At 53.1% G+C, this 139,653-nt stretch overlaps 5 protein-coding genes and 1 non-coding gene across 16 annotated transcripts in view; 3 read left to right on the top strand and 3 right to left on the bottom strand.

Moving 5' to 3' along the window:
* RAPGEF1 (Rap guanine nucleotide exchange factor 1) overlaps window positions 1-5,251 on the top strand; it is a 79,356-nt gene extending 74,105 nt beyond the window's left edge. Inside the window, exons 20-28 of the mRNA XM_049774106.1 lie at window positions 86-178; window positions 440-625; window positions 842-926; window positions 1,031-1,125; window positions 1,933-2,011; window positions 2,412-2,513; window positions 2,994-3,091; window positions 3,405-3,533; window positions 3,742-5,251. Of these exons, the coding sequence (XP_049630063.1) occupies window positions 86-178; window positions 440-625; window positions 842-926; window positions 1,031-1,125; window positions 1,933-2,011; window positions 2,412-2,513; window positions 2,994-3,091; window positions 3,405-3,533; window positions 3,742-3,892 (1,018 nt within the window). The 3' untranslated portion in view covers window positions 3,893-5,251. The remainder of the gene's footprint in view (window positions 1-85; window positions 179-439; window positions 626-841; window positions 927-1,030; window positions 1,126-1,932; window positions 2,012-2,411; window positions 2,514-2,993; window positions 3,092-3,404; window positions 3,534-3,741) is intronic.
* Window positions 5,252-21,888: 16,637 nt separating this feature from the next.
* On the top strand, window positions 21,889-26,675 carry UCK1 (uridine-cytidine kinase 1). Its single transcript, XM_049774084.1, has 7 exons — window positions 21,889-22,050; window positions 22,412-22,571; window positions 23,981-24,077; window positions 24,195-24,337; window positions 24,423-24,517; window positions 25,928-25,976; window positions 26,302-26,675. The coding sequence occupies exons 1-7, from the start codon at window positions 21,946-21,948 to the stop codon at window positions 26,481-26,483; spliced, it is 831 nt and encodes a 276-aa protein (XP_049630041.1). The 5' UTR covers window positions 21,889-21,945; the 3' UTR covers window positions 26,484-26,675.
* A 470-nt stretch (window positions 26,676-27,145) lies between these two features.
* POMT1 (protein O-mannosyltransferase 1) lies at window positions 27,146-39,376 on the bottom strand. The gene is made up of 20 exons (XM_049774017.1): window positions 39,160-39,376; window positions 38,004-38,152; window positions 36,599-36,705; window positions 36,440-36,490; window positions 35,323-35,469; window positions 34,657-34,768; window positions 34,240-34,305; window positions 34,068-34,161; window positions 33,826-33,981; window positions 33,148-33,278; window positions 32,799-32,894; window positions 32,407-32,499; window positions 31,125-31,221; window positions 30,369-30,461; window positions 30,127-30,247; window positions 29,943-30,040; window positions 29,117-29,230; window positions 28,560-28,686; window positions 27,946-28,123; window positions 27,146-27,715 (listed from the first exon to the last, which is right to left on the bottom strand). Exons 2-20 carry the CDS (start codon window positions 38,135-38,137, stop codon window positions 27,541-27,543), a joined length of 2,190 nt encoding a protein of 729 aa, XP_049629974.1. The 5' UTR covers window positions 38,138-38,152; window positions 39,160-39,376; the 3' UTR covers window positions 27,146-27,540.
* A 2,450-nt stretch (window positions 39,377-41,826) lies between these two features.
* On the bottom strand, window positions 41,827-117,019 carry PRRC2B (proline rich coiled-coil 2B). Of its 11 annotated transcripts, none has more exons than XM_049773974.1 (32): window positions 116,921-117,019; window positions 84,607-84,776; window positions 83,878-84,055; window positions 82,606-82,708; window positions 80,970-81,042; window positions 76,701-76,844; window positions 74,512-74,750; window positions 73,986-74,107; window positions 72,857-72,999; window positions 68,889-68,979; window positions 67,389-67,581; window positions 65,621-65,936; window positions 63,300-63,496; window positions 62,489-62,663; window positions 58,652-58,868; window positions 56,081-58,084; window positions 55,214-55,413; window positions 54,163-54,308; window positions 53,761-53,902; window positions 52,095-52,177; window positions 51,586-51,771; window positions 51,284-51,481; window positions 50,734-50,820; window positions 50,204-50,308; window positions 49,915-50,107; window positions 49,322-49,419; window positions 47,371-47,492; window positions 46,916-47,156; window positions 45,768-45,947; window positions 45,389-45,480; window positions 44,087-44,168; window positions 41,827-43,398 (listed from the first exon to the last, which is right to left on the bottom strand). In XM_049773974.1, exons 2-32 carry the CDS (start codon window positions 84,719-84,721, stop codon window positions 43,264-43,266), a joined length of 6,600 nt encoding a protein of 2,199 aa, XP_049629931.1. In that variant the 5' UTR covers window positions 84,722-84,776; window positions 116,921-117,019; the 3' UTR covers window positions 41,827-43,263. The 11 variants fall into 11 exon arrangements, with proteins under 11 accessions (XP_049629931.1, XP_049629935.1, XP_049629933.1 ...); XM_049773978.1 differs by having other exon boundaries at window positions 45,768-45,944; XM_049773976.1 differs by having other exon boundaries at window positions 51,586-51,768.
* Window positions 49,531-49,616, bottom strand: LOC126009945 (small nucleolar RNA SNORD62). The gene has a single exon (XR_007496101.1). It is a non-coding gene; the product is annotated as a small nucleolar RNA SNORD62 (small nucleolar RNA).
* Window positions 117,020-121,019: 4,000 nt separating the features above from the next.
* LOC126009586 (protein UXT-like) lies at window positions 121,020-121,552 on the top strand. The gene has a single exon (XM_049774101.1). It carries the CDS (start codon window positions 121,029-121,031, stop codon window positions 121,500-121,502), a length of 474 nt encoding a protein of 157 aa, XP_049630058.1. The 5' UTR covers window positions 121,020-121,028; the 3' UTR covers window positions 121,503-121,552.
* The last annotated feature ends 18,101 nt before the right edge of the window (window positions 121,553-139,653 follow it).

The raw sequence follows: 139,653 nt of genomic DNA, 5'->3' as shown, positions 1-139,653 counted from the left end.
GCCCTGGGTGCCCACAGCTCTGGTAGGCTCCAGCATTGGCTCACCTGCCGCCCTCTCTTGAGGATTCCTTAACTGCCTCCCCCACCTATGAGAAGTTCTCTGCCTTTGCCGACACCTTCAAGAAGCGTGTGAGCAAAAACACGTTCTTCGTGCTGGTGCGTGTGGTGGACGAGCTCTGGTAAGTTCTTCCTCCAGCCTGCGCCCTCACATCTGACACCCCCTCAGTCCCCAACATAGGCCCGTAACTGACCGATCTCCTACCCTGGGACCTGGGGGCTCCCGTCTTCAAAGAGGGCCAGTACCCCAGCCTTCCAGAATATTCTTCCCCCTGTGTATGGCTGGCCATCTCCCTTCCACAAAGGATCCTTACTGGGGAATGGGGGTGTGTGCCCCGTGCCCCACCCTTACCCTAACTCTAACCTCACCCCGTGCCCCCTAGTCTTGTGGAGTTGACCGAGGAGATCTTGAAGTTGTTGATGGAGCTGGTCTTCCGGCTGGTGTGCAGCGGGGAGCTCAGCCTGGCCCGTGTGCTCCGGAAGAACATCCTGGACAAGGTGGAGCAGAAGAAGCTGCTCAGATGCGCCAACTCTGACCAGCCCCTGGCAGCCAGGGGTGTGGCAGCCCGGTGAGCCTCTGCCATCCCACCCGCGCTTGTCTAGGGCCCTACTCAGCCCATGTCAGTTGTCCCTCTCCTGGGTCTCTACCCACCTCTCCACTATTCTCTGGGCTGGGCAGCAGCTTATGGCACTTCTGGGGAGGCAGGCCCTTGGACTGTTCCCTTGATAGGTGGACATAGGAGCCCCGATCTCATTTCCCTCTGTGGCCCATGAATGTATTCCAGGCCAGGGACCTTGCATGACTTCCACAGCCATGAGATTGCAGAACAGCTCACGCTCCTGGACTCTGAGCTCTTCTATAAGATTGAGGTAGGGCTGGGCTGAGGTAGGGCCGGACTGGGTTGGGCCGGGCATGGGGGTTCTGTGAGCGGCCCCAAGGGACTCCAGTCCCATCCACTCTGCTTCTTTCTCAGATCCCTGAGGTTTTGCTGTGGGCCAAGGAACAAAACGAGGAGAAGAGCCCCAACCTGACCCAGTTCACGGAGCACTTCAACAACATGTCCTACTGGTGAGGCTCTGCTGCCACCAGTGCCCCACGGCCTGGGTGTGTCCGACCATACAGGTGGGACAGAGAGATGGTGCAGCGGGAAGTCCCTGATCTTGCTTGTGGCCAGCCCCTGTTTGGTACCTGGCACTGTTTATGGTCCCCAAAGTTAGCCACATGGTTGTCACAGTAATACCTGAACTACCACAGCTACTGGCTGTGGCCCCAAAATCAAAAACAAAGTAGACTGGGCTGGTGAGGGATAGGGCTCAGATGGTGAAGCACATGTAAGGCCCTGAGCAGAATTAGAATTTCGGGGCCACACTGCAGGCCAGAGAGTCGCTGCAATGTGTGTGATTCGAAAGAACCTGTAACCTCAGACCCCAGACCAGGGCTGAGTTCTCAGCCCTCACCTCCCTCCCCATACCTGTAGCCAACACCTGCCCCCCCCCCCCCAATTTCCATCCCTCCCTTGGGTACAGCCTGGGGGCCCGTCCTATTGTGCCCATCAATAGGACAGTAGTAGACCAGTGCAGGGAGGTCCGCACCTCCTTGGGAGATAAGAGGGCACAGACCTGGTGGGAACCAGGAGTCCGGACCTGGGCACGGCCCATTTTTAGAATCACCTCCCACTACCCTCACACCTGGCTTGAGCTCTCCGTGTTCTACTCCTGAGTCTCTAGCCTGGAGCTTGGGCTCACAGGCACAGCAAAGCCCTGCTGTTCCCGGCTCAAGGCCTCAGATGCCCCCAGTGCTGGCAGCCTCTACCTGGCCCAGGTGGTCTGAGGGTCCCTGGCCAGGATTCAGCCCACCTGCCCTTCCTGCCCACAGGGTCCGCTCCATCATCATGCTGCAAGAGAAAGCCCAGGACCGGGAGAGGCTGCTTTTGAAATTCATCAAGATCATGAAGGTGAGCGTTTGTACACACACACACCTATACCCCGAAGTCACCCATCTTGCCACCTCGCCTATCCCCGACACACACACATACACACACACATACACACACACACACACACCTATACCCCAAGTCACCCATCTTGCCACCTCACCTATCCCCCACCACACACACACACACACACACACACGCAGTCACCCCTCTTGCCACACACACACACACACACACACACTCATATCTTGCCACACACACACCTATACCCCGAAGTCACTCATCTTGCCACCTCGCCTATCCCCACCACACACACACACTCCCATATCTTGAAGCTGAACACACGCACATGCGTGCGCGCACACACACATACACCTATGCCCCGAAGTCACCCCTCTTGCCACCTCGCCTGTCCCCGCAGCACTTACGGAAGCTGAACAACTTCAACTCCTACCTAGCCATCCTCTCTGCACTGGACTCTGCACCCATCCGCAGGCTAGAGTGGCAGAAGCAGACGTCAGAGGTGAGCGATAGAGGGAAGAGGGCAGTGCCTTCTGGGCCTTTCCCAGCTGCATCCCTGCTCCCCATCAGGAATCCCAATGCTCAGGCTTTCCCCCACCTCACCCCCAGCTTTTGCAGGCTCTGCACAGGGGCTGAGGAGGGGTGGGGATGCCCTGGAAAGACGAGTCCTAGAGGGCCAGACACTGGGCATCATCCCACAGGCTAAGGGTGTCCCTTAGAAGTGTAGGAGTGCCCAGGGACACATCAGCAACTTAGAGAAGGTGGCTGGAGTGGAAAAGCCTCTCAGACAGGCCAGGAGAAAGGTCGAATGGGGCAGGATCAGGCTCATGGACAGTGGCATGGGCAGGGCCTGGGCCATGTGGGTGGGGCCTGGACCATGTTGACAGTGTGAGCAGGTTCCCAGCTTTGTAGATACCATGGACGGACTGAGTGGGTGGCTGAGGTCAAACAATGGGCCCCGCTCACCTGTCCAATGCCACAGGGCCTGGCCGAGTACTGCACCCTGATTGATAGCTCCTCGTCCTTCCGCGCCTACCGAGCGGCCCTGTCGGAGGTGGACCCACCCTGCATCCCTTACTTGTGAGTCCAGCCTCGCCCACCCATGCTCGGTGCCCCTCAGTGACCCCCTCCCCCAGCCTTCCCAACATAACCTGCCAGTTCAGCAGAAAAAGGGCACAGCAAGCAGCACCCCAGCCAGGGTCAGCTCATCGAGGGGCAGAACTGACAGATAGGTGCTCCGGCTGCACCTTCTCCCCGGGTCTCCCTCTGCCCTTTCCCAGCCTTCTGTACCCTGTGGGCCCCCACTTCCGGGTCCCTTCTGCTTCCTGGTCACTGAGTCAGCAGGCCCTCCTGTCCTGTCCTGGTGCTCACGACCGAGCTGGCCTCTCCGTAGGGGCCTCATCCTTCAGGATCTGACCTTCGTGCACCTGGGCAACCCTGACCACATTGATGGCAAGGTCAACTTCTCCAAGCGCTGGCAGCAGTTCAACATTCTGGACAGCATGCGCTGCTTCCAGCAGGCGTGAGTGTTTTGGGTGTGTGTGTGTTAGAGATGGTTGTATGTGTGCCAAAGGTAGGTATGTGTGTATATGGGAATGGGTAGGAGTGTTGGGCATGTGTGTTGTGAGTGGGTGTGTGTCAGGGGTAGGTGAGAGAGTGTGTTTGTGTATGTTTGTGTGTCAGGGGCAGGTCTATGTGTGTGTCATTGACTGCTGTGCCCCCCCCCCCAGGCACTACGACATCCGAAGGAACGACGACATCATCAACTTCTTCAACGACTTCAGCGACCACCTGGCGGAGGAGGCACTCTGGGAGCTGTCCCTCAAGATCCGGCCCCGCAACATCACCCGCCGGAAGACAGATCGTGAGGAGAAGACCTAGGGTGGCGGCGCCTGCACAGCGCCAAAGCTCCAGCCACGGCGGGCACGGCACAGCAGGCGGGCTGGTGGGCAGCCCTCGCGTGGGCACAGCGTGTCCGGGAGCCCGGCCCAGGCCAGTTTGTGACGGTGGTTTTGTTTTGGTTCTTTCCGCTTCCACGTCTTCCTCTCCCCGCCCCAGCTGCTGGGCCCGACCTGCTGAAACAGGCCACAGGCCTGCACCCCCGAGTCCCCCCAACAAAGGGGCTGGGGCTCTCAGGAAGGCGCACATGCGGCCTTGGCTGGTGTCACTTGCCCCCCCACCCAGAAGTGGTGGGGTGTGACCTGTCCCTTCTCCCAGGGGGCAGGAGGAGAACCCGACCACCCACACGGCCCCCCAGTGAGGGGACTGGGGGGGTGCGTTCCTGCCTCGGGGCCAGGCCCCCCTCCGCTTGCTGTGTGCCTTAAATGCGAGCTCCTGCCCCGTCGCTCACTCCACGGGCTCGGGCCACCGCCCCACTTGGACCTGCCCTCACTGCTGAAGTCCCTCGCTGTTGAGGTCGACAATCGGAGATGGGATGTGCAGGGGGCGCTGATTCACCTGATTGGGCTCCACGGGCCAAGACGTGGCCGGGGCGAACCGGGATCGGATACAAGAGGCTCTGCGGCCTTCAGGGCCAATCGTGTGGGGTTCGGGAGGAAGATGCCACCTGGCACTTTGGAACCCTTCGCTGGATCTGAACAGCTCATTCCCCTGCCCCTCATCGGCCCAAGCAGAGAGAGGTGGCTGCTGGACTGGGGACCCCCCCCCCCCCCGCGTCACTTTATTATTTAATGAGCGTGTGTAGAGTCTGGGGTGTGGCAGTGTTGTGTGTGGGTTGGGGTTAATGAGTTCTGCTTTTCCAAGTCCTCCCATTTCAAGCTTCCCCCACTCCTTTTCCTTCAGGGCTCTGCCAGACCCGGCTGTTCTGACAGCTGGGCCAGAGGGGTCCCTGGAGAAACACGGTTTCTGCCTTCCCTGCCCCTCCCTTGGTGAGGCGTCGCTGCCCAAAGATGCCATGGCGTGGGCCGTACGTCTTTTAACTTATTGCTGACCACGTCCCATTCCCCTCCTGGCTGCAAGCTGCCATCCCGCATTGGCACTGCAGCTGCTGTGGGCCGAGCCAGGCCAGGTGGGGCCCAGCTAATGGCGTCTGAGCAGGTGAGCCAGGAGCAGAACCCAAACTGAAACCGGAAATGGTTCCGTGAAGGCTCAGGGCCTGTCAGGCCTTCCCAGTGTTACATTGTAATATGCCCCCACTAACCCGGCAGAGAGCAACCCTTTCTGCAGAAATTTGAGATGTGTAACTTTTATACAGAAGGGGAATAAACAGCAAAAGCCAAAGCTGGGCCTCCTCCACATGTCTCTGGGGGAGCTGGGAGCAGAAAGTGCTAGTTTCGGGGAGCACTCAGCCTGGTCCCAACAAAACAGGCAGAGACACTAGCTGCCATCCAGAACTTTTCTTCCCACTCAGTGCTGCCCACCCACCTGGTAAAACATGTTTTCAGGTCCCTAAAAACACCCCCCCAATATACTGAAAATGCCACTTTCGGGGGAGTCAATGGTAGGACAGCAAGGAGGGCGTTTGCCTTGCTTGTGGTCAGCCCATCTTCCTTCCATCCATCTCTTGGGTCCAAGAGAGAATGCAGAGGTTCAGGCCCCAGCCTTGCATTTGGCCAACCCCAAATCTGATCCCACGACCACGGGGTTTTCTGAGCACAACTGAGAATGGGACCACGTCTACCCATCTCACTCAACCACTGACCCAGTTTGTGGGGAATCATCAGTGCCCTAGGTCTCCTGAAATAAATCTCCACAAAATTAACTTGATGGACCAGTGATGTGTCCAGTGGTTAGAGCGCTACCTGGCATATATGAGACCCTGGCTTAGGTCCCCAGAACTGCAAATATCTACTTTTTCTTAACGTGTTGGCATGTACAGCCAACAACTAACAGTTGTTATTGGGGGGGGGGGGTTCACACCCAGTGGTGTTTGGAGCTCTGTCCTTGTGTTGCTCAGCAGAACAAACAGCACCAGAAGTCAAACCCAAGCCTGCATTCACAGCTGCCCTCAGCCTGCTGAGCCATCTCTCTGGGGCTCCTAACAACAGTTCTTTTCTGATTTTGGTTTGGGGGCCTGGCCCAGCACTGCTCAACAGTTACTCCTGGCCCTTCACTCAGGAATCACTCCTGTCAGTGCTCAAAGGATCATCTGAGATACCAGGTCAGCCACATGCAATGCAAGTACCCTCTCTGCTATACTATCGCTTCAGCCCACAACATAAGTTGTTTAGGGGTCCCATTAATTCTAGCATCCCATGTCCTAAGGTACCAGGAATGCACTCAACAGAATGTGTGCGATACTAGAAAAATATGCCAACCCTACAAAAAACTGGGCTAATTCAACACCATAAGGAGCCAGACTAAAAGAACAAATAGGGGGCAGGAGAGATAGTACAGCAGTAGGGCGTTTGCCTTGCACACAGCTCGATTCCTGGCATCCCATATAGTCCCCCGAACCTGCCAGGAGCAGTTTTTGAGCACAGAGCCAGGGTAACCCCTAAACTTCACCGGGTGTGACCCAAAGAAAAAAACCCCACCAACCAACAGGTCCAGGAGGAAACAGTGCTGAGTTCTACATATGCTAAGCCTATCACTGCTGCTCGCCACGAATGTGCCAGATGGTATTTAGTATTTACATGGTGCATCAGATCACACGGACTCGCATGGAAGTTACACTACGGAAAAAGATCTGGAGAGTCCTGAGACTAAGGCATTTGCCTTGCACACAGCTGATCCGATTCAATCCCTGGTATCCCATATGGTCCCCCAACACCACACCTGAACATGACAATCAATCCTCAAAAAGGAAAATAAAGCTTTCCACACACTGGTAAGAGCTTGTCCCGAACACTGAGCAGGCCACAGGGGCTTACAGAGGATGGGGCTGTGGAATTATTCCTGGTGAGCTCAGGGGACCATATAGGATGCTGGGGATCAAACCCAAGCCTGGCCCTATGACTTTCTTACAGAGATTTACTAAAATTCTAACAAGTTGGGGCTGGAACTGTGGCACAAGTGGTAAGGTGTTTTGCCTTGCCCTTGCTAGCCTAGGATAGACCGTGGTTTGATCTCCCCGGCGTCCCATATGCTCTTTCAAGCCAGGAGCGATTTCTGAGCGCATAGCCAGGAGTAACCCGAGCGTCACCTGGTGTGGCCCCCAAACAACAACAAAATTCTAACAAGCAAACTTAGCTTTTAAAGTGAAAGCAAAATATTTTTTAAATTATGGTCTGCCCCAAACTAAAAAAGAAAAACATAGATGATAGATAGATAGATAGATAGATAGATAGAAAGAAGGAAGAAAGAGAAAGAAAGAAAGGAAGGAAGGAAGGAAAGAAAGAAAGAAAGAAAGAAAGAAAGAAAGAAAGAAAGAAAGAAAGAAAGAAAGAAAGAAAGAAAGAAAGAAAGAAAGAAAGAAAGAAAGAAAGAAAGAAAGGAAAGCAAGGAAAGCAAGGAAAGAAAGAAAGAAGAAAGAAAGAAAGAAAGGAAAGAAAGAAAGAAGAAAGAAAGAAAGAAAGGGGCCGGGAAGGTGGCGCTAGAGGTAAGGTGTCTGCCTTGCAAGCGCTAGCGTAGGACGAACCTCGGTTCGATCCCCTGGCGTCCCATATGGTCCCTCCAAGCCAGGAGTAATCCCTGAGCATCAAATGGGTGTGACCCAAAAAAAAAAAACCAAAAAAAAAAAAAAAAAAAAAAAGAGAAAGAAAAGAAAAAAGAAAAGAAAGATAGACAACACATTTTCCTCCAGATTTTTTTTTCTTTTTTGGTTTTTTGGGCCACACCCGGCGGTGCTCAGAGGTCACTCCTGGCTGTCTGCTCAGAAATAGCTCCTGGCAGGCATGGGGGACCATATGGGACACCGGGATTCGAACCAACCACCTTTGGTCCTGAATTGGCTGCTTGCGAGACAAACGCCGCTGTGCTATCTCTCTGGGCCCTCCTCCAGATATTTTGTTCAGTGTTTTGGTGTTGTCTTTTCCATTATTTTTGAATGTGTGGGGCTTTTTTTCTTTTTTGGGTCACACACAGCACAGCTCAGGTTACTCCTGGCAGGCTCGGGAGACCGTATGGGATGCCAGGAAGCGAACCACTGACCTTATGCATGCAAGGCAAACACTTTACCTCCACGCTACCTCTGGCCCATGTGTGGGGCTTTTGGCTTACTTAGATTCATTTGAATATGAATATTTGTGAAGGCTAATCATGAGTTTTCTTTTTCTTTTTTTTTGGTTTTTGGGCCACACCTGGTGACACTCAGGGGTTACTCCTGGCTATGCGCTCAAAAATTGCCCCTGGCTTGGGGGACCATAAGGGACACTGGGGGATCGAACCACAGTCCGTCCTAGGCTAGCACGGCCAAGGCAGACGCCTTACCGCTTGCACCACCGCTCCGGCGTCTACTGTGAGTTTTTATTTCTTACGCTTCTATTTCTAGCTACTGTTGTATTTATTTAGGATCCAACCACTTGACCTGGCCGAGTCTACATGAACTCACGCAAGTTCCGACAATCATTTTTTCTCTCCTGTTCTCACACAGAAAATCTTTTGGGTCACACCCAATGGTGCTCAGCGCTTACACCTAACTTAGTGCTCAGGAGTCACTCCTGGAAAGGTTCGGAGGACCATATGTAGTGCTGATGATCAAACCAAAGTCAACTGTGCAAGGAAAGTTCCTTTTTCTTCTTTTTTTTTTTTTTTTTCTTTTTTTATTTCTTGGTCCAAATTCAGCAGTGTTCAATGCTTACTCCTAGTTCTGCACTCAGGAATCACTCCTGGTGGGGTGCTTAGATGGAGCTATATGGGATGCCAACGATCAAACTGGAGTCAGCATCTGCAAACAGAGCCCCTTCTGTTGTACTTTATCTCTGGCCCTCGTTTAATTTTTCAGCATTGACAAGGCCCCTTATTGTTGTTGGTTTATCCTGTATCTGTGACCCCGTGGGGTCCAAGAAAACAGTCCCTTGTCCAGGTGTCCCAGCCGCATCTGCATATGACTGAAAAGTGACCACAAGATTGGGGTCCAGGGCCAACCAGTAGGGGTGGGAGGGTCAGGAACACCCTGGGACAGGTTGTGGGACTCTGGGAGTAACAATCGGGAGAAGGCGGGCTCTGGTCCCTCAGAGGGCCTCAGGCACCTCATTAAGGCGCAGGGACAGGTGAGCCGGTGAAAGGCGGCAAAAGCCAGTGGCAGGGATCCCAGTCTTGAGTCCAGAGAGGTGGGCAGGGCAGGCTCTGGGGATTCAGGGAACATAGAGCGCCACCAGCACGTAGACCACCCAGCTAGCTGACACGAAGACCCCGAAGAGCAAGCTGAAGAGCACCAACCCACGGGCCTTCCGAGACGCCTCCTCAGCCTGGGCCATGTCCCCCCTGCTCAGGGCTGCACGAGTCTGCAAAGAGAAGTGAGGGGGCATGTAGGGACACAACCTACCCCCACAGCCCCCCCTACTGCCAGAGAGGGGATGCAAGAATCCTGAGTCTCACAGGACTGGGTCAGAATTCAGGCAGGCTACAAGGGATCCTGCCAATCCCCCCAATCCTCGCCCACAGCAGGGCTGTGCCCATGGCAGCCCTGAGGACATGTGCCCACAGCCTTTTTCTCTGTTAGTGGGGCACCTGTAGCCTCACCAGGGCCCCCAAAACTATCTTGGGTCTAGAAAGGCAGGACGAGGGACAGAGGGACGATGGTGACTGAGATGATGGCGAATCAGCAGTGATTGGTGTGGGCCTGGAAGGTTGGGAGGACGAGCGAGGGAGGGAAGATAAGTAGATGGGTGAACAGAAGAAGGAGGAATGGGTGAATGAGGCTGTGGGCAGGAGCAGGTGGGAGGGTCCCTGCCACAAGTTCGGGTCTCCCTCTATACTTTTTGAGACCCTGAAATGGGGGCAGGCGCCCAGTAGATGAAGGAAGGCCCCAGCGCCCTGTCACCTACCTCATGGGAGTAGACAACAGCGATGAGTCCGGTAAGAAGGCAGCAGAACAGGGTCACCAGAACTGACTCCATCATGTAGTCCTTGGGCAAGGGCCGGTGCTCGACAGGGCCTGGGGCGCCCACACCCAACATAGGGCTGCCGTACTGGGGACAGAACCATGGGGTTGAGGCCAATGGAAAGGGACAGGAAGGCCCCTGTTCCTGTTCTGGCCCCTGTCCTGGCACCCATGTCCCATTCAGTGACGGGGTCCCAAAAGCCAGAAGTTCTCTATGGGCACCCAGAGTCTTTGATTTTGGGTTTTGTTTGCTTGTTTTTATTTCTGGTTTTTAAACCATACCTGATGATGTTCAGGGCTTATTTCAGACTCTGCCCTCAGGATTCACTCCTAGCAGTGTGGGGGACCCCATGAGATATCAGGGATCGAACCCAAGTCTACCCCATGCAAAACAAGTGCTCTCTCTGCTGTCTTACCACTCTGGTCCCTGGGCCTTTTTTGTTTTGTTTTGTTTTGTTTTTTCCTGAAAAAAATCTCATGAAGTCACTGCCCACCTAAAGGCCCTGTATCCCCACATGGAACCCCCCACCTTCCCCCTCCCCATTTGGGTGCACTGAGGCAGCTCGTTCCTGCCTAATGTCCCTCCTCCTAGTATACTGACACACTCCTCTTCATCCCTTAGAACCCAAGTCTAATATCTCCACTTTTCGGCCAAGGAAGGTGCCACCTCAGGCACTGTACAGAAGAGCCCCCTGGGACCTCTCTCGGGATGAAGGGGTGTCTGGGAAGGGAGGACAGGTAGGTGGAGAGGGGAAAGGGGCAACATGTCAGGGAACAAACAGGATTTGAGGCGGCTTCACTCACCACAGGGAAAGGCGTGAAGAGCGGCTGTGGTGTGGGCACGGGGTAGAGCTGTGCAGGAGGCGGCGGGTATAGGGCCTGAGGCGATGGTGCAGGTGGGAAGAGCACTGGTGCCGATGGGAAAGGCGGGTACAGCAGCTGCACGGCCTTGGGGTCAGGGGGCGCGTAGGGTGGGGGCTCACCCACAAAGCCGATGGGGACTCCACCGGTCGCCCCCTTGAGCCCTGGCCTGGTCTCATCAGCGGCCAGCTCAGAAGTGCCTGCTGTGGCCTGGGTCAGGAGTGCCTCAGGAGCGGGGGCGCTGTCCCCCTCGGCTGCCTCCTCTGGAGGTGTCTCACTCTCATCCAAGAGCTGGGGGCGTCTGGGCAGTTGTGGGAGCTCAGGGCCTGCTGTGCTTGCTGTGTTCTGGGGGTCCTCGGTGCTGCTCTGGGGGTCCCCTTTCATGTCAGTGGTGCCTGGGAAGGGATAGAAGGAGCCATTAAGCCCAAAGCTGGAGCTCAGCTGCCTGCAAGGGAATTCAGATTCTCTAGGGTGCCTGGAATCAGCCTTCCCTGAAGCAATGTGGGGACAAAGGAGCCCCAGCAAGCCTCATCTCTGCACAAGGATGTAGGAGCACCAACTGTTATCCTGGGATGGAGTCCCAGTCCATAGGCTCAAGCTCACAGCAGATTGGACCAGGAAAGGTGCGCTGGCCCAGGACAGCCCCGATAGACTATCAGGAAAGTTAGTCACTGGGGATTAGCCAATCACATCTCAGGTCAGGAATCAGTTGGTAAGATGCTCTGGAGTAGGGGGCCGGGCAGTGGCGCTAAAGGTAAGGTGCCTGCCTTGCCTGTGCTAGCCTTGGACGGACCGCGGTTCGATCCCCCAGTGTCCCATATGGTCCCCCAAGCCAGGAGCAACTTCTGAGCACATAGCCAGGAATAACCCCTGAGCGTTACCGGGTGTGGCCCAAAAACAAACAAAAAAGATGCTCTGGAGTGGCCAGAGTTGCTGCATGGCCCGAAATGTCATTTGGTCCCTAAGACCAGGTGCACAAATCAGAACAGAGAGGAAAGAGGCTTTGAAGGGGTGTCAGCTCCAGCCCTGAATTCCTCCACAGGCAGAACACAAACTTCCAACTAGTCCTGGAGCTCCCTGTACCCCTGACAGTGTCCTGACCCCAGATGATAGGTCCTGGAGTAAGAGCCCACAGGATCCCTGGGGCCAGGGCCAGAAAGCCTGAGCCATGACTGGCTATGAGAGAAACCCAGTCTTGGTTTGATTCAGTTTAGGGGCCATATCCAGTGGTGTTTGGAGGCTGACTCCTGACTCTGCTCAGGGGTCCCCTGCCCCAGTTCTGTGTTCCATAGTTTAAGTCCCCACATCCTGAATGCAAAACTCAACTTTTTGTGCATCTCCCAACCCTGGGACCCTGGAGGCTAGTTAACTCCCTACGTGTCCCTGAGGGTGACAGAGAAGAAATGAGAGAAACAGATGCCATAGCCATAAGTCAGACTGGGAGGGGCTCTCACCCCGCCCCCAGAGTCGGACGAGCGAGCAGAGACACCCATATATGCCAGAGATTCCCACCACCCTGAAACACAAACAGTACCCAGCCACTCCTTGCAGGGCTGGCCCTGGCCTCTTAAGCAGCACTAAGAACATGGAAGCTGGGGGTCTTGAACTCCCAGGGCTTAGGGCTCTTCTTCTGGGGAGTTACTATGGGGGGAGATAAACAAGTTTTAGAGACAGATGTGTTTTTTGGAGGGGTTACCACACCTAGAGGCGCTCAGGGCCTCCTGGCACTGTGCTCAGAAATCACACCTGGCAGGCTTGGGGGATCATATGGGATGCCGGGGATGAAACCTGTGTCCGTCCTGGGCCAGCTGCATGCAAGGCAAATGCCCTACCACTGTGCTACCACTCTGGCCCCTGAGCCCGATGTTCTGAGTGAAGGTCACAATAAAGGAAAGGCAAAGAAGGCTGCAAAGGCACCTGGGGAGTGCGGTGAAGTAACTGCACCTGTAGCTGTTTGTAGACACCTATAGCTCTTTGCTGAAGCACCTGAAATCTCGAGAGAGAAAAAATGAAATGGAGCCAGCTGGGCTCAGAGAAGTGACTATCTGAGGAACAGCAGAAAAGATTGTTCCCACTCCATAGGAACCCAGAATTCTAGCTATGGAACAGGAGAGGAGCTATAGAATGAAGAGAGGTGAGAAAATGGGGTCCTTAGTTCTGGGGGGGGGGCAGGAGAGACACTATAGAATGGGGAAAGGTGGAGAGAATGGGGTCCCCAAGTTCTAGGAGGAACAGGATATTCTCTCAGATCCCTTCTTATAAATACCCACAGACATGGAGCTCTGCACTAGATCTACCACCAGGGCAGGGACAGCCACAACCAGTAGCACCCAGACACCAAGGATGACCAGAAATCCCTTCCAGGGGCTGGAGAAATAGATCATTTGCCTTGCATGCAGAAGGATGGTGGTTTGAATGGTCCCCCAAGCCTGCCAGGAGCAATTTCTCAGCGTAGAGCCAGGAATAACCCCTGAACGCTGCCAGGTGTGACTCAAAAACCAAAAAAAAAAAAAAAAAAAAGAGGGAGAGGGAGAGAAAAAAAGAGAGAGAGAAAGAAAGAAAGAAAGAAAGAAGAAAGAAAGAAAGAAAGAAAGAAAGAAAGAAAGAAAGAAAAAAGAAAGAAAGAAAGAAAAGAAGAAAGAAAAAGAAAGAAAGAAAGAGAAGAGAAAGAAAGAAAGAAAGAAAGAAAGAAAGAAAGAAAGAGAAAGAAAAGAAAAGAAAGAAAGAAAAGAAGAAAAGAAGAAAAAAGAAAGAGAAAAAGAGAAAGAAAGAAAGAAAGAAAAAAAAAGAAGAGAAAGAAAGAAGAAAGAAAGAAGAGAAGAGAAAGAAAGAAAGAAAGAGAGAGAGAAGAGAAAGAAAAGAAAGAAAGAAAGAAGAAAGAAAGAAAGAAAGAAGAGAAGAAGAAAGAAAGAAGAAAAAGAAAGAAAGAAAGAAAGAAAGAAAGAAAGAAAGAAAGAAAGAAAGAAGAAAGAAAAGAGAAAGAAAGAAAAAAAAAGAAGAGAGAGAAAGAAAGAGAAAGAAGAAAGAAAGAAAGAAAGAAAGAGAAAAAGAAAAGAGAAAGAAAGAAAGAAAGAAAGAGAAAAGAGAGAGAAGAAAGAAAGAAGAAAGAGAGAAAGAAAGAAAGAAAGAAAGAGAAAAGAAGAAGAAAGAAAGAAAGAAGAAAGGAAAAAGAAGAAAAAAGAAAGAAAGAAAGAAAGAAAGAAAAAGAAAGAAGAAAAGAAAGAGAGAGAGAGAAAGAGAGAAAGAAGGAAAGAAAGAAAGAAAGAAAGAAAGAAGAAAGAAGAAAGAAAGAAAGAAAGAAAGAAAGAAAGAAAGAAAGAAAGAAAGAAAGAAAGAAAGAAAGAAAGAAAGAAAGAGAAAGAAGAAAGAGAAATCCCTCCCACACATGATGACCGGGAACGACCGATGACAGCTGGGAAATGCCACCATTGTCCAGAGATGTCTATCAGACTTGGGAGCCCCACATCAGGACGAAGTGCACAGACAAAGCAAAAGAAACTAGCAACTAGAAGAAAAAGCAATACCTGAAGAAGACAGGCTCTCTCAGCAGGGAATGTGGGCAGCTTTTGTTGGTTATTTGGTTTGTTTGAGATTTTCTGGGGAGAATGGGGGTCAGGCCACCTTCAGCATAGCTCAGAAGTCACTCCTGGCAGTGCTTGAGGGCCCAAATGCGGTGGCAGGGATCGAACTTAGTTGTGTGAGACAAGTGCCCTAACCACTCACTATATTATATCTCCAGCCCCTAACAAAGGCTTTTATTATTTTCTTTGTTGATGTTTTTGGTGTTTATTTTTTCTGAGTGTAGAAATTGTAGCCCTGAGCACTCCAGTGTGACCCCAACTGAAGTGAACCGCTTACTGGATGTAGGGTTAAGGTTTGGTTATTCCACAGTTCCCTAAAGGGAAAGGGAATCTCCATGTCCCCTATTCAGGAAGAATAGGGGAAACTGTTCCAGTTATATGAGTTGGCAGTAAATAATCCACACGGATATGAGGGAAATAGGAGGCAAGAAACTAGTACTCAAGCAGTTCGCCAACAAGCCAACTGCTCCAATCCAGGAGCCCACAAGCCTGCAGGAAAAGTCAATTCCCTCAGCTACCAGCCTCCAATTTATTCAGCTCCAAACCACATCCCTCCCTCCCAGGGGGAGGGAGAAAAACAGGCACTGAAAACAGGTACAAAAGAGAACTGTAACTGGGGGCTGGAGCGATGGCGCAAGCTGTAGGGCATTTAGTGCTAACCTACCTGGAAGGACCACGGTTCCAATAATAGCCAGGAGTAACTCCTGAGCTTCACCTGGTGTAGCCTTATACCTAACACTTCCCCTACTTTAGTTTAAAAATAATGTTACTCTTCCCCCAAAGCTATTTGCTATCACCTGGATGGTCAGATCCACCCACAGCTGGGAGGGGTCTTCGGTTGGTAATTAAGGGGTTGCCTGGGTGAGGGGAAAGACCAGACACAGGAAGAGTGCTTGGAGGGCAGCAAATGAAGGCTGCTTAAAAAAGCTTAGCAATTTCTGAGCCTGGAGCCAGGAATAACCCCTGAGCACTGCCGAGTGTGACCCAAAAACCACACACACACACACACACACACACACACGAATAACCCCTGAGCACTGCCGAGTGTGACCCAAAAACCACACACACACACACACACACACACACACACACACACACACACACACACACACACACACGGCTTAGCTTAGGACCAAGAGATGGCACAACAGTAGGGTATTTGCCTTGCATGCTGCCAACCCTGAGGGACCAGGTTCAATTCCTGGCATCCCATACGGTCCCCCAGCTTGCCAGTGGCGATTTCTGAGTGCAGAGCCAGGAGTGATCGCTGAGTGTGCCCAAAAAACCGATCAATCAATAAATAAAGTTATAAAAAAAAATAGCTTAGCTTAGGGCCGGAGGGCACAGCGGTAGGGCTGCCTTGTATGCAGCCAATCCAGGACCAGGCTGGTTAGTGGTTTGAATCCCGGCATCCCATATGGTTCACCTTGCCTGCCAGGAGCAATTTCTGAGTGCAGAGCCAGGAGTAACCAACCCCTGAGCACTGCCGGGTGTAACCCCCCCCCTCCAAAAAAAAAAGTTTAGCCTATAAGCCATGTGGATAAATGAACATGGCGGTTAGAGCTTTGAAATAAAACTGGACATCGACTAAAACTTCAACAGATCGCCTATGGATCATTTCTCCACCCGTTACCTTGCAACCTACAGACCCACCAGATTAAGGGGCTACAGGTGCCCAGACTGAGCAGAGAAAGGCCTCATCGCCAACTCTAGGCCTTTATATTGCAGTAGGTGGTACAAGGTGGTACAAGGTCAGTCAGTCATGTTGGGGTTACTCCCAACCTTGTGTTCAGAGCATGCCCCTAGCAGTCCTGGAGGCAGGCAAGTAGGGGCCAGTTCGAATCCCGGCATCCCATATGGTCCCTGAGCCAGGAGTAACCCCTGAGTACTGCCTGGTGTGACCCAAAACCCAACCCCCCCAAAATAAAAACAATATTCTCCATGGAGCCGGAGAGATAGCATGAAGGTAGGGCATTTGCCTTGCATGCAGAAGGTCAGTAGTTCGAATCCGGGCATCCCATATGTCCCCCGAGCCTGCCAGAAGTGATTTCTGAGCATAGAGCCAGGAGTAACCCCTGAATGCTGCTGGGTGTGACCCAAAAAAAGAATATTCTGCCTCCAAGAATGTTCCAACTCAGGCATATGACAGCTGGAGCTTGGAACTCACTGACTGGTCTCAGGAGCAGAACAGAAACAGAAAAAACAAGCCAATGAGACAGACATCAGAGAAATGAATAGGAAAGAAACAGGTCAACCAGCCCACAGGGGCCCTGGGCAGTGACCTTGGGGCAGGCGCAGAGGCCCAGGCCAGGAAAGTCCCAGGAGAGCAGGCACCAAAGGGCTGCAAAAGCCACTCCCAGCTAGGAGAAAACCCCAGATTCACCTGACTTGGAAAAATACAAAGGAGTCCTCCATGGGCACTCTTGAACGGCAGGCCAGGGGTGGCTCAACAGCGCCAGGGCTCAACACCAGGCCAGGGGTGGCTCAACACCGGGCAGGGCTGCGAGCTGTCCCTGGCAATACAGCATCATCTGAGAACAGATGCTTATGGCAACACATATGGCACCAAACAAAGCCAGAAACTCTGATGGGGCCAGGGCTTCAGCTCAGTAGGAAAAACACTTGGTTTCAACGGCAGGAGACCGAAATGGGGGCAGGAAACCGGAAGTGGGGGCAGAAGGGGCCACACTGCAAATCAGAAAGGGCTAAAGTGACAGTACAGTGGTCAGGGCACCTGCCTTAAAGGATGCCAACCCAGGGTTAATCTTCAGCATCCCATATGGTCCTCTGTGCCTGCCAGGAGTGATTTCTGAGTACAGAGCCAGGAATAACCCCCAGAGCATTGCTGAGGAGGCTCTGAAACCAACTAATAATAATAATGATAATAATAATAATAGAGGGGAGGACAGTTTAAAAGTCTTTCATTTTGGGCCCGGAGAGATAGCACAGCGGCGTTTGCCTTGTAAGCAGCCAATCCAAGACCAAAGGTGGTTGGTTCGAATCCCAGTGTCCCATATAGTCCCCCGTGCCTGCCAGGAGCTATTTCTGAGCAGACAGCCAGGAGTAACCCCTGAGCAACGCCGGGTGTGGCCCCAAAAAACCCAAAAATAAATAAATAAATAAATAAATAAATAAATAAATAAATAAATAAATAAATAAAAATAAAAGTCTGGGGCTGGAGAGATAGCATGGAGGTAAGGCGTTTGCCTTTCATGCAAGAGGTCATCGGTTCGAATCCCAGCGTCCCATATGGTCCCCCGTGCCTGCCAGGAGCAATTTCTGAGCATGGAGCCAGGAGTAACCCCTGAGCACTGCCGGGTGTGACCCAAAAACCACAAAAAAAAAATAAATAAATAAAAATAAAAGTCTTTCATTTAAAGGGACCTCCAGGGGATGCCTTGGGGTTTTGGAGGATATATAATCTATTGGAGGTGCCCGCCCATCTCCAATCCCTTATCAGCGGCATCTGGGCCCTCATTTATCTGAAGAACCCCATGACTGGTCTGAGCCCGAGGCCTCTCTTGAACCCACAGCCAGTGCCCACTGTGCCTCAGTGCACTTGGGCAGCTGAACAGGGACATGGCTTTCCTCGGCTCCTGGTTAAGCTCAGCACAGGGTACAGGCTGGCTGGGGCCAGATGGCACTGATCCCCCATGCCCCGCAGTAGGGTCAAGCATGGTACAAGGGAAGGCAGAGCCCTGCAGAAACAACCCGGGGCTGAACCCCTGATGGGGCTTCCCCACTCTGGGAGGAAAGGTGGAACCATCACATCCGAATCCTGAGACACACCTGAAACAAGCCCACCTCTACCCTGACTTCTCCCCACATACTTGGGACCCGTCCCTCCAGGTTGACACATCACACACACACACATCTCACACACACACACACACACACACACACAACACACACACACACACACACATACACACACACACCCCACACACCCCACCCTGAGGCTCACAGGGTCCTGCTGCCAGCTGGGTGCTGCCCCGGAGCAGTCAAGAACTGGGGACCTTCTCAGGTTGCCACACCTGAGCCTCAGCAGGACATTCCAGCCAGGAAGGAGGGGTCAAATGGGGGGATGGATGTTTGAGAGGCCGGAGGCACCCCGCAAGTGGGGAACAAGCAGGCTGCAAAAATCCAACTGCACCCCCCACCCCCACAGGAGCTCCCCAGGTAGCGACCACCTCAGTCTTGGTTCAATTATCCCCCACCAGCCCCCTGCACCCCCTTTCTGGGGCTGAGGGGGGCGCGTTTGCTAATCCACTCTCAGGCTCTGGTTTGAGGGGGGCAGTTCTTGGCTTCTACATTCCACCCCCAAGGCTGCCCCTTGCCCAGTTCTAGGACTTGAGGTCACAGGGTTGGACCAATGTGAGGAAGGAGCTGTGGGGTGACGCCTGATGCTGGTGGGAACACAGCGTGTGGCACCAAGGACAAAGCCAAAGCTGCTTAATGTTTGTTCTTTGCCCCTCCGGGTTCCTCTCTAGGGGACTCCAGGGCAGGACCTGGGAAGAAAGCTCATCCTGGGGCCCCCTCACCCGACCCCTACGCACCCCTTAAACTGCGCTTACCTGCCGCCATGACTGCTGCGAGCCAACCCGTGACCCAGGAGTGTCCCCAAGAGGTGGCCCAAAGGCGCCTCTCCTGTCAGCCTCAAAGTTGCTGGTCTTGGCGCCTGCAGCTTCCCAGGGCGGCAGCTGGGGGCGCGCAGACAACTGGAGTTCACTCCCGCACCCCCGGCTTGTCCTACCTGGTCAATCGTCCTAAAAAAATACAAACAGCAAACAGTCAGAAACACGGTCGAATTTCAGCACATTAAATATGAATGGTCTCTAGACACCAGGTAGGAAACAAGGACTTGGGGCACAGCGGGGAGGGCGCTTGCCGACCCCAGGTTCAATCCTGAATGCTGAGAGGTCTTGGAGCCTGCCAGGAGCGATCTCTGAAATGCAGTCAGGAGTAACCCGAGCACCTACAGGGTTGGCCCCAAAACAAAAAAAAATAAGAGGTAAAAAAAGAGAGATAAAAGCTGTGCTGAGTTTTGGGGGAGGCATGAGGGAGGTCTGGGGTAACTTCTTTTGTGCCCTTTTCTTTTTCTTGTTTTGTTGTGTTTGGGGACCACCTGTGGCAGCCCCGAGGCAACATGCCCAAGAACTCTCAGGCAGCATGCTCCAGAGTCCTCCCCAGGCAGACAGTCTCAGGGTAGAGCTGCACCCCCCAGCCCATGCTGGAGGGTAGGTGTGGGGAGGCCTTCCCCAAGCATCCAGGCCACGGATGGGCTGCAGCTTATGGGCTCATAGGGCGCCCCATCTTTGCTCTCACCAAACCACACTCTTCTCTTTTGATGTGAATGAACCAATCTGGCCTAGAGCCAGAGGTGCTCAGGGATCACACAAGGTTCTGAGCACTGACCCCAGGGATCCTACAAGGTTTTGAGCCCAGCCTGAGGCCTAGCTTGAAAATGGACCGACACTCGCCTCACTGGCCCTGATAAAGTCAAGCAGACGGCGCACCTGGGCCACCCATGGGCAGTGGTGGGCCTAGCGCTGGGGTGGGGGTGGCTCTCTCTCTCGAGTGCCCTTCCCTTTGCTCAGTCCACAGGGCTTGGGGCTCATTCCCCGGTACCCTCTCCCTCAGCAGCAGCTGCTCCCACCCTTGCAAAGATGGGGGGATCCCATGGAGTATCTCCAAGCGCCCTCGAGGGCTGGAAGCCTGGGGAAGGCCCCATGGGACTCCACCAGCGCGCAGTATGGATCAGGACCCCCCACCCCAAACCTACCCTCCGAGTCGGAACCTGGAGTCAGAGGAAGGGAGAGCCAGCCGGGGTGAGTGAGGCCCAACTTGAGAACGGGGACCCAAAGAGATGAGCCTGGGGCGGGGGGGGGGGGGGGCGTGCCCCATCCTGATCACGTGGCCAGGGGTCTCACGTGCCAACTGGATTGACCCTTGACCTCGCCCCGACCCCCCACAACCTGGTGGGGAAGGGAGAAGAGGAGAGCAGGAGGCAGGGAAGGGATTTGAGGCTCCCTCCAGATTCTGCCCAGCACCAGAGGGTCAGAAGCAGGAAACTTAGTGGCACCGGCCTCTGCTGAGACTTTTGCAACCGGGTTTGACCCCCAAGTGGCATCTATTTCTTTTTTCTTTTCTTTTCTTTTTTTTTTTTTTGGTTTTTGGGTCACACCTGGCAGCGCTCAGGGCTTACTCCTGGCTCCACGCTCAGAAATCGCTCCAGGTGAAATTAAAGGGGAAATTAGCACCTTGGCTTTCAGCCTTAAAAGGCCTTCTAAGAAAAAAGTTGAGTCACAGGATGAACAGAGATTAAAAGAAGCAAGAGACACATCTGGCCTCACCTTCCATTACTACTCAAATGACTGGCTTTAGCTGGCCCTGAAAGTCACAGTGAGAGAAAAAGGACTAATAAAAGGTTAACAGGGAAAGGAAAGAAGGAAGGAAGGAAGGAAGGAAGGAAGGAAGGAAGGAAGGAAGGAAGGAAGGAAGGAAGGAAGGAAGGAAGGAAGGAAGGAAGGAAGGAAGGAAGGAGGGAGGGAGGGAGGGAGGGAGGGAGGGGGGAGGGAGGGAGGGAGGGAGGAAGGAAGGAAGGAAGGAAGGAAGGAAGGAAAAAGAAAGAAAGAAAGAAAAAGAGAGAAAGAAAAAGAGAAAGAAAGAGAGAAAGAGGAAGGAAGGAAGGAAAGAAAAGGAAGAAAGGAATAAAGAAAGAAGAAAGGAAAAGGAAGAAAGGAAGAAAGAGGAAAAGGAAGAAAGAAAGAGGAAAAATGAAGAAAGGAAGAAAGAAAGAGAAAAAGGAAGAAAGAAAGAGAAAAAGGAAGAGAAGGAGGGAGGGAAGGAAGGAGGGAGAGAAGGAAGGAAGGAAGTAAGGAAGGAAGGAAGGAAGGAAGGAAGGAAGGAAGGAAGGAAGAAAGAAAGAAAGAAAGAAGAAAGAGAAAGAAAGAGAGAAAGAGGAAGAGAGGAAGAAAGGAAAAGGAAGAAAGGAAAATGAAGAAAAAAGGAAGGAAAGGAGAGTTAGTTAGTTAGTTAGTTAGTTAGTTAGTTAGTTAGTTAGTTAGTTAGTTAGTTAGTTCCTGGCAGGCTGGGGACCATATGAAATGCCGGGATTCGAATCCCCATCCTTCTGCATGCAAGGCCAACGCCCTGCCTCCATGCCATCTCTCCAGCCCATTTGTTTATTTGTTTGTTTGTTTTGGTCCCAAGTGGCACCAGTCCGGTCCAGTCCACGTGGAGTACCAACAGCTCCGCGCCTACCTAGGGTTGTGCGTCTGAGAGCAGCGGCCCGGCCCCGGCGGACTACAACTCCCGCCGTGCCTCGCGCGCCGCTCGCGAGCCGCCGGGCCCAGGAGGACTACAATTCCCACCGTGCCTCGCGCGCCGCCCGCCCGCGGACTACAACTCCCGCCGTGCCCTGCGCTCCCCTACAGCTGAGCCCGGGGGGCGGCTTCGACTTGCTTCCGCGGTGGGCGCGGGGCCGGTGGGGCGCGGCGGCAGGGGGCCCCGGGGTTGGACCCCCATGAAGGCGCGCGGGCCGGGCCATGGCTTCGGGCAGCGGCGACGGCGAGCCCGCGGCGCCTGAGGGGGACCGGCCCCACCAGCGGCCCTTCCTCATCGGGGTGAGCGGCGGCACCGCTAGCGGGAAGGTAAGAGAGGCCGGAGCGGGCCTGGCGCCGGGGCTGCGCACCCCGGGTCTTGGGGGGACTCGGGTCCCGGTCCCGCCGCCGCCGCCGTGGCCCCTTTCGGCGTGACCCGGCCGGAGCTGCACTCCCGCCGGCTGCAGCCCACCTGTGGGAGCTGCTCCCAGGTGGGATCCTATCTGGGGAAGCAGGTGGGGACCCAGGAAGGGGAGAAGGTGGGGGCCCAGGTGGGGGGAGCAGGTGGGGGCTCAGCTGGGGGGAGCAGGTGGGACCCAGGTGGGGGGAGCAGGTGGGGGCTCAGCTGGGGGAGCAGGTGCGGGTGGGCCTTGCACCCGAGCCCACTCTCTCTCTCTCTCTGCTCCCCCAGTCCACCGTGTGCGAGAAGATCATGGAGCTGCTGGGACAGAACGAGGTGGACCACCGGCAGCGCAAGCTGGTGATCCTGAGCCAGGACCGCTTCTACAAGGCGCTGACGGCCGAGCAGAAGGCCAAAGCTCTGAAGGGCCAGTACAATTTCGACCACCCAGGTAGAAAGGCACACAAAGGCGGGCTCCATGGAGTCATTGAGAAGGTTTGGGGGGTGTTGTTTTGGCTCGGGCCACACCCAACTGTGCTCATAGGGGCACCCCTATGCTGCAAGGCTGTCTTTTTTTTTTTTTTTCCTTCTTTCTTTTTTGGCTTTTGGGTCACACCTGGCGGTGCTCAGGGATTACTTTCTGGCTCTGTACTCAGAAATCGCTCCTGGCAGACACGGAGGACCATATGTGGTACCGAGAACCGAACACTCATCCATCCTGGGTCAACTGCTTGCAAGGCAAACGCCCTACCACCGTGCTATCTCTCTGGCCCCATCCTCCCTGCTGTCTTATCTTCCCAGAGCCGCTTTGAAGACTTCCTTGAAGAGCACCCCTAGCAAGCTGGCTGTGGGGCTTAACGGAGGCTTTCCCAAACTTTCTGGGCTCGGGCAGTCCCTATTGGGTGTCAAGAGGGGACTCGGGCTAGATGGGCCATCACAGGCTCTGGAAAACTCCAAACCCTTGCATGGCACTGCTACCTGGTGGGGGCAAGAGTATGAGGGGTTGGGAGAGTAGGCAGAATCGGTGTGATCCTCCTGCCTTAATACGTATACCCACCAAGGGACAACTCTGGTTCTTGGATGGATGTATGGATGTTGGGGCAGAGGAGGCCTGAGGGTTGGTTCCCTGTGTCAGTGCTGGATGGGCAGATGTGCCCTGTCACTCCCAAATCGGTGTTCTAGGGGCCAGAACAATAGCACAGTAGTAGGGCATTTGCCTTGCACGTGGCCAACCCCAGACAGACTTCAGTTCAATTCCTGGCATCCCATATGATCCCCTGAGCCTGCCATAAGCAACTTCTTTTTTTTTTTTTTTTTTTTTTGGTTTTTGGGCCACACCCAGCATTGCTCAGGGGTTACTCCTGGCTGGCTGCTCAGAAATAGCTCCTGGCAGGCACGGGGGACCATATGGGACACCGGGATTCGAACCAACCACCTTTGGTCCTGGATTGGCTGCTTGCAAGGCAAACGCCGCTGTGCTATCTTTCCGGGCCCCATGAGCGACTTCTAAGCACAGTGCCAGGAGTAACCCCTAAGCACCACTGGGTATGACCCCCCCCCCCAAAAAAAAAGACAAAAACCAAAAACGGTGCCCATAAGGGTCAGGCCAGGCCAGCCTCCAGTTGTGTAGCTTCACCATCCACGTCACTGTTCATCCCCCTATAGATGCTTTTATTTGTTTTGTTTTTGGGCCACACCTGGCAGCGCTCATGGGTTACTTCTGGCTCTGTGATCATAAATCGCTCTGGCAGGCATGGGGGACCATATGGGATGCCGGGATTCGAACCAAAGTCGGTCCTGGATCAGCCCCTTGCAAGGCAAATGCCCTACCACTATGTTATCTCTCTGGCCCCTCTACAGATGCTTTTGACAATGATCTGATGCACCAGACACTGAAAAACATTGTGGAGGGCAAAACCGTTGAGGTCCCGACATATGATTTTGTGACCCACTCAAGGTAAGCAATTAGGGGAGGCCCCGCAAACCTTCTGGAGATAGGCAGGGTTGGGAGCTTGGGGCCATCTCTCTCCCCAGTGGCCATGCCCACCCTGGCCTGCCTCTTGGCCTGGCACAGGTTGCCAGAGACCACCATTGTGTACCCCGCGGATGTGGTGCTGTTCGAGGGCATACTAGTGTTCTATAGCCACGAGATCCGGGACATGTTCCACCTGCGCCTCTTCGTGGACACTGACTCTGACGTCAGGCTGTCAAGGAGAGGTGAGGTGGGACGGACAGGGGCAGAGATGCAGAGGGATGGGAGCTGGACACCAGGCCCTGACAGCATCTCCTGTGTGCTGGGCAGTTCTCCGGGACGTGCAGCGTGGCCGAGACCTAGAACAGATTCTCAGCCAGTACACCACCTTCGTCAAGCCAGCCTTCGAGGAATTCTGCCTCCCGGTATGCCAACACTTGCCCACAGGCTGCCCTGCCTGTTTCTTGGCTCCCGCTTTCTTCCTGCACTACCAAAGCTTAGCAGGGTCCCATGGTCCCAGCACTTGCTTTCCTCTCAGTGCCTGACTTGGTACATGCAGGAGTGTGGTTTTATTTTTTGCCTGTTTTGGTTTTTGCAGGGGGCCACCCTGGTGGTGCTCAGGAGCCATTTGGATGCTGGGGATCGAGTCCGGATCAGCCATGTGCAAATGCCCAACCAGTTGTGTTATCAATCCGGTCCCAGCACACTGTGTTTGGCCAGTGCCCCTGCAAGGGCCGCCTCTGAGGGCAGTTTTTGTGGGATGAGGTCCTTTCTGCCACTGTTGGCAGAGGGAGGAATCACTCCCCAGGAGCTGCCTGTCTGCATTTCTAATGAGGCAGAACTTGACCTTCTTTTCATTTTTTTTTTTTTGTTTTGTTTCTTGGGCCACACCCTGTAACGCTCAGGGGTTACTCCTGGCTTGGGGGACCATATGGGATGCTGATGGATCGAAACGAAGTCCGTCCTAGGCTAGCACGCACAAGGCAAATGCCTATGGCTTGCACCACCTCTCTGGCTCCAACCTGCATTTCTTTTGTTTGGCTTTGGTTTTGGGGTCACCCCTAGTGGCAGCTCAGGGGTTACTCCTGGGGCTCTGTACTCAAATTATTCTTGGTGGGCTAGGTTAACAGTTTGAGATGCTGGAGATCAAACCTGGTTGGCCGTGTGCAAGACAAGGGCCCTCCCTGCTGTCCTATTGCTCCAGCATTTCCTGCATTGGGAAATTTAAACACTACAGATCTACAGCATAAGGAGCCAGAACTAATTGCTGCTTTAGCAAAACATGAGTGTCTGTTGCTACTCTTCAAGAAAATCATCTTGGGGCCACAGAGATGGCACAGCGAGTAGTGTGTTTGCCTTGCACCCAGCCAACCTTGCATGTGGTTTGAGCCCCGGCATCCCATATGGTCCTCCGAACCTGCCAGGAGTAATTTCTCTTCTGATGTAGAGCCAAGAGTAAGCTCTGAGCATTGCTGGGTGTGGTCCAAAACAAAATGAACATACGCACACACCCAAAAAAAGAGCACTGGTTTTTCCCCAAACATCCAATTGCTCTGAAGTTCCTGGAAGGTGGAACAGTAAAAGGTGGTTACACAGAGTTAAGTTGGCCCTAGATACAGAGCTGGGACAGAGCTGGGCTGCAGCTTGCTGGAGGGGTTCCTGTTCCTGGAGGAAAGGCGGGCAGGCACAGCTGCCCAAGGAAAGAATGAGAGCAGAGTAGTGGGCCCCTGGGCAGTAATTCAGGGTCACTGCCCCGCCCATCAGTAACCAAGCACGCCTGTAATCTGAGCGCCTGGTCCCAGCCAAAACACTGACAGCCTCCTCTTTGCCTGCAGACCAAAAAATATGCGGATGTGATCATCCCTCGAGGGGTTGACAACATGGGTAAGAACAGGCGGGAGGGGCCTTGTTTGCCTTAAAGCCACGGGGAGCCTGCAAGCCCCACTCCCACAGATTTGGAAAAGGTTAGACCAGAGCCCACTGCCCCTGTGGACAGTCTACCTGTGGAGTCCTGTGAGGCCCTGCCCATGCCATGCCCTGTTTCTCAGCCACGCCCATGATCATCACACCCATAGCCCTGTCCCACTGTGATGTTCCCTCTGCTCTCAGTTGTCCCCCCAACAGCCTGAAGCCCCCCTCAGTTCCCCTGCACTGGCTGCGGGGCAGGTAGGGCATGGTCAGCTCACTGTCCCTGCCGTGTCCTGCACAGTGGCCATCAACCTGATTGTACAGCACATCCAGGACATCCTCAGCGGCGACCTCTGCAAGTGGCACCGGGGAGGGCCCAACGGGCGCAGCTGCAAGCGGACATTTCCTGAGCCAGGAGAGCACCCTGGGGTGCTGGCCTCTGGCAAACGTTCCCACCTCGAATCCAGCAGCCGGCCTCACTGAGCAAAGGGCCTAGGCTTGTGGGACCAAGGACAGGCTGGCCCCCGACAAGAAACCCTTCTGGCATCATCTGCTTCTTGGGCGTGGCCTGACTTTGAGTGAGCCCAGGGGAGCCGGTTCTGCTGTTGACCTGGTGCATGTGCTTTCACCATGCCAGCTCAGGTGTCCTGCAGTCACCTCACACTACCACATTCTTTTTTTTTTTTTTTTTTTTTGGTTTTTGGGCCACACCCTGTGACGCTCAGGGGTTACTCCTGGCTATGCGCTCTTGTCCTGGCTTCTTGGGGGACCATATGGGACGCCGGGGGATCGAACCGCGGTCCGTCCTAGGCTAGCGCAGGCAAGGCAGGCACCTTACCTCCAGCGCCACTGCCCGGCCCCAACACTACCACATTCTTGTGATACCACACCGCAGGCCGTGACCGTGAGGACACTCATAGCATCCCGCACAGAGCCCTGACCTTGGCTGAGGGCCCTGCTCAGTGGGCCTGGCCTAGTCTGACCTCCCCAAACTCTGTGGTTCCGAGTGCCATGGCCGCTGCTGAGGGCTGGAGCTCCTCAGTTGTGTTCACTTGATGTGCCCTTAGAGGAGAGAATAAATGACCTCACGTGTGAAAGAGCTTGTTTACTTTTTAATTCTGTACAAAAAGGCCCACCTAGAGTGGAGAGGAGATGGGCCGGTTAGGCCCTGGCACACATGGCTCTCTGCAGAACCTTCTGGAAAGTTTGTGTACAGACACAAACCTTGAGGGGACCCTGAGTTCCAAGTGTGCCCAGACACTTGTCTCTCGGTAGATTATTGGATGCTGAGTTAATACAGGGAGCCAGGCCGGCCCCCAGAGGCACAACGGGGACTGAGAGGAAGAGGTCCAGCCTGGCCCTTAGCCAAAGTCTGAGACCAGCGTCCAGCCCCGACTCCTCCTGCCCGGCACAGGGGGTCTGCAGGGGAGTATCCTCAGGACAGGGACCCCGGAGAGCCTGGCTGTCCAAGGTGGGCGGCCCTCAGCTCAAGGCACACAGACCCGCTTCTAAGGACTGCTCTGACCCTGGCCCAGTCCAGCTAGTGTTTCCGAATCAGGATGTCCCAGCTGGCTCTCCAGCGCAGGGCCTGGAGTTCGCTGTCTGACAGGGCCCTGTCTCCATAGGTCAGGGGACGCAACGAGATGAACACATGACAGGCAATGGAGTACCAGGCCACCACGAGCGCATGGAAGATGTTCCTCTGCATCTGGGACCTGTGGGGGTGGGGGGCAAGAGGAGGCCTGAGGGATGCCCAGCTCAGCTTACTCGCTACATCCTGCCTTCTGGCCCACTGCCGGGTGCCTGCTTGCAGGCCTGGAGGTGACCCAGAGCATCCCCCAGTCCTGGCCCTCGCCTGTCTGTGCCCTTTAACTTCCCAGGCCTACTCCCTCCTATCGGCTATGGCAGCAGAACCCAAGGTGGTATTGGAGGGTAGGGGGGCTACCTGCACAGATGCTCGCAGACATGTTCCAGGACCACTGGGAGCAGAAGGATCTGGAAGGTGAGCGCAGGCAGGTAGTGATAGAGGAAGAGTGTCTTGTCCATCAGGAAGAAGGGAAGGTAATTCACCGCCCAGCCCCCGGCACAGAGGGCCCCAGCCAGCACCCAACGCAGCCAGGCATCTGTGGGCAGTTTGTGAGGCCATTTGTGAGGCTGGACAGGGGCGAGGGGATGTGAGTTGGGCAGCCTGGGGCAAGGGGCAGGGACAAGTGTGAGCTGGATGGATCCAGCCAAGCTGGAGCAGATGCACCGGCCTCCACAGTTCTGATCCCAAGGATGGGGCCAGTTATAGGTACAGCTCAGGGGGTGGGGGTGGGGGTGAGTGGGCTCCCATTCGCTTTGATCCACTTTTCAGCCGGTGCCCAGGGATGTACCCACCTGAAACCTTGGGCATCCTGCTTCCCACCCATGGGGAGAAGGGAGTCGAAACCCTCTGCTCTGGGAAGACAACGAAAGGGCCCTCACCCCACCCACCCCCATCCTTCTGGATGCCTCTTCCTTGACAAGCAACCCGAGCTAGGAGGGCTGTGGGGGCAGGGGAGGGGGCACACCACCGACCCTCAGAGAGGTCATGGATGCATCTGCGGCGGCGCAGCAGGTACCAGGAGAGGAGCAGGCCGTAGAGCAGAGTGGCCAGGCTGGCCGATGCCCAAATCACAATGTTCCCCAGCAGGTGGATCTGTGCCTAAGAGGTGTGTATGGGGGAGGAGTAGGAGACCAGCTCCCATGCCTGCCCTGGCTACCCGTTTCCCCATTCCAGAACCACACCAGGCCTGGCCATCTATTCTCCCAATCCAGAACCACACCAGCAGGCTCGGCCAGCCAGGGTGGCCCTGGCAGAGGACAGGATGACACAGTCCTGCTGTGATATGGGCCAAGTGTGCTGGTGGAGACCCTCTTGGGGTGACAGCCCCAGTCATGGGGTTCTCTCCAACAAGCAGGCTCACAGGCACCAGAGGTCAGCCCTGTGGCACCACAGGGCACCTGTCCTGTCCCTGGGGTATGGGGCACAGCAAGAATGGCTGTGAGGACCTGGGGCCCAGGCACTCCACGGCCAAGGTGCCCAGGACTGCCAATTGGCCTTGGCCACTCCCCGGAACCCATGCATTGCTCACGCTGGTCTTAGGGTGCAGCCAGTACGCGATGTTGGTGTCGAGCATGACCCAGTCGAGCGGCGTGGAGCTGTACTTGTGCTCTGTGTCATCACTCCTCACTGTCAGCATCCGCCACTACAACCAGATCAATGCTGAGACAGGCCCATGTGGCAAATGAACAGACATACGTCCATATATGGGTAGAGGTGCACAGATGCACAGATGGGTGGACTTATGCACAGACGCACAAACGCATGGTATGCACAGGCACACAGAGGCACAGATGAAGAGATGCAGGGGTATATGAATGCATGGACATTCGGACACATACAGGAATAGACACCTGGATGTTCAGACAGACACACAGGCACACAAGTGTGCAGATGCATAGAAACATACAGGGCCAGACAAATACTTGGGGTGTTCACTTGCAGAAGACCTCTACGCAGCCCACCTCTGGGTGACCATCCTGCCTTAATCGCTCCTCTCTGAAGTAGATGGGGCCTGAGTTTCTGGGCCCCAGTATGCCTTATCTGAGGACCCCAAATATGCCAAGGCCACGTGGCCACACCAGCTGCAGAATCCCTGGTTTCTTTCTGGCTTTTTTTTTTTTTTTTTTTTTTTTTTTGGTTTTGGGCAGGCTCTGTGTTCAGAAATTAATCCTGGCAGGCTCAGGGGACTCTAGCCAGAAACTGAACCCAGGTTGACCATGCGTAAAGCAAATACCCTCCCCTTCTTCACTCTAGGCCTGAGTTCCTGGTTTCGAGGCAACATAGTTGCCTATGCACCTCATAGTGCAGTGAGCAGTGCCTAAAGACCCCACACTGAGCCTGGGCCCCGGCATCACCTGCAGCTCTGAGAACCTAGCCATGAAGCTCATGTTCAGGCTGAGGTCAGTCTGGGTAGGTGTGTGCAGCTCCAGCTCCCGCTCCTTCTGCTCTTGGCCTATAACACACACATACAGGGCTCAGTGGGGACACGGCCCATGGGCTGTCAGAGCAGGGCATGTGGCCTTCCCCCACAGGGCTCACTCTGGCCGTAGCGGTGTTCCTCCACAGTCCATGCCATGCTCTCGTGGAAGGCATGATGCTGCTTCTCACCCACCACCTCTAGCTGCCCAAATCCCCAGTCTGGGAGGTTTGCCCCGCTCAGCTGAGGAAACAGGGAGGGGATGAGAAGTTGCCAGGATGTATGGCGCCAGAGGGTAGCAGGAAGCACAGTCAGTGCGGGGGGTGGGGGGTTGGGGGGTGGCAGGAGGGGAGTGTATGCCCACCTTGAGCACAGCTGATGTGTTGACGTGTACCAGGCGCACATCCGACAGGATTGTCTTCCAGATCTCCGTATCTGACTTCCGGTTCAGAATGTCCTGGGCAGCAGGTCTGGCCATCAGGCCCCCTGCCAACCTCCCAAACCCCACCAAGAGGGGGGCCCTGCTCTGATACCCACTGGGGTAGGGGCTGTGCCGGGGAACCAGGGACCAATTGGCAGGAGCAGACCCACAGCAGCATGTTGTTCTGGGGTGTCCTAAGTGTTTGGGGTAAAATAAGGTGTAACCCAACTCCTCCCTCGACCATGGGGCTTGGCTTCCTCCTGGCCTGCCTGAGATCAGCTCCCACGTGTGCAGGATCTGGGGCTGGAGGGAACTGAGAGGTCAACAAGGGCCTTACTGCAGCAGGGGTCCTGGAGAGAGTCCCCCAATGCTGACCAGGGCAAGAGGAATCATGCCCAACACGACGGGGAAAAGTAGGATGCATGGAGGTGACTCTATACCCCCAAAGCCAGCCTGTATTCCTGACACCCCAGAGCGCCCTACCCATACGTGCTGCCCCTTGCATGGAATTGCACCCTCAGAGGCATGCTGTGGGGGGGTGCATTGGGGTGGCTGAGATTGCACAGGAACACCTCAGAAATAGCTGCGGGGATGACGCGGTGCTTCCCCCTGGCTTTCCCAGAGGCAGGAAACCACCTGCTCCTGTTCCCTGGATAGAGCCTCAGATCAAAAGGTGCCCATGGGCCACGTGGTGCTCACCAGCCTCCAGAGGTTCTGGGCGGGCATGGAGATGTTGTAGTCCACGTAGCAGGATACCTCCTGCGCATGCGGGCTCAGGGGCGCTGCCACATCGTGCCTGGAAGAATTTAGAGTTTTGTTGAGAGGCACGATTGCCTTTGGGGGGGGCCTGCCCCACAGTGCTCAGGGATAACTCCTGGCTCTGTGCTCCTGGTAATGCTCAAGGGATGCTATGGGATGCCAGGGATAGAACCCACGTTGGCCATGTACAAGGTATATGTACTATGTACTATTTATACTATATGTACCACTGTACTATCACTCTGGCCCCCTACTATTTCTTTCCCATTTATGGGGTGCCAACACAAAATCTAGGGCTTTAGCAATGCAAGATGAGTACAGTCTGTCCCTGGCCAGCAATTTTTTTTTTTTTTTTTTTTTTTGGCTTTTGGGCAAGACCCAGCAGCGCTCAGAGGGTTTCTCCTGGCTCTGCACTCAGAAATCACACCTGGCAGGCTTAGGAGACCATATAGGATACCAGGGAACGAACCCAGGTCAGGTCAGCTGTGTGCAAGGCAAATGCCCTACCCAGAGTGCTATATCACTCTGGCCCCAGGCCAGCAAATTTTTGTTTTGCTTTGATTTGGGGCCACATTCAGCAGCACTAAGGGGTTACTCCTGCCTCTGCACTCAGCAATCACTCCTGGCAGGCTCAGGGGACCATAGAAGATGCTGGGGATGAAACAAGGGTCAGGCCGGCCTTGTGCAAGGCAAACATCCTCCCCGCTATACTGTCAGGGACTGAGGAAGGGTAAAAACCAGACAAGGTAGCACAACCCATGAGAGCTAATAAATAATAAACTGCTAAAACTGGTCTGGGCTTCCAGGCATGACTTCCAGGAGCAGGCTTGGACCTGGGGTGCGTGCATGTGTAAATGTGTGCAGTAACACAATTTAGATTTTCATGTCACATGTGTGCCTCAGCACCCCCCATACCCCAGATCACCACATGGCCTGGGCCCCATCAGAGAAGGAACAAAGACTTGCTCTGGATCTGGGTGATGCTCCAGGAGCCAGTGCAAGTTCTGTGTATGGGAGCCCCGGGTTCAATTCCCGGCCCTGCACAGTCTTCAGAGCACCACCAGGAGTGCCTACAAAAGGCAGGAGAAAGAAACTTGTCCCCCAGGGATAATATGTCAGCATTCACAAGCCCCCTACTTCAGGCTCCAAACTTCCAGCTGTTTCCTGTCCCCCTCCCAGGATACCCTAGGTTCCTCCAGCTGGGGGGCTGATAGGCACTCACGTGTTGAGGAAGCGGGTGGTCATGCCATGTACCAGTTGGATGATGTCACCATTCCGCACTGGTCTTAGGGGATTGTCAACAACCAGCTGATGCCTAGGAGACAAAGAGAGCCCTCAGGACCCGACATCCCAGGGTTGGTCCCAAGTTGGCTGGCGCCACCTGCCCAATGGGCATTTGGCATTTCCAGGAACCTCAATCTGCCCATGCCCCCTGAGCTTCTGCAGAGCCTTCTAGTACCCACCCCAGGCCGCTCAGTGTGGGGTGCCCAGACCATGAGGACACAGGCCCTGTCATGGCACCGGCCATATAAACACCAAGGAGCACAGGGATGGTGATAGGTCCATTGGTGGTGGAGAAAAAGTGGAGGCTGGGTTGGGGTACAGCAGGCATACCTGTTGGGGTCCTTTACCATCCACCAGTTGTTGACGTCCTTGAAGGGGTAGCAGGTTACCTGCTGTTGGTGGGAGCTGCCACGGCCATTCTCATAGCTGAGGGGAGCCAGGAGTGTTTGTTGAGTGCGGGACAAGCACCGCTCACATCGTGGCCAGCAGGGTGCACACAGAAGCCAGGTCTGGGTTTGGGTTTGGAGGGGCTGCAGCTGGTAAGCCAGGGGGCAAACCCAGGACCACACACATAAGAGGCAGGAGACTCGTGGGGGCGTGGGAATGGACTAGGGGCCCTTGAGCTTGACATGGCTGGGTCAGGAAGAGCCCCAGGACAAGCTGTGGGCAGCACCCTTACATCATGGGGTAGGTGTTGTGGTGCGAGTGCAGCCAGCAGGGCACAGGCTTCCCCGAGACGCTCCTTAGAGTGACCTGCGACCCATAAGCCACCTCCAGGGGTTGTCCCTGCGTGATGCGGGCCAGGCCTCCCTGTGACAATGGCAACAAGTGGGAGGAGGAAAGAGGGAGGGGTTTGGGGGAAGAGACAGGGAGGAGGGAGAGAAGATGGGAAGAAGAGGGAGGAGAGGGAAAGAGAGGGGAGAAGAGAGAATAGGAGGAAGGAGAGTAGGAGAGGTGGGGAGGGGGAAGAGGAGGAAAAGAGGGAGGAGAGGAGAAGAGAGAGAAGGGAAAGGGGAGAGGAAGAGAGGAGAGGGAGGGGAATGGAGGAGAAGTAAGGTGAGGAGAGTAGACGAGGGGATGCAGGGGCCCACAGAAGCTATTCCTTGTTGATGACAATTACCGTCTGTTCCTAGAGCTGACCGGAGTCAGCACCTGGGGTCAATCCCAAAAAATGTCCCCCTTTCCTCCCACAAGACCCTGGGGTAGGGGTGCTAAAAGCAGGGCTAGGAAAGATGGGTGCACACTCCCAAGTCTACCACCAGAGGGGGGGAGCACATGGTGACTCTGGCCCTGGGCAGAGCCATGTTTTACCCCCCACCAGTTAAGGCCTCCCATGCTCGTCCAGGGCGGAGCCTACCTCCAGGCTGGCCTGGAAGGCGCTGGACATGATCTGGTCATGGGGCCCAGAGCGGTAGAGCAACCGCAGGTGGATGTAGAAGAAGAGCAGGTACAGGAGCACAGGGAGCACCAGCAAAGCTGCGGCTCTGGCCAGCAGGTGACAGACCACCCGTACCTGTGGCGGGACAGGCCATCACCCCCAGCCCTCCGCCAACACCTCCCCCAAAGCCCGCTGTCCTGCCAGTCACCCTGGGCACCCACGTGAGACAGGCTGTGGTCCCCAATGAGGTGCCAGGCCTGGACAGCGGCTATGCTGAGCACCAGCAGGTACGTAAAGGCACCGGAGTACTTGATGCTGCAAGACACAATCCCAAGAAAGTGGGGCCAGGCTCAGGTGGCCAGAGGCGCCACGTCAGACCCAGGATCCACTCACCCCACCGCACAGGCACAGGACACTCCGGTCAGCATCAGCCAAAGCCACCAGCTCAGCGAGAAGGACCTGGGCAGAGGAGAGGGAGGGCACACTGGAGGGACTCCCAGGTGCAAACCTGTCCCAGCTGTTTGTTTTGGTACTATACGCAGCAGTACTTCTAGATCTCTGCACAGCACTCAGGGATCCCTCTTGGCAACACCAGGAGTTTGAACCTGGGTCAGCTGCATAAAAGGCAAATGCCCTCGAGTGAGTGTCTTCTTGTGGGGTATGTGTGGGGACATTTGTCCACTCCATGTAAAATGCCCAGGAGAGTAGGAAGAACTTAGCCAAGGGATCAAATCTTCCAGGCAGGCTGGCAAGCCTGTCCCACACTCCTCCCTACCCACGAGGCAGACATGCCCATCCCTTTCTCCCTACCTGTGCTTCTGGGAGCTGGAGAACTTCAGGTAGGACAGTACGGCCAAGAGGTTAAAAAATATCAGCACTGACTCCAGCAGCATCAACCTCGACTGTGTGATCAGCGTGTTCTCTGGCAGGGAGCAGAGGAGAGCCCATGAGCTGGCCATGCTCACCATAGAACACCAAGCAAAAGCAGGCCAAGACCACGCCCACTAGAGACCACACCCACCAAGCAATGCCCCTCGAGAGGCCACACCACAGTACAGCCCACACCCACCAAAGACCACGCCTACTGGGGGTTGGGGGGGCATGCCCACCACAGAGAGCCCTTCTAGAAAGCTCTCAAACCCAGATGGGAGCCACAAAACAACTGGCTGACTTCATCCAGGTCGACCTTCACCTGGCTTCACAGCAGGAACCATTGCACCCATAGAACCCCAATGTGCTCCCCACAGCTGGATGTGCGGGGCCTGGGAGGAAGGGCACGGCTGTCCCTCCAGTGCCAGGTAAGGCTGGTGGGGGTTGGAGGAGGTGGGGTAGTGGAGTGTGTTCCCACTGTCCCTTCCCTACAGTGACCCTGATACTGGCGCAGCTCAGCAGCCCCACAGCCAGAAAGGAGAGGGCCCCGGAGCCATCCACAGGAGCCTGACCAGCAGCCCCAGCCCACCTGAACCTGGGCCTCACCGATGAGCAGCAGCAGTGCAGCTCCCATAGCCGTGCAGTGGGAAAAGCGCAGCTCCCACATGATCTGGTAAGCCATGGGCACTGCCAGGGCCCCTGCCAGCGCTGGCAGCAGGCGCAGCGACCACACAGGCACGTTGTTGCTGTATTCTAGGGAGAAACAGCTGGTGAATGTGCTGGCACTCCACCTGCCAACCAGCAACCACGCCACTACACCCTGAGACACAGGTGTCCAAGATTGGGGACACACAGGAGCTACGTGTGCAAAGTGAGGGCACACTTGGAAATAAGGCAAAGTGACAAGACGGTCACACTCCTAATGCCAAAGGAAACTCAACCAGAAACAACTCTCCTGTATCTCGCAGTGATTTAATTTAAAAAACTTTTTTTGTTGTTTTGTTGTTGGTGGCGCTCAGGGGTTACTCCTGGTTCTGTACTCCGAAATCACTGACAGGCTCAGGGGACCATATGGAATGCCATGATTGAACCAGGGTTAGTACTGGGTTAACTACATGCAAGGCAAATGCCCTACCGCTGAGCTCTCACTCTGACTTCCCCCAAAATATATTTAAACCCCAAGTGAACACAGCCCATGTCAAGCAAAATTCCACTTCCAAAACCTTGGAGCAACACACCCAGCTGCTTTCCCCCCGTTGGTTTGGGGGCTATATCCAGTGCTGTTCAGGGCTTATGCCTGGCTTTGTACTCAGCAGGGATCACTGTTGGCTCAAGGGGAAGATACGGGGTTTAGATGTGGGATTCAGTTTGGCTGTGTGCAAGGTAAATGCCCTCCCTGCTATGCACAGCTCCAGCCTGACACAAGTGCTTCTCCATGCAAAAACTAATGATGACCAGATGGCACAGAACAAGTACCTGGTGTTCCAGAAACTAGGGAGAAAGGGAGAAAGCCATGTCTAGCAGAGACGCATAGAGTATTCATCAAACGTCTCAAAAAAGTCTTCCACCTACACCTACGGAGAGGCTCAAGAGGAATCTACTACCGGCCTTCATCCCTTGCACTTAGCCCCTCTATTCAGGCTGCATCTCTCAGAGACTTTCTCCCCCCCCCCCCCCATCTGCTGCATGTGAGTGAATGGGGTCAAAGATCAGCATCCTTCACCTGCTCCAATACGGTTCCACAGGAAGTTGCCATCGAATCCTCCTAAATAGCCTAAAACAGAAGATGACCGTCTGATTTCACAAGTACCCCGAGTCTCCCCAGCCCCAATGTGGGCCCACCCACCCTCAACAAGCTCTCAGTGTCCCCTTGCCTCCCTACCTCCCAGGGCCAGCAGCATGTGGCCAAACGGGGGCCCACTGGCATCCAGGAAGAAAATCCGCTTCATGTAGAGGGAGATATACTGCCCATAATAGACCTCGTCAAAGCTGAGGAAACAAGCCCACCATCATCTGGGGAAACAGTGAGCACCGATGCTCCCCAGGGCTGGCTTCCAAATGATTTGTGGTGACATCTGCAAAGGGCATCTTTGCGCCCCACCTCATCCTGTCTCCTAATACTAAAGGCCTGGACAGGATTATCCATCCCAATGGGCTGCCCAATGCCAACACACCCAACCCCTCAGCCACCCTCTGTTCAGAGCAGAGCAGGGCCAAGCCAGGCCACAGGGGACTAGATGCAGACAGGCTGACCCAAAGTGGGGTCAGGTATAAACAGGAGTCATGAAGGAATTAACAGCAACCAAACACTTTGCATCAATGAGGACGTCTGATGACCTGGGGAACTACTGTAACCTTAGACATGTTGTGGGTTTGTTTTTTATGGGGAAGAAGGAAAGTGAGCTATACCCAGCAGTGCTTAGGGCTTATTCCTTTACACTGTGATCAAAGATCACTCCTGTAAATGCTTGGGGGACCCTATGTAGTACCAGGGATCAAAATCACGTCTCATGAACAAGGCAAGAGACTTAACACTTTGCGTTGGAACAATAGAATAGGCAGGGAAGAAGTTTCCCTTGTACATCTGGGTTCTATTCCCTGCATCCCCATATGGTCCCCCAAGCACTACTAGGAGTTAATTCCTGAGCACAGAGCCTTAACACCTGTACCACCAGCCCTCCTTCTTAGACATGATCTCAAAACTGGGGGGTGGGCACACCCAGCAGAGCTCAAGATTTACTCCTGCTCAAGGATCACTCCTGACAGGCTCAAAGGAACATATGGGATGCTGAGGATTGAACCCAGGTTAGCTACATGCAAGGCATGAGCCCTAACTAACTGGCACGAGCCTGTGCTCTCTCTCTGGCCCACCCCTCCACATTTTCAATGGGTCACTAAAATCACACCCACTAAGAACAACTGGATCTACAGTGTGTGAAACAGACCCTCAAAATCCCACTGGCGTATCCCTTCCTTCTGTACACTGCTAAATCTTATGGTCCTCTGGGGAGGGGGTGAAGAGAGATATCCATGGGCTGAAACTGCTAAAACTTCAGATCCTCTGGGAGGGGGTGGGAAGGAAGGGAGAAGGAGAGGGAGAGAGTGCTATCAATGGGTAGAGCACAAATTTTGAATGTGACTATTGAAACCACCTTAATTTGATCCCTGACACCATTTGGTCCCTGGAGTCCCATCAGGAGAGATTCTCAAGCACTGCTGGGTTATGGGCACCTCTTCTTCATCACCCCCCAAATCCACCCCAACTTCAAGAGTCAGCATCTGCTTACACCACAGCACGAGGGTGGGTGAGGCCCCACAGGCGGCTCAGCAGCCCCAGAGCCGTCAGAAACACCAGGTTCAGGTTGATGTTGGCTGTCACCGTGACGGGGCGCCTCAAAAACCCCCACATGCTGGGGAGCATCGCCCCCACGGGCACCTGAAACACAGAGAAGAGCAAGAAGGATGCTGATATACTCAGAGTGATCACGGCGAAAAACAGGGGTTTTCAGGACCCAAAGCACACATTGGAGCAGCATTTCTGCTTCCAAAAGGCAGCTGAGCCTGGGGCTTCCTGCCACTGGCCTGTGTCAGGGCACTTCCTCCTGGAAGCCCCCCTTTATCCTTTTTGTTGTTGTTGTTGTTTTTGGGTCACACCCAGCAGCGCTCAGAGGTTACTCCTGGCTCTATGCTCAGAAATCGCTCTTGGCAGGCTCGGGAGACCATATGATGCCGGGATTCGAACCACCTTCCTTCTGCATGCAAGGCAAATGCCCTACCTCCATATCTCTCTGGCCCCCATCCTCCTTTTTTATTGTTTATTTTTGGGCCACACCGGTGGTGCTCAGGGATTATTCCTGGCTCTGCTCTCAGAAATCGCTCCTAGCAGGCTCAAGAACCATATGGTAGGCAGGGAATCAAACCCAGGGTTCCTTCCTGGGCCAGCTGCATGCAAGACAAATGCCCTACCGCTGTGCTCCAGCCAAATCTTTCTCCTTTACCTTCCTCTTGGAGCCGCTCTCCAGCTAGCGGCTCCCCAAAGCTCCAACGCTCCTCTACATTTCCAAATGTCCCTCTCAGAAGCCTGAGCCTGACCCAGGTCCCCACAACAGCCCTATTCTAGAGATGATCCCCAAATCCCTTACCCCAGGCCTAGCCCAGGTAAGTGCAGGAGCCCCTCTCCTGCTCCTGAGGGGACCCCAATTCCAGCCCAGCCCAAGTAGCTGCAGAGCCCGTGCGTGCTCGTGGTGGTGGTGGGGACCCAACAGCCCCTTCTCATCCGGTCAGAGAACCTCAAGCCCCTCACCCCTGCTCCTGGGGTGGACCCCAACTCCCCCTAACCCACCCCACCCCAGCCAGGCCTGGCCCAGCCCAGGTAAGAGCAGGCCCCGCCCCACCCGCCCGCTCGAGGAAACCCGGACTGCGCACGCGCAGAGGGCCCCGCACCGGCTCGGCCAGGCCCGGAGAGGCCACTGTTGGTCCCCGGCGCCCCGGAATAGAGAAACTCGTCGCGTTTCCTCAAGTCCCACACCCAGAGCCGCTTGCCGCTCGCCGCGCCAGGACCGGGACCGGGACCCCGGGGCCGCCGGCCGTTGGGTAGGAGGGTGGGTGGTCGCGCGCGGCGCCGGTAGAGCCGCTCGACGCTCGACTCGTCGCGCCTAAAGCCCGCGGGAAGGCGCATGCGCGAAATTGCGCGTGCGTGCGAAGAAAATCGCGCGTGCGTACTTGACGCGAAGGAAGCACTTCCGCCCTCGAGCCGGGTCCTGGCATGTGGAGAGAAATGAATGGGGCTGGGAATGGTGGCACCGACTTGCCCTTCCCTTCTGCGCGCGCAGGTTCATCCTGCTCTTAGGGATCCTGGGGACGCCCGGGCTTCTCCGGGTGAGGAATTGAGACGGGAGCTGGACCGCAGCGGGGTGGGGTGTAGATGCTCATGCCCACGCCCAAGGCCCCGCACCAGGGGGTAGTCAAGTCATTCCTGCCTGGTGCTCAACTCTTTAAGTATCCCCATGACCCTTTTTTTTTTTTGGTTTTTGGGTCACACCCAGCAGCGATCAGGGGTTACTCCTGGCTCTATGCCCAGAAATCGCTCCTGGGGGACCATATGGGATGCCGGGATTCGAATCACTGTCCTCCTGCATGCAAGGCAAATGCCTTACCTCCATGCTATCTCTCTGGCCCCCATGGGCCTTTTCTTGAAGCCACCATTCAAAAGTGTTCATCCTTCTTGACAGGACTGAAACCCAACTACAATCATGTTTGTAATCAAGGTGTTTAAATAAAGATATTAAAAAAATAAGACATTTGAAACTTCACAAAAGCAACGGATATGGTGAGAACATGATACCCGTTGCAAAGGAGGCTGTTTGTACAACAGTAGGAAGTAAAAGATGGCACTCGCCTCACTCATACCTGACCTTTTCATCCCTGCCACTGCCACAGCCAGGAGTGACCCCTGAGCATTTGGCAGTAAATCCTGAGCAGCACAAAAGCAAGAACGGCTTCCGCTTCCTGCATCAGGGGTGTCTGCCACTTAGATCCAGGACTGGTTGAGGATGCTTCCATGGGGACCTAACACATGGATGGTGCTGTGCTAGTAGCCACGCTTGTCCCACTATGTCCTCTGGGCAGTGACACAAAACAGGACACAGGCCTGACAAATCTGGTTCCGCTCAGGCGACTTTCTTTTTTTTTTTTTTTTTTCTTTTTTTTATTTAAATATTAACTCTTTCCTATGGAAAGAACTAGTACAATCACATATCTGAAAGGAGAAACAACAGGGCACTGAACTGGAAGTTAAGGGTGAGGGGGCCTTCCCTCCCAGAAAATCTATACAAGTGGCCACCATACCATCACTATTGGCCCTGCCGACCCTTTTGAATATCTGTAAGGACACAGAGGAAAGGTCCAAAGAGAAACAAAACACAGCACTGGGAGGAACAACCAAACTCCCTCCAGCCCCCCCTCCCAGTCCTCTGGGCATAGCTCAGAGTAGGTTTTTAGAGACCCTGAAGAGTGAAGTGGGCTGTCTGCACTGATCCCCACTGAATGTATCATGGCCGGTGGCCCACGGTGTCAATGGCTGGGCTAGGAAATGGTAAATGGCACATCTGGTACCCAGCCAGCAGCCTAGGAAAGGTAAGAGCCTGGTTTTCTGGCTATCCACACTGCCCTTCCTGGACATTGCAAACCTAAAAACAACTTGGTTTGTCCTGGGGCATCAATGGCTTCTTCCCTACAGGCTCCTAACCCAGTGAGAAGTAGGAAGGGACAAGTGGAGGTTGCAGAAGCTCCTTGACAGCAGAGGGCATCACCAGCAGCCACACAATGCCTCAGGGGTCCGGATTTGCATGGGGTTCACAGACGGCACACCTATGTCTTCCGTGCATGGATCTAAGCAGCGGTCACAGAAAATCCTGAAATGTCCAGAAGAAAGGGTGAGGGCAGAGTTCCAGAGTGCCTGAGCAGTCCTTCAGGGCTCAGAAGAAGATACTGTCCCTAACGGGGAAGAACATGCTTCAACCACCCTTTAGTGGAAGCAATGTGTCATCCCATTTTCCTCTTAGGGCCCAAGAGCCAGAAGCAGAGGAATCTCATTTGGAAACAGAGGCTGCACTGCAGGGAAAGGGAAAACTGCAGTGGCAAAAGCCAGGGTGGTCTTCAGGGTGTGGATGCCTCCCGGGCACCACTGATGCGGGTTCCACCAAACAGGATGCCTCAACACCTCAAATGGTGAAGCACCATGAAGCGTTTCGTGGGGTCCTCCTGCCCAATGGCCCAGGACAGCCCAGTAGAAGCCTCTGTGGGGCTTTGCACCTGAGGCCAGGGAGGGGTCGTGGGCCAAGACCCCCAAGGCTTCTGACCTGACACAACACAAAGGGAAATGGAGATATTGCACCTTGAAACAGCATTCAGTCAGACCCAGGAGAGGTTGGGGTCCTGGGTGCCCCACCCCTCAGTTCCACATCCATCTGTATCTCAGAGGAAAAGGGACCACAGTGGGGCACACAGTTAAAACGCACTGAACTTCACATGCAATATCATGGCCTTGCCTGCACAGAATAATTCAGACATTATATATAAATAGAGCAGTGAAACATTTACTTGTTTTTGTTTGCTTTTTTTTTTTTTTTGTTCACCTAGACCTACAACATCAATACATATAAATAAATTCTAGTGTTTTCTGTTTTTATTGGGAAGGAGAAGAAGATACAGGGCTGAGGGGGCTAGAGAAGGGGACTCTCATCTCCTGGTTCCCAGAAAGGAAATTCGGTTTGGGCCCATCTGTAGGGAGCCTGGGGTCGCTGACACATCCAGCACTGTCCAGTTGGTTCCCCATGAGCCGATCCTCTCCTGCTGGACAGAATTCGCTCCAGGATGGGAGGCGGGGGGGAGACGACATGGAGGGAGCACGCAGAAGGGACCTCAGAACAATAATGAGTTGGGGGACAAAGAAAAAAAAAAAGCTGGTGAGAAGTGAGGCCCCAGGGTGGGGGATGAGGGTATGGAAAGAAGGGGAGGGGTGAAGCCTCTTCCAGGACAACAGGAGGCTGCTTCCTCCTGGGCCAGGGACACTGGTGCCACCCCCAGAAGGTCTGGCACTCGAGAAAGTTAGGGCCTAAAGCTGTCCTGTCTAGGCCCAGGAGCCCTCCCTCTATTTCCCTTCTGAAAAAGCAGGCACAACCCCGACTTGGAGATGGCCCAGTGGGAAATCCTCATGGCAGCACCAGACAGACCTGAACCCAACACCACTACCACCCTGGGGGAGGAGAAGGGAAGAGAGGTGGATGCTGAGTGATCGCCCAGGCCTCTTGGTCCCAACAAGCTGGCAGCCTGGATTGGAACTAGAGCACGGGGAGGGAGGGTAGAGGCACCCCATCAGCCTGTGGGTGCAAAGGGACCCAGTTCCTAATGATGGGCTGCCTAAGAGGTAGAGGGACAGGCCAGAGAGAAGGAAGGAGAGGATGGGGCTCCGACGGCTTCACAGCAGAGGGTGAGCTGGCAGCCCTGAGGTGCCAGCCAGGGACTCAGGAACATCCAGGACAGACTCGATGGGAGCGTCATCATGTTGGCTAAGAGCCCAGGCTGGAAGCCCCCCAGGGCCCCAGCTCCATCCATGGGGAGTGGTACGTCACCTCTGGAGGGGTCGCAGCCGCAGAACTGAGAAAAGGACGAGACGGATGGACGAACGGTCGGAGAGGCAGGAGGGAAACGTACAAAAGTTCAGCTATTCACAAGCAGCTTGTGTTTTCCTTCCCTTTCTCCTTGGTAAAATCCTTAGCTGCTTTTTCAAACAAAAAGCCTCACACCGCATCGGCACCGTGCCCAGGTCTGGTGGGCAGGCGGGCAGGAAGCTACAGACGCAGCCAGCGAGCTGGCCCCAGGAGCTGCACGGCCCAGTCACGTGGGAGGAGAGGACAGACAGACCGGTGTGTTTGGTGTTGAAGCAAGCAGGTCAATGCCATGGGTCCACGGGGCAAGCTGGCTGGACGGCAGGTGCTCAGGAGTGGACGGAGCAGGCTCCACGGGCCTTGGGCAGGGGGCCACTCCTCAGGCCTTGCTCTCTCCCACCTTCACCGCCCGAGGCTTAATGGCGCCGGTTCGCTTCATCTGGGAGGTGGCCGAGGGCGGCTCAGGGAGTTTCACGGCTCCCAGGCTGGGCTTCTCGTCCACTCGGGGCTTTGCCTGGGGACAGAAGTGGGAGAGACAATCATACGGTGACAGGAACAAGTTCCCTGGCAAACTCCCCCCTCACCTCCCACCATGCCAAATTGGCAAGAAAAGCTCCCCCAAGAACTACCTCCTCAGCTGCAGTGTGATCTCCAGTAGGAACATAAGGGGGATGCAGTGACTGCGGCAGGGACACCCAGCGGGGCCCAGAGGTGGAACCTTTCCAAGTGAGTGCACTCGGCCACTGTCACCCATTCTCCCCAGCACATCAGAGCCCCGCATGTCTAGGCAGACCCAGTTTCCCAAGATCTTTGAGGGAAACTGCCCCCTGACCTCCAGTATAGGACCCCTGCTGTGACCTGCCATCACAGAGAGCCAAGGGCAGGTCAAGGAATGGGGAAGGATGGGGATGGCACTAAAGGCCACAATGGAGCAGGAGTGGAGAGGATGGGTCTGAGCAGACACAGAAGGCACTGAGTGGGTGAGAGTCGTACATATGCACACACACAGAGGTATACATGCACGTACACATGTACACACATACGTACACACACGCACACACACAACTCTAGACCCCAGGGACTCTATCTTCCTCCTCTGCGGAACAGGGAAAGATGCAGAGGCCCATGTGGCACATGCCCAGGCGTGCTAGGGGCATCCCTGTGTTTGGGCCCCGGGGCTGTGGGGCCGGAGAACCATCTACCTGTTGACCGCAGGGTCCCTGCACAGAGCCCATGTTAACTGCTGGTCCAGAGGGCTTCCCACTGGGGCTAGCAGAGCTAGGCCTGAAAAACCAAAGGCAGGGGTGAGAACACAAGCGTGCCACTGCAGGCTGAGGGCAACAGAGGCCTGGCCAGGGAATGGGGCTTGAGGCCAGGAACCCTCTGCATGGAGGCAGCATCTTGGCCTGTGAAGCTGGGTGGCTGGTTTTCACCTGGGGATGTGGGGGACCAACAGCGTCTCTGTGCTTTTATGGGTCTCCCAGTAAGAGCCAGTCTGCTGATAGGAACTCCATGAAAAGAATAAAGAAGGCAAGGATCTAGAGGAGGGCCACCTGCCTGGAGCCAGGGTTCCCAGCCCCGGATGTTTGCATCCACAGAAGCCACGCTCTTTCCCAGAGGTGGCAGCTCTACCTGTCTGTCTGGCTAGACCAACGTCCAGTGAAGACTTCTTCCTACCAAACAGGGTCCAGAGAACCCAGAGCTGCCTCTCAGGCCCATGGGGCCTGAAGGGTGCCCAGGGTACCGACCCCTTTACTGCTGCAGCTGCCTGAGTGGGTTTCTTACTTGTCTGCTCTTTGGTCTGACACAAACACCCAGCTGAGAACAAAAGAACCTGATAAAAAATAAAGCCAAGAGAGAGAAAAAAGCAGAAGACAAACTTTCCCCTGGAAAGGAGGACACTCAGCTGGCTTTTGAGACCACCTGAGGGATTGTGGGAGGGGGTAGGGTAGAGTCTGCCTGGCTCTAAGGACATCAAGGACCACAATGCGAGGGGCAGTGCCATTCCCCACCTCACAGTGAACCAGGCTAGCTGAAGCCAGGAAACTAGCAGATCCAGAGGTATAGGCCACTCCAATTCTTTTTTGGCTGTCTGCTCAGAAATAGCCCCTGGCAGGCACGGGGGACCATATGGGACGCCGGGATTCAAATCAACCACCTTAGGTTCTGAGTCGGCTGCTTGCAAGGCAAACACCGCTGTGCTATCTCTCCGGCCCCCACTCCCTGATTCTTCACCACAGGGGCCCTTGGCTGCCAGGAGGCAGGGGTGGGTGGGAAGCAGAGACGAGAGGCCGAGCCTAGAAGACCGAGGCCAGCGTTGAGGCACGGCGGGGAAGGCCCGAGCCTGCTCAGTCCTGACCCATTGTCCCATCTCTCACAGGCAACCGGAAAAGGTATGTCACTGGTCCACATTTTCCGTGGGGCCAACTGAAACACGTGCTGTCCCAGCACTGGAACACAAGTCTACAAAGGGGACCGCCTAGGGGCCCCAGGACCCTCCTTACCTGTAGGCCTGTGGTGAGGGCCCCGAGCCTCCTGGAGGAACATTCTGTTTACTGTCGGCAAAAGGGAAGCCCTTCATCTCCATCTGGGAGGACTGAGGAGACAAGAGCATCAGGTGGCAGAGCTGCAGTGAGGCAGCTCACATCAACCCAGTGCTGCCTGTGACAGGAACCTCCCTTCACTTGGCTTCCCGGACCTCAAGGAGACACCAGGTAGAGCTGAGACCTCAAGGTCCTGGTGCCTTTCCTCTCCCTAGCAGGAGGGGCCAGGCACATTCCTGGACCCCAAAACAGGAACCCCCACCCAGCCCATCCCTCTGGCACTGTTGGGCATACCAGGGTTCTCGAGGGCTCCAGACTTATCAGGATGGGCCATCCTTACCTCTCTGCTGGTGTTCAGGACTGAAGGCTGGGAGCCAGGCGGCAGGATTCTTCGGGGGGCCCCAACGGATAGGCTCTGCCCTTGTGGTAGCTGGATGGACTGTGGCAGGATCAGAGGCTGCTGGCCGGAGCCATAACGAGGCAGAGGCAGCTGGGAGCCTGGCATGGGCATGGTCAGCTGCTGGATGACAGGGATGGGGAGGCGAGAGTTAGCAGACCAGTCTCCAGTGTGGCAGGGTTCCACCCGCTCACCCCAGTGGAACAGGGGCATGAAGCCACCCCCAACCAACTACCCCTGCTGCTTCCCAGTCCATGGGGCAGAGGTTGTGGCCCACACAGGGCATAAACACCAGTATTTGTGTTTGGGAGACACCTATATTTCTGAAGTGATGGGTCAGGGTGGCCTCAGAGGCCTGAGCAGGAGAAGAAAGGAGTAGCTCCTGGTCACCCTCAGAGTGAGGCTGAGGGGTCCAGCACTACACAGCAGAGCCCAAGGGAGGGGACAGAGGAGGGCATCAGGGGTCCTATGGCACCTCAGAAGGGAAAGCGGCAGTGCCCAGAATGGAAATAAACATACAGTGCCAGCCAGAATGTGCAGGGCCAACAAGCCAATAGCAGGGGCTTCCAGGAGTTAGGAGAACACACAATTCGGAAAAGTGAGGGTGCCAGGTCTTATGGGGTGGCCATGGACCAGGGTCATACTAAGAGGGGCACCAGGATAAGAGGGAAAACCAGTCAGAAGAGACAGAGTGCAGGGTGGTGAGGTCAGGTTAGCAAGTGAGGGGTAGCCATGAGATAGGCCAGGAAACTCCAGAAACTTCAACTGTGTATGTGTGGGGTGGTAAATGACACATACCCTGTGGCTCTGCCTGCAGGGAAAAGGAGGGACTGAACCCAGCATGGCAAGGGGGCCCAGTCCTGAGATGGCACCTGCCAGATCTGTTCTAAAGCGTCTGACCCTCAGAATTAGGTCAGTACTCTCAGGAGTAAGCGGGATGCAGAGGGAGGCAGAGGACCACAGCCCCAAACTGAAACAGGAGCCATGCTAGTCTGAGCGGGGGCCAGGAAGGGAGGTCAAGACCCCGGGCACAAAGCCAATGAAGACAGGAAGGCGGGTGCGTCCCGGGACATGAGCTGCAGACATCTCACCTGTGGGAGCTGGGAGTCCAGCATCTGGGAGGCGCCCAGTCCTGCAGCCTGGCCAAGCTGGCCCTCGTAGACCAGGGCTTGGCTCCCATTCAGGGGCTGGTAGGGCGAGCCTGACTGCGGCTTCACCATCTCCAGGGGCTGCATGCCCGGGAACGCCGAGTAGGGGGGCTTCAAGGCCGTCCCCCCTGAGAGGATCATGGTGCTGGGAGGTGACAGGCTGGGGTGCATGTATACCTGGGACCTGCAACGATGGGGCCCCGGGTCAGGAACAACCGGAGCAGCTGCATCTATGCAGTGCCGGGCAGAGTGCAGGGCCCACGTGGCAGGGGGAGAGGGGAGATGAAAGAACCCTTCACTGACAGCAGGGTCATGCCCCACCCCCACCTGGACCCCAAGGAAGGCAGAGAGAGCTAAAGCAGGACCAGAAGAAGCAGCCCCGGGGCCCTCATGCTCACCTGAAGGGCTGTAAGGAGCTGAAGATCTCCTGTGACTGGGAGACAGGGAGCCCACCCCTCAGGCCCAGCTGGGCTTGTGCCTGCAGCGACGTGTGCAGGGAGATGGGGATCTGCTGCGCAGCCTGTGGGGAGGCAGTGGGTGACTGGATGCCCACCTGCCCACCACGCCAGTGCACCCTCCCGGACAACCAGTGACAGCCCTGAACCTGAGCCTCCATGTGGCAGGAAGAAAGGATAGCTCCTGGCTCTGTGTGTGGCAGGAAGAAAGGATGGCTCCTGGCTCTGTGTGCCCAAAGGCTTCACACCAGGGCCGGGACGGGCTATTGAGTTCAAGCCCTGACACACGGGGCCCCTGAGAACACTGGGACAGGCTGTATAAGAGGGTCAAGAAAAGGAGGCTAGCCGGGCGGTGGCGCTAAAGGTAAGGTGCCTGCCTTGCCTGCGCTAGCCTTGGATGGACCGCGGTTCGATCCCCCGGTGTCCCATATGGTCCCCCAAGCCAGGAGCAACTTCTGAGCACATAGCCAGGAGTAACCCCTGAGCGTTACCGGGTGTGGCCCAAAAACCAAAAAAAAAAAAAAGGAGGCTTTGTTCAGAAACAGTGGTGAGCAACCACGACAGGAGAGAGGAGAGACAGACACACAAGGAATGACCAGCTCTGTGAGGAAAAGTAGCAAGGAACATTTAGGAATGGTTGTACTAAGAAGTCTAAGGGGCCAGAGTGATAACACAGCAGGTAGGACATTTGCCTGACACAGGTTTGATCCCCGGCATCCCAAGGATCCTCTGAGCCTGCCAGGAGCAATTTATGAGTGCAGAGCCAGGAGTAAACCTTGAGCACAGCCAGATGTGGCCCAAAACACCAAAACAAGCAAACTGAAAAAAAAGGCCCAAGTCAAGGGGCCGGAGAGATAGCATAGCAGTGTTTGCCTTGCAAGCAGTTGATCCAGAACCTAAGGTGGTTGGTTCGAATCCCGGCATCCCATATGGTCCCCCATGCCTGCCAGGAGCTATTTCTGAGCAGATAGCCAGAAGTAACCCCTGAGCGCCGCCGGCAGTGTGGCCCAAAAACAAAACAAACAAAAAAAAAGAGGCCCAAGTCTATGCTGGAGCCTGTGGAGGGCCAGACCAGTTTCTGGAAGGCGATTTTCCAGACCAGTCCCGAATAAAACAAAGAAGTGGGAACAAACTCAGCTTGCTCAGAAACTTCAGAATGCAGCCAAACCTGGGGGTCTGCTGGGTTACATCTTATTTACCCAAAATAAGATCTTCCCTGGTTTCTTTGTATGCTTGTTTACAACTTGGATTTACTCCCTTACTTGTAAACCTGGGTGGGTTTATTGCCACACCCAGGGGTGGTCCCGGAACTCAATAAAAATGGTAGTTCTGGGGGCTGAAGAGTAAGGTGTAGCATGGAGGTAAGGTGTTTGCCTTGCGTGCAGAAAGACGGTGGTTCGAATCCCGGCATCCCATATGGTCCCCTGAGCCAGCCAGGAGTGATTTCTGAGCGTGGGGCCAGGAATAACCCGAGTGCTGCCGGGTGTGGACCCCCCCACTCCCCAAAAAAAGGGTAGTTCTGGCAGGCAGGAGGGGCTCCATACTAGGGAGAAGACTACCAGACTACACGTGTTTCACCCTTTTGCCACGTTTGTATTATTTCATGTGTGACCCTGATTCAGACTTGTTCACCTGTGCTTGGAAATAAGGCACGTGGGGGTGATATTACAGGAGTCCAGAGCTGAGTGTGCTCATCAAGGACGGACCCCCAAAGAAGTACATCCCAGCTAATGGCCTGGCTCCTGGAGCCTTCAGCTAGTTGTTCCATCTGTCCCCTGCTCTCAGGCCAATAGACACTGACTTTCTACCCCATGTGCAGGACCAGGGAATGAGCAGGAGGAAGGAGGCGATACCCTGCACCACACCCGCCGGCTGTGCAGCCTCAGGAAATCACCTGTTGGTAGCTCTGCTGCTGAGGTATCGTGGGGGGTACCAGCCGGGGCTGACTCGCAAACACATGACCATCCAGGTAGAGGGGCGGCAGGTGGCTACCTAGGAGAGGGAAGAAGGCACCGGCTTCACTATAGGACACGAGGACACGACTCTGAGGATTTACCGCGCCCACCTGCCTAGACCCGCACACCCAGCGGCCACCTGCCATGGTCTCTCAGTCTCTTTCCTCCTCATCTCCCTGCTTTTGAGTCCACAGTAGAGGGTCAGAAGGATCTATTGGAACCGCATCATTGAGACACTGGCAGTGGGTCCTGCTAGTCTCACCCACCCTAGGGCACCAGCACAATGGCTGGCAGTGAGCATCACCCTGGACGTGGCAGCCACCGTCAGGGGCACACGGGGTTGCCACCACTTCCTGTCTAGGCAGGGCCAGGTCAGCAGCCTGGGACATGTTGGCCCAACTTCCGAAAAGGGGAAGGGCACATGCCTGGCTCTAAGTGAACAGGCCCCTGGTTCCACAGGTTCTTGGTGGGGGATGGTGCCCAGGGCTATCACACAGGAAGGGAGGTGAGGCATGGGAAGGGGCAAAGATACCTGGAAGAGAAGCAGAAGGCGCTACGGAAGCCACAGGCATGGGTGGCATGGATACGCCCCCAAAGGAGCTGTAGCTGACCCCACTGGAGGCGCCCCCAGATGAGGGTGGCTGGATGCCTGAGCCAGCAGCCCCAGGGGAGCTCTGCTCGGGCAGGCTGGGCGAGTTCTCCCATGCCTTGCGCGCAGATTCCATCTTAGGAAAAGAGAGGATAGGTGAGAATTACTGGCCAGGAGGTGGTGGTGGGCACACAACCAGGGTTGGGGCACGGAGGGCTCGAGGTTCAGTTACCTTCAGAGTGAGGTCGGCGGTGGGGAAGGACATCTGGGACAGGCCGATGGCCCTGTGCATGTGATGGTCCCGCCGGAGGATGGGGATGCTCTGCGTCAGCCCAGCCTGCAGGGAGCATGGGACGCAGATACGCACACACCCAGGGACCCGAGTTCCTTGAAGTCGCCACACCCCAGCACCCACTGCCTCCTGACAATGGATGCTAAGCTCACAGGTGTCCCTTCCCAACCAGGAGACAAACCCTCCCACCACCACCCCCAACCTGGCACCAATCAGTGAAGACCCCTGGCCAGCAGCAGCATAGGCTGAGCAGGAACCTCTGAGCAAGAAACACCAAGCCTGAGCCCAGCATTTTCCAGCACAAGTGGACAAACACCCTGACATATGTGCAGTCAAGAGACTGAGCGACCATAATCTACCTTAGGACTACACTATGCAAGGTCCAGTCCTGGCTCAAGATTGTGTACTGAATCTTCCCTATAGAGAAATCTACAGCCACTGCCTGAGACCCGCCAGCACCACACACTTACGTTACTGGCCAAGGCATCCTGGAGTTTCACAACTGGATTCCCAGGAGGTCCAGAAGCAGAACCCGGGGGCAAGCTGAAGTCTGAGTCCTAGAATCAGGAAAGAGCCCGCTGAAGCTACCCACTGACCTGTTGGCAAAGCACAGCCCTTCGGCTATGCAACGAGAGGCAGAAGAGAGTGCGGGGTGAAGGTGCCTGCCTGGTGTCCAGCACCACCAGGGGTCACTCCTGAGCACAGGACCAGGAAAATCCCTAAGTATCACTGGATGTGCCCCAACAAAACAGCATGCACTCAGTCCACACCACCCGAAAAGACAACAGCACGGTGGTTAAAAAAGTCTGTGGAAGGCCCTGCTCAGACATTCCCAAAGGCTCGGACCAGCACTACCTCACACCAACCCTGCTCACCAGCCCCGAGAACATAGCAGAGGTGGAGATAGCTGGAGATATGGCTATTGAAGAGGGAGCTCAACCCAGGCTCAACCACAGCCCCCTGGAATCCTACTTGGCAAGTTCTCCCTGCCCTCCTGCCCTACCCAGGACCGAGCCCCACCTTTGGGTTGACTCCAAACTCGATGGGAGGCACTGGCAGCACTGAATCCACGTGGATCTCCACCCCATTGACGGGCGCTACGCCTGGCCCCTGCAGCCGCTCGGTACCCTCCGAGCCCTTCCTGTTTTTCAGGGAGCGTTCATTTCCTATGGGGCCCGGCCGGTGCTCCTTGCTCTGCCCTGAGCCTTGCTCTGAATCCTTGACAGAGAGCAGAGGTGGAGACATTTAGAACAGACAGGCCCTTTCCTGGGGGCCAAGTGCTGGGGCGCGGGTCGAGAGGAGGGAGATGGGCCCGGGCACACCTTGCGCTCGGGCGGCTTCGGGGCCTGCTCCTTGTGGCTGTCGGCCTTGGGCTCTAGCCCGGCACTCATCTCCTCAGGCTTCAGGGTACCATATGGAGAGCTGCGCTGCGAGGAGGTGGCCGAGGACTCCCGGGACTCAGCACTCAGGTCCACACCACTGTCTCCCTGGCTGCTCTTAAAGGCCTGCTGCAAGAAGCCCAGGATGGTCAGGGCCTCTCACCGCAGCCTAGGACACAGGGTCACAGGGCTCCACCCGACTTCTGGCCTGCCTGCCCAGAAACCCAAGTAGGAGCTCTGGGCTCTGGACCACACCGGATAGTAGGCCTTTGCTGGAGCGGCTAAGGAGGGGGGTCCCAGCTACATCTCTGCTGACTGGGTTCTCCCCTTCCCGTAGGCCAGTGGAAGAGTCTCTGGCCATTGAGAGCCAAGGGGGAGCCTGGGTGGAGAGTGGAGGGAGCCAGCCAGGGGTATGAGGAGTGAACAGGCAACAGCCCGGGATGTCCACTCACCTCGGCAGAGCTGGACTCAGTGCTGTTGAAGGCAGTGGCGGCCTTGGTCCAAGCATCGCTGGAGGCAGCCTGGACGGGAAGAGCTGCCAGGGAGAAGAGTGACGATCGGTGGGACAGCTGAGCACAACCGAGGGCCTGGTAGCTGCATCCTTTTGTCCACACTCTCAGATCCACCCAGTATGAATGCATCTAGGCAACACCTCAGCTCTAGGGCCTGTGAGGGACCCCTGAATGCCCACAGCAGTTGCTCTTCTGCTCTGTCTTCTACAGTTAGTCCAAGACCCAAGTCAAGCACTCAACCTCTGCAAACTGCCAAATCCTGATATCTTGAGTGCAAAAAATGGGGCTTCTGCTGGTAGGTCAGGCTCAGAGGCTCCCTGGTCCCATCCATAGCCCTTAAGATTTGTGCCCAGAAACCAAAAAAAAAAAAAAAAAATTTTAGAAAAAAAGGGGGCCGGGCGGTGGCGCTGGAGGTAAGGTGCCTGCCTTGCCTGCGCTAGCCTAGGACGGACCGCGGTTCGATCCCCCGGCGTCCCATATGGTCCCCCAAGAAGCCAGGAGCAACTTCTGAGCGCATAGCCAGGAGTAACCCCTGAGCGTCACAGGGTGTGGCCCAAAAACCAAAAAAAAAAAAAAAGATTTGTGCCCAGGATACCATGATCCTAGGGGGGAAATGACTAGAGTCAAGTCTAGGCCAACTGCTGAGTTGACTGAGTTGAGCAGGCACCTCTGAACACCAAGACCCAGAGAGTCGAAAGATGTGTACAAGCATGCACACACGCACACAACATGCAAACTGACCAAGAGTCAGAGTATGGAAGATGATGACGGCACTGCCTTTCAGGCAGAGCTGACTGGTCTCCAGTGTATTCTGCTATTTTGTAAGCTATCAGATCTGACCCCAGAAACCAAAGGTGGGACACATGGTAAAATGCAGGAATAATGGGGTCGGAGAGATAGCATGGAGGTAAGGAGTTTGCCTTTAATTGCAGAAGGTCAGTGGTTCGAATCCCGGCACCACATATAGTCCCCCGAGCCTGCAAGGAGCGATTTCTGAGCATGGAGCCAGGAGTAACCCCTGAGCGCTGCTGGGTGTGATCCAAAAACAAAAAAAAAAAAAACAGGAATGGCAGAGAAGTTGCAGATGGAGAGACAGAACAAGAATCAAGGCACCTGCTTTGTATACAGAACCATGGCACTGCCCTAAAAAGGCCCAGACCAGAAAAATCTACAATTGCTTTTGTTTGTTTTGGTTTTGGTGTCACAGCTGTGATGTCCAGGTATGACTCCTAGCTCACGGGACCACCTGGGCTCAAACTCAGGTTAGATAGATGTGTGCAAGGTGAGTACCCTCTCAGCTGTGCTCTCTCTCTGGCCCCAGTTTAATTAAGGGTGGTCTTGATTGAGGGGTTGACCACTTCAACAGCAAAGCCTGTGTCTCTGTTCTCTCTCTCTCCCTGGAGGCTCTGAAATGGGGGATTCTGCAGCCATGTGCAGCACCAAGGTTCCAATCCCAGCCCAACCCCAGGTTGGAGCGTTTCTCATGCATGCGCCCACCCCTCACCCCCTCTGGACAGCGTGATTGAGCCTCTCTCTTTCTCCTGACGCTGGGCAGAACAGTGGCTCACCCTTAAGAGCCACCCAGGGACCCCTTCTCACAGCGTACCTTGACTGCTGCTCTCCCAGATCTCTGTTCCCAGGCTGCTGCCAGGCACAGCCACCTCGCCTTGCTCCAGACACAGATTATTCTGCTTCTTAGCAAACCGAGGAGGGATACGGGAGAGACCTCGGCCTTTGACTGGCGGCACCTGCCAAAAAGAGCCCCTCAATGAGCCCGTGAGGCCGCCTTGATGCTGGGCACCCCACCAGCCCTATACTTCTGTCAGAAATGTCCTGGGTACTCGAACCTCAGCGCCTGTCATGACCCAGAGACGCTAAGCCACCTCTCAGGACCCTACCACAAAGGACAGCAGTGCTACCAGGCAGCCCTGACAGCAGCTCAGGCTGGTGCTGTGGGCCCCGGAGAGCACAGGGCTGGCAACGTGTCACTCCACCACTGTGTGCTTACTGGTACTGCTTGCTCCTTCTTCCGACGCTCCTCCTCCAGCAGGCGGCGCTGCTTCTTGGTCAGGACCTCGATGAAGCCTTCGCCCACCATGGAGCCCACCTCACTCTCCTCTCCAGGGCTGGACCCGCAGTTCTCCATGATGGCATCTGAGTGGGAACCATCAAAAGGGAAGTTTGAGCATCTGTCCCAATGGCTGTCCCCAAAGCCAGACTGGTGCTCAAGAGGAGGGCGCAGGGCTAGTGACCCTCCAGAAACCTCACTTGAGAAGGAAAAGTCCTGCCTTGACTTTGAGAGGCCTCAAGCTTGATCCCTGCACCAATTCCACGACAAAAGTAAACCAAATCGGGGCTGGAGCAATAGTGCAGCGGTAGGGCATTTGCCTAGCACGCGGTGGATCCAGGATGGACTGCGGTTCAATCCCTGGCGTTCCATATGGTCCCCAAGCCAGGAGTAACCCGAGCGTCACTGGTGTGGCCCAAAAACACAAACAAAAAAGTAAGCCAAATGATTTTGTTCTGGTTTTTGGGTCACACCCGGTGGCTCTCAGGGATTACTCCTGGCTCTAAGCTCAGAAATAGCTCCTGGAAGGCTCAGGGGACTATATGGGATGCCGGGATTCGAACCACCATCCTTCCATGCAAGGCAAACACCTTACATCCATGCTATCTTTCCGGCCCCCCAAATGGTCTTTACACACTGATGTTCCCGGTTTTGTTTTGCTTGTTAGGGTCCACAACTGGAGGTGTTCAGGGGTCACTCATGGCTCTTCCCTCAGACATTACTCCGGACAGTGCTCAGGGACCATAGAAGATGTCAGGAATCGACCAGGGGTGGCCCCATGCAAGGCAAACATATTCACTGTCCTATCACTCGGCCCAGATTCTCTGCTCTTAAGCTGCCTCAAGGTCCTGGACGAATCATTCTGGACCTCAGGCTCCCCCCAAGCTGGATCACCACAGGGCTGATGACCCCTTCTCTGGGCAACACCTGGGTGGGAGCCCCGTCATGGCTTCTGGCAGGGACTTGTGTGGCCAAGGGACTATGGACTCACTCCCGTAGCTCAGGTCAAACTGCTGCAGGGCCTCTCCCTGAGGGCCAGTCCTCTGGGCTGCCAGGGCTGCCTCTGGATCCGCTTTCTCACACACAGCTTCAGGCACCTCCGAGGTACTGGGGCCTGACCGCTCCAGGGTATAATGGCCACTTCCACCACCACGGCCACCAAGACCTGCAGGCAAGGCCTCATCTGGGGACCTGGAAAGGAAAGAAACCCTGTCAGCTCCAAAAAGCCCCATGTTGAGGAAGGAAACATGGCGTATGCACACAGACAGGTCCCACACACACAGACAGGCCCGACCATGGCTACTGCCTCTCACTGCCCCCTGGTCATCGTGTCTGGGGAAACAGGGTACGGGGCCACAATCGATGCTGTCACAACCCTCTCGCTCAGGCCTCCTGCCCTGTCTTCCTGGCCAGCAGGCCGCACGCCAAGCAGGTGAGACCTGGCAAGACCCACGGCTGAAAGAACCTCAGCTCATGCCATGGTGAATGGCACCCCAGGTCTCTGCACCAGGGTCCGGTGTCGTTTCTCGTGCTGAACCCTCTCCGGGGTGGCCTGCGGCCTGGAGCCCAGAGCTTGGGTCCATGGGGCCCACTGGGAAGTCACCCCAGAGCAACACCCGCCATAGCAGCTGTGCAGGAGCTCTGGGGTGAGGATGAGACTGGGTTTCGTTCCTCAGGCCACATCATCACCACCACCACCACCACAACAGCCGCAGCCGCAGCAGCACGCACGGGAGAAGCAGACAATGGTATGAGGGACGGACGCGGGGCCTGACACAGGCAGGGCGGCATGCAGGGGCACTAGGAGAACTGGGCCCTCACACAACAACACAGATCCTGGGGCTGCGCTCGGCGTTACCTTTTGGCTTTCAGGGGCGTCCCGCTCTGTTGGCTCTCAAAACGGGGAGACGTCTCACCACCACCTGGCCTCCCAGCCTTCTCCCCACACCCTCCCGGCTCCAGCTTCCGGCTCTGTCTGTCCACCAGCGGCCTCTGGCCGGAGAAGCTCCTCTTGGCCAGCTCCTTCTTCTCAGCCAAACCTGGCCCAGGGGAGCTGCCCTCAGGCTGGGCACTGGCCTCGGGTCCTGAGCCCTCCCGCCGCTCGCGGCGCTCGCTGAAGTCACTGCTCTCTGACGCTGTCTCCCACTCTTCGTTGGCATGGTCGGAGGAGTTCTGGTACGCCAGCTCTGGGGTCCGGCGGCCCGCCATGCTGCTCTTGTTGCCCAGACACACTCTGGCCTGGCCGGGCCATGGGTTGGTCAGCAGGGCGGGCTCTTCCTCAGGCCCCCAGAGTCCCAAGGATTCTCGCTCCTGCCGGAGGCGCCGAAAGCGAGGGGGCTTGTCCTGGCGCAGGGGACGGCGTCTCCTGAAGGGCCGGTTCTCGGCACTTTCTGAATCGGGCCTGGGCTCATCGGGAACGAAGGCTCGGGCCCCGAACGAGTCTGAGTGTCGGTAGGCATCGGCAGCATAGTCCCTGTCGGCGGGTCGCCGGGATGTGCCCGGGTCAGGGGTGCCATACTCCTGCCAGGAGGTGCCTGTGCTCTTGCTCTGCCAGTGCGGAGACTCCCTGGACACAAAGGTCCGGCGTGTGTAGCCACAGTGGCTCAGACGGGGTGGGAGGGCACGTCCAAAGGCCCGAGGTCCTCGGCTCTTGGGGTCCAGGCCGCAGGCATCCTCGGGGCAGGCCTTGCTGGAGCGCCAGGATTCTCGAAAGTCGCCCTTCCGGGTGCTGGTGTCCTCCCGCCCTGGTGGTGAGCCCTCATGGCCACCTTCAGCACCCCTCTGCCTGCGTCGCTTGGGCAACTCCTCGTACTCAGAGCCTTCACTGTGCGTCTCGCTGGCGACCCTGCGCCGTGGCTTGGCTCTGGGAAAGTCTTCGGGCTGGCTGAACTCTCGAAGGCCCCGGCCTCGACCACTCCGTGGGCTGCTGCTGCTACTGCTGCCGCCATAGAGGCCCCGTGTCCCGAGGACGCCACCGCCATTGCAGAGGGCTCCAGAGGCAGTGGGCCGGCCCCGGAAGGTGAACTCCCGGAAGCCCCGGCCACGGCCTCGGGGTGGCCCGCGGCCTCCCCCAAAGGCCTGCTCCTCATCGATGAAGATCCAGTTGTTCCTCTTGGTCGGGGGCACCTCGCCCGGCTCCCGGGATGGCCGTGGCTCCCAAGCCCGCGCCGGCTTTTCCTCCTCCGAGCCCAGACAGGTGCGGGCCGTGTCTGGGTCCTCAGTGGGGGACGGTGGGGTGCTGGCCAGTGAGGGGTCGTTCTCCTTGGCAGGACGGGCACCCTCGTAGCTCCCCTCCTGCCTGGCCCGCTCCAACTCCCTCTCCTTGTCTTCCACCTTGAGCGCCTTAAGGACAGGCTTCTTGACGGGGCCCGATCTCCGAGGGCGGGTGGGAGGCTCCTGCTGCTGGCTACTGGGAGCCCCGGCTTCAGGAGTCCAGGAGGGCTCCAGGGACGGCTGTTTGGGGGCAGTTCCCTCCTTCCCCCAGGAGGATCGGGGAAAGGTGGGCTCCTCCTGGGGTGGCTCAGGCTCCACGCTGGCGGCTGTGTCAGAGGCTGTGGACAGGCAGCCGGCATCCCAACTGCTATACTCAGGCTTTTTCTCACTGGGGGGAAAGTCAGGCTCCCTGGGGGAGCGCCTGAGGTTCGGGGTTGGCACCCCAGGAGCACCAGCTTCCTGAACATTTTCCTGGGACGAAAACAAAAGCTCCTGGCCTATCCTTTGAGAAGAGACACAGCTGTCAAAGTCTGCTGGGGCCTTCTTGTCAAAAGCGCTCAAGCACGCCTCGCCCCTCTCCTCAGGGAGATCGCGCTGGGCACTTACGCCCCCGGACCTTCCGGGTGAGGCAGAGTAAGAGCTTTCATTCCTGAAAAGGAACCAGAAAAAAGCAGTCAATGGGATTGGAGCCCGGTTCCTTGTTTCCATGCTGAACACAGAGCTCGGTTTTTTTTTTTTTTTTTTTTTAAAGAAAAAAAATTTTTTCAAAAGAAAAAGGAAAAAAAAAACACGAAAAACACCTAAGCACCAACATTTGCTCTATCTTTGAGCAGGTCTCAGAGCTGCAGGGCCACGGGCTGGTCGGTGGCACCTGGTGTCCAGATAGTGAAGAATGCAGTGGCCGCGGGGTGGCCTGAGCCGGGCCCCCCTGGAGACAGAGAGCAGCGGGGCATCCTCGGGATTCAAGAGCATGCTGGAGCCTGGGAGTCCACGGAGAGCCTGGGGTCGGCCGGCCGGCAGGGCCAGCTTGCTTTCCTTTCACAGGGAGGTGCCCCCCTTCCCTGCGTGGCCGCCCGCCCCCTGCCTCTGCAGTCCTGCGGCAGAGAGGAGCCTCGCACACCAGCACTCACGCCATCCAGCGCACGCGCCAACCCAGGGCCCGCCGCACGGGGACACTCTTGCTGCAGGTGTGCGGCCGCGGGCAGAGTTGGCTCACCTGACATGCATGTCCATGGCCAAGGCGTCGCCGGGCTTCGGGTGGGGCAACGAGTAGCCCTTGCCCTGCAGTGCCATGTAGCCCTCGGGGCTCCACACGGGGGCAGGGTCGATGGAGGCCACTTTTCTGTCTTGGAGAGGGGCCACACAGCTCTGTTCCTCAGAGCGGCAGCCTGAACCACCGAGGGACTCTTGGGGCAGCATGGGTTTCATCAGTCCTAAGGGACAGCAAAGAAGGCCTCTCTGTCACCAGGCTCAGGAAGCAGTGCCCACCAGGCAGAGGATCCTGCCGTGTTTCTGCCAGCACAGGCAAGTGATCAATAATGACAGCCCCAAGGCTGTGGCACCCCGGGCCAGTTTGAACCAGTTGGCATGACTCCACGCCAAAACCCTGGTGAGCTGCCCATGTGAGTTTCCCAGAGGCTCATTGGCCAGGATACCTCCATCCCCAATACCGACCAGATCAGCGAGGACTCAGGCCTGAAGAGCTGGAGAATGCCTCAACGCACTGGACATTTGGGCTTGGGGGATCCCCAACTCTGCGCAACTGAACCAACTGGACCTCAGTAGATGGAGGGCTTTGTTTTCAGGATCCCTTCTGTACCCAGTTTCCAAAGCTCATGGAAAGCAGTGCCCTTCTCTTCTAGCCAGACAGCAGGGCCAAATCATTGACACATGCACCCCAGTCCCACCTGGCCTCTGCCTTGAGACTGCAAAGGCCTCACACTCACACTGCTCCTAGCCACAGTGCTCTCAAGACATGCACACCTGCCCATTAACTCCTTCTACACTCACAAGCTTTCTTTTCTTTTTGTTTTGTTTTTTGGGCCACACGTGGTGACGCTTAGGGGTCACTCCTGGCTATGTGCTCAGAAATTGCTCCTGGCTCAAGGACAATATGGGACTCGAGGGGTAGGGGGGAAAGCTGGGGGATCCAACTGCTGTCCGTCCTGGGTCAGCCGCAGACAAGGCAAACACCCTACCGCTGTGCTATCGCTCCAGCCCCTACACTCATAAGCTTTCCTGGCAGAACTGTGACTGTTGAGACCAGAAAAGCTCCTAGATGCTGAGACCAGAGTTATGGGATGGCACCTGGGGTGGGGTCAGGCTAGCTTGTGCAGAGCCCTCCCCCAAGTAGGAACAAACTCTCCCAGGCACTCATAGTCCTGGGCAGAGTGTGGGCTTTATGTTGGGGGAGGATGCCTAAATTTGATCCCTGGCATCAAACGGTCCTGAAAGCACCACCAAGAGTGAATGACCTATGAACAGGTGTAAGCAACAACAAAAAATTAGGCCCCAGGGGGCCGGGCGGTGGCGCTCGAGGTAAGGTGCCTGCCTTACCTGCGCTAGCCTAGGAGACGGACCGCGGTTCGATCCCCCGGCGTCCCATATGGTCCCCCAAGCCAGGAGCGACTTCTGAGCGCATAGCCAGGAGTAACCCCTGAGCGTCACCGGGTGTGGCCCAAAAAAAAAAAAAAACTAGGCCCCAGATAAAATCTGCTTATGGGGGGGTTTCAGTAATAATCGCCACTGGAGAGATGGTACAGAGGTTAAGGAGCATGGCCTCATGGGACAACATAGGCTTGCTCCCCAGAACAGGCAGGGATAATGCCAACCTCCTTCTCCTCCCACAAATATATGCTTGTCTGTGTGGTCCCAACCCCCACCCCACACTGCACAGCAGGTGTCAGACAGTGAAACATTGCTGGAGAAATAAAAGAAGTGAGAAACAACTCTGGGGTCTATTCTGCAAACATATTAGATGGTCTCACCCCCTTGTTTGTGAGAGCTCAGGGTCCTGAGCTGGGCTGCAGGAAGACAAGCACCAATGGGCCTCCACACCTAGCCACACTATCATGCCAGGGTATGGGATGCAGCCTCCCAAGGCTTCCCTGGAGGGCCCAGGCAAAGCATCACCAAGAAGCAAGAGAAACATCACCAGGAGGGAAAAAGTGCCAATGAGGACAAGCAGAGAAGAGGTGACAGGGCGACAGTGACTACTGCCAAGGCAGCACATAGAAGGCAGAGACAGAGCATTAGCTGGGTCAATGTGGGTATCCCCTCCCCGACTTATTTATCCCACCTGAATGATCAGAACCACCCAAACCTGGAATGGGAGAGAAGAGGAGTCTGCTGGGGGGGGGGAGGGGATAAGGAGAGTTAGAGAGAAGAGAGAATCAGAATCAGCAGAGAGAATCAACAAGAAGAATCAGCAAATGGAAGTCAGTCAGCTGAAGAGCAGCTAAAAGGGAGACAGAGGCATTGAGAACCAAGAAGGAGCAGAGAAGTAGCTGCTAGGAAAAGGCTTAGCATAGAAGCCATGTGAGGAAATGAACATGGCAGTTAGGACAGTAAAATAAAGCGGGCTGACTCCTGGAACTTTATCTGACTGCTTTGTGAATGCCACTAGGCCGTAGGGGCTGCAGGAGCTGGGCCAAGCCGAAAGACCTCACCATCCCCACACCAACTCTAGGACTCTTTAATTATATTAAAATAACAGGCTATGGCTGCGGCGCAATGGGACACCCCAGAACCAAGGATGAATTAGTTTTACATGCGTGAGGCCCTAGATTCAATTCCCCTCACTGCCAAAAGAAAAAAACCCACAGAAAAAAAAATACCCACAGAAACCAAAATACACAGAGAATTCTACCAAGAGAATCTCAATCTCCACAGCCAACTGGCACCCCGTTGGGGTTGGCCTGGGGTCACCAGGTCTTCCTGCACTATGTATTGGTGGGCCCCTCCATAAAAAATTTAAAAACTGGCTTGTTCTTCAAGCCCAGATTGAGCACATAGCTGACCCTGGTTTAAGAGCCACAACACTGTAAGGAGTGACCCTTGGGCACCTCGGAATTGGCCCGAACAGTCCAAAAAGGAGGAGAAAAGAAAATCAAAAAACAGATTTAACATTTAGAGTTGCATTCTATTTAAAAAATGTGATATGAAATCTCATTGTTTTGATCTGCATCTCCCTGATGATTAATGATGTGAATCACTTTTGCATGAGTCTTTAGGCTACCTGTATTTCTTCTTCAAGGAAGTTTCTGTCCATCTCTTCTCATTTTTGAGGAGCTTAGGTGCTTCTTGCTTGTTATGTTCTCCCAGTGCCTTATGTACCTTACATATTAACACCTTATCGATGGATATTAGGTGTCTCAGACGGAAAGGTGGGTGTTTTTGATGGAAAATGTGCACTAGTGAAGGGAAGGATGTTGAAACATTGTATGATTGAAACTCAAACGTGAACAACTTTAGAACTGTGCATCTCACAGTGATTTAATTAAATTTTTATTTAAAAAAATTTTAAGTGGCACCTTAAAACACAGAGAGCCACGAGCCAAGCGACAGTGTAGCGGGAGGGCGCCTACTCTGCACATGGCTGACCAGGTTTGATTCCCGACATCCCATAGGTGCCCTGAGTCCACCAGGAATGATTCCTGACTGCAGAGCAGGAGCAAGCCCGGAGCACTGCTGGGTGTGGCCCCCCAAAAAAGCAAACAAAAAACCGGAACTTGTTGGAGTCAGCAAGTAGCTCAGGTCACATTTGCCTCCATCAGCAATGAGAACACACCCACCCGGGGAGGGGGGGATTATATCAGATGAAATGTTTAAAAAAAAAAAAGACATACATAAATGAAATGAAGGCGAAAGGTGCCTTTGAGAAGGGTAAGAAGACTCTCAAGGTGAAAGGGATGAAGATAGGAGCAAAATCCATGTGCTAGAAGAGGATCTCCTCTCAGGGAACCACTGTCATGGGTCCTTTCAGTCACAGACAGCTCACACCCCGAGCAGGCACCCAGCTCTGCCTGTGTCCAGCTCCTGGGCATGTGCTTACCTGAAGGGTGCAGCGCCGAGGGGTAGAAGTCCACGGGGGTGCGCGTGGGAGGAATACGCGGGTCCATGTAGGACGGCATCATCATCCACCGTGGGTCAAAGCCCAGCACCTGCGGGGGGTGCGGGTAGAAGGGGCGCTGCGGGTACACGGGCTGCCAGTGCTGCATCTTGTACAGCTGCTCCTGGGGAAACAGCCACAGGCCCCAGTGAGCAGAGTAGCGAGCACTGTCCGAGAGAGCAGGCACTGTCTGCTCCCAGGTGTAGTCATGGGTACAGTGCCAGGGGACAGGCATGGAGGGCAGGCATGGGTACTGCTCACCACTGTCCTCCTGCACTCTCCAGAATTACTGGACCCATGGACCCCTCTCATGTAGGCCCCCAGGGCTCTCCAGTACTTAGAGTTCTAGGCTTCCTACTGCAGGACCCAGCCTCCCAAGAAGACCGTGTCTAGTCGGCTTAGCTCTGCGACCTTCACAGCCAGCAAGCACCCTAGTCCCTGAGCTCAACCATGGAGCACGTGGCCTGTCCGGTGTGCTCCCATACAACTTGTGTTGTGCTCCCACACACCCTCTTTCTATCCTAGGCTCCTGAGCATCCTCCGTCTTGTCCGCTCAGCCAAGTCCTGTTACATATGGGCCCAGGTGTAGGTTTGAGGGTGTGGCTATGCAGGGCCACTCTCCCCTCCACACAGACCCGAGGAAAGCACCATCCCAGGAAACCTTGAGTGTCAGGCTGCCTGCCCTCCTCTGTGAAGTGCCTGTGAGTATATCGGCTCCTTCCAGGCAAGAACAAGTGGGTGTGTGATTGCTCACCTGCTGCTGCTGCTGCTGCTGCTGGCGCTGGAAGCGGGGCGGAAGTGCCTTCTGGTACTTGCTGAACTCCTGTGCGGGGGACCCTGCCTCACGGGAGCCCTCCTCACTGCTGCCATTCTGGGCCACAGCTGGGGGAGCTGCAGGAGCTTCTTCAGAAAGTGATCTGGGGGCTTCCTGGACAGGGAACTCAGGGGGCCCTAGAGGACAAAAGAGCAGAAAAATGGACCCAGGGAACTCAAGGCACCCTGTATCACCACAAATGCTTATCCAAACTCTCAGAGCCTGGCAGGTCAATGGCATCCAAACCCTGGCACTGAGCCCCAAAATCTGGAGTCCCCAACACCATGATCAAATTCTAGGCTGGGGGATAGGAGTCTGAGCAGTAAAATGCCTGTTCCCAGCGGTTATGCCCTCACAGGCCCAAAGGGTCATCTAAGCACACCCAGGCAGGGCCTGTGAAAAGTGAGATCACCCAGTTTGACTGGTTTGGGGCCACACCCAGCAGTAGTCGAGAGTTTGGTGCCAGGGTTTGGGAACTGTGGCATTACAGAACCCTGAGTTCAAGAGCCACTTTGGGGATTGTTCTGGGGAATCACACTGGAGTCAGCTATGTGCAAATCAAGTGCCTCGGGCCTAAGTGCCTGACCTAGAAAATCCAGGTTAAGGCAAATGAACCAATGCAGGACAGGCAAGAAATACCCAACACAATCATTAGGTTCTGAAATCCCTTCCTTCCCTGCTCTTCCCAACTTTGCTTTTGAGTTGTTTGGGTCCTAATTTTTATTTTGGATGTGGGGGGAGAAAGATTACAGTTATTGGACCTCACGGGAAAACACGTGATGCCCAGAATTGAACTTGAGGCTCTAACATGCAAAACATGCACCAGCCACTGACGTCTGCCTGGCCCTTTTATTTCTACTTGTTTGCCGTTTATTTATTGTTTTTACAATCAGCAGCTCTCAGGGGTTACTCCTGGCTCTGTGCTCAGAAATTGCTTCTGCAGGCTCAGGGGATGGAGGAACCATATAGGATTCTGGGAATCAAACCGGGGTCCATCCTGGGTTGGCCGCATGCAAGGCAAACACCCTATAGCTATGTATTGCTCTGGCCTCACCATTTGATTATTTTGAACTTCACCACACAGTGACACTCCCCAACCCCAGGCTACATTGGCTGGTGCTAAGGAAGTGGACACATGCCAGGGCCTTATCTATTATATTTCCTCGATTTGATTTGACCAAGGTAGAATTGACACTCCCGTTCTCTTAACTCTGTTGCAAGCAGCAAAGCCAGGGAATGAATGACAGATGTGAGTAGAGCTTTGCAGAGGGCAGGCAGGCTAGGCCAGGGCACAAGGGCAGAGGAGGCAGGAACACCAAGTTCATCACACATAGTGTCCCACGTCCCCACACTGGAGTCTGCACAGACACTTAGCATTTCCCAAGTCAGCCTGAGGATGCCCCAGGGGAAGCTGCTGGAGATACCAACAATAGTGTTAGGGCCTTCTCTTAATGGAAGGACAAGGAATGGAGCTGTGTGACCCTTTCAGAAGAGGCTTGTTCCTCAGGCTCCTCACAGCCCACTGTTATGCCACTGCTGCCAGCATACACGGCTGAGTCCAAATGGTGATCGCTAACGCTGAGGTTGAGTGAGCTGCACAGGGCCAGCAGATTAAGCACTAGGGCACCTGCTCAGACTAGAAGCTGCAGCAGAGTTCAACCTCTGCTCACAGCATGAGGGGCCAGAGTGAGAACACAGTGGTCAGGCGTTTGCACTCGGCCAAACCTGATTCCCAGCAACCGATATGGTCCCTCAAGCCTGCCAGGAGTGATTTCTGAGCTCAGAACCAGGAGTAACCCCTGAGCACTGCCAGTGTGGCCCAAAAACAAAACAACACAAACAAACAAAAAGAAATACAGAGTGTGTGACAAGGAGAAAAGTGCGGTGGACAGAAGAGAGGTGGGCAGGCCGCCAAACTGGAACAGGGAGTCCCATCCCGAGATCTGGGCCTGGCCTAAATGCTTGTGCCTGCTTCATCCTAGGAGCAGCCACGTGTGAGCACAAGGTGAGCAGAGAAACCTGGAAGAGCTTGACAACCAGCTGGGCTTAACCCTGACCAAGGGTCTTCAAACTTTTTAAACAGGGGGCCAGTTCACTGTCCCTCAGACCATTGGAGGGTCTGACTATAGTAAAAACAAAATTTATGAACGAATTCTTATGCACACTGCATATATCTTATTTTGCAATGAAGAAACAAAACAGATACAAATACAATATGTGGCCCGAGTGCCATAGTTTGAGGACCACTGCCTGACACGCACCTTTGTGGGTGGCAGGACCATTCTCCTGTGGGGGTGCCTTCTCCATGCCCGGAGAGCGGGGGCCTTCCTTCTCCACCTGCTTCTGGGCCTCGCTCGCCTTCTGCGCCTGCTTGCACTTCTGGTCCAGCTGCTTGAGCTTGGCGGCACAGGCAGCCAGCCTCTCTTCCCGCGCGCGCCGCTCCTCCTCCTCCCGCCGCTTGCGGGCACGGCCCACGGCCTCAGACATCTCCGACTGGATGAACTTCTGCCGCGAAGGGGGCTTGTCCTCTTTGTCCTCGACTGACTGTTGCCGGAACATGCTACCCGCCGAGGACTTCTGCAGGAAGAAGAGTGGGTCAGACACTGGGGGCCACAGGAGGACTTTGAGTTCCACTCTGCCATTTACTGCAGTCCCAATGAGGTTTCCAAGCCTGCACTGAATTGGAGCACCTCCAACACAGAGACCCCAAGTACTGCCAGAGCAACCTTCAGCATATGGGTCCCAAGTACACAGTACTGTCATAGGAACCTCTAGCACATGGGCCCTGAGGACTTCCGGAGCAACTTCTAACATGAGCCCCGAGGGATATCAGAGCAACCATCAACACAGGGGGCCCAAAACTGCTGAGCAACCTCCAGTACAGAGTCAATTAATCCACCATGTGCTGGCAGAAACGACATTCAAAATGTCAGTGTCTTCGCTTTTGTTTTGGGGCCACACTCAGCAGATCTCAGGGCTTACTCTTGGTTCTGTACTCGGGTCATTTCTGACAGGGCTTCAGGGCCCATTTGGGGTGCCGGATTGAAACCTGATTGGCTGAGGACCAGCGTCTTTCCCACCATCCTACTGCCCAGCCCTCAATGAGTTATTGAACAGGAGATGCACAGGTGCCCTTTCTGGAGTGCCAAGTGCACCTCTAAAAACCAGTGGGTGACACAGTCACTGGCATCGGTGCTTCTCCCAGTGCCCTCTGAACCCTTAGGGACCAAATCTTCACAGTGACCACAAAGGGGCTTGGACCTAGTGACCGCACCACTGAGCTCTCATGTCTGCCTGAGCCCTGTCAGCAAGGCCAGCACCCTTTCGGTACGTCCCCTCCCCTCCAGGTTGCCCCACAGGTTACTTGTGAGAGGAACCTGAATTCTATACATTTTCAGATGCTCCTCAATCAGATGGCACAGGAGGGCTCTGGTGCAATGAGTCAGCTCTGCAGCCATGAGCCTTGGCACAAGACTGGTGGCCCCACAGGCCGAGCAAGCTGGAAGCAGTCCTCAGCCCCCACCATGACAAAACTCAAAGGAGAAAGAACAGAGCCCAAGGGTCCCACAAAAGCTATGCGGAATGTGAGGATCATAACAGAGCTGTGACTGTTCACAATGACAGATAGGGATGTTATCTGTGTGTGCAATCAGTTAATCTGTAGTGTGATTATCAGTGGCTCCAGGTCAAACCTTCGGGAACCTAAGCACCCCAGACAGGAACAACAACTGGAGTTAATTGCAGGACCATTTCCTGGAGCTGCATTATCTCCTTGTCCCACCGGTGACTCCTAAACCTAGCTCAAGGTACTCAATAAAGGGTGTTTACACTGTAGAAGAGGAAACACAAGAGGCACCCTTGGAGAGTGAAAGGCACTGTGAATGGTGCTATGTGGCTTGAGACCCACAACTCTCATCTCTGCCCCTCCTGGGCCAGCAAGTAAGCAGAGGCCTAGAACTCACAAAAGGGGGGCGACAAGCAGCTCTACGCCCATCCTCTCAGTAGACATGTCTCCCAAGTGCTGGGTACCTGGCAGTCAGGGCCTGATGCCCAGCTGTGAAGCTTTCTGGAAGGTGGCTGTGGTTCTGGCACCTTCCGGATGATACGGGTCACACCTACAGGGTCACCCCAGTCCTTCCCTTCTTCTTGAGTCCGCTTGGCATCAGAACTGTCTGCAGAGCTCAATGACAGCTGTCGCTGCCTTCCAGGGTCCCAGCCGTCCCTAGAAGAAAACAACCCAGCCTTCATTAGCGGCCCCTTAGAGGAGACTGAGATTGGCCAGGCCAGGCATGCCTGCACCCACAACTGCAGAGGAGCTGTCTTGTCTCCAGGCCTCTTCCTGCCCCAGCGTGGGAGGTGCGCCTGGGCGAGGCTAGGGAACTGCTCCCAGATCTGTACCCAGCACTCCCACTGGAAGGTCCCCCCGCCTGACATCAGCTCCTTTCTCTACTTTGCATACAGAAGTTCTCAATACAATCTCCTCAGAATAGCACAAGCTGCCTCACCATAGGGTGTAGGAATAGAGAAGAAAGCATGGAGCGTGGAAAAGGGGCTTCTTCTGAAAGAGGGAGGTGGGGGCCCACTCTGCTCCTTTTCACATACACTGCTGTCAAGAGAAACACACACCCAGGCAGGACAGGGCTCAGCAGACCAGTGTGCACAGAGCAGTTAAGAACTGTGCTCATGGGCCGGAGAGATAGCATAGAAGTGAGGCATTTGCTTTCATGCAGAAGGTCAGTGGTTCGAATCCCAGCATCCCATATGGTCCCCCGAGCCTGCCAGGAGCGATTTCTAAGTACAGAGCCAGAAGTGACCTCTGAGCACCACTGGGTAGGGCCCAAAACCCTCACCCAAAAATAATAATAAAAAAAGAGTTAAAGGGTGGCCCTAACCCGGAGAGATAGCACAGCGGCGTTTGCCTTGCAAGCAGCCAATCCAGGACCAAAGGTGGTTGGTTCGAATCCCGGTGTCCCATATGGTCCCCCGTGCCTGCCAGGAGCTATTTCTGAGCAGACAGCCAGGAGTAACCCCTGAGTACCGCCAGGTGTGGCCCAAATACCAAAAAAAAAGGGTGGCCCTAAATGAAGTTTTCTGTCAAAAGCAACAAAGTAAAATTAGTCTCCAAGTCAGAGAGAAAAGTCTCTAGTCCTTGCAGAAGCCATGCCCAGGACTCACTGCTGTGCCCACCTCACCAAGCATGCACTTGTCTTCTGGCTCTGTGACCTTGATGCACAAAGGCACAGTGATGAACTGGGTAAGCTGGGGGACCTACAAGCTTGGCTGGAGGCAGCCACCCCAGGCAGCACCCTCAGGATAGGCCATCAGCAACCACTGGGGGTGGAGGTTTGGTAGGCAGCATCCCTGGCTCTGTGCCTTCCCCTCCCTGCCACCAGGGAACAGTCCTGCCCTGCTAGCTACCAGGGTACCCAGGAAACACAATGACAGAGAGAACAGCACAGAGCAGTGCCTCAGGCCCAGACACCAACCGCCTAAAGGTGGATTCCCACTGCAGGCGGGGCAGCTCCTTACCATTTGGGCCTTCCATCCTTCACCACCTCCTCCTCTTCTTCATCATCACTGAACTTCAGCTTCTCAGAGTAGTCCACTTCCTCGTGGAGGCCTGCACGGGAAGTGAAGAAAGAGAAAGATGAGGTCTCCAGAGGCCTGGGACCCGCCCAAAGCCAGGACAACCAGCAGACCCCACAGAGCCAGCTCACTGTCTGGGCAGGAACTTGCCACCATGTCAAAAGTTTCAAGAGCAAGAAAGGTCATGGAGCCAGAGCCCCCAACCACAGAAGTTTCCCCAGAGACCCAAAACATGCTGCCCTCCTGCCCAGGACACTCCTGTGGGCTCAGCGAACCAAATAGATCCCTGAACAGAGAGTCGGGAATCAGCCCTGGGCACTACCTAATGTGTGGTTTCTGTCCCCCTCCCAAAAAAAAAACTTCTACAAAATGACACAAAAATACAGATTAAATGGGGCTGGACATATAGCACAGCGGTAGGGCGTTTGCCTTGCAAGTGGCCAACCCAGGACCAAGGGTGGTTCGAATCCTGGCATCCCATATGGTCCCCCGTGCCTGCCAGGAGCAATTTCTGAGCAGAGAGCCAGGAGTAACTCCTGAGCACCCACACAAATTAAAGAGAAAAACTACAATCCAGAGCTGGGGAGGAATTTAGTAACCCATCTTCAGTGAGGTATTGACAAGGGTCATATGGTATTAACAAGGGGCTCTGGATGGCACCATCGCCACCTGGACCCAGCAAGGCTGGTATCACCTGACACACCCCAAAACTAAAAAACATTATGGTGATGTCATTTAGGTCCCCATCACTGCAGGAGACACAGGTGACATCATCCAACCCTCCCCCACAACAGAACACACAGATATCACCCAGGCCCCAATCAGTGTAGGACATCCAGTTCCTTCAACAGTACCAGGTGACATCACCCAGGCCAACCATATCCTGAGCACAAAGCAAGTCCCAGTGGAGTTGAAATCAGGAGCATGTGGGGCTGGTGAGATGGCGCTAGAGGTAAGGTGTCTGCCTTGCAAGCGCTAGCCAAGGAAGGACCGAGGTTCGATCCCCCGGTGTCCCATATGGTCCCCCCAAGCCAGGGGCAATTTCTGAGCGCTTAGCCAGGAATAACCCCTGAGCATCAAACGGGTATGGCTCAAAAAAACAAACAAAAATAAATCAGGAGCATGTGTCTGGCAATAATATTTTAAACAAAGAATCTAGAGTGCCCAAAGAATTTAGATGCACAGATCAATGAAACAGGAAACACCCTAAGAACAAAGAAAGACCGGAGCCAGTCAAGAAAAAAAAAAAAAAAGAATAGGGGCCGGGCGGTGGCGCTGGAGGTAAGGTGCCTGCCTTGCCTGCGCTAGCCTAGGACGGACCGAGGTTTGATCCCCCGGCGTCCCATATGGTCCCCCAAGAAGCCAGGAGCAACTTCTGAGCGCATAGCCAGGAGTAACCCCTGAGCGTCACAGGGTGTGGCCCAAAAACCAAAAAAAAAAAAAAAAAGAAAAAAAGAAAAAAAGAAAAAGTCTCTGATAGAAATAAAAGCAGACAATAATGGGGAGCTGGAGCAATAACAAGGCAGGAAGGGCGTTTGCCTTGCATGTGGCTGACCTGGGTTCAATCCCTGTCACCCCATATGGTCCCCCAAGTCTGCCAGTAATGATCCCTAAGCACAGAGCACCAGGAGTAACCCCTGAGCACTGGCAGAGTAACCCTCCCTAAAAAGAGGGGCCGGAGCAATAGAACAGTGGCAGGTCACTTGTCTTGCAAATGGCCAACCCAGAACGAAACTGGGTTCTGTTCCTGGAATTCCATATAGTGTCCTGAGCCTACCAGAAACAATTTGAGTGTAGAGCCAAGTGCCACTGGGTGCGGCCCAAAATCCAATAGTGTAGTCATAATCCCAAACAATAACAAATAAACAAACAAAAAAATCATGCTCTGGCTCAAAGGAGTCCTTCCTAATAACCAGCCTAACCCAATTGTCTGTAGCCTTTTGTAAGGCCTGACAGGGAGGTTCCAAATTCACAACAAATACAGGTTTAGACCAGGAATTGGCAAAAGAAAAAAGGGAAACTTACAGGACCTAAAACTGACCAAGAAAGAGACTGAGGAGAAAAAGGGACTAAAGACTGGAATGAGGGACCGGAGAGATAGCATGGAGGTAAGGCGTTTGCCTTTCATGCAGAAGGTCATTGGTTTGAATCCCGGCATCCCATATGGTTCCCAAGCCTGCCAGGAGTGATTTCTGAACATAGAGTAACCCGAGTGCTGCCGGGTGTGACCCAAAAACAAAAACAAACAAACAAAAAGACTGAAATAAAAGTCCCCATCATAAGCTCCATCAGCTCTAGTATGCTGACCCCACAGCACCCACAGGGGAAAACCGAGTTTCCATTTGTGTCTGACACCACACACAGAGATGAACAAATCAGCAGATCCCAAGTTAGACACCCACAAACTAACAGGTAAAACGATAAAATACAAGAAGTCAGCTTTACCACAAAAAGGGAAAACAATGATTTTCTGATGGAACACAAGAAAATAAACCATAGATGCAGATCCATAAATCTGATTTAACATGCTAATCTAGTCAATCAAAACTTCCTCAGAAGTAACAGCTCATCCAAACCCAACACTTGCAAGAGTAACTAGATCAGATACAATGGGAAAGAACTGCTTATAAAATATATGTAACAAACTACTTGCTTCCTCCCCACGATTAAAACAAAACCCCCCAAAAAGGTGTCTATGTTGGCAGCTAGCAGCAACAGCTCTCCATTTGCTCATCTTCATTAGTCATCAGCAAAATGCACATTCACAGCTCACTGAGCTCCATCGCACACCCACCAGAAGGGCTAAAATTAAAGAAACGAACATGAAGAAGCGGTCCTTGTCACATGCCAGCAGCAGCAAAGCCAATGGGGCCTAGTCCAAGCAGAAGACAAGGGCTACAGGGCCAAAGTATAGCATCCTGGAAACCCCCTTCCCACCAACACTTTGAGAGAACAAAGAGAAATAGACAGCCCCAGGGAACCTTTGGGCTGTTGGAGCAGAGACCCAGACACAGAGACAGTAGCTGAGTGGCACAAAACAGAGGGGAGCTACAACACAAGAGGAGGAGGGGCACGTGTGCGGACCTGCATCGTCTGCAGCCCCCTCTCCCAGGCAAAGTGAACGTGAGGGGGGCCAGAGGGCAAGATGGGGGGCAGCTGGCCTGTGGAGAGGCCTGGCAACTTCTACAGTGTTCTCTGCTGTGAAGAGTGTTGCACAGGGTGTCCGGTCATCAAAAAGGGCCCATGTGGGAACAGAGACAGCTCAACAGGCTGGAAGCATGTATGCACTCAAGGGCCTGGGTTCAATCCCTGCCAACTCAAAAGTCTCTGGAGTACTGCTAGGAACACCACTACATGTGCCAAACCTAACCAACACCAACTACAACAAAAACTGCACTCAAAGGAGAGCACCCTTCAAATCCCCAGAAACCCAGGACCGGACAGGGACAGGCATGTATGAGGGTCAGACACAGATGGGGCCAATCTTCACCACGACTGGAGAGCTGGTGAGCATTATTACACTACTCATTCTGCTGAACATGCTCATGACAGAATGAATGTCTTTTGAAAAGCTCTAAAATCAAGGGGCCGCATAGACAACACAGCAGGGAGGGGGCTTTCCTTGCATATAGCCAACCTGGGGCCCATCCACAGCATCCTATAGGATCCCCTGAACAATACTAGAGGGATTCCTCAGCACAGAGCCAGGAGTAGCTCCTGAGCATCACTGGGTGGAAGATGGCCCTCTAACTCCTACAGAAAAACTCCTCTGGAATCAAGACCTCAGACTAGCAGGTGGCAGAACTGGGTGGGAAGCGCCCAGCTCACATGCCAGTCCCTGGCCCGCAGAGACCAACAGTCCTGTATGCACACAGCACCCATGGCAGTGCCCTGACAACCGTATTACCCACCTGCCCAGCCGTCGTCGGCATCCGTGTCCAGGTCGTCCAGGCCCTTCAGGTTCTCAGCGTTGATGATGGTGGGCCGGGGCGCACGTTCCACCAGCTGCCGCAGCGGGCGAACCGGACGGGGCAGCCCCGGGCGGTTTTCCTTCCTGGGGAACACAGAGGAGAGGGGCTGGGGTCAGTCCAGCACACCTGGGCAGGACTACATCCAATACAACAACGACTCCTGTTGGCAATGCTGTGCATCAGAGCAGCTTGGCACTTTGTGCTTCAGGGGGTTGGTCTGGAGTGGTTTGGGCCAGACCTGGTATATCTTGCAGGGGTCTCAAACTCGCGGCCCATGGGCCCTGCCTTAGAGGAATCTTATTTTGTTTTTTTTTGTTTTGTTTTAGTTGTTTGGGTCACATCCCCCAATGTTCAAGGCTTACTACTGACTTTGCACTTAAGGACCACCCCGACTTTGCCTCCTGTGGCCCCCAGGTAAACTGAGTTTGAGACCCCTGGTAGAGGCTACCAGAAGCTCTGGACTCGGGTAGTTGCTCCCAGGCTGTAGTTGAGGGACCCAGCAGTGCAAAGGATCAAACCTGAGCCCCTGTTATGCAAAGCCTGTACTTCCCAAGCTGGGCTCTCTTGGGCCCTGCTAATTTCTTATTTTTTTTTCCTTCCTCCCTCCCTCCCTCCCTCCTTCCTTCTTTCCTTTTGTTTTGGTTATGGGTCACACCCAGCGGCGCACAGGGGTTACTCTTGGCTCTGCACTCAGAAATCGATCCTGGCAGGCTTGGGGGACCCTATGGATGCCGGGATTCAAACCACCATTCGTCCATATCGGCTGCGTGCAAGGCAACCGCCCTACCACTGTGCTATCTCTCCGGCCCCCAGCCCTGCTAGTTTCTTTTTAAGAGAAACAGTGACTAGCTTAGCCCAAGGGATGGACAATAATCTTCCTGCAGTGGGGTATGCTCAGGGTTTACAGCCCAGGCAGGAGCCCCAAGACTAGCCACCACCAACCACCCACCAGGGCCAGGGAAACAGAGCAGAGAACCTGGTGGGGAGGGACCTGGTTTCTGGTGGCCGCAGTGGGTGCCCTCAACCCCGAACCTCACCAGCTCTGCGTGCCCAGAAAGAGCTGCCTTACCCATCTTGGTCATTCATCTGGAACTGTCTAAAAGGAACACGGGGTTCAAGACGGAGTTGAGGAAGGGGGAAAGATCCTCGTTCCACTGTGCCCTGGTTCTCTGATGACTGGGGTGAACACATCTGAAATATAGCAGCAATGAACAAGGGTTTCTAGCAATGGCCTGATTCTACGTCCTAGTCACGTTAGAATTTGGTTTTTGGATGTGGAGAAAAAATAGTTAAGAGTCGTCTGGGGGTTCCCCCATTAGTCCTATCGCCAAATCCTCTACTGCTTTCCTGCTCTCAATAAGAAAATACTTGGGCACTCCTCTCTGGGGAGTAGAGTGGGGGCTCCTTTCCCTCTAGAATCAAGGGTGAGGTTACAGCCACCTCACTGGGGATAGAAATTAGGAGGCCATCAGAGGGAACAAGAAAACTCAAAATCCACAGGGCCCTGAGCAGGAGAGAGTCTCGGGCTGTGAGGGAGACCCCGGGTTGGGCGCTCAACCCCAGACATGACGTAAATGCACACTCCGGAGACTTACAAAGGCAGGAAGCATGTCATGGTATGTAGGTGGGTGGTATACATTTCCCGTGAACTGTGAAGCCCCTCTGCGGACAGGCTGAGCCGGGCGAAGCGAGGGGTCCTTAGAACCGCTGGTGCATGCCGAGGGGGCTCCGTCTCCCGCACTCGAGTTCCTGATGCCCAGCTCAGTGGGGGAGGTGCTCAGAGACGTGGCAGAGACTATGTTTCGCCCACCGCCCTCCCTCCAGCTTGTCACATCTGGAAATGGAAAGGGGAGCAAAAGGGGAGGGGGAAGAGGTGGGAGGGGGGATCACATGAGGCTCCAAAGGTCAAGGGACCTCCTCATTCGCCAAAAAAGGGAAACACTGTGAGAAGAGGCAAGTCCCGCTCAAAGGAGCAGGGGGAGGACTGTGGCAAGGAGTGTGGGTCTGCTGAGGGGCTGGCTGAGGGAGATGAGATGGGGAACAAAGGACCAGGAGGCCAGAGTGGCCTAAGGGCTCCATGGGCTCAGGAGATCCCTGGAAAAGGACTGGGCCACTCCCCCAGGGCTAGCCTTGGACCCTGTGCATGCCTGTGTCTACAATGAGTGTCAATATCAGACAGTGGACCCTGACACTCTCAAGACCAGCAGGGGCAGAGAAGAAAGGGGACCAGTCCCCGTGGCTTTTTTCCCAGTGCCTGATAGTTACTGGCAGACAAAAAAAAAAAATCAGGGGTTCCCTCCCAATCTCATGCTCTGAGCTAAAGAGTTGAAACATAGAATAGTCCCTGAGTGTGATGTAAACAGAGGCCTTTGAATGGCTTTTTCCCCTCCCCTTGTGGGTGGGGCTTGGTCTTTATTCTCAGTAAATGCTAGTCAGTAGGCTTGAGCTGGGAACTGCTATCTAGGCTTGTGGTTCCATTTGATGGAGCAACTGGCTTGTGAACAGTTCGCAATGTGAGTTTCTTGCCTGCTAAAACCTCCATATTTGTGTGGATTATTTATTGCGGAGAATTACAACTGGACCAGCTTCTCCCATCCTCCCCGAATAGGGGGTATGGGACTCCTCTTTCCCCACTGGGGACTGTGGAATATTCAACCCGACATTCAACACCTGAATATCCCCAAAGGAAAAGGGACCCCCGTAGAAGAGTGACAAAATTAAGGTCTTACACCAGCAGTTCAGTCCCCTGCACATGGTCTTTGGCTGCCCAAGCCTAGGGGGTTCCCTTAGCCTCTTTCCCTGTACTCTCAAATGAGAAGACAGAGCTGACCCTAGAGGCTCCTCCAAGGCTGAAGGTCCAAACAAACCACCTGCCCAATTGGCCCCACATGGACTCTAGCAGCCAGCCTGATGACCCCTTCTGCCCCCTTTTATCTGGAGCACACAAAAGCAGCCAAGGCAGCTACCAAAAATGCATGGAGTTGGCAAGCACTTTCACAGCTAAGTCGGCAGTTCTGGCTTTGCACCAACAAGACAGGCAAACCAGAGTCCCTCACTTCACAACTGACTCAAGCTCACCCCAAAACTGAAGCACCGAATGAGGATCCCTGAGTGGAAGGAAGCAAAAAAAAAAAAAAAATATCACATCTTAAAACTTGCTTCACTCTTGTCTAGTTTGCTTTAGTTTGGTTTTGATTTTGGGGTCACACCCTGAGACACTCAAGCACTGTCTCTGGGCTATGAATCGAGGAACCATATGGGGTCCTGGGGATCAATCAATCCAAGGCCCTAGCCAGCAATCATTGCTCTCCAAGCCCCCACCTGATCCTTAATCTGCCAAGGCACCCAACAACAACAAAAAGACCCACAAGTACTGCGGCAGGGTTGCTACAGACCCCCTGGACAAGGCCCAGTAGCACCTCCAACACCCCAACACAGAGAAGAGGGGGATAATGAGATTCTCAGTTGGCTGCGATGGGATGGGAGTTCAGACTTGAACTACCAAGGGACTGGGTGAGCTGGACTAGATGTGAAAGGGCTAAGAGCAAAAGGATCCAACAGCTCCTGAATGAGGCCAGGTGGCCCTGGCTGACTCTGGATGCAAAAGCGGCTCCACTCAAAGCAGAGAGAGCAGGGGTGAGAGCAGAGAGGAGAGAGCAAGACAGGGTGCTGTCCCTGCTCTAGGGAGTGCTGGGCACCTGGAAAGCGAACAACATGGCCCTGAGAGAAGACGAGGAGGAAAATGACTCTGCTACTGGACCTGGGCAGGGCCAAGTGCACTTACTTTGCGGGCGGAGGCTTGGTCCTGGCCCATACGACGGATCTAAGACGCCCTTTTCTTTGCCAGCCTTGTCCTGCCCGCCAGCTGCTTTCAGCGTCGGAAATTCCTCGGGAGAGAAGGATAATAGTCGGCTTGAGCCCCTTAAACCTGCCAAGAAAACAGAAAAGCATATGAAGCACACAAGGCAGGATATGGCGCTGTGCACCACCAAGAAAGGTCTCCTGTGCTGTGCCACAGAAGGGCTCAGAGACAGCAGGATATAGGGACACCTTCCTTTGCAGGGAAGGGCTGAGCAATTGTTCTGGGGAGCAGGGCCATGGAATGGATGTGTGGATGCCCCTCCAGCCTCAGCCTTAGCCTCTATACTGCACCTCACTCAACCTGAGTCCCAGCAACCACCCCACGTCGCACTTTCTTCTTCTGCTTCTTTTGTTTGTTTTTGAGCCACCCTGGTGATGCTCGGGGTTGTCAGTGATTAGGCCCAGAAGTCTAGGAGAGGAGAGGTGGCAAAAAGCAGCAGGAACCCAGTAAACAGTTGCTCCGGCAATTCAGCAGACCATCCAGCAGGAGCAATCCTGGGGCTTTATATACTCTTCAGGCAACTGCCCCAAAAGGCAATTAAAAGGAGGGGGGCCTCTGGTAATTGACATTTCAACCCTAAAGGAACAGTACTTGCTTATGGCTGACCAGGGGCCCTAAGTGTCTGTTTCCTTAGAGTTACTCTGGCTCTGCACTCATAAATCACACCTGTTAGTGCTCAGAGGACCATATGGGATGCTGGGGGTTGAAACCTGGCCAGCCTCATATAAGGCATATGCCCTCCCTTCTGTGCTATTGCTCAGGCCTCCGTGGCACTTCTTCATAACTGCTTTTGCTGTGCACAACATGCAGCCCAAGAACCAGCAACCACCTTTTGGGGCGCAGGTGACAATTTGTCCTTCAAAATAATCCCAGTGCCCTACACAATGTCCAACCACAGCAACCTTCCTTAATCCCCTCTGCCTCACCCTCAATACCACAAAATCACAGATCAATTCACCCAAGCCTGGCACCTCTTGATTGGATAATTAATGAGCTGCAGGCAGCACACCCAGCATAGTTCTAAGGGTGAAGGCTTAGGGCTAGGCTTCAGGTGCATTGAGTACTGGAGTCAGCCTGGCCAGAAACACTCTCCAGCACTTTGCTCCAGCCCATAAACACCTACTACTCACTTAATAGGGGCAGCCGGGCAGGAATAAAATAGGATCAACAGGCTTTATTTTTTTGTTTGTTTTATTTGGGGGGAGGCTACACCCAGTGGCACTCAGGGGTTACTCCTAGTTCTGCACTCAGAAATCGCTTCTGGCAATCTCAGAGGACCTTATGGTATGCTGGGAATTGAACCCGGCTCCATCCCGTGTCGGTAGTGTGCAAGGCAAATGCCCTACAACTGTGCTATCTTTCCGGCCCAAGTTTAAAGGTGTTTGAAGAGCTGAAACTTCCAAAGAAGACAAAAGCCAGGCTGGGCCGCACGAAAAAGCAAGGCCCCAGCCTGTCATTCTGAGCACAGACCTAAAGGGACCCTTGTTACATATAGGTACAACTTCCTGTCATAGAGAAAAAAAAGGGTAAAGGTCTCATCCAAAGCAAAAGGATTCCTAAATCTTTTACATCTCTATGTTCCGGAGACACTGCTGCGGGAGCCTGAGGCTGCCTCTCAGCTGCACAACAGGCTCAAGAGCCCACAAACCAGAGCCCACTGCTCGGCCAGAACTACATGTCCAGGTCAAGGCCAGAGACTGATTGCACACCAAGGTCAGCGCTCCTGAACCTCGAGTCATGAAGGCTCACAGGTCAACAGCACCCCTGGACCTCAATCCTGCTGACCTCTCTAACCTGCGGTCCCAAGCCCTCATGCCCAGCTTCCCTCATCCATTTCCCCAGAGAAAGTCACATAGAGAGAGGGGTCTGGGGTTAGAGTCCTGTCAGCAGATGATGCTCCCTGCTCCTGGACACACACCAAACCAAACCTTCCTCCATTCGGGTTTGAGCCCCAAGGGTCCCCCACCCACAACACCCCGAGTTTGCAGGGCTTGCTTGCACAAAGCACCAATGGGTTGCCCATGTCAGCCCAAGTGAGAATTACCAAGCACTATCCCAAGTGAGGCTGGGTCTGACCCCCAGGCTCCAAGGCTGCTCTCAAGCTCCCACCTGCCAGCCCAGGTTTCCTTGGCAGGGTTGTTTCTATTTGGTTTCCCATGTGGGACTCAAACCCAGCAGTACTCAGTTGTTCTTCAGGGGACCAGGCAAAGTTGGGATTGAACCCTAGCCCAAGCTGCCCCCGGCAGTATTGCTGGGAACTGCGCCTGCCCTGACAAGAAACGTATATCCAGGAAAGTTCAGGAATAGCACAAAAATTCCATTTTCCCCAGTAAAGTGAGCATTTTATCCAAGAACCATAACTGGGATGAGAGAAGGCTCTCAGATAGGGAAGGGTCACTTAAGTGTTTGGTGACATCACCCAAGGGCTCCTATACAATGACAGAAGACACAAGCCCCATCACATATCAGAAGACTACCCCATCACATATTAAGGCCATGTGATGTGTAGTGGTTGATTCTATGGGCCCCACTGGACCTTTGGGCCAGACACTCCCACAACCCCCATAAGAGCTGGATTGTGTGCAAAGACCATGGGAGCACCTCAGGACAAGGAGTCAGACACTGACTGGCATTGGCTCTTCACGAGGCCTTCACCAGAAGCAGCACCAAGAATGACCCCTGAGCACAGAACCAATAGTGGCAGTGGACACAGGCCAAAGCAGCAAAAACCTAACATTTCCTAACATTTCCACCTACCCTAACATTTCTGCAAAATGGCCCAGATGGATCTAAAGGCTCATGTATTGTACATGTTTCAAATTTTTCCCCTTTGTGTGGACTAGAAAGGACTCAGGACACTCCCCAAGAGGCCAGTGGCCGAGCCCACATCCAGCCCTGCCTGGGTTTGAAAAAGGCAGTACCAGACCCCTCCACGCTGTCCTGTCTTACACTACTGCTGGTTCTTAATCTTCAGAGCTCTAATTTTAAATCCAAATTAAGACAGCTGATGCACAAACAAAGTGTCAAGGGGCCAGAGTGATAACTGAGTGGGTAGGGCATTTGCCTTGTATGCGGCTAACCAGGGTTTGATTCATGAGATCCCATATGGTCCCCCTGAGCCTGCCAGAAGTAATTTCTGAGCACAGAGCCAGAAGTAACCCAAGTGCTGCTAGGTATGACCCAACCCCCCCCCCAAAAAAAAGTGTATTGAGGATAGGGATTATCAGGTCTAAAGTATACTTCGTACTCAAAGTCGGGTCACCCTCCCCTCATTCCATACTGCAAGGGGCCCAGGAGCAGCCTTTGGGCAACATTAACTCCAAAACAGTAAAACAGATCAAATTGAAAGTAACTTGGCAGAACTATAGGCAAGAGAAGCCTGATGGGACCCTCACAAGCTGTTCTGAAGAAGAAATTCAGGAGCAGCAGAACGCTGCTGGCCTAGCATACAGCCAACTAACTGGGTTTCAATCCCCAGCATCCTATAGGATCCCCTGAACATGAATAGACCACTCCTGAGTAGAGAGCCAGGAGTCAGCCCTGAGCATTGTCAGGTGTGCCCTCCCCCCCCCAAAAAATTGTTTCTTAAAGAAGCACTGCTTCACCAGCAGTCTGGTACCCCAACCCATTCTGAACCTGTCTGAAAGAGCCCAAGCTCTTTGAGTTGTCGCTCCTGGAAGAAAATCAAGTCACCCCAATGCAGAAGGGTGTTCCTCGGGCCTCAGGGAGCTGTTCTGCTCACTGCCTGCTGTGCTGATGCCCATGTGCTGGCCGGAAACAGTAGTAGCAAGGCTGACCCTCCCCCCTTGGCTGGCTTGAGGAGTAGGGGTAAGGTGCTAGAGGTGCCTGGACCAGTGCAAGTTCCAGGAGTTCTGGGAAGGAAGCGGAATCAGGTGAGCCTGCAACCCATCAGAACCAGTCTGGTGCCACTCTCTAAGCTTGACCCAATACCACATGCAGAATAAAGCTGTGCTGGGAAAATAGAAGAAGAGTCCTGTAGCAGAGAATGGCTGTGCCAGCACACCACTAAATGGTGGGGACTCTGCAGCTAGAGGCTGGGGGCACGAGGTGTGTGTGTGTGGGCGGGGTGACAGGACACAGGAGGCACCATGCCCGGCAGCACTCCTTTAGGCAACTCTTCCAGATAACTTCATGGGGCACTGCCGCTGCCCACCCTCACCCCCCACTTACCACCTTCGTGTCCTGCTGGCTTTCCATTCAGCTGTGCCCATGACTTTGGTCCACCTGGCACTGAATTTGTACTCTGAAAGGACAAGCACAAGAAAGAAGCCCATCACTGTAGGCCATCAAGGCATGTGGGAAGGAGCCAGGGCCGCATCCCGAGCGGTTCAGCTTCCCACAAACACTGGGCTCCCAGAATCACCCGTGAGCTGTGGCTTAGAGCCACACGGCAAACTGGACAGCCAGGACAAAGACCAAAGCCTAATTCTAGCGTGTCTCAAAAACCATGTGAACGCCACCAAGGGGAGCCAGCATCGATAGCCATGGCATCGCTTCAGAAACCTTATTGAGAGAGGCCTCCCCTCTAAGGCACTTCCAAGTGGTCGTGTGCTCAGTACATCCTCCCCGCAACTCCCAATCCCCAGGGCCATCCTCTCCTCTGAACTGAGGCTCGAGAGAAGCACTCTGTGCCCAAGTCCTAGCACTGCAGTGGACGCGACTGGATGCCAGGTCACATAATCTGTCTCTGGCTGCCACCACACACACAGGCCCGGTGGGCTTCTACCCCCCACCTGTTTTCTATCTCTTCGATGCCCCGTTCACTGGTTCACTGGTCGTCCCCTCCCCACAGACCTCCTGACGGACACATCACTCATCTAGGGGACCATGTGGCCTCAGCCAGAAGCCAAGGGGACAGCAGTGAAGTAGAGAAGAACACAAACAGCACCAGCAAAGTGAACCAATGTTTCCGCCCTAGAGTGAACCTTTCCAGCTTCTGACCGCCTGATAGGGAACAGCGAACCAGGCCCACTACACTGCATGCCACACAAGGGGCCAAGGGCCAACTTCTAGCCCTTCGGCCCCCAAATCTCTCAGCAACTTTACAATAGATACCTAGGTCAGATGGCCCCAGGGCATTGGGGTCTCTGCGGATCTTGGTCTTTTGTTTCTTGTGCTTTGTGGATCACAACCCACAGTGCTCAGGGGCCAGGGACAGAACCCAGGGCCTTAGCTCCTTGAGCCCTTCCCAGACTGCTCTTCTCCTTTCTGCATGGCTCAGAGTACTAGAGCATAGGCTCTGCTCCCCACTAAGCCCTAGTCCAATCTAGCCCTGAGCAGCCCTGCGAGCAATTCCCAGGCCTCTTCAGCTGTGTCCTCAAAAGAAAAGAAAGCAGCAAATAAAATCACAACCTGAGACTCACTTGGTTTCAAATCCTAGAAAACTACACAAACGCAGCTTTGGTCAGGGCCCAAGGCTGCTGGCAGGCCAGCTGGTAACATGGAATTCGCTCTGTCTTTCCTTCCTTCCAAAGGCACAGCCTGGGCAGTGGGGATGGAGGTGAGGGGCGTGAGAAATGATTTTCCCAGAGACAGACAAAATTGAGGGGCAGGTCCAGGCACCTAAGGTGCTCAGGCTCACTCTGTGTTCACTCCACACCAGAATGATCTCAGAGTGATCTTATTCCAAAGCAGTAAGTAAGTAGTAAGAGAAATGAGATGAAGGGTCAGGCCCTGATCTCTCTCAAAACCACGGCTAAAAGTACCTCATGGGGTCCTCTGTCCCTGGCTGGTCTCTGGAGCCCCTGGCCACCTCCGCACCCTTTCCATGCCCTTCCCAGTCCTCCTCACAAGCCCTTGCACCTACCTCCTGACTGGTCGACGGTGTCGGCCTCTGTGAACTGGAGACAGATCTCTGCAAACCCGGCGGCGGCTGCGACTCCGGCGGCTGAGAGGCCGGCACACTGGAACTGGGCAGAGGCAAAGCATAGCCATCAGCTGCAGCACAGACAATACCCACACACCCGACCACAAAAAAGCCAACCAGGCCACAGAGAGGTCCTTTGCAGGGGACCAAGAGCAGAATTGGGAGGGAGATGACCCTGGTGCACATAGCTGGAATGAATTCCTTCAACCCCCTGCATCTATCCAGTGTCTTTTTTGGGGGGTAGGGGACAGGGGTTGGACCATATTCAGTGGTGCTCAGAAATTATTCCTAGCTCAAGGATCACTATTGGTAGGCCCATGGGACCATATGGTATGCTGGAGGATTGAACCCGAATTGGCCATGGGCAAGGCAAATGCTATGGCACTGGCTTCCATTTAGGGCCATCTTAAGACAGGACAGGCCTCTCTCAGTAAGCCCTTTAAGACAGCCTAGTGCCACGTCAGAGAACACACTAGTGCAGCCACAGGTTCTGAGCCCCAAACTCACTGACGCCAGGGTCTGGCTGCTAGGAACCATGATGTCTCCACTTCCCTTCTCCAGGCCTATGAAAAGCTTATCTAAATTCATGACAAAAAATAAACAGACTAGGGGCTGGAGAGATAACATGGAAGTAGGGCGTTTGCTTTGCATGCAGGACAGTGGTTCAAATCCTGGAATCCCATATGGTCCCCCGAGCCTGCCAGGAGCGATTTCTGAGCATAGGAGCCAGGAGTAACTGGAGCGCTGCCGGGTATGACCCAAAACCCCAAAATAAACAAATAAACAGACCAGGCAGAGGAGTAAATAAATAAATGAATAAACAGACCAGGGGCCGGGGCTCAACTGGCAGCACTAGCCAGAACTTGAGGGATGAGTGGAAAGAAGAGTTCTGGTCAGGGCCTGATGAGACCCAACTCAACTTCCCTAGAACCGGATAAATTCTGCATGGGAAGGAGGCAACACTGGGTGCCCAGAGGGACTCCTGGCCTCCTGCACTAGCTACAAGAGGAGAGTTTCTCCAATTCAGCTGCCTCTTGGCCTCCCCAGCTCAGAGCTGTCCATCTGGGGTTCCACCCTGGTGAGCAGCAGCTCCTGAGCCCCAGCTTCGGCCACACTGCTACTTCTACACCCTCCCCTAAAGAGGCCCAGTAGGATAGTCACCAGACATGGGCTGCCTCAGCTCACAGAAGACCCTGCCCTGCTCTCACTCACCTCTTTGGGTCTTGCTGATCCTGCTTGTTTGCCCATCCCGTTCCGTCCTTGGGTACTATCACGATGTTGGGGTCGTTTCCTTTGTTCTCAGACTTCAAGCTTGGCAGGTTCGCAGGTGGCGGCATCCGCCGGGCTGTGGCAACTTTCCCAAGACTCTGTAAGCCATGTCTAGGAATAACTGCAGGGGAGAGGACAGGAAGGTGGTACCCTGTTACTGAAGTGGAGGCTGATCACTCTGTGGCTCTCCAGACCCAAGAGGCAATCCACAGGCATGCACAAAGGGTCAGCCTGATCACCAAGCTGGTACCCTAAACCCCCAGGACAAGTGGTTGCTGAGATCCCATAGAACCATTTCCCAGTAAGCTGAATACCCAAGGAATCTGTGGTAGGGCGGGGTGGGGAGCCAAGAAACTGACCCACACATTCACTACCACCACCACCAACCACGCTGCAAGGGAATAGTGTCCTTGTTATCACAGCAGCAGCAGAACACCCCCAATGTATCTTCTATTCAGTTATTCCACCAAGGTGCAGAATAGCGAACCCATGAAACCCCAAGAGAAACATCAATATGGATGTTTAATTCCACATGCCTCCCTTCAACCCCCACAAGCTAACGCTGGGCCTCCCCCCGCACCCCCTCCACGTGTTACCCGGGAAGTGGGTGCACACAGCTCATACCTCAGCCCATAGGCCCTGCCCAGAGCATCCCAGTCTGCTCTTCCTTACCTGAGGATCTGATGGCGTCTACTGATTTGCCTTTATACTTATCAAACAGGCTGAGCGTTGCATACTTGCTTTTCCCATCCTTGCCCTTGGTTAGTTGCCCCAAACGATCGGACATTGCGATGAAATGTCATCTAGTAAGGAAATTTTTATTGGCACCACTCCCGATCTGCCTTAGGAAGAAAAAGAAGAAAAACATCAGACCACCAGTCCTTGATCTCGAAGGATGCAAGGCCTCGGGTTCAAGAGTGCTCCACCACCCTGCCTTGGTCGGTTCCCTCCAACCAACCCACAAACCAGTCAGTACAAGTGCTCAAATGCTTGTTACAACCCAGTTTACTGCATGCCCCCAGCAAGGCCAGGAGCAGTGACCAACTAGCACAGGACGGAACTCTGCTGATCAAGGATTCCCTTTATACGAGCTCTCCCACCCCATGAGGGTCTACATCTGGCCCCCAGCAGCCTCCCCTAGGCTGGACCAGTGACCCCTCAACATTAGGGACTAGGTCAATAGGCATTTCTTTGTTTGGTTTGGTTTCAATTTTTGGGCCAAACACCCCTGGCTGTTTGAGAGGAGGGAGTCACTCACTCCTTACAATGTTCAAGTGACCATGAGATGCTGGGGAACACACCAAGACCTCCTGCATGAAAAGCATCTACTAATCCAAGTTGCAAAAAAGTATGAGTACATATCAGTCTCAAAGCTGAAAACTGGAGCACTCTTGGGAGAAGGGGCAGGAGAAGTACCCATGCTGGCGAAGCCTCATCAGTTGCATCCACAATCCACATAATAGCTGCCATGCCAATGGCCCAACCTCACCACATTACCACTGATCTCTGCAGAGATGCCTAACTGACCAAAACTCCAAGTACGCAGTATTTGGGCTGAAAATTTCTACAGTTCTGTCAGAGAGAATGCAGAAAGCCCCCACCATTCCCTCCCTGTATCCTTCTGTACTTCCGAAAACCCTGGCGGCTGCAGCGACCATATCAACCATAGAACCTGAAATTCCTGGACTGGAAAGCCACATATCTAACCGTACACCACCTCCAATTTTAATACTGACAAAAGAGTAGGAATATACCCAATCAGATGTCAAAATCTCATAGAAGCTACCTAAGATTATCAAAGAAAACCAATAACAAAATGACCAACTAGCAACAAAATAGCTAGTAAACCAATTGACTTAATGACCCACTGCAAGATATAACAATTTTCAATAATTTTCTTTTGCTGCATTTTTTTTCCAATAGTTCCATGACCACTTAGTTGACAACAATATAAAGCAAATTATTTCGTGTGTGCCAAGAGAGAGGCTTGGGAATGGGTAGGAATCTGGGGAGAGTGGTGGAAGAAATTTTACACTGGTGGTGAGACTGATTTTGGAACATGGAATGGCAGATACAAATGTCCGAGCAATTATATAAGTCACTACTTAAATCACGGTGTTTAAATAAGGTAATAAAAGAGTTAAAAAAAAATAGCAGGCACACTAGTCCTTGGGCCAATTTATCAGCCTTGTCTTTATCTTCAGTAGAGCAGGGACCAGGACTATCTCCAGCATCCTGAAATGGGCTGGGCACATGATAGCAGATGCTGAGTATGTGTAGACCACCTGCACTGTCTGAGTCCCACAGTTCATGCATTAGAACAATGCCTTGCATGCAACCAATCTGAGTTCTATCCCAGGCATCCCACAGGGTCCCCCAAACCTGCAGGAGTAATCTTTATTTTTTTGGAGGGGGGAAGCTGGTCACACCAGGTGGCACGCAAGTTCTGTGTTTAGAAGTTACTCCTAATGGGGCCAGAGCAATAGCACAGAGGTAGGGCATTTGCCTTGCATGCAGCTGACCAGGGACAGACCCAAGTTTGATCCCTAGCATCCCATATGGTCCCCTGAGCCAGCCAGGAGCAATTTCTGAGCACAGAGCCAGGAATAACCTGAGCACCAATGGGTATGGCCCCCCCAAAAAAATAAAAATAAAATAAGTTACTCCTGACAGGGTAGGGTGACCATATTGGATGCTGGGGATCAAACCTAGGTTAGCCACATGTAAGGCAAATGCCCTACTCCTTGTGCTAAATCACCCTAGGCCCAAGCCAGGAGTAATTTTTGAACATAGAGTCAGGTGTAATCCCTGAGCTCTACTGTACTATGCCACCCCCCAAAAGAAAGAACAATAAAAATTTAAACTGCTATGTAACAAAACCAATTTGGAATTCTCTACTATATCTGACTTTAAGCTGGAAAGGCAGCTGAGGGGTTTATTACACACTGGTCTTGCCCATTGTCATCAACCACAGGTTCAATCCCTGGGACCCCAGGGAATGTGCCCCCAAGCACTATGAGGTGTCATCCTTGAATACACAGCCAAGAAGAGTAACCCTCCCCCACCTCTGAGAAAGCAAGATCTGAAATAAAATCTAATCAAGTAGATAAGGTCACTAGAACGGAAACCCAAACCCTCTATCCCCCACGCTAGAAATGACAATTCTGAGATGCCACATCATGGCGGTGACACTCGTCAGTATAGAGGCTCTGAGCTTAGAGGACTACCAGGTCCAGTGACAAGCAGACAGACAGACAAGGCAGGCAAGTCTTGGGATGCCAAGAGTAAGGAGCATGCAAAGTGACTATGTACACGTGGACCCTGGGCTACAAGAAAAGTCTAACGGGTCCTTTAAGAGGTCTTCAGGGAACAACTGGAGGACGGGGGCAGAGGCAACTCAAGGAGATTCTGAGGCTGGAACAGGAGTCTGAGTGGGGCCTTCGGGGAAGAAGCAGTCAGAGGTGGAGGTAGACTGTTCCGCATTTGCTAGCAGGAGACTACTGCATAGGGATAGAGTGGGCACAAAGGGACTGCCAGGGACACCTGTAGCTGTGCAGAACATGAGCAGCAATGCCACAAGCAGCTCAGGCTAGTTTCCAGATTGTGACTGTGATTGAATCACGGCTTATAAGACGGGGTGAAGACAGGTCAGATGCTTTGCAGTAGATCCCACTGCAATGAGCGCAGAGAGAGAAGATGGTGGCCGGCCCAGAGCAGAAGACATCAGGCAGCAGGTAGGGAAAGGGCTTTCACAATGCTAGCCTGCATGCCCACACACATGTCCAGCTACAGATCAGAAGAGACTAACTACACCAACCCAGGCCCTTTGTGAGGAAATGATGGGGAGATGGCTGAGATGCAGGCGTGCAGGCTCTGAAGCGGCAACCCAGCCCCACAGGGACCCACTCATCCTTACGCAGCACCAGGGGAGGCCCCAAAACGAAGATAAAAAAACAAAAGATCATTGGGCTTTGCCCAAAAAAGGGTTTTGGTCCATGCTCTTCCCTTTCTGCCAATGGAGAAGAGCGAGCCCAGGTCTCGAGGGGTCCAGGTCCATTCTGGAACTGGCCCGTCCCCACCTCCATGACCAAGAGACCCAAGGAGACCCAGAAGTGACCATACCCCACTCTGGGCGCAGAAAAACCCTAGACAGATGTGATGAACCTTCACTGGGAACCTGGAATCATGGCTCAAGAAGGAAGTTCCCCAGTGTGGGGGGTGGGGTGGAAATGAGCAGCTTCCTCCAGCAGAGAGAAAAATAGCAGATGAAGCCAGGCATGGGTGTGTGTGTGTGTGTGTGTGTGTGTGTGTGTGTGTGTGTGTGTGTGTGTGTGTGTGTGTGTGTGTGTGTAAAATAGCAGATGAAGCCAGGCATGGGTGTGTGTGTGTGTGTGTGTGTGTGTGTGTGAAAAATAGCAGATGAAGCCAGGCATGGGTGTGTGTGTGTGTGTGTGTGTGTGAAAAATAGCAGATGGGTGTGTGTGTGTGTGTGTGTGTGTGTGTGTGTGTGTGTGTGTGTGAGTGAGAGAGAGAAAAATAGCAGATGAAGCCAGGCATGGGTGTGTGTGTGTGTGTGTGTGTGTGTGTGTGTGTGTGTGTGTGTGTGTGTGTGTGTGTGTGTGTGTGTGTGTGTGTGTGTGTAGCAGCACCTGGGCAGAAGATGGCCTGGGCCAAACCCATGCCAGGAGCATTGGCAACACTGTTCCACCCATTCTCAAGCCTCGTCCTGCGCCTGTTCAGCGGATTCCTGGCTTTTCTAGGCCTCAGTTACCCCAGCAACAGCCCCAGGGACAAAGACCAGCTGTGCCAAGTAGTGGCTGGCATTCTGCCACTCACAGCTGAGTTCAGCCACGTCAAAGCCAACGCCACACCCATTACCCTCCCAAATGACAAGAAGCTCACTGTTCACTTACCTGGTGTTGAAACCTATATTATAGTGGAGTTCCTAAGGTGCAGATAGACAAGGAACAGCCCTGTATAGGAGGAGCCTATCATTTCTTCCATTCCCCAAACCCCCCAACCAGCAGGAGTAGAACAGGCCTGATGCAGCTCTATGGTCAAGCAAATGCCTCATAGATGAGTCCCTGAATGAAAAAATGGGAAGAAAAAGCAAATGATAGGAGCCATAAGGATACCACAGAAGGGAGGTTTATTTGCCTTGCACTGGGCTGAGCCGAGTTCTATCCCCAGCATCCCATACGGTAATTTCTTTATTGTTTATTTGGTTACTGCTGACTCTGTACTCAGAAAGCACTCCTGGCAGACTCGGGAGACCATATGAGATACAAGGGAATCAACCCAGGTCGTTCCTAGGTTGGCCACATACAAGGCAAAAGCCCTACTGCTACTGCTATCACTCTAGCCCCAATTTCTTTTTTTGGGGGGGTGGGGGTGGGCCACACCCGGTGATGCTCAGTGGTTACTCCTGACTATGAGCTCAAAAATCACTCCTGGCTTGGGGACCATATGGGACGCCGGAGGATCAAACCACGGTCTGTTCTAGGTTAGCCGCATGCAAGGCAAACATCCTACCTGCACCACCACTCCGGCCCCTAATTTCCTTTTTTTTTTTTTTTTGGTTTTTGGGCCACACCCGGTGACACTTAGGGGTTACTCCTAGCTACGCGCTCAGAAATCGCTCCTGGCTTGGGGAAACTTATGGGATGCTGGGGGATCAAACCGCAGTCTGTCCTAGGCTAGCACGGTCAAGGCACATGCCTTACCCCTTGTGCCACCACTCTGGCCCCTAGTTTTTTTCTTTTTTCTTTTTTTCTTTTTTTTTTTTTTGGTTTTTGGGCCACACCCGGTAACGCTCAGGGGTTACTCCTGGCTATGTGCTCAGAAGTTGCTCCTGGCTTGGGGGACCATATGGGACACCGGGGGATCGAACCGCGGTCCGTCCAAGGCAGCGCTGGCAAGGCAGGCACCTTACCTTTAGCGCCACCGCCCGGCCCTCTTTTTTTCTTTTTTTTTTTTTGTTTTTGGGTCACACCCGGCAGTGCTAATTCCTGGCTCTATGCTCAGAAATTGCTCCTGGCAGGCTCGGGGGACCATATGGGATGCTGGGATTCGAACCACCCTCGTCCTGCAATGCAAGGCAAACCACCTTACCTCCATGCTATCTCTCCGGCCCCTAGTTTCTTTTTCTTAAAGAAATGTAATTTTTTTTATTTAAGCACCGTGGTTATGTTTCATAGTTCATGGTTGAGTTTCAATCATAGAATGTAAGGGAGTAATTTCTCAGTACAGAGCCAGGAGTAACCAGAGTACTGCTGGGTATGGCCCTCCAAAAAAAAACAAAAACAAAAACAAACAAAAAAAGCAGTAGAGACAACACAGTCAGGAGGGCCTTGCCTAGCCTAGGGTGGACCCAGGTTTGATCCCTATCATCCCATCAGGTCCACAAGCCCTACAAGAGTCAGGAGTGATCTCTGAGCAAAGAGCCAACATTAAGTTCTACGCACCACACAGTGTGTTCAAAAACTTCAGGACAGTGGTTCAAAACCCAGCATCCCATGTGGTCCCCCGAGCCTGCCAGGAGCGGAGCTATTTCTAAGCGCAGAGCCAGGAGTAACCCCTGAGCACAGCTGGGTGTGACCCAAAAACCAAAGAAAAGAAAAACAAACAGTGGATCTATTCAGTGTGACCCCCTTCACAAAATAAATAGCAGCTAAGGGCTCTAATCAGTTCTCACTGAACACAGGCCCAAACCCAACAGAACCATGTGGGGAGCTGCCCAAACACTGACTCGCTGCCCAAACACTGCCTCTCAATGAAGAAATTTTATAGCAGGGCACAGTGCAGCGTCCAGCTGATGGATGACCTGGCTTGCCAGATGCTTCTCCTACATGTCAGGCAAAGGGCACATCAGTTGGGTCTGCCTGTGTCCAGACTGAAGCCGACCCCCTTCCCCATACAGCCTCACTCATGGCAGAGGGAAGAGCCTGCACCCTGCTTTGAGAGGGGCAAAACCAGGAGATGGATCTCCCTTTCTCCCCTCAACATACATACACACACACACACACACACACACACCCAAAGACAAAAAAAAAGGAAAGAGGGAAGGCAGCCAATCAAAAGAAACACACACACACACGTACGTACATACATACATACATACATACATACATACATACATACATACATACATACATACATACGTATAAGCAAGGACAGAAAAAGGAAAAGGGGAAGGCAGCCAATCAAGCCAAAGTTGTAACAAATGCTCACTCATCTGGAACCCAAAGCTGCATGTCAAAGCAGCTGCCAGCCGAAAGCCCTGCCAGAACGATTGGGCTGGGGGGGGTCAGAGCGACAATACAGCAGGGAGGGTGACTGCCCTGCACACAGCCAACCCGGCTCAATGCTCAGCAGCCCATCAAGTCCCCCAAGCCTAGGAGCTGTGAAGACTGCTCCAGCAAAAGAAAATGACTGACTGTGAAGGAGGAGGAGGGGCAGAGACTTTCAGGAGTCAGGGAGCTGACTGGCTCCCCACTGCAGGATGCTCTGCCAGAGGGAGAGCCCTGTACTCGATTGAGCACACGCAACACATGTATATGCACACACGCACGCACGCACACACACACACACAGTCCAGACAGCACAGGGATGGCCTGAAGGGAAGCCAGAGGGGTGGCACCTTGGGCAGCCACTGAGCATCCACTCAGGTGTGCCAGGGCCCCACAGAAGGGGCAAGAACATATGCAGGGCAATTGGAGGCAGCTGGGGACAGAGGGTTCTGTCACTCTGGTCGTGGTGTTCCCCCAGGAGAGAACCCGTGCACCCTAGAAGGCCCCCAGCCTGCAGGGTATATGCTAACACCTGGCACCGGCATCGCGATCCTGTTAAAGCCACCCAAAGTCACAATGACAGTCAAGGCCAGTGCAGGCCCCATGGGGGTCCACCTTCTGCAAACCTCGGCCCATGAGTGTCAATGAAGGAACTGTCTGTGTGCCCCACAGATCCACCGAAACCAGGAGCTCAGAAGCAGTCAAGATATTCTGCTGTTGGAACAAACCTACCCCCAAAGCCTGAGGGGACAGACAGTAGGACATGGTACCCTGGGCACCTTCTCACAAGCCACCAGCTTGAGCCCACGCATAGTCAAAACACAGTCAGACCTGACTCCAGCAGGCCAGGCTTAGTCAGCTCAAACCTGAGTTTGGATGGGGCTGAGGAAAGGGTCTCACCCTCAGCACAGTTCAGTGTGGGCCCCCAGCTGGAGAGCCCCAGAAACACTAATACTTGATTAAAGCCAGGACCTCAAACTGGAGCACAGTGCAAAATGAAGGGAGCTTGCTTTGCATGCAGTTGGCCCAGGTTCAATCCCAGAGCCTGTAAAGAGTGATTCCAGAATACAGAAGCCGGAGTAAGCTATGAGCACTGCTGACTGTAGCCCACAAATCAAAAAATAATACATAGATAAAAGACCCAGAATCGGGCCAGAGCAATAGTACAGCAGATAGGGCATTTGCCTTGCATGCAGTCAGTCCAGGTTTAATCACCGGCATCCCTAGTGGAGCAGGCCAGGAATAATTTCTAAGTGCAGAGCCAGGAGTAAACCCTGAGTGCTGCTGGGTGTGGTCCCAAAACAATACAAAACCAAAAAACCTCTAAGCAATGTCCTACCACCTGCGGCCATCCTGACCACAGGATGGGCCAGGCCAAACTTTCTGCTTTTGCTGACCCATAGCCTCCACTGAACCATCCATCTCCTTCTACCCAACCCCACAGCCCAGACACAAACAGGTACTAAGACCAAAACTGTTTCTGGCACTCAGAGGTGGGGCCTGATTAGGGTGGCAGTCAGTGATACCATGTCAGTGAGCCCTGGGGAAGAGAAGGAGGGGAAGGAACACATTATTGCACAGCTGAGGAATAGCTAGAGGCAGAGCATGTCGGGCACAAGCCTCAGGCACTACAAACAAATAAATAGAAGCATGTTCCTATAGAAAGGTTCCTGGAGCAGCACAGCATGCACCAGACAGGGGGGGTAGAGGCCCGGCGGGGAGTCTGGGGTGGAGGCAGTGGGGAGACCCAGCGGGGAGTCCCGGGGGTGGGGTGTCAGTAGGGGGCTGCTGCTGCTCCCCTGGCAACAGCATGGCAAACAGCACAGCACTCACTCCACCCCAGCTGTCACACATGCCACCTCCTGCTTTCCTGAAAGCAGGGAGAGCCAACAATGCTCTATCCCCCCCCCCCCCCCCCGCCCCGCACAGCTCTCCTAAAGCCCATCCTAAAGGCTGGACCCAGCCCTAGTCCAGAGGCCACAGGGGCAGGGGCTGGGAAAAGGCCTTCTCAGAGCAGCAGCCAGACAGGCAGAACAGAGTGGCTGCAGTAAGAAAGGGGTACAGTCCCGCAGGAAGAAGGGGAAGAGCCTGTTAAAAAAAAGGGGGGAGTACAGCACCTGCAGAAGGCATCTAGGTACGCCAAGAACCAGTGCATAAAAAGGTGGTTGGGGGAACCAAAGGGCCACAAACAGGGGTCTCCTGATAACTCAGCACCCACTTCAAAAGACGTGAGCTATCACCAGAAGAGGGATGAGGACAAAAGACTGACAGAGAGACAAAGACATTCAGACACATCACATTATCTTTCCACATCAAAAAGCCAAGCCAAGGAAGTCCAAGCAGAGCTGAACCCGGCCACTCTCCCACTCACAAGGGTGGCTGAGCTCCAAGCCCACCTGTCACCTACTCTCCTGGCCCTGCCCAGACACCCCACTGCTGCCCCCCACCTCCACTCTCAGTGACCTCAGTCAGTGCTTCCAGGTTAGAACTAAGCCACTGCTCCCCTGTAGGACAGCAGGGAGCCAGTGTGTGCCTCACCCGAGGGTGCTAAGCATGTGACGCCAATCCCCACGGGACTCTGCTCACCCCACAGCCACCAGCCTCCTACCTGCTCACACTACCAGTCCCTCTGGCTTCTAGGAGCCTGGCGCTCTCTGCTCCACTGTAGGGCCACGCCCAGAGACAAACACGCAGTCAGCCCTCTTTGCAAAGCTCTCCAGAGATACATTCTCAGGTTGTGGTGTCTTTCTCAGCAAGCCCCATGGTGGTGAGCACGGCCACACCCTGAGCAACCAACCCCCTCCCCCAGTGCTGCACCTATCTGATGGTGGGGTTCATCCCCACAGACCCAGTGACTACAAAGGAGCATGCCAGGTTCCGTCCACTGTGGCTCTGCATCCCATTCCGAGGATCTGACATCTAAGGGCAGCAGACATCAGCCCACATCCAAGCAGAGCCTGTAGCTCCGCTGTGATCCATTCCGCCCTGCCCGCAGCCACTGTTTACAACGACGCTCTCTCTTGGGCTGAGGTCACTGTGTTGCAGATTGCACCTGGGCAGACAGCAGATTCGGAACAACTCAGGAGGCCGCTGGCAGGAAGAACCTTCCTCAAACCCAAGGAAAATCAAGCCTCCTCTTCACCAGCCCCACAGCCTCGAATATGCCCTGGTGAGAATAGGAGAAAGAAAGGCCAAAGAGGGGGGCCCCACAGACAGCAACCAACCCCTCCCCCCCGCCTGTTCATCTGGACTAACCAGAGGCTACCAGGAGGAACAGAGCAGCCGGCACTCACAGACGCCGGTTGGCGTGGGAGGACACAGCCGCCACCAGCAGGGCAGGCCAGGGCATCTACTCTCAGAACGAGTAACGAGATAGTAATCAATGACAGACGGGCCAGCTGCCCTGTCCCTGGGTCTCACAGTACCCTGAAGCAAGTGACAGCTCAGACACCATGACCATCACGTGACAAAGGCCTCGGGGAGGGAACGGCTGAGCAGTGAGTCCCAGTCAGACATAAAGATGCCCAAATGTCACCACAGCCCCCCCCCCATCACAGGGGCAGATGCCACAAATAATCCCCCTAACCACCGACCCTCAGGCCTCTCAAAACAGGCAATAGAGACAGACACAGTAAATGCTGTCAGACAGAAGGGCAGAAGTGACACTGGGACCCACACGGAAGCAGGGCTTCATGCAAAGAGGGAGGTGGCCCCCTCCCCAGGGCCCACACGCCCTAGTCCAAGAGCCCTACCCATGTCAGAGAAGGGAAGCCTAACAATAGCATGCCAGGAGTGGGGGTAAAAGTAAGAGAAACCCTCACCCCTGAGCAAACCCAGAAGACCAGCAACCCACTTCTTACCAACCCAGATGAGAGGGACCCACACAGCAGAAACCTACAGCTGCTGGCTGGCCTCTGAACATAGATGGCCCACTGGCCTCCCTCTGCCCATCCCCGATGGGGAGCCCAGACCCCCGACTGAACATATGGCTTACACTACAGCAACCTCAGACAGACCCAGGTTCAATCCCCAACATCCCCTATGGTCAAAACCTACCAGGAGTGATTTCTGAACACAGAGCCAGGAATCCCTGAATGCTACCCGGTATGGTCTAACCTTCTCCCAAAAAACCCAGACTGAGGGGCCGGAGAGGTGGCACTACAAGTAAGGCACCTTACTTGCAAGCGCTAGACTAGGATGGACCGCAGTTTGATACCGCAGCGTCCTATATGGTCCCCCCCAAGCCAGGGGCGATTTCTGAGTGCATAGCCAAGAGTAACCCCTGAGCGTCAAATGGGTATGGCCTCCAAAAACAAAAAAACAACAAACAACAACAACAACAACAACAACCACCACCAGAATACAGACTGAAGGATGAGAGGGACAAGCCTGGAGATGCACACAGCAGCACCCCCCCCCCCCGGAAAAATGAAACTCTGTCCAGAGGGGCAGAATCAACAGGTTTCATTCCTGTTCCCAGGGGGCCACCCCAGGGACACTCAGGGGTCGATGCTCCTGGGCCCAGCACTTAGGAGAGGCTCCTGGCAGTGCTCAGGAAATCGTGATGTGGTGGAGCCCAAACCTGGCCTCCCCAAATGCACACACTATAATTTGCTGAGCTCTTTCTCCTTGAATCTTCCACATACCCCCTTTTTTTTTCTGGTGGTTTGGGGACCACAACCAGCGATGCTCAGGGCTTGCTCCTGGCAGGTTCAGGGACAACAGGAAATGAACCAGGGCTGTGCAAGGCAAGCACCCTCCCGGCTATCCTATAGCTCTCCCCCCACATCTTTCCATCTTGTTTATGTTTTGTTTTTGTTTTTTGTGGTTTTTGGGTCACACCCGGCAGTGCTCAGGGTTTTTTCCTGGCTCCGCGCTCAGAAATTGCTCCTGGCATGCACGGGGGACCATATGGGACGCCGGGATTCGAACCGATGACCTTCTGCATGAAAGGTAAATGCCTTACCTCCCATGCTATCTCTCCGGCCCCTTGTTTATGTTTTTAAGGACAGTTAGAAAGCTTTCTTTAAAGAATTAACAAAATGGGCTGGAGAGATAGCAAAGCTGATAAGGAGTATGACTTGCAGCCAACCCAGGTTCGATCCCCAGTACACCCCAGGAGATGATTCTCACCAGGAGTGATCCCTGACTGCAGAGGCAGGAGTACCTGCATACTCCTGAGTACCGCTGGGAGTGGCCCAAGAAACCGGAAAGAAAAAGTAAACAAGACATGTTGGACCCACATAGTCTTAGGAGGATCAGGAGGAAAAAGCATCAAACAAAGCCTGCTGGGGCGAGACTCAGTCTCTAAGATCCTGGATCCAACAGGGCACCTACAGTACAGTGAGGGATGTGTGAGGACTAGAAGCCCAGAAAGTGAGGGTGGAGTGGAGGGACAGGGGGACGAGGGGTGCTGTGTGTCCAGTAACAGAGATGGCCTATGAGGCCCAGCCTTCAAGTAAACAGGTAGAGTAAAAGTAAAAGCTTGCTCAGGGGCCTGAGCAATAGAAAGCAGAGAGGGTGCTAGCCTTGTACTACAGACCCACATTTGCTTCCTGCTTCCTGGCACCCACCAGAAATGAGCCCTGAGCGCCACCAATGTGACTCAAAAAAAAAAAAAAAAAAAAAAAAAAGGGCCCAGAGAGATAGCACAGTGGCGTTTGCCTTGCAAGCGGCCAATCCAGGACCAAAGGTGGTTGGTTCAAATCCCGGTGTCCCATATGGTCCCCCATGCCTGCCAGGAGCTATTTCTGAGCAGACAGCCAGGAGTAACCCCTGAGCACCGCCGGGTGTGGCCCAAAAACCAAAAACAATAACAACAACAACAACAACTAGAACTGGGGCAATAGTACAGGAGAGGGCGCCTGCCCTGCATGCAGCTGAGCCAGGCTCGCAGCTGACGCAGGCTCCTTCATTCCCTGGCATTCACACAATCCCCCAAGCAACCAACCACCAGGGCTAATTCTAGAGCAGAGCCAGAAGTAACCTCAGAGTCCTGCCAAAGATGCCCCCAAACAGACAAACAACAACAAAATACAAGAATAGGCTGGAGAGATAATAGCTTACAGGACAAATGCAGGATTTGCATATGAGATGCAAAGTCCAAATCCTCATCACTTCATATAGCCCTGAGAAATGAACAAACTGAGCCCCAAGCACTGAGCACAAAGAAGTGATCACGCACTGAGGAATGAGTGAGGCTTGGTTCCAAAACAACAAAAGAAACCCCTGTACATGGATGTACCCCAGAACACAATCCCTGGTAATCAGGGATGAGGTATGAAAACACAAAGAACCAGACTTGAGAAGAAGACAGAGCCGAGTATAAGCAATCAGGTACATGGTGCCAACAAGGCCCAGTGTCTGGCACCAAACAACACTCCCCAACTACCATCAGAAACAGTCCCAGAGAACCCCCCCCTTCAAACACCAGCAGATGTGGCCTGCACAGTGGGGTCCTCACAATGCTGCATCTTTGGCACTCACACTAAAGGGACCAAGTCAATCACCCTTAAAATTTTCACGGTGGGGGCCGGGCGATGGCGCTAGAGGTAAGGTACCTGCCTTGCCTGCGCTAGCCTTGGATGGACCGCGGTTCGATCCCCCGGTTTCCCATATGGTCCCCCAAGCCAGGAGCGACTTCTGAGCAGATAGCCAGGAGTAACTCCTGAGCGTTACTGGGTGTGGCCCAAAAACCAAAAAAAAAAAAAAATTTCAAGGTGCCTCCTCCAGCCCCCAAAGTAAAAACAGACAGAGGAGTCAGAGATGTAGTTCAAAAGGCTGGAGCAGGAGCCGGAGAGATAGCATGGAGGTAGGGCGTTTGCTTTGCATGCAGAAGGACGGGGGTTCGAATCCCGGCATCGCATATGGTCCCCAAGCCTGCCAGGAGCGATTTCTGAGCAGATAGCCAGGAGTAACCTCTGAGTACCATTTATTTTTGGTGTGATCAAATAAATTAAAAAAAAAAAAAAGGAAGATCATACATGTCACATTTGTTTGTGTGACCAAATAAATTTAAAAAAAAAAGGAAGATCATACATGTCACATTTGTTTGGAGCATTTGTGACAGAAGATATAAGTTTAATTAAAAAGTTCAGTTCAATTTGTCAATCTATTTTTTCTCTCTTTTGGTTTTTGGGCCACACCTGTTGATGCTCAGGGGTTACTCCTGGCTATGCGCTCAGAAATCGCTCCTGGCTTGGAGGACTATATAGGACGCCGGGGGATCAAACCACAATCTGGCCTAGGTCAGCACCTGCAAAGCAAACACCCTACTGCTTGAGCCACCGCTCCAGCCCCAATCTTTTTTTTTTTTTTTGGTTTTTAGGTCACATCTGGCAGTGCTCAGGGATTACTCCTAGCTCTATGCCCAGATATCGTTCCTGGCAGGCTCAGGGGACCATATAGGATGCTGGGATTCAAATCATCGACTTTCTGCATGCAAGGCAAACACCTCCATGCTCTCTCTGGCCCCCCAATCTATTTTTAATAGCATTTTCTGTCTCTCTAAGGTATTTTGCTTTTTCAGAGATGAGAGATATTTTCCAATGTTTCCTTCTAGAAGTCTTGTTCATTTTATTGCTCACCATTAGCTTAGGAGTCTATCCAAAACTGAATTCTAGATGTTATTTGAGCTGTCTTCTTTTTCCTCTATTGCTGATTAAGTGACTATGTGGGGGCGGGGTACAGCAATACAGCTCAAAGGGCTAAAGCATGTGCCTTGCATAAAGGAGCCCTGGATTCATCCCCAACATGATATATTTCCTCCAAGCACTGGCAGGAATGGCACCTGAGCACTCCGAAATTGGACCCTCCACTGAACACCAGTCATGTCCAACATTCTCCACCAAATCATCAGCCCAGCTTCATGGCTCCACCACTAATCTCAAAGAGATGCCAAGCCACTGAATTCTCCCAATTCCACAGCCCCAGAAGCAAGTGGCCATGTATTTGGATACCTCCAAACTTCACAAATACTGACACAGCCAAGAGGAAGAGAGCACATCAGATTAGAAAAGCATTTAGGGGGCCGGCGAGGTGGCGCTAGAAATAAGATGTCTGCCTGGCAAGCACCAGCCAAGGAAGGATCGCAGTTCGATCCCCCGGCGTCCCATATGGTCCCCCCAAGCCAGGTGCAATTTCTGAGCCCTTAGCCAGGAATAACCCCTGAACATCAAACGGGTGTGGCCAGAAAAACCAAAAAAAAAAAAAAAAAAAAAAAGCATTTAGAAGCCCACCAAGATCTATGAAGGAAAACAATAATGCTGAAGGTTGAACAAGCACCAAATAGTGTGGTAAATCCTCAATGACTTTAAGAACACTATTGTGAAATAGAACAACCTTCACAAATTTTCCTCAACTGGACAATCTTTTATTTTTGTTTTTGAGCCACATCCAGAGGCACTCAGGGATTACTCCTGGCTCTGTACTCAGAAATTGCTCCTGGCAGGCTCGGGGGACCATAGAGGACGCTAGGATTCGAACCGGGGTCCATTCTGTATTAGCCGCTTGCAAGGCAAATGGCTTACCGCTTATCACTCCAGCCCCTCCTGAACAACTTTTTAGTAATTCCATTGGCCATGTTTTTGTAATAAGCAATATAAAATAAATTTTGTGTTAGTAAGGGGGCAGGTTTGGACGGGTGTGTGGGAAACTGGGACAATGGTGGAAGGAAGGTCATGCTAGAGGTGGGATTGGGGTTGGAACATCGAATGCCTGCAACAACTGTATTCTGAACAAATTTGTAAATCAGGGGCCGGAGAGATAGCATGGAGGTAGTGCATTTGCTTTGCATGCAGAAGGACGGTGGTTCGAATTCTGGCATCCTATATAACACACACACACACACACACACACACACACACCCGAGACTGGCAGGAGCGAGCACAGAGCCAGGAGTAACCCCTGAGTGTTACTGGGTGTGACCCAAAAACCAAAAAAAATAAAAAAATAAAAAAAATAAAATAAAATAAAAGTGGGGGGGCCGGGCGGTGGCGCTAAAGGTAAGGTGCCTGCCTGCCTTGCCTGCGCTAGCCTTGGATGGACCGCGGTTCGATCCCCCAGTGTCCCATATGGTCCCCCAAGCCAGGGGCAACTTCTGAGCACATAGCCAGGAGTAACCCCTGAGCGTTACCGGGTGTGGCTCAAAAACCAAAAAAAAAAATAAAAGTGGGTACCAAAATTAAACAAACAAGAAATGAAGGGCCTCTGTGTGACTGCTGGAGTTCTCAGGCCTGCCCTCAGCCTGGCCTGGAGTCAACACACTGAAGCTGAAACAAAGTCTGAACAGCTAGCAGAAAAGCCTCCCCGTACCTCCTGGTACTCTGCTCTCACCCTACACATTTCATAATCATTTCAGAACCAGAGGTCCATTTCCAAATAGAACAATCAAAGAAAAGCCTGCTGGGATCTTTGTTGGAATTAAAAGGAATCCAGAGATCAATCTGGGAAGAGTCAAATTCTTTCCATGCCACTGAACACTGGAGCCACCATGGACCAAGTCCCACTATCAGGCCAGCATGAAGGCCTCCTGGCCAAGTCCATCAGTCAAGAAGCAAGTCCTGAACACAAGCTAAAAGTCCCCAGTCACTAGAGTGAGTCTCACACACACACAACAATACGGCTGAACCAGGGGGAATAATCTCAGACCACTGTGAATGGAACTCACAGAGGCAAGGCTGACTGAAAGAACTCAGGCAAGAGGGAGCTATTTCAAGGATCAGGGGAGAGGAAGGCATTAAGGAATCCCTCCAGCACCACACAGGATCCCCAAGCACCACCAAGGGCCAGTCACTCTCAAGCAAAGAGCCAGGAAAAGGCCTTAAAAGCACTGATGGAGGTAGCCCCAAAACCTAAAAAAAAGAAAAACTTAAAATACTTTTTGGGCCAGAGTGATATCAACAGCAGTAGAAATTTGCCTTGCGGGGCCGGGCGGTGGCGCTAAAGGTAAGGTGCCTGCCTTACCTGCGCTACCCTAGGACGGACCACGGTTCGATCCCCCGGCGTCCCATATGGTCCCCCAAGCCAGGAGCGACTTCTGAGCGCATAGCCAGGAGTAACCCCTGAGCGTCACCGGGTGTGGCCCAAAAAACAAAAAAAAAAAAAAAAAAAAAAAAAAAAAGAAATTTGCCTTGCATGCAGCCAAACCGGATTTGATCCCCAGAATCCCATATGGTCCCCCGAGCTTGCCAGGAGCAAGTTCTGAGCAGATAGCCAGGAGTAACCCGAGTGCCGCTGGGTATGCCCCCCCCCAAAAAAAAGTTCAATCTGTACACAGCCAATCCAGATTCATTTCAAGCCTCCAGGAGTGATCTCTTGAGTGTGAAAGCCAGGAGGAAGCCCTGATCACTGTCAGATGTGGCCCCAAATCAAACCAAAATCAAAAAAAGAACTCTTAAATCATAATTATACTTTGAAGAAATTTAATCACCTGAAAACTTTAAATCCCTAACAGGAATAAAATAAAATTAAGCACCCAATTTAAGAAGTCAGAAAAGACAATTGAATGTGAAGGAAAGCAGAAACAATTAATAAAAACAAAACCTAATTTAACAAACTGAATGAATACATTTAGATAAAACTGAAAGATGGGACTGGAGCAATAGAACAGTTTGCCCTGTAGTCAAGCCGTGTTGCCTTGCACATGGCCAACCGGGATTCAATAGGGTCCCCCAAACACTGCCTGGAGTAATTCCTCAGTAATGAGCTAAGAGTAACCCCTTTGAGCATTAGCGCACAGAGCCCAAAACAAAACAAACAACAACCAAAAAACAGCAACAGATTAGCAGCTAAAACACCTGGGTGCAATCCCTATTACTCCATATGGTTCCCATAAACCTGCCAGGAGTGGTACCTCCTCCCCCCAAAAAAGAAGAAAAAAGGGGCCGGGCGGTGGCGCTAAAGGTAAGGTGCCTGCCTTGCCTGCGCTAGCCTTGGACGGACCGCGGTTCGATCCCCCGGTGTCCCATATGGTCCCCCAAGCCAGGAGCAACTTCTGAGCACATAGCCAGCAGTAACCCCTGAGCGTTACCGGGTGTGGCCCAAAAACCAAAAAAAAAAAAGAAAGAAAAAATAGTAAGTGCTTTGAAATCAGAAACAAAACCAGCCCACCAAGCCAATGGGGAAGTTGATGCCACTCACTCTCAGGCAGGGCACAGAACTCTAGCCAATGTACCATGCTGGTACCGAGTAAGGGTACAGAAGTGTAAACTTTGTTTTGGTCTTTTGTTGTTGTCGTTTTGTTTTTTAGGGGTTTTGGGCCACACCCAGTGGCACTCGGGTTACTCCTGGCAGGCTCAGGGGACAATATGGGATGTTGGGAATTGAACCCAAGTTCATCCTAGGTCAGCTATGTGCAAGGCGAACACCCTACTGCTGTTATCACTCTGGCCCCAGAAGTGTAAACTTTGAATTCAGGTCAATGAGGTCACACAGCCAGGTCTGCTCTAAGCATCCAGTAGCTGGCACTCAAGATACTATGGCATGCTCTCCAGTGTCCCTTGCCTGGTGACCCTGCAGTGTGGGCCTGAGGAATCAATGCAAGGAGCAGGGGTGAACATGAACCACCTGGCTTAGGGAGGGGCATGTAGTCTTGGGGTCTGCTGACACTCCCCAAGCTACATCACTGGCTAGAGTGACCTTGCATCCTTCCTGCCAACTGCAACATCCTCCCCCCCCCAATATCTTGCCCACCTGACCCAGCACCAAGGCTTAGACTGGAAATCCACTTGCCATCTACAGAGAGGGGCTGGCCACCTCGCCTTCAGAATGTACATTTAGGGACAGAAGCGATAGCACAGTGGGTAGGGCAGACCCAGGGTTCAATCCCCAGCATCTCATATGGTCCCGAGCCTACCAGGAGTGATTTCTGAGCACAGAGCCAGGAGTAACCTCTGAGCACCACACCAAAAAAAACAAAACAAAAAAAAAAAAAACAATACACAGTTAACTAAGGAAGTTAAAAAGTGAAGATGGGGACCAGAGCAATACCTACAGCAGGGAGAGTATTTGCCTTGCAACAAACAAGCTGATCCAGGTCCAATCCCTAACATGCCATATGATCTCCCAAACCTGCCAGGAGCCATCTCAGATCACCAACAGGTATGGAACATAGAAGAGAAAGCAAAAACAAGGACTGGGATGCATGCTTTGTTTGCATGTAGAGCCAGAGTTGGATACCTGGCACTGCAGGCATACATAGCTTTGAACTTCACCTTCCTTTCCACCTCCCAATACTAGTCAACACCAGCAAGTAGGTTGCAAATCTCCCATCTATGTCGTAAAACCTGAATCGAGAACAGAAATCAGAGCCAGCACTCTGGATTGGAAGATTCCTTACAACAGATCAACCACAGTTCCTCAGGACCCCTGACACATACCCAGAGACAGACAGCGGGGTTGGTGGGTATGTGAGAAACACAGGGCCCTGGTGAAGAGCCAGGGCACTCAGCAGGGGGTACCGCAAGTTCAAGAGCCTAAAAGTAGGGGCCGGGAGATAGCCTGGAGGTACCATGTATGCCTTACATGCAGAAGGACCATGGTTCAAATCCCGACATCCCTTATGGTCCCCCAAGCCTGCCAGGAGCAATTTCTGAGCGTAGAGCTAAGGAGTAAACCCCTCAGCACTGCCAGGTGTTACCCAAAAACAAAAACAAAAAAAGCCTGAAAGTGCTCACCAGCCACAAGGTACTAGCCAATACCCTCGGTCCCCTGAGCCTCACCAAGAGTGATCTCTGAACACTGCCCAGGAGACCTGCCCCCAAGATATTAATAAAATAAAAACGAACACAGGACATGAGAGACTTGTTGAGAAGCATGAAAGCACAAGCCTTGCAGGTCCCAGGTCCTTGAATAAATTCCCAGCCTGGCGATACTCCCACACAGCTGGGTATGGTCCCCAACACTATCACTTCCAAGGGCCACCACAAGTTTCACTCACCCTCAATAAAATTAAAAATGTATGTGGGGGCAAGCGATGGCACAGGTGGTAGGGTGTTTGCCTTGCATTCGCTAACCTAGGACGAATGGAGTTAGATCCCCGGTGACCCATTTGGTCCCCCAAGCCAGTGGCGATTTCAGAGCGCATAGCCAGTAGTAACCCCTGAGCATCACCAGGTGTGCCCCCCCCCCAAAAAAAAACAAGGGACCAAAGCAGTAATAGCACAGCGGTAAGGCGTTTGCCTTGCACAGACTGGACGGTGGTTGGAATCCCGGCATTCCATATGGTCCCCAGAGCCTGTCAGGGGCAATTTCTGAGCACAGAGCCAGGAGTAACCTGTGAGTGCCCTGGGGTGTGACCCAAAAACCAAAAACTAAAAAAAAAAAGTATGGGGGGCACACCAGAGAAATAGCAAACAGCGAGATAGGCACTTGGCCCGGCAAATGACTGACCCAGGTTCAATCCCAGCAGTTCACATGTCTCTGAGCAAGGCCAGGAGCGATTTCTGAGTGCAGAGCCAGGAGTAACACCTAGCATGGCTGAGTGTCGTCGTCCCCCCTCAAATAATAAGTATAGACCAGGCTAGAAACTTGGCTCAACACCATAGCAAAACAAATCCAAACGTGTAAAAGATCGAAGACAGGTAAATCTTTTTGGTTTATTTTCAATTGTTTCTGGGCCACAACCCAGCTGTGCTCAGGGATTACTCTTGGCACTTCACTTAGGGATCACTCTTTGCAGGGCTCAGGAGGACCACATGAGATGCTAGGAATTGAACCCAGGTCGACCATGCACAAGGCAAGCACCTTCCTTGCTCCAACCCCAAAAGGCAGGTAATTCTTCCCCTGCTGGCCACCCCTACACACACGGCACACACACAAACACACCTTCCTGGGGCCAGAGAGATAGCATGGAGGTAGGGCATTTGCCTTTCAGCAGAGGGACGGTGGTTTGAATCCCAGCATCCCATATGGTCCCGAGCCTGCCAGGAGCGATTACTGAGCAAAGAGCCAGGAGTAACCCCTGAGTGCTGCCAGGTGTGACCCAAAAACTAAAAAAAAACAAAAAACAAAAAACAAAAAAAACAAAACCACACCTTCCTTACCCTTACCTGTTAACAGGAACCTCTCAGCTGTTGGTGATCCCCAAGTTTTAGTCTACAAATGGGGAACACTACTAGATACTGCCGAGCTGTTGCGCTGTGAACTGTGTGCCTGGTCCTCCACTGCCACACAGATGAAAAACCATGTCCATGACTTCCAACTGTGTCCTCCAGCGCAAGGCCATAACCAGCAGCTTGGCCCACTCCCTCCGCACGCTGGGCCCACATTCTTGGGCGCCTGGCCCTTGCCCTTGGAGCAAGCCCAGTTTGCAGTCTGTGCCCAGGGAGCGGAAACGCAGGAAGATGAGCTGTAGCCCAGCCAGCGAAACCAGCAAAGGACACAACAGGGCGGGGTGGCAGCCAATGCCCTCAGCACACGCAGAAACTATATCACCCCCTGCCAAGAGGCAGAGAAGCAGATGGGTTTCATCCTGGTACCCCCACACGGTTCCCCAGCACTGCCACAAATAATTCCTGAGCAAAAAACTGGGAGTAAAACTGAGCATAGGACAAGAGAACTGGGTGTGGCAAAAGAAAGAAAAATGTATTGCTTTGCATGTGAGAGACTCCATTCAATCCAAGCAGAGCACCAAACAGTTCCTTGGGCTGAAATCTAAGCACAGTGCCAGCAGGACATAGGGCACGGCTGAAAACAAATCCAGAAACCAAAGGCCTGGACTAGAGTACAGTAAGCAAGGTGCTTGCCTTGGATACAGCCAACCTAGTTCAACCCTGGGTGTCCTATAAGGTCCCTCAAACCCACAGAAATGATCCTTGAGCACAGAGCCAGGGGTAAGACCTGGCCAAATGAATAACATCTTGGAAGCCAGGGAGAGGTCTGAAAGGACACATACAATGTCTGCCTGTATCTGAGGCCTGAGTCCAGGCACATTAGATAGGGCATTTGCCCCGCAGGTTTGACCGGGTATCCTATCTGGTTCCCTGTGGTTCCCGCCCCTCCCCCCAAGGTGTGGATCTCATACCTCCAGGAGTGCAGTGTCAGGAGTAAACCCTGAGATAACAGGGCCTGGCCTCAAAGCAAAACTAAAAACAGGCTACCCCTCCAAAAAAAGCCCATATAATCCCTCTAGGGGGCTTCATCGAAAAGCCCACCTGCCTGCCCTAACTTTATTCACTTGCAGATCACAAAGGGTTTTTACAAAGGCCTGAGACCAGATCTTCAGGGATACTCTGGTTCTCCCACCTTGACCCAGTCCAGAATTGGCTCCTCTCACCCTGAGTCCCAAACCTCGTGAGGTCTTTGGAGCAGGACCAGTTAGCCAAACCCACCCTTTGCTGCTGCTAAACATCACTAATACGACGTTGGGGTTTAATGGGGCGGGCAAGAGCCGGGTGACAAGGCCCCAACCCTTGAGTTTGCCCCTTCCATCTCTCACTCAACAGCACACCTCTCCAGGGCTATGAGCAAGGTGGGCTGAAAATTCCAGGTGCACCCATGTTGCAAAAATGGCTCCCAGGCTCCTCACAAGGGGGAGTGGGTGGGCAGGAGAGCTTTGATCTTCCCAGGGGGACTGAGGGGGAGACATAGCACAAGCAGGTTATTACTGTTCTGCTAAGACAGTTTCCAAGGTCTCAGGGAACTCAGCTAGCTGGGTGGGGGGGCAGAGATAACACAGCCCGACACCTACCTGGATCCCGCACCTCACCCCCACCCCAACTCCCACACCTAACACACACACACACACACACACACACACACACACACACACACACACACACACACACTCACCCTGTACTGTACATGTCCCCCATCCCAGCCCCACCAGGAGAGATCCAGAACTAGGAGTATGTTCCCAAGCACCGCTGGGTGTGTCCCAAAACCAATAAATAAAGTAACAGAAATAAACTCTGGCTGGAGCAATAGCACAGCGGGGAGGGCACTGGCCCTTGCCCACTGTAAGATGTTCAACTTCACACATACACACATCACTCACCTGGGGACCTACCCAGTAAGAGCCACTGACTGACCAACAGATGGAGAAGCTCTGAGGCCTGACCCACAGGGAGGCCCTGGGATACAGTGTCTGGGTACCACAGAGGAGCCCAGAAGCAAGGGCAAGGCTCAGACTATTTGATTTGGCTCTCAGTACAGCAGCAACTCGGATCAGAAACACCCACATCCAGTAAACAAAGGTGCCCCAAGAGCATGCCCCAGGCCCGCCCTCTGCGAGGGCTGAATCCAGATACCATTAATAGCAACTGTTTACTGAGAGCGTCAACACTCTCAGGCACTGCTGCCTGGGGACTCCCCCAATTCTAGAGAGAAGGTGCCCCTAGGTCACAAGGACAAAAGCAAGAGCGGTGACCTCAGAAGGTGAACAACACCTGGGCCCCGGGTCAGCAGCTGCCCAGCTGTGGAGTCCCTCAGCTAAACCCTCCAAGCCAGGGCCTCTCTCCCAGGGAAGGGGTACGAAGCAACACCACCCCTCCACACCCCTCTGCGGGCCTCTTCTCTCTAGGCACAAGCTCACAATAACAACGCAGGGAAGAGCTGTGCAATTCCATACGCACCTCCTCTGGGCACGAGTCCCAGTGGGCTGATGAAACCCCACTGGGCTTTGGGGGGGGGGGGGGAAGAACCCAGCCAGTAGCCACGGCACAGCAGAACTGGGCCCTCAGAGCAGAGCTGCCAGCAGGGTTTCTTAAGTAGGAACCACAACCAGGCTCGCTCGCCACAGAAATTCCATCCTGCAGGAAAGATCAGTGCAGCCACCAAAGGTTTCAAAACGGGAGGCCTGGAGAAGAGTCTCTGGATGAAGGTGGCATGGCTAGAGAAACACGGGGGGAAGGGGGGGCTCTGAATATAGGGGCTTCTCAGAGAAACCCTGTGATAAGTCAGCCCCCTTAGACCTCACTTTCACACACGATGTCCAGGGCACATGCTCGGTCAGTCACCAAACCCAGCATCTGGCACTGAAACCTTGTCAGCTTCCGGCCTGGCAAAACCAGACCCTCTGAGAGGACCTGGCAGGCCACTCCTGGTCTGGGGACATGGCTCTGAGCCCAAGCGCTCGCCCTGACTATTGGCAAGGTTCAGAGTTCCAGGCACCACCAGAAACAAAAATGAAATGAGACGCCTGTCTCGCCTGTTTCCCACACCTCTGGGACACAAACAACATTCAGTGTTTCAAAAAGGAATGTTGTTTGTTTGTTTTGGGGCCACACCCTGATGTGTTCCAGTTGGCCCACTGGCTCTGCTCTCAGGAATCACACCTGCCAGTACTTGGGGGTATGGGGTATGGGATGCTGGAGGTGACCAAGGGAAGAAGAGCCCTGCCCACTTACTATCACTCAAAGAGGAACTGAAGATCAGTTCAAATTATACAAATACTCTTTTTCTGGTTATATGCAAAATTTTGTTTTTTAAAGGAAGCAGGCAGAATCTTGTTTGTTTTCAAGCTACACTTGCTGTGCTCAAGGGTTGGTGGTGCTCAGGGAACTATATGGGACATGGGGGACCAAACCCAGGTCGGTCATGAGCAAATCACTGTGCTCTCTCTGGACCCCAGAATTTTATTTTTATTCTTTGTACTAGAAACAGGGGTTGAGGAGATAGTGTAACATGTGACCCCTGTATGCAGGGGGCTCAGGATTTCAGTCCTGGCCCAGCTCATGGTTCTCTCAGATACCACCCTGAGGAACCCCTGAACACCACCATCAGCTGTGACCCTAAAATAGAAATAAAAATTGGAAAAAGCACAAAATAGCAGATAAGAGACAGGTTAAACCAGTCGATAGTACAGTAGGGAGGGGGTGCTTGTCTTGCTTGTTGAATGTAGCCAACAAAGGTTCAGGTCCCAGAACACTTATGGTCCCCCGAGCCTCCCTAGGAGTGATCCCTGAGAGCAGAGCCAGTAGGAAGCACTCAGCATCACTAGATGTGGTCCAAATATAAACAAGAAAAAAATAATAAATTAAGGACAGCTATTAAAAAAAAGATTCTGTAGTTGCTAGATGACGTAACCCATCTGAATCAGCTTTGCAGAGCAAGTGAAAACATTGGATTTATGAAGTAAAGGGCAGCAGGCTTCAAAATATCACCACACTAGAATGGCTAACAGGCAGGATGACTGTTCTAGAAGGGATCACAAGCAGCTTACTGTGCTCTCCTTCCTGAGGCTCAGGAAGAAAGATCCCTACAGGGGCCCGGAGAGATAGCACAGCGGCGTTTGCCTTGCAAGCAGCCGATCCAGGACCAAAGGTGGTTGGTTCGAGTCCCAGTGTCCCATACGGTCCCCCATGCCTGCCAGGAGCTATTTCTGAGCAGACAGCCAGGAGTAACCCCTGAGCACTGCTGGGTGTGACCCAAAAACAAAAAAAAAAAAAAGAAAGATCCCTACAATCTTCTAGATATCTGGAATTTCCTAACTCCTTTGTTTTTGATGACAACTGGGAATAGCAGAGCCAAGGGATTACAAGCTGTTTGATAATCCATGCACTTTGACCTTTTAATACTAATATTATTTTAAAAAAAACATCAGAGTTGGGGCCAGAGCGAAAGCAGAGGGGAGGACATTTGCCTTGCACGCAGCCAACCTGGGTTCAATCCCCAGCATTCCATGTGGTCCTGAGCACCTTCCAACATGGCCTAAACCCCCTCCCCCCAAAAAATCAAAGTGTGGGAACTGGGTTGTTGCTCAGGGTTGGCTACTTGCCTTGCATAGGTGAGATCCTGAGTTTAAGCTGTGGTATCACCAAATATGCATATTTGGTTCTACTAAATAAACCTGTACATATTCATAGGGGAAAACATTTATTCTGTTGTTCCTGTTATTTGAAGGTTTTGGTCTTTGTGGTGGTTGTTTGTAGTGCCAAGTTTCAAGCGAAGAGCATCACACAGGCAAGGCAAAGAAACACCAGAGGAAACAAAGACAAGGAAACTGCCAGAGCGATAGCACAGCAGGTAGGACATTTGCCCTGCATCAGTCTACCTGGGTTCAATCCCCACCATCCCAGATGGTCCCCAGAGCCCACCATGAGTAATTCCTGGGACCATAGTCTGGAGTAACCCCTGAATATTGCTGTTTGTCCCCTCCAAAAAAAGAAAGAAAAAAGCACCTGCCTACAAAGGGGCCATGCATGTGGGCTTGAGTCCAGAACAAACCACCAGGGAAGAAATCTTCCACCCCTCAAGAATGTACACTTGTTTTGCTTTAAAAAAAAAGGGGGGGGGGAATAAAGGGGAGTGGAATATACACTTGTAATTTAATTGTAATCAGAAAAGTTTTTTGAGGGCCAAAGCAATGGCGCAAGCAAAAGGACATCTGCCTTGCATGTGCTAACCTAGGGCAGGCGGTGGTTCGATCCCTCCTCCCTGCGTCCCAAGTCAGGAGCGATTTCTGAATGCATAGCCAGGAGCAACCCGAGTGTCACGGGGTGTGGTGCAAAAACCAAAAAAAAAAAAAAAAAAAAACCAAAAAACAAGCGGGAAAAGTTTTTTGTACTTTCTGCTTTCTGCCTGAGGATAAAACACTTGTCTCCTCCACTATGAACACTCAGCACCCCTGGGTCAAGGGATGAGCAGGTGAGAGGCTCCCAGCCACCCTACCCACCTTCTGGTCATTAAGTGCTGAGCTGTATGTAAGTAAAGAGCACCTGCCCAGAAGGCTCTGGAGATAACACAGAGAAACCACAGTGAGGGCAGAGATGTCCTAAGGGTAGGGCCCCATCACCATCCTCCCATCCTCCCTCCTGAAGGTTCCCTAGCAAAGTACCCCTAGTGCTCAGTGCAGAACACACTCATACACTGGCTAGACACACGAGGGCTGCTCATCCTCCTCTGGAACCTGATCATTTCTGGATTCAGCTCAGATTCAAGTCTGCAGTGTACAGGGCTTCTTCAAGTTAGCTTTAGGGGCCGAAGAGATAGCATGGAGGTGGGGTGTTGCCTTGCATGCAGGAGGACAGTGGTTCGAATCCCCGCATCCCATATGGTCCCCTGAGCCTGCCAGGAGCGGTTTCTGAGCGTAGAGCCAGGAGTAACCCGAGCACTGCCGGGTGTGACCCAAAAACAAAAAAAGTTAGCTTTAATTTTCTTTCTTTTGGGAGGTTTGGGGGAGTAGAGAAGGGGTGGTCTCCCATCTCCAGAGGCCTGGGGGGGTGTCCCCTCCCAGAAATTCTCAGCCAACGAAGCCAATGGTCCCATGCCAAGGCCTAAGGAGGTGGAACAAACGGAAGATGCATGCTAACCAAACAGTGCTCAAGCATGTCTAGGGCCATACCAGCAGTGCCTGGCACTCAGGGCTGTACCCAGAAGTGCTTGGGAACCATGTGGTGCCAAGGAGGGAGCCAGGATGAGCCACATGCAAACCCTGTACCACCCTGTTGTATTAAATATTAATTATAGAATCCTTGGCACCCTATGTCAACTGTGGCCCCAGCCAGCTTGCATTTTCAGAAGGCCTCCCTGACCAGAGCCCCGGGACGAGCTGGACAGGACTCTCTGGAGCTCAGTGGCACAGATGGCATAGCGCAGTCTTTTGGCCGGACACAGAACAGAGCACTCAGCAGTAAGTGACTGAATAGCACTTGTGTGTTTTCATTCCATGTAAAGATGATTCAAGACTTCAAACACGGGGCCGGGCGGTGGCGCAAGAGGTAAGGTGCCTGCCTTGCCTGCGCTAGCCTTGGACGGACCGCGGTTCAATCCCCCGGCGTCCCATATGGTCCCCCAAGCCAGGAGCAACTTCTGAGCGCATAACCAGGAGTAACCCCTGAGCGTTACCGGGTGTGGCCCAAAAACCAAAAAAAAAAAAAAAAAAGACTTCAAACACAACTGGGTGACAACCTTAAAAAACTTGCCTAGTGGAGCTGGAGCTACAGCACAGCAGGTAGGACATTTGCCTTGCAACGGCCAACACAGATTTTATCCCCAGCATCTCATAGGGTCCCCTGAGCACCACCAGGAATAACCCTTGGGCACAAAGCCAGGAGTAGGGGGCCAGGCGGTGGCACTAGAGGTAAGGTGCCTGCCTTGCCTGCGCTAGCCTTGGATGGACCGAGGTTCGATCCAACTGTTTCCCATATGGTCCCCCAAGCCAGGAGCGACTTCTGAGTGCATAGCCAGGAGTAACCCCCTGAGCGTCACTGGGTGTGGCCCAAAAAACAACAAAAAAACAAAACAAAGCCAGGAGTAAACCCTGAGCACTACAGGGTGTGGCCCAAAACCAAAACCATAAACCAACCCAAAAAAACTCACCAAATGAAATCAGGCTGAACAAATGTTGGAGCAGAGAAGCAAATTCATAAACAGGAAGCAGAATGGGGGCTGCCCAGGACTTTGGGAAGGGGTGAGTGTAGAATCAATGCTTAGTGGGGTACAATATGTCAGACCAGGGGGCCAGAGATATAGTACAGTGGGTAGGATGCTTGTCTTGCATGCAGCTAACCCACACTCAATCCCCAGAAACCCACATCCCCCCACCCCAGCACAGCCAGGAGTGATCCCTAGGTGCAGAGCCAGTAGTAAGTCCTGAGCATGGCTGGGTGCGGACCAAAAACAAAAAACAAATAAAAGAATACATTTTTGTTACATGTGTTTCATCACAACAATTGTATTAAAATTGTATTTAGGGTTATGAAATGGTGGAAAGAAAAGGAGAGCTCAAAAAGAACCACAGTGGGGGGTGGAGTGATGAAGTCAGCAGATGGGTCCCCAATGCCTCTCGAAGCTGGGGGCTTGTCATCCCCACTGGACCATGGAAATCCCAATTCGCATAAGCCGGTGTCCACCTCAATGGACCCAAAACAATGAAAATGGTGTTCCACAGAACCAGATTAGGAAGAGGCTAACTGCAGAGCCAGGTGAGGCGAGGCGGGTTGGAGCAGGATTTGGGTTCCTGCTACCAAAGGACCCCAGAAATTCCCCTAAGGGTGTGAAGGAGTGGAGGTGGGAGAGAAACCAAGGGCCAAGGTTTCACACCAGGATCCATCCCCTAAAGTTTGCTTAGTTCAAAGGGAGAAATGGGTAATAATGTAAAGGTCTAAACACCAGAGAAACAAATGCCTCCCAGCTGCATAAAAGCAATTACAGAAAACCTGCTCTAGGGAACAGAGAGATTTGTAACACCGAGAGACACAGACTTACAAACTACACAGTGTACCAATCCTTGAAAAACAGACTGCAGCGGGGGGGGGGGGGGGAGGAGGAGGAGGAGGGTAGAGAAGAGTGACTGGAAATCCGGGCCCAAATTCTCATCTCTGCTCTTCTCTGGAGTCTCCCAGCTCTTTAATAAAGTGAAAATATTCTTTCAGGAATGGGGTGGGGGGGGATCCTTACAGCCCCCATAAGGCCTCCTGACTTGGAGCTGCTACCAAGAGAACCATATCCACGGACTGCCTGCCAGTCGGGTTCACAGAACACTAATCCGGATCCCCAACACCAGCCAACATATCCTGTGGAGAGGAAGGGGCGGTGTCGCTACAGAAAGGGATCCCAGTGAAATCAGAAGAGCTTCCATTTACCCGGACACTGCTGCTACTTGCAAAGCAAAGCTTGAACTGGCATCCAGTGTGTCAGGAGCACCAGGCTTTCGGTTGACAGGAAAGGAACAAGACCAGCCCAAGCATTCCGGCTCCCAAGCTGGGTGACGACCTTCCACCAGCCTTCCCACCAAAGGAGGCAAGGCCCAGGTTCACAAGCTGCAGCAGGCCCCCCAAAACAGCCCAGAAGCCCATCCACAGTCTGGCTTCACCAGATAAACCTTTCTGCATCCAGGGCTACATACACAGTCCCAGAAAAACAAAAAATTTGCTGAAATTGAGCTCCTTGTAGAAAGACAAGGTAGGCAATCTCTGAAACAGAAGGCCCACATGTCTCTTCCTTTTTTCGAGGGGGTCACAGGCACCCTATTTTCAAATCTAGCAGCGCTGCTATGGACCGTCCAGGGCCTGCCCAACCATATAACTAGATCCGGTGCTGCACCGTGGACAGGCCTCATTATCAAGTTTAGAAATATGCCAAGCAGGGCCCGGAGAGATAGCTCAGCGGCGTTTGCCTTGCAAGCAGCCGATCCAGGACCAAAGGTGGTTGGTTCGAATCCCGGTGTCCCATATGGTCCCCTGTGCCTGCCAGGAGCTATTTCTGAGCAGACAGCCAGGAGTAACCCCTGAGCACTGCCAGGTGTGGCCCAAAAACCAAAAAAAAAAAAAAAAAAGAAATATGCCAAGCGGCCATTCTGTGCCTGAAATAGAAGTGTCTTTAGAAGGGCTCCCCGCCACCTTCCCTGGGACCATCCAGCAGGACCAGCATCCTGCCATTAGCAACATGAGTCAGTCCTTGGTGCAAGGGAAAAAAAAACCTGAAAGCGAGATAAAATAATCCTCTGTGAACAAGAGAATCAAAGTTAAAAGGGGTAGTAGGGAGAGGGAGGCCAGGGCCAACCAGTCAGCGAGAGCTCCCCCAAGCTACCCTGGGCCAGACGCCCACTGCTAAGCAAGCCTGGACGTGCTGGGACTTGCCATTCCTGAAATTCCACTCTCAGCCCTTCTTCCTGCAGGCTCTGAGAGGGGACCCTGGCCCCAGACAAACCATCAGCCAGCACAAGGAAGTTGGGAGGGGGGTGCACATGTGTGTTGTGTATGTGTGTGTGTGTGTGTCTAGTGGGTGTGTCTGGTGGGTGTGTGTCTTGCTGCCCCAAGAAAAGCCTCTAGATTACAGGGGTCTCAAACTCAATTTACCTGGGGACCACAGGAGGCAAAGTCGGGGTGATCCTTGAGTGCAAAGTCAGTAGTAAGCCTTGAACATTGGGGAGTGTGACCCAAACAACTAAAACAAAACAAAACAAAAAGATTCCTCTAGGGCAGGGCCACAAAATGTTGTACGGAGGGCCGCGAGTTTGAGACCCCTGCTCTAGAAGGAAAGGACAGGAAAGCCACAAAGCCCATAGAGCTCCTGCTAAGTAGGAAGGTCCAAGTCCCAGGCCTTCAGTGGGAGCAAAACATGGGAAGTGAGGCTAAAAGGACCCCCCCACACACACTGTGAGCCTCAGTGCCAGAAAACAGCCCCCAGGACTTATCTCTAGCAGGCTCACAGTCAAAGCCAAGCCATGGGCCCATTCTGAGCTAAGAACACCGCTAGGTGAGGGTGAAGCATATAATTTCAAATTTTATCAAGCAGAATAGGCTTTAAAAAAAAAAAAAAAAAGGCAAATCAAACCAGGAATCAAAAGGAAAGGAAGCCACAGGCAACCAACGCCAACCACCATATATGGCCGCTGCTCTCAGCTCCAATTCTGCTCTGGGCCCTCAGGGCCCGAACAGATAAGCGGAGCAACAGCAAACCATCCCCATTTTACAGATCCTTCTGAGGGGGGGTTGCATAAGGCCACCCCACAACACAGAGGCACCTCCGAAAGCCACAACAGCTCTATAGAAGGCGCCTCGGACTCGTGCATGGGAACTGGACAGCAGTTTCGGGGGTGGGGCAGGTCCCCTAATCCAAGGGCTGAGATCACCACCCACCCACCCACTCCTGGCCCTGCTGCCCAGCTCTGCACAGGCCGAGCACCAAGCGAAGGCCTACCCCCTTCCTGCTGACTTGTACCACCAAAACCAGCACCCCCTCATCCGTGATACCCGCTGGGCTCAGCGGGAGGGGGGTGGAATATCCCCATAGGGTCCTCAAGTTCCATCCTCGGCCATCGCCTATCATCCAAGGAGCCCAAGCCCAAGAAAGGCCTGGCCTTTGGAAGGCAGCTTAGGGTTCCAGGCCTGAGCTGGGCCCTCACCAGCTCTCCTGGCCCCTACAGGTGCCCAGGCACAAGTGGCATCCCCATCCCCATCACCACACCCCCAAAATCAGGCCTCCCTAATCTCCCAACAGCAGGGCCTGCCTGGGCTGCCCTGGCACACACCAGGAACCATTTGCAGACCCCAGACAGATGCCAGATGCAGAGCGCAGCAGCCTGGGGGTGCATCAAGGGGAGGGGGACACAAGGCCTTATGCCCACCCCTCAATACCCCTGGGGCTCCTCCAGGAGGGGTCGCACCCCAGGGGGATCCCCTTGCTCCCACATCCCTGCATGGTGATGGTGGTGGATCAGGTGGGGGGATACACACGTCTAGGCGCCTGGTGGGGTTAGGGCTAACTCCCAAACCCGGGTCCCTGGCCCTGCTCCCCCAAAAAACAAAAGCACCTAAAAAAAACAATCAAATAAAAGGTAGGGCCGATTAGAGGCGTAGACGGCGACCCCGGGGAGCAGCGATCGCCGCAAGGGGGCGACCCGGGGGGCGGCGGCCGGCCAGGCCCGACCCGACCCGACCGACCCACTGGCCCGGGCCGCTTGGGCCGAACTGAGCCACAACAACAATGGCGGCCCGGCCCCGCCGCCCCCGGGCCGCGCCGCCACAACAATGGCGGACCGCCCCGCCCCGCCGCCCCCCCCCCCCGTAACCAACGCCCGGCCCGGTCCGGTCCAAACCGGCCCGAAGAGGCCGGCGGCGGCGCGCAAAGCTGGGCCGCGACGCTCGACGCTCCTTGGAGCCAAGCCCGCGGCGGCCAGACAAAGCGCATCCGGGCCGCAGCCACTGAGCGTCCGGCCGAGCGCCTCCATCTTAGCGCCGCCGCCGCCGCCGCCGCCGTGGTGGGCCCCGAGCCGCCCCGCACCCCGGAGCCCGCGGCCCGCGCCCCGGGCCCACCTGATCTAGGTCCCGCGGGCGCGACTGGGCCGGGCGATGGCGGTCAGGGCGGCGCCGGGGCGCGGGGGCGGCGGGATGGCGACGGATTGCGAGGCGGCTCGGCGAGGCGGCGGCGGCGGCGGGCTTGCTCGCTCCTCGCTCTTGCGCTCGTTCCCTCCTGCCGCCGCCCGCCCTCCCCTCCCCTCCCCTCCCCTCCCGCCCCCTCCCTCCCTCCCTCCCTCCCGGGCTCCTCTGGGGCGCGCGGCGCTCGCTCGCCCGCCCGCTCAATCAAGCGCTCGTCGCTCTCCCAGCGCGGAGCCCGCTCGAGCCTCTGGTCTCGCCGCTCGCTCGTCTCGGCCGCTCGCGCACCGCTCCCCGCCCCCGCCCGCGCCCGCGCCCGCCGCCGCCGCCGCCGCCGCCTGCTCCGGCCTCTGCCTCCCTCGTCTCGTCTCGCCTATCCCTGCCTCGCCTCGCCCCGCGCCGCCGCCGCCTACAGCGCCCCCTGCCGCGCCGCCCTGGAATCGCAAGGCTGGACCACGCGGCTCCTCCTTCTCCTCCCCCTTTTCCTCCCCTCCTCCTCCTCCTCCTCCTCCTCCCAGGCGGCTGCTAGCTCTAACGGGGGATCCAGGGCCCTCGGCTGGTTTTGGGGTTCAGCCCGTGCACCCGGATTGGGGTGTGTGTATGTGGCTGCGAGCAAGTGGTTTTTTTCCTGCAGGTTCTGAGCGTGAAACTGGAGGAACCAGGCCCCTCTCCGAACTGGATTTTGGGGGGTGGGAGGTGGGCACGTGCCACACCCCACGGGGGGTCTAGGAAGGGGGACAGGGGAAGGGGGATTCGAGACACACACACACACACACACACACACACACACACACACACACACACACACAAACTGGGGGTGGCCTGAGCTCCCCTAGCCTGGCTCTAGACAGGCCTCTAGGTTTCAACACCAAGCAGCTCTTAGGAGAAACACCACTGGGGAAGCAAGCTCCCAGGCTGCAGAAAAAAGGCGGAGGAGAGTGGTGGGGTTTGGGGGGTCCTTCCGGGGACCCCAGGCTGTTCTGCTGTCCCCCACACACCAGCGCAGAGAGCCACGACGTGGACACAGAGGAGGAAGGCCCAGCCCCACTCCAGTGGGATTCTCAAAGGGCTTGAAAGTGTGTGTGTGTGTGTGTGTGTGTGTGTGTGTGTGTCTGTCTGTCTGTCTGTCTGTCTGTCTGTCTGTCTGTCTGTCTGGGGGACTCCCCTCCACCACCACCACCCCCTTTTGTGTGGGTGTAGTGTGGGGTGCGTGTGAATGAGAGGGAGAGAGACAGGCAAGGACATAGATGGTGAGCAGCTCAGAGGCCTTGGAATGCAGAAGGCCAGAGCAGCTGCTGCTGCTGGAAGAGACGCTGGTACCTGATTTGGAGGAGAGTGACGCCCTCTAGGGACAGCAGCTCTGGGACCGGGCAGTATCCAAGTCCCAGCCTGCTTCAGGAATCTCGGTCTCTCTCCCTTCTCTGGAGTAGTCACACCTACAGTGCTCAGGGATCACCTCTGGCAGGCTTCAGGAGGCCATATATGATGCCAGGGTTGAGTCTAGATGGGCTACGTGCAAGGTCAGCCCTACCCACCGTCCAGTCTCTCTGGCACATCTTTGGTTTTTGTTGTTAGACCACACTTGGCTGTGCACTCAGAAATCACTCCTGGTGACAACAGGGGACCCTACGGGACGCCAGGGATCAAATCTGGGTCAGCCTCCTTCAAGGCAAATGCTCTCCCCACTTTACTATGGCTCAGGGCCCCTCTCCAACACTTCTGAGTTAATGCCATGTCCCCCAAGCCAGGGCTTTGCACCTTCCTGCCGGCTCTAAGCCAAGCATCAAGGCTTAGGTGACATTGTCTTTAAGCTGTTTGTCTTTTGTGGACAGAAGCCTTAAGGGGCTAGGGGCTCCATCAGTGATACTTAGATGGCCAGGCTGGTGCTTCAGCTTCAGGGCCTGAGATGCAGGGGCTCCCCAGGTGGGCCTGAGGTGCTAGGGGGCTCCCAGGACCACACCCAGCTGTGTTTGGGGGATCTCGTGGTACCAGGGATGGCCCGAATTATTCCTCAGACCCTTAGCCATTGTCATTCATCATAACACTCCCAGCCTTTAATGGCTGGTGCAGGACCACACCCCCTTAACACAATGATGCCAACACTGCAATTTGTGTTTTTTTCCCACTTTGTGACAGCTTCATTATTAGTGTTTCACTTTGTCAGAAGATGCCAAATGAAATATAATACGAGGGCCAGAATGATAGTACTGCAGGTAGGGGGCTCACCTTACATTCAGCTGAACTGAGTTTGACACCCAGCACATAGTGTCCCCTAAACCCTGTCAGGAGTGATCCTTCAGTGCAGAGCCAAAAGCAAACCCTAACTGTCGGGTGTGAAATAAATCCCCACGCACTGTATTCAGCCCCAGGTGGACGGGTCTGAAGAAGGGAAGTTGCGAAGAATTAATAAACCAAGCCAGTCAGGAGAGAATCATGGACTCAGTGGCTTCTCGCCTTGTGGTCTTCCTTCATGTCAAGCCAAAGTAAAACCTCTTTATTCTCCAGTACGAATTCAACCGGGCAGGTGGGAGAGTTGAGTGAGATGCACGTGGACTTTTATACATCAAAGGGATAGGTGAAAAAGGAAAGAGAAAGTTCGGGGATGCCTTTGTTTTGGATAAAATCAGGGTGTCATTTAACAGTCCGGTCCAGTATGTCCCCCCAAAAAAATTTAGATTAAAAAAATCTGAGGCCGGTGAGGTGGCGCTAGAGGTAAGGTGTCTGCCTTGCAAGCGCTAGCCAAGGAAGGACTGCGATTCGATCCCCCGGTGTCCCATATGGTCCCCAAGCCAGGGGCAATTTCTGAGCGCTTAGCCAGGAGTAACCCCTGAGCATCAAATGGGTGTGGCTCAAAAACAAACAAACAAACAAAAAATCTGGGGCCAGAGAGATAACATGAAGGTAAGGCATTTGCCTTGCATACAGAAGGACAGTGGTTCGAGTCCCAGCACATCCCATATGGTCCCCCGAGCCTGCCAAGAGCAATTTCTGAGTGTAGAGCCAGGAGTAACCCCTGAGCGCTGCTGGGTATGACCCAAAAACCAAAAAATAAAATAAAAAATAAAATAAAATCTGGGGCCCAGAGAGATAGCATGGAGGTAAGGAGTTTTTGCCTTGCATGCAGAAGGACGGTAGTTCGAATCCCGGCATCCCGTATGGTCCCCCGAGCCTGCCAGGAGCAATTTCTGAGCGTAGAGCCAGGAGTAACCCCTGAGTGCTGCCAGGTGTGACCCAAAAATCAAAAAATAAAATAAAATCTGGGCACTGGAGCAGTAGCACAAGCGGTAGGGCATTTGCCTTGCTACATGCTAACTTAGGACGGACCACAGTTCCATCCCCCCGTGTCCCTTATGGTCCCCCAAGCTAGGAGCGATTTCTGAGCACATAGCCAGGAGTAACCTCTGAGTGTCACTGAGTGTGGCCTAAAAACCAAAATAATAATAATAATAAAATGTGAAGGTAATGGGTGCATTTGGGTGTTCCTGGGTGGTGGAGTCCTGTTATATATGAAAACATTTCCATAAGATTATTATCTTACTGATCCTACCCTAATCAATTATTTTACCCACTCCAGGGTGTGACCTGGTGATATTATATTGGATTATTCCTTACTTGGTATTCTGCTCCCACCCTAGGGTGGTACATGATTCTTGTCTATAAAAGCAAGGGTCTGAGGAAGGCTAGGGGATTCTTCAGCCTTATCCACTGAACAAAGCTGATATCTCCTGAAGCCTGACTGCCTGTGAGTTTTCTACCCACCGCTATCCTGAACTCTCAGACCCAGGTGGCAGACGAGTGGTCCGAGCTGGAGGAGAAAGACCTCATCCTCCATCCTATCATCTTCCAGCCCTATCAAGGGCTGAATTGCAACATGTCCCAAATAAGGAGATGCAGAATGTGGAACCCCCACCCTTACCCCATACGCCCACAAGAACTAGATGTGTTCATTCCTAACATTGAGAGGTTGCAATTGTATAGCGCATGAGGCCAAAGTGTAGTCAAAATGATCTCTCTTCTCCCGTTTCTATTTATTCCACAGGAGCCCATCATGGCGATGCCCCCAAAACAGCGGGCATTGGATCCCTTGGGAGATAAAGTGCTGCTCTATGAGACTTTCATCAGTGACGTGCTGCAGCGGGACCTACAAAAGGTGCTGGACCATCGTGACAAGATCTATGAACAGCTGGCCAAATACCTTCAACTGAGAAATGTCATTGAGAGAATCCAGGAAACTAATCACTCAGAATTAAATATGCAAGTTGATTTGGGCTGTAACTTCTTCGTTGATACAGTGGTTTCAGATGCATCCCGAATCTACATGGCCCTTGGTTATGGCTTTTTCCTGGAGTTGACACTGACAGAAGCGCTCAAGTTCATTGACCGTAAGAGCTCTCTCCTCACAGAGCTCAGCAACAGCCTTACCAAGGACTCCATGAAGATCCAGGCCCATATCCATATGTTGCTAGAGGGACTTAGAGAACTTCAAGGCCTACAGAGTTTCCCAGAGAGTCCTAGCCATTGACTTCATCCAATTCCCTCCCTGGTCTACCAACATTAAAGAGCTTGACTGCCTTTGCAGCTCTTGACATGAAGTTCACCACGAAGAGTGATGAGTGCAGTTAGAGAAATAACTACATTGAGAACTATCCTAACAATGTGAATGAATGAGGGAAGTAGAAAGCCTGTCTCGAGTACAGGTGTGGGTGGGGTGGGGAGGAGGGAGATTTGGGACATTGGTGGTGGGAATGTTGCACTGGTGAAGGGGAGTGTTCTTTACATGACTGATATCATACAACTACAATCATATTTGTAATCATGGTGTTTAAATAAAGATAATTAAAAAAAATTAAAAAATAGGGGCCGGAGAGATAGCATGGACGTAAGGCATTTGCCTTTCATGCAGAAGGTCATCAGTTCGAATCCGGCTTCCCATAAGGTCCCCTGTGCCTACCAGGAGCAATTTCTGAGCATGGAGCCAGGAGTTTTCCCTGAGCACTGCCGGGTGTGACCCAAAAACTAAAAAAAAAAAAAAAAAAAATTAATTAAAAAATAAAAAAATGTGCAAGGCTGGAGCAATAGCACAGCAGTAGAGAGTTTGCCTTGCACACAGCTGACCTGTATGGTCCCCTGAGCCTGCCAGGAGTGATTTCTAAGTGCAGAGCCATTAAAGAAACCCTAAGCTTTGCTGATGGGCATGGCCCAAAAATAAAAAAATAAATAAATAAATAAATAAAATAAAATGTAGGGTCAAAGCAATACTACAATGGGTAGGGTATTTGCCTTGCATGCAATCGACCCAGATTCAATTCCCAGCATCCCATATGGTCCCCTAAACCTGCCAGGAATGATTTTTGACCACAGTGCCAGGAGTAGCCTGAGCTCCACCAGGTGTGTCCCAATAAAACAAAGAAAGGTTGTTTTTTTTTGGGGGGGGACATACCCAAGGGTATTCAAGGCTTTACTCCTAGTTGAGGGACCACTTCTGGTGATCAGGAGACCATATGTGGTACTGGAGAGCAAGTCTGGATTTGCTTCATCAAGTCAAACATCCTATCTGCTATACTATCTCTTTAGCCCTAGAAATTCATTTTACAGATGAGAAAAGCCAGAGAGGATAAGTCCCAGTCACTAGTGATAAGAAATTCAAGCACTATGGACCCTTTCTGAGGCTCCAGGAAGCTAAGAACACGGCTAGGTGTTTACTATTTCTCCAACCTACCTGCTGTATTATCTCTTCAGTCCCCCCAGAAAATCTATTGTTTACTGCTCCCACACATACAAAGAAAACGAAGATTTTCTGTCCTTTGTCTGGGTCCTTGGAGAATTACTGGACTGGCATAAAAAGTGAGTTAACCAGGGGCAGAGAAATATAGTACAGTAGGTAGGATATTGGCCTCGCACACTGCTGACGCAGGTTTGATCACTGTCATCCCACAAGTTCCTCCAAACCCACTAGGAGTGATACCTGACCCCAAAGCCAAGAATCAGCCCTGAGTATAACCGGGTATAGCCCCCCCAAAAAATTTTTTTTGTTTTTGGGTCACACCCGGCAGCACTCGGGTTACTCCTGGCTATACGCTCAGATATTGCCCCTGGCAATTAAAATTAAATTTAATTTAAATTTAAATTAATTTAAATTAAAAAAATGGGGCCTGGGGCCAGAGTGATAGCACAGTGGTAGGGCATTTGCCTTGCCTTGTACACAGCTGACCTGGGACAGACCCGTGTTCAATCTCCGACATCCCATATTGTCCCCATAAGAGCCTGCCTGGAGCAATTTGAGCAAAGAGCCAGGAGTAATCCCTGAGCACCGCTGAGTGTGGCCCCAAAACCAAAAAAAAGATGGGGGCAGCTAGAGTAATAGTATAGTGGGTAGGATGTTTGCCTTGCACGCAGCTGACCCATATGGCCCTGGCATCCCAAAGACTGCCAGGAGTAATTCCTAATCACAGAGCCAAAAGTAACACCTGAGTACTTCCGAGTGTGACCCCCCCAAAATAAAAAAATTACAATGGAATATTATGCAGCTGTCAGGAGAGATAAAGTCATGAAATTTTCCTATACATGTATGTACATGGAATCTATTATGCTGAGTGAAATTAGTCAGAAGAAGAGAGAGACACACAGAATAGTCTCACTCATCTATGGGTTTTAAGAAAAATTAAAAACATTGAAATAATTCCCAGAGTTGAGGGCCAGAAGGACTGGCTCAAGATATGAAGCTCACCACAAAAGTGGTGAGTGCAGTTGGAGAAATAACTATGATGAGAAATATCATAACAATGTCAGTGAGTGAGGGATGTAGAAAGCCTGTCTTGAATACCGGTAGGGGGTGGGGGGGAGGAAGTGATGGGGGCTATGGTGACGGGAAGGTTGCACGGATGAAGAAGGGTGTTTTCGTTATGACTGAAACCCAACTACATTTATGTTTGTAATCAAAGTGTTTAAATAAATAAATTATTTAAGGGGCCAGAGAGATAGCTTAGAGGTAAGGTGTTTGCCTTGCATGCAGAAGGTCAATGGTTTGAATCCCGGCATCCCATATGATTCCCGGAGCCTGCCAGGAGTGATTTCTGAGCATAGAGACAGGAGTAACCCCTGAGTACTGCCGTGTGTGTGACCCCCACCCCCAAATTTAAGAACAAAGTGTGTAAAGCAGTTGGAAAGCCAGAGGCATTATTTTCCTTTTGGAGCGGAGGACTGAGGTCAACAAAAGTCAGAAGGGGAGCCACACCCCACTGCAGAGGGCCCAGGTGTGCCATAGACAAAGCTGGAAGAATAATGAACCACTGGGGATCTCCCAGGGACCAGGTGGGGGTAGGGTGAGGTGTGTGGGCCCCAAGTCTCACCTGCACAAACCCTTCCCCCAGGTGATGGTGCCCTGCCCCTGAGCTGAATCACTCCCAGAGTTCTTCTGATTCTTTCCTTGGGGAGAAAAACATTTCATTAAGCAATGCAACAGCAGCCCTGGGACTCAGCCAGGCTCCTTGGTATTTCCAGAATATGATCTCGCTCCATAGCCTGCCCCTGCCTCTTCTCTGCCTCCCCACATCCTAAAGTTATCATTTTGTTTGACCTTTGCACTTGCTTCCTCTGCCAGGAAGAAACTATACATGTACCCCCACCTTCAACTTTCCTCCTTTGCCCTGGAGAAATGAGCTCAGCCTTCAGAACATTACCTCCTTTAAGAACCATAGTCTGGGAGCTGGAGAGAAAGCACAGTGGGGAGGGTGTTTGCCCTGCCCTGCAAAAATAAAATAAGACTATTTTGGCGCTGCCTGTCCGGGTTCGATCCCCAGCATCCCTTTTGGAGGCAAGCATTGCCAGGAATAAGTAAGTAAAATGGGGGGCTGGAGTGATAGCACAGCAGTAGGGCATTTGCTTTGATGTGGCTGACCTGGGACTGATCCGGGTTCAGTCCTCGGCATCCCATATGGTCCCCAGAGCCTGTCAGGAGAAACTTCTGAGCACAGAGCCAGGAGTAATCCATCAGTGCCACCGGGTGTAACCTGGTATGGTGGAGGACCATATGGAATGCCAGGAATCTAACCAGGTCCCTCCCAGTTCGGCCACATTACCACTGTGCTATCTCTTCAACCCGTCTTATTTTATTTTTGCTTTTTGGGCCACACCAGACAATATTCAGGAGTTACTCCTGGAGATGCTTGGGGGAACATATGGGATGCCAGAAGCTGAACCCAGGTTGGCTATGTCCAAGGCAAGTACACTGCCAGACTATTTAGCCTTTTTGTTTGGGGTGAGGGGCACACCTGGAGGTGGTCAGGGAAACTTCTGGCTCTGTGTCAGGAATCACTCCTGACAGGCTTGGGGGACCATATGGGATACCAGGGATACCAGGTTGGCTGCATGCAAGGTAAACACCCTCCCCGCTGTGCTAGCACTCTGACCCCCAAGACAGTATTTAAAAAAAATATGTCGGGGCTGGGAAGGTGGCGCTAGAAGTAAGGTGTCTGCCTTGAAAGTGCTAGCGTAGGACAGACCGAGACCACTGTTCGATCCCCCGGCGTCCCATATGGCCCCCCCATATGGTCGTCCCTAGGGGCGATTTCTGAGCGCATAGCCAGGAGTAACCCCTGAGCGTCAAACGGGTGTGGCCCAAAAACCAAAATATATATATATGTCAGTTTATTTATTGATTAATTGATTGGTTTTGGGGCCACACCCAGTGGCACTCAGGACTTACTTCTGCCTCTGTGCTCAGAAATCACTCCTGGCAGGCTCAGGGGATCATATGGGATACCAGGAATCAAACCAGATTCTGTCCCAGGTTGACTGCATGCAAGGCCCTGGTATGCTGGAGGACTATATGGAATGCCAGGAATCTAACCAGGTCCCTCCCAGTTCGGCTGCGTTACTGCTGTGTTATCTCTCTGGCCTCAAAATAGTCTTATTTTAAAGATGAATCATGGGCCCAGAGAGATAGCACAGCGGTGTTTGCCTTGCAAGCAGCCGATCCAGGACCAAAGGTGGTTGGTTCGAATCCTGGTGTCCCATATGGTCCCCCGTGCCTGCCAGGAGCTATTTCTGAGCAGACAGCCAGGAGTAACCCCTGAGTACCGCCGGGTGTGGCCCAAAAACCAAAAAAAAAAAAAAAAAAAAGATGAATCGTGTCAACTGAAGTTATAGTAGAGTGGATAGGGCTTTGGCTTTGCATGCTGCTGACTGAAATTCAATTCCCAACTGGAAGTGATCCCTTAGTGCAGAGCAAGGAGTAATCCCTGAACAACTAACTGCCAGGTTCAACAATCATAACCACCACCAAAAATTGATGAAATGCAGGGGCCGGGCGGTGGCTCTAGAGGTAAGGTGCCTGCCTTGCCTGCACTAGCCTTGGACGGACCACGGTTCGATCCCCCGGCGTCCCATATGGTCCCCCAAGCCAGGAGCAACTTCTGAGCGCATAGCCAGGAGTAACCCCTGAGCGTCAAGGGGTGTGGCCCAAAAACCAAAAAAAAAAAAAAAAAAATTGATGAAATGCAAAGAGGGGCAGAGAGCTTGCTCATTTCATTCAGCAAATATAAGCTTTAGAAACAAGACTCAGGCAATTTGCTTCCAGAATCCACCTTTGTTCTGCTCCTCTGCAGTTAACCCAAGAAAATGGAACTTTGGAGAGGATACAAGTAGGTATTTTGGATGCAGAGGGAAGTATGCCCCATCTGTAGCCTTTAAAACAAAATAGACCAGGGCCAGAGCAATAGCACAGTATGGAGGACATTTGCCTTGCATGCAGCCAACCTGGATTTGATCCCTTGCATCCTATATGCCTTCCCCCTCCCCCCTGCAGCAGTAATTTCTGAGCACAAAGTCAAGAGTAACCCCAGAGCACTGCCAGAAGTGGCCTTAAACAAACAAACAAACAAAAGGAACAATTTGGGGCTGGAGAGACAGTGTAGGGGTTAAAGCATTTGCCTTGCTCTCAGCCATCATTACATCATTAGTTCAAGCTGGGTTTGATTCCTGCATCCCAGATGATGCCCTCAAACACTGAAAGGAATGATCTCTAATCACAGAGCCAGGACTAACCCTTGAATACCAGATGTAACAAAAATTTTGTCTTAAAATAAGCAACATGTTTGGGCCAGAGAAATAGCACAGTAGTAGGGCGTTTGCCTTGCATGTGCTGACCCAGAGATGGGATAAGTGCTGCTCAGCTCCTCGGAGGCTGGAGAGGACATGCCATTCATGGCTGTGGTGTTCTGGTTGGCCTTGCCACCGGTGGTCATGGCCACAGCTCCCGTGTTGGCGCCCATTGCGAAAGCCAGGCTCCCAGCTAAGGTGGTCTCTGAGGTGGGGGTAGGGGTGGGGGTGGGCGCGGTGGGCAGGTTGCCCTCGGAAGTGGTGGGCGGGATGCCCTCGCCCCCTGCATAAGCAGAAGAGGTGATGCCGCGGACGTCCTGGGCGTTGTTATATCTGAGCGCGTACCGGTCCCCTTCGCCTTGCAGCTGCGAGACCTGGAAAACAGGAGGCACAAGGGGGCATGGTGGGGGCAAGGCTAAGGGGACAGGTGGACTGATCATTGCCCCTTCCCCACCCTGATGGACTCCCGAAACATTTGGGATCAGAAGAACTTTGGAGAGGATCCAGGTCTACTCTGAGCCCCATCCAACAGGCCCTGAGGGCTCTTTGCTTTCTTTTGGTGTTTGGGCCACACCCAGCAGTGTCCAGGGCTTGCTCCTGGTTCTGGACTTAGGACTCACTCCTAGCGGGCTAGGACAATATGGAATATCAGTCAACCTGGGTTGACTGCATGCAAGTACCCTACATGCTTTCCTAACCCTAACCCTCTATTTGACATACACGGCCTGATGCCAGAAAAGCAGCAAGAAACTTCTGATACAACCATGTTTGCATTTTATACAAGTGTGCTTATTAGATCTGTGTGTGCATTTATGTATATCTAGCAGTGCTCAGTGCCTATGCTGAGCAGTGCTTTAGAAGTTCAGGAGTGGGGCCCGGAGAGATAACACAGCGGCATTTGCCTTGCAAGCAGCCAATCCAGGACCAAAGGTGGTTGGTTCGAATCCCGGTGTCCCATATGGTCCCCCGTGCCTGCCAGGAGCTATTTCTGAGCAGACAGCCAGGAGTAACCCCTGAGCAATGCCGGGTGTGACCCCCCCAAAAAAAAAAGTTCAGGAGTGACCCCTGAGATCATAAGGGGCACTGCCATCTTTTCAGCCCAGATCTCTCATAGGCTGGATTCTGATTAGTGGGTAATGAAGGCAGGTGGGCAGGAATTGGCGACACAGAAGGAAAAACTTCAAATTGCATGCATTCCAATGGAAGCCAAAGGAAAAAAGACTTTCTCACACCCATAGCCACAGTTCCCATGGAGAAGACTAGTGACAGTGGTCAGGTGTTGGAGACTGGGAGACCAGTCAGAGCATCTAGATTCACCATCCATCATGTTTATTTGCATCAGCCTCTATTTAGTTTTTGTTTGTTTGCTTTTGTTCATGGGTCACCCCAAGTGGAGCTCTACTTCTGGCTCTGCACTCAGGAATCACGTCTGGCAGGCTCAGAGGTCCATATGTGTTTCCAGGGATTGAATCTGACTTGAACACATGTAAGAGAAACACCCTACCTGCTGTATTATCTCTCCAATTTCTCTGCATCCATGTCCCCCTTCTTGCCTTTCTGTAAACCCCCATCTATACTTGGTCCTCTAGTTGTCTTAATATAAATGCAATTTTTTTTTTTTGGTTTTTGGGCCACACCCATTTGACGCTCAGGGGTTACTCCTGGCTATGCGCTCAGAAATCACCCCTGGCTTGGAGGGACCATATGGGATGCCGGGGGATCGAACCATGATCCGTCCTACGCTAGCGCTTGCAAGGCAGACACCTTACCTCTAGCGCCACCTTCCCGGCCCCCATAAATGCAATTTTTATCTGTAGCCACCTGGAATCTATTGGGGGCCCCAAGGAGGGTCTGAAGATATAGGGCATGACTCCTGATTAAGAAATTCTGGACTTGAGAGCCAAATGCAGGGAAAAACTGAGAGAACAGTGAGTAGGCCACTGCTAACCCAGGTCCCATACCCAGCATCCCATATGGTACCTGAGCACTGCCAGGAGTAATTCCTGTGTGCAGAGCCAGGAGTAACCCTTTAGAATTACCTGGTGTGACCAAAAACAATCAATTAAAAATAATCAAGAGCCAAATGAGTATTAAGGGCAGTGGAGAGTGGAAGTACAGATAAGGCACTTGCCTTCAATGCAGTCGACCTGGGGTTGGTTCCCAGCACTCCAGAGAGTTCCCTAAGGCCTACCAGGAGTGATCACTGTGTACAGAGCCAGAAGGAATCCCTGATCACCACTGGGTGTGGCCACCAGTTCCCCCCTCCAAATAATAGTAAGAGAACTAAATGTAGGGACCATTGTGTGAGCAGCACTGGAAATTCCCCCCACTGTGTGCCATGGGGCACTCCCTGAGCCTGAGTCATTTTAGAGGGTACATGGCCCCTGTTCTCTGGAGCCACTCACCATGGTCTTGTCCAAGGTGGTCACATAGCCGGGTTGGAGAGTACGGGTGCTGCTGCAGCTTTCCATCAAGGGTCTGAGCAGGTAGACAAGCTTCTCCCAATAGCTGAAGAGGTCCTCACGTGCGTCCGAGGACGGGCAGAGCTGCAGATAGAATGTGCGGCCTGAGGCCAGTTTGAGATGCAACTGCTGCTTCTGGCGGTCATGGACTGAGATCTTGACAAACTTCAGGGGCAGGAGGCGAGTGAGTTCCAGGGCCTTGGTGGGTTTGCGGCCTCTCCCCTAGGTGGGCCGGGTATGGACTTGGCCTTGGTGTTCATCGCTTGCCTTGGCAGGCCGGGCCAGCAGCATGACATCAGGGAGTGGCAGGATGGGGCTGGTGGAGGCGATGCCCACGGTCACCATACAGACCCGGTTGTACACGTCCATCACTTCCCCCTTCTTGCTGATCTGGATGAAATCACTTTCAAACATGGGTGCATACTTGAAGATGTCATACTCCCCGCCTTTGTAGAGTTGCCGCTGGAGATCCCCCATGGAGGTGTTAAAAACACTCGTGGCCCGGTAGCTTTGGGCCGTGTAATAAGGTAACAGAGATTCGCTGCTGCTCATGGTTCAGCTCCACCGGCCACAGATCGAGCCCTTAGAGAGGGAGTGGAGGAAGCTGCCCATCCCCCTGGGGGCTCTGTCTTAGACTCCCAGGCTTCCCTGTGTCCTGCCTGGCCCTTTGTGACCTGTCCACCCCCACTGCCCCACACCCCAAACCAACCACCACCTCACCCTCAGCCTCCAGAAGCCCATAGATCTGTCTGTAAAGGCCAGAGCGATTCCTTTCCCAATCTCACGGCAAAGAGGATTGGTGATGGAAGAGATCAAAAGGGAGCTTCAGTGATGTGTGTACACTGGTCAAGAAGATAACACAGATGGAAAGAAAGTCACGCAAATGAAGAAGTAAAAGTCTTGGCGAACAGTTCTTACGGCTGAATATGTGTCTCTCTGGGATGTGTACACCGAGCTGTTTTAAGGCGACCTCTGGGTAGCGGGGGACTCAGAACACAAGATCACAGAGGCCGGTGCTCTCTAGTGGACTATAAGAAAGGACAAGTACGGGCCCGGAGAGATAGCACAGCGGCGTTTGCCTTGCAAGCAGCCGATCCAGGACCAAAGGTGGTTGGTTCGAATCCTGGTGTCCCATATGGTCCCCTGTGCCTGCCAGGAGCTATTTCTTTTTTTTTTTTTTTTTTTTTTTTTGGTTTTTGGGCCACACCCGTTTGACGCTCAGGGGTTACTCCTGGCTATGTGCTCAGAAATCGCCCCTGGCTTGGGGGGACCATATGGGACGCCTCGGTCCTTCCTTGGCTAGCGCTTGCAAGGCAGACACCTTACCTCCAGCGCCACCTACCCGGCCCCAGGAGCTATTTCTGAGCAGACAGCCAGGAGTAACCCCTGAGCAATGCCGGGTGTGGCCCAAAAACCAAAAAAAAAAAAAAAAAAAGAAAAGAAAAGAAAGGACAAGTACAGGTGCTCCTGCATGCTCAGAGGACTGACTCATGGTTGAGAGTTCTAGGCCTGTCCTGCCTTTGGTAGCTCCAGTACCCGGGCTGAGAATGCTAGAATACTTAGACCATAGCCAAAGGATGTGAGGGGTAGATGCAAATTTCTACCCAGGTTGGCTACACACACCCCTCTGTTGGCGTCAGAGAACCACTAGTGAAGGGGTTGACACTTTCCAAGATTCATTCTGCAAAATTATTCCCTTCACCCTCAAGCTCCCTTATTGACTTTACAAGCAAAGAAGCTCTTTGAAATCAAAATGCTTCTTACTTCCTCACCTTTACCCAAAGCTGATTCTACTCCGAGGCCATTCCAGGTTGGGGGTATGGGTCCTTACCTGCAGGCTCTATCTCAGTTCACTGCAGTATGGTCTGATCTGGAGATCCATTGCTTGCCACTGGAGGGGACTCAGGAGTCCCCAGGAAGAGGAAGTCGGCCACCGGATCCACACAGTCCAGACAGACTTCTATGTCACCTTCCTGGCCGTCATTCGTTTAAGAGGCTCAGTTTTTCAGTTATAGTTGGTCTGGGAGAAACAGAGAAAGAGCAGGATGTGACTGAACTGTGTTCCAGCTCCAGCTCCTTGGGAACTCATTCTACAGCCCATAGGGGAGTTGCTGATGGTCAGAGAGATAAATAAGCACATGACCTCCCTCAGAGCCATTGGGATTCACAGAAGTTGTGAATCATTGAGTTCCTCCCCACCACACGTTGCTCACAATATCTAACCTGATTCACAACTAGATGGGTGGTTTCTTTGAAAAGCATTTCCAGAAAACATATGACAGAGGCTTTTTTTTTGTTTTGTTTTTTGGGCCACACTTGGTGTTACTCAGGGGTTACTCCTAGCTCTGTGCTCAGAAATTGCTCCTGGCAGGTTCAGGAGACCATATGGGATGCCCAGAATCGAACCTGGATCTGTCCCGGAAAAGCTGCGTGCAAGGCAAAAGCCCTATCGCTGAGCCATCTCTCCAGCCTCTGTTTAGTCTGCTTTTAATTTTACATGAAGTGATGGATCCAGATTTGATCTCGTCTGGTTTGAAAACAACCCCTGCCATCAAAACTCCATGCTCCAGGGGCCGGAGAGATAGCATGGAGGTAAAGCATTTGCTTTGCATGCAGAAGGTTGATGGTTCAAATCCTGGCATCCCAGATTAAAGATCAGGAAAATAGAAAGTACTTAGTGGAGTTCTTGGGTAGGTTCCTTGGATCAGATTCCAGTCTGACTATGGCATCATTGCTGCAAGGATAACTTGGGAAGGTCAAAGATCAAACACAAAAGATCCTCTTTGCCCTCTCAAAATAGCCCAGAGGGTAATTGTGTTAGCTGGCACAGAGCCAACTGGGATTCTATCCCAGGCATCCTGTATGGTCCCCTTAGCACCACCAAAGGGGGGCCTAGAGTAAGCCCAGGGTACCACTGGGTGTAGCCCTATACACGTTCCCCCAATAAAATAAAACTCAAGGGGCCTGAGAGATAGCATGGAGGTAAGGCATTTGCCTTGCATGCAGAAGGTCGGTGGTTCGAATCCTGGCATCCCATTTGGTCCCCAGAGCCTGCCAGGAGCGATTTCTGAGCATAGAGCCAGGAGTAACACCTGAGCACTGCTGAGTGCGACCCAAAACCCAAAATAAATAAATAAATAAATAAAACTCAAGATGAATCCTCAAGTGTTTTGAGTCAATAATCTGTTTACATCTTTGTTCAGTTCCTTATTACCTACAGTTAGCTTAAAAATATTCTAGCTGTGAATATTAAGGGTAAAAAGGTTTAGTGAAGGGATTTTGAGCTGTATCTTTCAGACTGCAGTTAAAAGTACTTTGTCTGGGGGTTGGAGTGATAGATAGTACAGAGGGGAGACACTTGCTTTGCATGCAGCCGACAGGTGTTCAATCCCAAAATGGTCCCAAAGAACTGCTAGGAATGATTCCTTAGTGTAGAGCCAGTAGTAACTCCTGAGCATCACTTGGTATGGTTCAAACACACACACACACACACACACACACACACACACACACACACACACACACGAGTGTTTTGTGGGACTGGAGTGATAAATAGTACAGCAGGTCAAGAGCTTGCCTTGCACACAGACAAACTGGACCTAACAACCACATATAGCCCCCCCAACTCCATAAGGAGTGCAAGAGTAAGTCCTGAGTTCTGCTAAGTAACCCATAAAATAAACAAAAAAAAATTTTTTTTAGGTCACACCCAGAAATGCTCAGGGGTTACTTCCGGCTCTATGCTCAGAAATCACTCCTGGCAGGCTCGGGGGACCATATGGGATGCTGGGATTCAAAGCAAATGCTTTACTTTCATGCTATCTCTCCGGCCACCCCCCAAAATTTTTTAAGTGCTTTGTGCAGGGGCCAGAGCAGTGGGGAAGGCGTTCACCTTGCATGTGGCCAACACAACTTCTACTGGCATCCCATATGGTCCCACAAAAAGTGATCCTTAGGGGCTGGCGAGGTGGTGCTAGAGGCAAGGTGTTTGCCTTGGGGCCGGAGAGATAGCATGGAGGTAAGGCGTTTGCCTTTCATGCATAAGGTCATCAGTTTGAATCCCGGTGTCCCATATGGTCGTCGTCGTCCCCCCCCCCCCCGCCCCATGCCTGCCAGGAGCAATTTCTGAGCATGGAGCCAGGAATAACCCCTGAGCACTGCCGGGTGTGACCCAAAAACCACAAAAAAAAAAAAAAAAAAAAAAAAGGTGTTTGCCTTGCAAGCGCTAGCCAAGGAAGGACCGAGGTTCGATCCCCCGGCGTCCCATACGAGGTTCAATCCCCCGGCGTCCCATATGGTCCCCCCAAGCCAGGGGCAATTTTGAGCGCTTAGCCAGGAATAACCCCTGAGCATCAAACGGGTGTGGCCCGAAAAACCAAAAAAAAAAAAAAAAAAAAAGTGATCCTTAAGCACAGAGTTAGGGGTGAAGACCTGAGTATGACTGGATTTGGTCCCAAAATAAATACAAACCAGAAAAGTGCTTTGTGGTGGGGCCGGGCGGTGGCGCTGGAGGTAAGGTGCCTGCCTTGCCTGCGCTAGCCTAGGACGGACCGCGGTTCGATCCCCCGGCTCCCATATGGTCCCCCAAGAAGCCAGGAGCAACTTCTGAGCACATAGCCAGGAGTAACCCCTGAGCGTCACAGGGTGTGGCCCAAAAACCAAAAAAAAAAAAAAAAAAAAAAAGTGCTTTGTGGGGGCTGAAGAGATGGTTTAAAGGGCTGGGCACATGCAGGAGTCCTGAGTTCAGTCCCTGGCACCATACGGTTCTCTGTGCCCCTTGGGGCAATAATAAGAAAGGTTTCACAGAGCCAAAACAAAGGCTTTGCTTCCATCAGTCTCAGGGGCCATGTCCAGCACTGTAGGATCTCCCAAGTACCCTCAAAGTTACCCCATTTTTTGTGGCCTTTAGGCTTCCAGGTTTACTCCTGGCTTTTCACTTAGGGATCACTTCTAGCAGGCTCAGGGGAACCATCTGGTTAGGATGTGTGCAAAGCAAATGCTCTGTCTGCCCTCAATGACCCAATTAAAATTCTTTATTTGTTTGTTTGTTTGTTTTGTTTTTGGGTCACACCCAGCAGCGCTCAGGGGTTACTCCTAGCTCTACACTCAGCAATAGCTCCTGGCAGGCTCAGGGGACCATATGGAATGCTGGGATTCGAACCATTGTCCTTCTGCATGCAAGGCAAACGCCTTACCTCCATGCCATCTCTCTGGCTCTCAATTAAAAAAAATTTTTTTTTTTTTGGTTTTTGGGTCACACCTGGCGGTGCTCAGGGGTTACTCCTGGCTGTCTGCTCAGAAATAGCTCCTGGCAGGCATGGGGGACCATATGGGACACCGGAATTCGAACCAACCACCTTTGGTCCTGGATCGGCTACTTGCAAGGCAAACGCCGCTGTGCTATCTCTCCGGGGCCTCAATTAAAATTTTTAAAAAATGAAAAAATAAAAATTTTAGGTGCTTTCTAACTTTGTGTGTCTGGGCAAAATTTTATTTATTTTTGGGGCTGAGGCCACACCCAGTTGTGCTCAGGACTTACTCCTGGCACTACACTAAGAATCACTCCTGGCAACTTTGGTTGAGGGGACCAAATGGGATGTAAGGCAAGAACTCTACCCACTGTACTACAGTTCTGGCCTTTGTTTCCTGTTTTTAACCAGTATTGACAATTCTCTAGAAACCTGTACACTTGGGGAGGGGCATAAATATTGCCCAGTCAATGATCTCTTGACTCACTTGTAGAAGCGCCCTGCACCCCCAAACAATCATGCAGTTTGTTTCCATTTAACACATGCTGGGTGACCGCATTTTCCTATTTCTTACTCTGAGTAACTTATGACTGGACATCCCTTTTTCATTTCTGCTATTGTGTCCTCTTCCTGCTTTTATTTGTCCTCTTTCCCTAGTAAACAGCAGTGATTCATAGCCCCAGGGTCACCGCTTCGGCCTCAACTGATCAGAGGCTGCAGATAGAATAATAAGCTGGCCTGCGCTCTGTTGGGCTTGGGATATGAAGATGTTGGATATGAAAAAATAAAAAGTTTCGTAGAGAGCTGATAGTCAGGGGGGAGTTGCAGATAAAGATCTGAGGGCTCTTAATGGAAATTACCAGCCAGAATACAGTCTTTTATTTGCCACCCCTCCGGAGGAAGACAGTCTTCTGAGATTTTACCTTAGCTCCCTCTTTCCTCATACATTACCTTATAAGATATACCACCACCCTGAGAGATAGCACAGCAGTAGGGCAATTGCCTTGCACACGGCTAACCTGCTGGTGTGGCCCCAACACAGCAACAAAAACGTACCACCCCCCCTTAGGCTTAGATAGAAATTATGTCTGTCTTGTTGGTATTTTGGTTTTGTTGTTGTTGTTAGGTCACACCCAACAGTGCTCAGGGGTTACTCCTGGCTCTGCATTCAGAGATCACTCCTAGCCGAGAAATAGCATGAAGGTAGGGGGTGTACCTTGCATGCAGAAGGACGGTGGTTCGAATCCCAGCATCCCATATGGTCCCCTGAGCGCTGCCAGATGTGACCCTAAAACAAAAACAAACAAGAAAGAAAGTAGGGCCCGGAGAGGTAGCACAGCGGTGTTTGCCTTGCAAGCAGCCGGTCCAGAACCTAAGGTGGTTGGTTCGAATCCCGGTGTCCCATATGGTCCCCCGTGCCTGCCAGGAGCTATTTCTCAGCAGACAGCCAGGAGTAACCCCTGAGCACCACCGGGTGTGACCCAAAAACCAAAAAAAAAAAAAAAAAAAAAAGAAAGAAAGAAAGTAGAAAAAGAAGATAAGACATGAAGAAGGGCCTTCTGGACCAAGTTGAACTTCAAGTGCTTTCTAAATAAGCAGAGGGGTCTGGGGAGATAATAGAGTGGAGAGGATGCTTGCACTGAAAGTGGCCAATTAGTGATCTTCAGTATCCCATATGGTCTCCAGTGTCTGCCAGGAGCGATTTCTGAGCGTGGAGCCAGGAGTAACCCCTGAGCGCTGCCAGGTGTGACCCCCCCAAAAACAAACAAACAAACAAACAAAAAAAACAGAAAAAAAAAAAAAAAAAAGAAATCACTCCTGGCAGGCTCAGGAGACCACTTGGGATGCTGGGAATCAAACCTGAATCTTCATATGCATCTTTGGTTTTTTTTGGGGGGGGGTGTCACACGGGTTGTGCTAAGGGCTCCTCGTGGTTCTGAACTCAAGGTTCACACCTGGGAGGGCTTGGGGAAATCATATGATGTGCTGGGGGATGGAAACTGGGTTAGCTGCATACAAGGCCAGCTCTGGCCCTAGAGACAAGTCTTGAGCTTGTGGCCCATCCAACACGTCTGGGTTTCTCAGCCCCACCCTAACCGCTGCAGCTTCTAAAGAGGTAACAATGCCACCTAGTGGCATACCCATCGCACTGCAACTCCAAATCAGCAACCAGTTATGCATCTAAATGCCAAATGCAAAACACTAAGATGCAAGACTCCCTGGAAAGAATACTCGTCACCTTGGTACTTAACTGACCTTCTTGGTAGCTAACTTACCAAGACACCAGAAATCGTACAAAGTGCTTTGTAGCATGAATGAAAACAATGTTTAGGAAAGAAAACAGTCCTTGTTGGTTTTTTTTTTTTGTTATGCTTCACACAGTCCACAGGTTAAACCATTTTTCCACACCCGTAAATAAAACTTTTTCTTCTGTTTTGTTTATTTATTCGCTTTTGTTTTTTAAATTTTATTTTATTTTATTTTTTATTTTTGGGCCACACCTGGTGGTGCTCAGGGGTTACTCCTAGCTCTGCATTCAGAAATTGCTCCTGGCAGGTTGGGGGAACCATATGTACGGGAAGCTGGGAACTGAACCGGGCGGGGTTCCTTTCTGGGTCAGCCATGTGCAAGGCAAATGCCCTACTCCCTACCGTGTGATATCGCTCCAGTCCCTTCTTCTTCTTTTTTTTTTTTTTTTTTTTTTTTTAGGGTCATAGGCAGCAGTACTCAATGATCACCCCTGGTGGAGATCAGAAAATCCTAGGCAGTGCTGGGGAGCTAACTGGACATGAGCAAGACCAACATCTTACCCCCTTTTGAAAAAAAAAAAAACATACTGGGGCCACACCTAACGGTGTTTAGGCATCACTTCAGGCTCTGCGCTCAGAAATCGCTCCTGGAAGGCTCAGGGGACCATAGGGGATGCCAGAATTCAAACCCTGGTCTGTCCCAGATCGGTTGCATGCAAGGCAAATGCCCTACAGCTGTACTATCTCTCTGGCCCCAACATCTTACTCCTTATACCATCTCTCCTAACTCACAAACTAAACTTTTCTTCTTCTCTCAACCCAACACTTTCATTTACAAATAATGCTGTTATTTGGAATGCTGTAGTTTATGTGCAAGGATTTATAAAGCAGTCAAAACTGACTTTATAAGGCTCAATGTTGAAATGTTTTGGACCACACCCAGCGATGCTCAGGACATACTCCAAGCTATACACTTAGGGATCACTCCTTGGCAGGCTTGGGGGGTCTTTATCAGGGACTGAACCTAGGTCAACCATGTGCAAGGCTAGCTACAGTATTATTACTCTAGCCAGACTATGATTTAAAATTTTTTTAAAGGGGGGCAGGGGAACCCCTCCCCCCAAATCATTTAATGGGCTGAATACAGGTTTTGGATACAGGAATCCCAGACTAGAGTCCCAAAATCACAGGGTCCCCTGAGCATTGCCGGGAGTGATCCGAGTACTACAGGATGTGGCTGTGGCCCAGAATTTGGGTGGCAGGCCTAAGGGCATGAGTTTGAGCCCTAATTCTGGCTTACATGCCCCCAGCATGGAGGCACCTTCATTGGGTCACTTGGTGATCCTGGGTGTGAGGCCTCAGAGGAAAAGCCTGAGCCCCAGCCCTGTGAGTCCCACCCCTTACTATTTTTTTTTTTTTTTTTGTGGTTTTTGGGTCACACCCGGCAGTGCTCAGGGGTTATTCCTGGCTCCAGGCTCAGAAATTGCTCCTGGCAGGCACGGGGGACCATATGGGGCACCGGGATTCGAACCGATGACTTCCTGCATGAAAGGCAAACGCCTTACCTCCATGCTATCTCTCCGGCCCCACCACCCCTTACTTCTTATCCCCTCCCTGAACTCTGTTATTTATTTATTTTTGCTTTTGGGGTCACACCTGGCAGTGTTCAGAGACTACTTCTGGTTCTGAACCAGGATTCACTACTGGTGGGGCTCAGGGGGGCTCAGGGAGTCACATGGGATATAGGCAATTGAATCTGGGTCAGCCATTTACAAAGCACGCACCCTCCCTACTGTACAATGCCCTATTTCTAACTTTTTTTTTGTTTTTGGGCTACACCCATTTGACGCTCAGGGGTTACTCCTGGCTATGTGCTCAGAAATTGCCCCTAGCTTGGGGGGGGACCATATGGGACACTGGAGGATCGAACCTCGGTCTCCTTCCTTGGCTAGCACTTGCAAGGCAGACACCTTACCTCTAGCGCCACCTTCCCGGCCCCTATTTCTAACTTTTCTTAGTTCTGTTTGCAGTGCTAGGGCTCAAACTTGGTTCTCCACCCCCATGGGAAAGTGGTGCTGGGAACTGAACCCAGGGCTCCTGCTTTGCATATTTCAGCCCTTGGAGTCCTCCCACAAAGCACTTTTATTGTTGTTTTGGTTTTGGATTTTAGGCTATACCCGACAGCATTCAGGGGTTACTTCTGGCTCTTCACTCAAAATCACTCCTGGCAGGCACGAGGGACTATATGGGATGTCGGGGATTGAACCCAGGTTTGACCTAGGTCAGCAGTGTGCAAGGCAAACACCTTACCACTGTGCTATCACTCTGGTCCCTCACAAAGCACTTTTTTTTTGAGTTGTCCACACTTGGCAGCGCTCAGGGGTTACTCTTGGCTCTGCACTCAGAAATTGCTCCTGGCAGGCTCAGGGGACCATATGGGATGCCAGGATTCGAACCACCGGTCATTCTGGTATGGCCGCATGCAAGGTAAACACCCTACCATTGTGCTATCTCTCCGGCCCCTTACAAAGCACTTTTTTTTTTTTGTTTTGTTTTTGGCTACACCCGTTTGATGCTCAGGGGTTACTCCTGGCTAAGCGCTCAGAAATTGCCCC

Source organism: Suncus etruscus, chromosome 5, assembly GCF_024139225.1.
Source record: "Suncus etruscus isolate mSunEtr1 chromosome 5, mSunEtr1.pri.cur, whole genome shotgun sequence".
Lineage (NCBI taxonomy): Eukaryota > Metazoa > Chordata > Mammalia > Eulipotyphla > Soricidae > Suncus > Suncus etruscus.
The sequence above is the reverse complement of the archived record's forward strand: the minus strand, read 5'-3'. Positions and strand labels throughout refer to the sequence as shown.

Bases quoted from the DNA above. Each gene is read 5' to 3' on its own strand.
- UCK1 (XM_049774084.1), top strand. From the start codon at position 21,946: ATGGCTTCGGGCAGCGGCGACGGCGAGCCCGCGGCGCCTGAGGGGGAC. The intron at 24,518-25,927 runs GTATGCCAACAC...CTTTGCCTGCAG, and splicing joins TCGAGGAATTCTGCCTCCCG to ACCAAAAAATATGCGGATGT. The intron at 25,977-26,301 runs GTAAGAACAGGC...TGTCCTGCACAG, and splicing joins TCGAGGGGTTGACAACATGG to TGGCCATCAACCTGATTGTA.
- POMT1 (XM_049774017.1), bottom strand. From the start codon at position 38,137: ATGCTCCCCAGCATGTGGGGGTTTTTGAGGCGCCCCGTCACGGTGACA. The intron at 34,306-34,656 runs GTAGGGAGAAAG...TCCTCTGCCCAG, and splicing joins TCCAGCTCCCAGAAGCACAG to GTCCTTCTCGCTGAGCTGGT. The intron at 27,716-27,945 runs GTAGCCCCCCTA...CCACCCCCACAG, and splicing joins GTCTGCGAGCATCTGTGCAG to GTCCCAGATGCAGAGGAACA.
- PRRC2B (XM_049773974.1), bottom strand. From the start codon at position 84,721: ATGTCCGATCGTTTGGGGCAACTAACCAAGGGCAAGGATGGGAAAAGC. The intron at 58,085-58,651 runs GTGAGCCAACTC...GTTCCTTTTCAG, and splicing joins GCCATGGACATGCATGTCAG to GAATGAAAGCTCTTACTCTG. The intron at 50,309-50,733 runs GTAAGTGTGTGG...TGCTCCCTGCAG, and splicing joins AGGATGCCTTGGCCAGTAAC to GCTGGGCTGACGCAGAGCAT.
- LOC126009586 (XM_049774101.1), top strand. From the start codon at position 121,029: ATGGCGATGCCCCCAAAACAGCGGGCATTGGATCCCTTGGGAGATAAA.